At 41.6% G+C, this 121,896-nt stretch overlaps 4 protein-coding genes and 2 non-coding genes across 6 annotated transcripts; 4 read left to right on the top strand and 2 right to left on the bottom strand.

Moving 5' to 3' along the window:
- The first annotated feature begins 671 nt into the window (after positions 1–671).
- On the top strand, positions 672–31,055 carry PAIP1 (poly(A) binding protein interacting protein 1). The gene is made up of 11 exons (XM_049768243.1): positions 672–943; positions 1,540–1,715; positions 8,171–8,356; positions 11,043–11,155; positions 15,282–15,393; positions 17,255–17,380; positions 18,546–18,652; positions 20,524–20,641; positions 21,624–21,678; positions 24,281–24,374; positions 30,694–31,055. The coding sequence occupies exons 1-11, from the start codon at positions 679–681 to the stop codon at positions 30,785–30,787; spliced, it is 1,446 nt and encodes a 481-aa protein (XP_049624200.1). The 5' UTR covers positions 672–678; the 3' UTR covers positions 30,788–31,055.
- Positions 31,056–39,434: 8,379 nt separating this feature from the next.
- Positions 39,435–58,161, top strand: C2H5orf34 (chromosome 2 C5orf34 homolog). Its single transcript, XM_049768254.1, has 12 exons — positions 39,435–39,648; positions 40,073–40,162; positions 43,016–43,653; positions 45,136–45,234; positions 47,128–47,251; positions 49,480–49,571; positions 51,449–51,518; positions 52,652–52,822; positions 53,757–53,851; positions 54,489–54,584; positions 56,106–56,146; positions 57,953–58,161. Exons 1-12 carry the CDS (start codon positions 39,454–39,456, stop codon positions 58,144–58,146), a joined length of 1,905 nt encoding a protein of 634 aa, XP_049624211.1. The 5' UTR covers positions 39,435–39,453; the 3' UTR covers positions 58,147–58,161.
- Positions 58,162–69,552: 11,391 nt separating this feature from the next.
- On the top strand, positions 69,553–72,932 carry TMEM267 (transmembrane protein 267). Its single transcript, XM_049768248.1, has 2 exons — positions 69,553–69,915; positions 72,312–72,932. Exons 1-2 carry the CDS (start codon positions 69,577–69,579, stop codon positions 72,645–72,647), a joined length of 675 nt encoding a protein of 224 aa, XP_049624205.1. The 5' UTR covers positions 69,553–69,576; the 3' UTR covers positions 72,648–72,932.
- A 15,759-nt stretch (positions 72,933–88,691) lies between these two features.
- On the bottom strand, positions 88,692–89,321 carry LOC126001077 (protein lin-28 homolog A). The gene has a single exon (XM_049768249.1). It carries the CDS (start codon positions 89,319–89,321, stop codon positions 88,692–88,694), a length of 630 nt encoding a protein of 209 aa, XP_049624206.1.
- An 8,027-nt stretch (positions 89,322–97,348) lies between these two features.
- LOC126002810 (U1 spliceosomal RNA) lies at positions 97,349–97,511 on the top strand. The gene has a single exon (XR_007493439.1). It is a non-coding gene; the product is annotated as a U1 spliceosomal RNA (small nuclear RNA).
- Positions 97,512–121,499: 23,988 nt separating this feature from the next.
- On the bottom strand, positions 121,500–121,625 carry LOC126002768 (small nucleolar RNA SNORA76). Its single transcript, XR_007493407.1, has one exon. It is a non-coding gene; the product is annotated as a small nucleolar RNA SNORA76 (small nucleolar RNA).
- Positions 121,626–121,896: the final 271 nt, after the last annotated feature.

The raw sequence follows: 121,896 nt of genomic DNA, 5'->3' as shown, positions 1-121,896 counted from the left end.
GCGGCTCCGGTAGCAGGTGTGTGTGTGCGGAGCCCCACCACCCGCCCAGTTCCCCAGCAGCCCGCGGTGTCGGTGTCGGTGTCGGTGTCTGCGTCGGCGTTGCAGTGGGCGGCGCCGGGTCCTCCAGGCACCACTTCTTCCTGCACCTGCCGGCGAACCGGGGCGCGGCCTGCGACCCCGCCCCCGGGTGTTGCTCTTCCCAACCGCCGGTGAGTGGAGCCGAGACCCGCCCCGCCGGCCTGGGGCCTCGCCTCGCGTCGCCTCGCCTCGCCTCGCCTCGCCTCGCCGTGCTTCTCCTCGCCTCGCGTCGCCTCGCGTCGCCTCGCGTCGCCTCGCGTCGCCTCGCCTCGCCTCGCCTCGCGGGGGGCCTGGCCGGGCCGCGAACGGGCCTCCGGGCCGCGGGGGGCCGCTGTGAGCCGGCGGCGGGGGGCGCGTCGGACGGAGCGGAGCGCGGCGCAGCGCGCAGCCGGCGGCGGGGGCGGGCGCTCGCTCGGAGTCGGCGTCGGCGTCGGCGTCGGCGTCGGCTGCTGCCCGGGCGCGGAGGAGCCGAGCGAGCCTAGCGGAGCCTCGTTGAGCCTCGTCGAGCCTGCGCCCCGCCCGCCCGCCCGCCCGCCCATGAGGCCCGAGTGAGCCGCGTCCTCCCGCTGCCTTCCCCGAGCGAGCGAGCGAGGCCCTGCGATGCGCAGGAGCATGTCGGACGGTTTCGACCGGGCGCCCGGTGCGGGGCGCGGCCGGGGCCTGGGCCGCGGAGGGGGCGGGCCGGAGGGCGGCGGTTTCGCCAACGGAGCTGCGGGCGCCGAGGACGAGCGGCCGCCGCGGCCCAAGGCGCCGAGCTCGCTGCCGCCGCTGCCGCTGCGCCAGCCCCGGACGTCCCCGCCGCCCGCGGCCCAGTGCGAGGCGCCCGCCGGCCCCCCGCGGCCCGCCCGGCCCCGCTCGCTCCCAGGTACGGACGCGGCTCGAGGCGGCCGGCTCGGGGGAGGGAACCCCGGCTTTCCGGGCCGAACGCTTTGCGGGGGACCCCCCTCCAGCTACTCCCAACGCGCGCGGACTCCGTCTGGGCTTTCTCTCCTTCCTTCTCTTCCTCCTCGTCCCCCGTCCCCCCAAAGCGGCGCCCGGGCAGCCCCGAGATTGGGGGCCGAGCCTGGAAGGAACGAGCTGTGGAAGGTGCAGGATGGAGGGAGGGAGGCATGCCCGAATCCTTTGTGCGCCCCGACTGCGGGGAAGGGTGGGGTGCGCGGGCTCCGAGTTCTGCCCTTCCTGGGGGGAAGTGAAAAAGCAAAACTCATCTGAAAAGGGGTTCGCACCACTGCCCCCCCCGAAATGGAGCCTCATTGAGGTAGCCCCTAAAAGAGAGGGAAAAAAATATAACCCCCAATGAGCCTGAGGAGGCTGATAGGTCCCTCCTCACTCGGCCCATTGTTCCTTCCTTGCAAGGCTTCTCGGTTTCACGGAAACCTGAGGCTCCTGGCTTTTTCTTAACGGCCGCCCGTAGTCGGCCTCGGCCTCGGCCTCTCACCTCACCTCTCTTTCCTCCCCCAGACCCGACGCGAACCCCGAGAGCCCCACCTGCTTCTCAGGATCCCGTCGCGCCTCGGCCCAGCTCCGAGCCCGCCATGGCCAAACCCCAGGTGGTGGTCATCACCCCGGTGTTGATGTCCAAGCTGTCCGCCAACGCCCCCGAGTTCTACCCATCGGGCTACTCCTCCAATTACACGGTGAGGCGTCTCTCTTATTTATTATTTCGTTTTCTCTCCACTCCAGGTCTACTAGGTTCAGTGGACTAAGTCAGTGGTTGTCTTGTCTGTCTGCTACTTTGATCAGCCAGATAATGCGGGGACTTTCTGTGCCTCCCAGAAATGCATGACTTCTTCCTTTATCTCAGGAAGAACCCAAAAGGGATTCAGAAAGAGGAGTTTCCTTCAAAGTGCTTCAGTTCCAGGGGATGGGAGCTGAAGCTTGAGAGAGGAGCTGTTCTTGGGTTTAAGGTTACTGGTGGAATTTTCAGGCTCTGTGGAGAATGCCTGGTAGTTTATGCTAAAAACAAACCAAAAAGCAAACAAACAAAAAAACCGCTGCACTTGTCAACCGTTATAATGGATCTGGGTCCAGAGTTGATGGTTAAGACATTTGTAAGTTGGGATAGTTGGTCTTTTTCTTTAATAATGTAGTTGAAGAAGAGCGACTGGTGGCTTTGGGAAATTGAAACTGGTTTGGGGGCTTGAGCAGTAACACAGAAGGTAGGGCGTTTGCCTTGTACTTGCCAACCTGGCTTCGATCCCTGCCATCCCATATGGTCCCCTGAGCTCTCTGCTAGGAGTGATTCCTCTGTGCAGAACCCGGAGTAACCCGTGAGGGTGTGGCCCAAAGATGAAAACGAGTGATTTTGCTGAAGAATAATTTAGGTTGGCTTTTAAATATTGAGAAGAGTCCTTTATGTTCTTAGAAGGGCTTCCCATTTTAATAATTATGGAGAAATGTAGAGTTTTGATAAATCATTTATAGAAGTAAATAGAGTTTTAAAAATTTTCAAGATTATTTTTGGCAGTAAGAAACTTTCCTTTTTTTAATAAAATTTTTTAAATTTATATATTGGTGGAGCTTTCACCCACTGGTGCTCGGGGCTTACTCTGGGCTTTGCACTCAGAAATTAGTTCTGGCAATTTCTGGGGTCCATATGGGCTTCTGGAAATTGAACCCAGGTCTGTGGTGTGCTAGGCAAGCTTTTTACTGCTGTAGTGGCACTCCTGCTTTGTAATATAGGAAGTTTTTAAATGGTCACACTTCAATAGCTGCAAGAAACACCAAGAACATTTCGGATATAGAGAGGAATTTGCCATGCTTAATGGGCTAAAGTACAAAGCATTGCAGAGATGTGGGGTGGAAATCATTCTGGATAGAAGAAATGACTGATAATGAGCTTTGTCTTTCCTATTTTCTTATATGTTACATTGCTGAGATAGAACACACAGGATTGTTCTAAGTTTCATAAATACTCAGGTCACCAGATTCCAAATCAAGAAAAGTTGACTCTCTGACTCTCCAAGGCTTCTCTTTGATTAGGAAGAGTTTAGAGTGTTTTCAACGTTTTGGGGTTTGTTTTTTTGTTTTGTTTTTGAGCCACACCGAGCATTGCTCAGGGCTTACTCCTGTCTCTAAATTCTGGTGGACTCTGGGTGTCATATGGGATGCCAGGCTCAAACTCAGGTTGACTATATACAAAGTAAGAGCCTTACTTGCTGTTTTATTGCCCCAACCCCTTTCAAAGTTTGCAATAATTAAGTTATGTGTGTATAATTTTTATATCACCTTCAGCATCAAAATTAATTCCATGAAATTGGGAGGGGAATTAATTTCATGGCAGTGTGGTATGTTTTGTATATCATAGTTCTATTTGTAGATAAATCCTTAGTAGCATCCACTTTTAGGCTGTTAGGAAATGAGCTCTTCTGTCTGTGCCTTGAAAGATAGATATCCTTGTGTGTTTGTGTTTTTATTTTTGTTTTGTTTTGTTTTTTGGGGGGGCCATACCTGGAGGCTCTCAGGTTACTCCGCGCTCAGAAATCGCTCCTATTGACTTGGACAGTTTTATGAGATGAGGGGTACAGTTGTTTTCCCTCCAGAATTCTGCACCATTTTCATATAGTTGTAGTGACTATTGGGCTAGAAAGCCCCATTGCTTCACTTTGAGCCTCGGGCACATTTTCAGCCTCTGTAATCCTCCAGTACATCAGCTCTTCTTGTGCTAATTCCTAAGAAAAAGTTGCAAACTGGAAGCTTATGGCTCAGGGGCAGCCTACAATTGTTTTTTCTTTGGTGCTCAATGTTCTTTAGAAGGGGTTTTGCTGTTACCATTTCAAGTTGATAATGCTTACAATTTATTTCAGTCTTGAAGTCATGAGCTCTGGCCATATCAGACTATTTGTTCCTGCAAAAATTGTGAGGAGCTGCACAGAGGCAGTCCCTTCACATGGGGAGTGAGCTCTGTGAGCTCAGAATTGCTAGCGTTTCATTCATTTGGAAATCCACCTGGTTCTATCAGCAATGACTTTTCTGGGGAGGGGTACACCCAGAGAAGCTCAGGGCTTACTCCTGGCAGGCTGGGGGTGGGGGAGACCTCATGGAATACCAGGGATGAAATCTGGGGTCAGCTGCATGCAAAACAAATGCCCTTCCTGCTGTGCTATTGCTCCAGCTGTCCCTCCCCCCCCACTCTTTTTTTTTTTTTGCAGGGGCCACACCCCAGGGTTACTCCTGGCTCTCTGCTCAGAAATCTCTCCTGCAGGCGGGAGTGAGGGGTGGGGGACTGGGGTTGGGGGTGGGGGGTGGAATAGGACACACACACACACCCCATATGTGGGATTCGAACCACTAGGGTCAGGTGCTTGCAAGGCAAACTCCCTACCACTGTGTCATCTCTCCAGTCCCGTCCCCGCACTCTTATATTCTCTAATCGTAATCATTTACCCTTTTACCCCCATCAATTTTTCTCAAGACAATCACAGAACAGCAGAATCTTGTTTTCCTTCTCTTAGGATAAGGTTTTATTACTGTGAAGGATTTTTTTTTTCAGCAACCATAATATCCAAAAGAGGCTAACTAGTCACTTTCTCAATTAACTAAACTTTGAATACTTGTCATTAAATAAACACTTTGAGGATACAGCAGTGAAAAGTATTGCAAGCTGGGGAACATATGGGATGCCGGGGATTCAACTGGGTCAGTACCAGGTTGGCTTCGTGCCTGACCGTTATGCTGTTGCTTCGGCCCCTCTGGGTGCTTTTTAAAACTTTTTTTTTAAAGGAAACTCAAGTCATTATTTAGTTAGGTGTTTTGGGGCTATGCCCGGCACCGCTCAGGGGTTACTCTTTTTTTTTTTTGGTTTTTGGGCCACACCTGGCATTGCTCAGGGGTTACTCCTGGCTGTCTGCTCAGAAATAGCTCCTGGCAGGCACGGGGGACCATATGGGACACCGGAATTTGAACCAACCACCTTTGGTCCTGGATCAGCTGCTTGCAAGGCAAAGCCGCTGTGCTATCTCTTTGGGCCCTCAGGGGTTACTCTTGACTCTGTACTCAGTAATCGCTCCTGGCAGGCTCTGGGTACCATATGGGGTGCTGGGGATCTAACCAGGGTTGGTTTTGGGTCAGTTGCGTGTAAGGCAATTACTGCTAAACTATCATTTGATCCCAGATTTTTAAAACTTTAATCCTTTTTGTAAGAAAGATACATGAATGTTATATTTGGAATGTGTTTCATTATTCTAGAAAGTTAAAAGTTTATTTGCTCCTAGGAATATACCACAGGAACTCAAAAAAATGCAATACAAAAATCCCTTCCTCACACCTATATTCATTGCAGTGCTATTTACAATAGCCAGACTCTGGAAACAACCAAGATGCCCTTCAGCAGATGAACGGCTAAAGAAACTGGTATATATACATAATAGAATATTATGCAGCCATGAGGAGAGTTGAAGTCATGAAATTTTCCTATAGTTGGATGTACATGGAATCTATTATGCTAAGTGAAATAAGTCAGAGGGAAAGAGACACAAAGAATAGACTCACTCATCTGTGGGTTTTAAGAAAAATAAAAGATGAGCCGGAGCAATAGTGCAGCGGTAAGGCGTTTGCCTTGCATGCGACCAACACAGAACAGGCCCTGGTTCAAATCCTGACATCCCATATGGTAACCCCGAGCCTGCCTAGAGTGACTTCTGAGCGCTGCCAAGTATGACCCAAAAACCAAAAAAAAAAATAAAAATAAAAAAATAAAAAAAAGAAGAAAAGGAAAGAAAATTAAAAGACATTATTGAAATCTCAGAGATGAGGGTCCGAAGGACCGGCTCACAATATGAAGCTCACCACAGAGTGGTGAGTGCCGCTAGAAAATTAACTATACTGAGAACTTCCATAACTGTCAACGTGTGGGGCTGGAACGGTGGCACAAGCGATAGTGTGTTTGCCTTGCACGAGCTGACCCCTCCCCCCAGTGTCCCATATGGTCCTCCAAGCCAGGAGTGATTTCTGAGCACTTAGCCAGAAGTAACCCCTGAGCACTACCGGGTGTGGCCCAAAAAGAAAAAAACAAAAACAAAAATAAACAATGTCAGTGTGTGAGGGAGATAGAAAGCCTGTCTCAAATACAGGCAGGGTGGGAGGTGGGGGTATTGATTATGGGAATGTTGCATTGGTGAAGGGGGGTTGTTCTTTATATGACTAAACTCAACCACAATCATGCTTGTATACATGGTGTTTAAATAATGATATTACTTATTAAATAAAAAGAAATAAGATACAATCTTTACCCACTGAGAAAAAAGTTAATTTGCTAAACACTGTGCCTTAACATGTAATAGTCATCAGTCCAGGGGCATTTATTTGTTTAACTTAGTCACATATGTGATTAATAAATTAGTAGTCCATCAACATCAATGCCCTTTTTAAATGTTTATATTGTTAGTTTGTTTGTTTGTTTTATTGGACCATTCTCCTGGCTCTATACTCAGTAATCACGCCTGGCAGTCTCCAGGAATCATATGGGATGCTGGGGATGGAACCTCGGTTGGCCTCGACCAAGGCAAATGCTCTAGCTGCTATGGCTCCAGTCCATGCCTTTTTTTATTTTTGGAGAGTGATTTAACTTGTGTAGTTGAGTGATCAATGATCAGACAAACATTTGTGTGAACTTCCCTCAGTGAATATGTCAGGAGAATATCACAGACACATAAATCTATTCCTGCAGCAGAACCCAAGTGCCACTTAGGAAATCCAGTACAATTTATGTTAGTTCCACTTTCATGTCTAGAGAGAAATAAAAATTACTAGTCAACATGACTTCTAGAGAGAAGGCAGCCAGTGTCAGAAATAGAACTGTGAAGGAAAGATTGACTTATCTGAAGAGAATTTTGAATGTGTGATTTTGCTCTTTGTGGATTTATTTCAACAGCTAGAATTCTTTCATGTGGTTTCTCCTAACATGCTTAACCAATTCATTGTTGATGGTTGATTTGAAAATTTTACAATAAACTTTGTATATCAGCATTGGATTTTAAGCTTCTGCCAGTTATTTGGAGAACAAGAGAGGTACGTCTCTAGACTATGTAGTGCCCATTGCTTGTAACTACCTGGAATTTGACTCCTTGTGGAGAAAGGCAAATTCCAGGACTGGAGAGACAGGAAGGCCTTTCCCCAGCACCATATATTGTCCCCTGAGCACTGTCCAAAGCAAAAGGGTTGAATGTCAAACACAGCACAGTTATTATACAACAAATAAAACTTAAGTAAATTCTAAAATGCTCAGGGTGATATTTCAGTATTTATCCTGTAATAATATATATATATATATAATTTGATACATAATGATACAGCTTCAAGAACATAGAGAATGGTATAATAAATCTCCATAGCCTTTGGGGGCTAGAGAGATAGAACATCGGTAGGGCATTTGCCTTGCACACGGACAACCTGGGACAGACCCAGGTTCGATTCCCGACATCCCATATGGTGCCCCGAGCCCACTAGGATCAATTTCTGAGCACAGAGCCAGGAGTGTAACCCCTGAGTGCCGCCGGGTGTGGTCCAAAAACCAAAAAAACAAAAGTCTCCATAGCCTTACAAGTTATTAAGCTGGGGGCTGGAGGGTGTTTGCCTTATATGGAGCTGACCTGGAGGGACCTGGGTTCAATTCCTGGCATCCCATATGCCCCCGCCCCCCAGCTTCTGAGCACAGAGCCAGAAGTAACACCTGAGCACTGTTGGGTGTGGCCCAAACACACACACACCCAAAAAAAGTTAATTAAGCTATATAACATTATACTTGTCTTCCATTTTGAGGCAAATTCTAGCTCAAATAGATTAAAAAAAGAAACCTTAATTTTGTTATTACAGTGGGGGTAAGGTAGAAGTGTAACAAGTCAGTCACCTGGCAGTGATTAAAGGTTACTCCTGGCTCTGTATTATTGCCCCAGCCCTTGTTTAAACTATCTCTTAAAATTCTAATATTTTAATTTTAGTTGTTGGACAAGGAAGAAGGATAGCTCAGTGGACTTAATTTGATCAAAGAGAATAACAAATTTTATGATTTGAAGTATCTTTATTGAAATCACCTTATTTTAACCAGCCACGTGATTGAAAACTTTTTTTCTTTTTTAAAACTTTTCCTCTGTAGGAATCCTATGAAGATGGTTGTGAGGATTATCCGACTCTATCAGAATATGTTCAGGACTTTTTGAACCATCTTACAGAGCAGCCGGGCAGTTTTGAAACTGAAATTGAACAGTTTGCAGAGACCTTGAATGACTGGGTTACAACAGATGATGCTTTGCAAGAGCTTGTGGAGCTCATCTATCAGCAGGTAGGTTGGCTGATAGCACAGACTGATCTCACATGTGGCATTCACTGAGTCTGAGGCTGGTGGCTGCATCTTGAGGGAGACCAGGATCATATTCATGCCTCTATATTTATTAACACTTTTTTTTTTCGGGCCACACCCGTTTGATGCTCAGGGGTTACTCCTGGCTAAGTGCTCAGAAATTGCCCCTGGCTTGGGGGGACCGTATGGGACGCCGGGGGATTGAACCGCTGTCTTTCCTTGGCTAGCGCTTGCAAGGAGACACCTTACCTCTAGCGCCACCTCGCTGGCCCCTTATTAACACTTTTATGGTAATATTAGTTTTTAATTTTTTTTTTCTATAAATTCCTATAGTTGGGGATCCAGGGCTAAAAACAGACTCTGAATTCATATGTGTAACCAAAACTTAGTACTTGGACAAGAATTGAAATTGTGCGGGCTGAAAGTTAGTATAGTGGGTAGGATGCTTGTCTTGTTTGAGGCTGACCCATGTTGGATTTGGTCCTAGCACCCACTATACCTCCCCTAGCCAGTCCCCCAGCACACAGCCCAGAATATGTTTTAAGTACCCCCAGGGATGATCAGAAACAATAAGGAATTAATATTGTCATTGGGAATAAAATTAAGGTATTGTAGAGAAAAAAACATTACAAGCTTTCTAGGCCTTCTTTAAATTGTGTATAGTATTAAAAGTAAATGAAAGGGGGAGCAGCTGGGGCAGATAAAACACTTGACTTGTATTCAGTTCAATCTTCAGCATCCCATATGATTCCTTGAGCATCATCAGGAGTGATTCCTGATCTCAGCCAGGAGTAATCCCTGAGCATCATCAAGTGTATGCCCCCACCCCATCCCCCAAAAAACGGGTAGCATATGTGGGGTTCTTAGTTTGGTCCCTGGCACCTCATGATCCCCCTCTCCCCAGAGACAGTTCTAGTGGCCTGAGAACTGTGCTGCTGAGCTGAGCGCTAGACCGCCATTCCCACATTTCTCAGCTGAGTGTTGCTGGGAGTGGCTCCTGAGACTCTGACACTGCAGGTGGAGGCCCCTTTGTTTAAAAACAATTTAAACTAGGCTAACATAATGGTATGTGATTTTTGAATTTTCACATCTTTCAGACATGGTAGCAGGAGAAACATGTTTTGCCTTGGTGATTTAAGATGTACAGGGTTCCATGTGAGCACAGTAAGAATAAAAAATAAGTATAGCTCATAATTAGAAAATGCTTATTACGTGCCAGCCAGTGCTAAGTACTTGGCATATGATTAACTCATTAACCTTCATATCTTCTACAGTTGAAGTAACTTTTCTAGGCTACTAGAAGCAGATCTAATGAGTTGTAGTAGTCATAGGCCATTGTTAGATCTAGTCTCTGACTAATGACTTCTGTGACTTTGATCTTTGATTTTTTGGAGGGGGAGCACACCCAGTGATGCTCCGGGGTTACTCCTGACTATGCACTCAGAAATTGTTCCTGGCTTGGAGAACCATATGGGACGCTGCACCGTCCGTCTTACTAGGCTAGTGCCAGCAAGGCAGTCGCCTTACTGTTCTGTGCCACCGCTCTGGCCCCTTATCTTTAACCTGTTGATGTGTTTTATTTGTTGTCTTATTTATTTTTTTCTTTCACCTAATTATTACATAGTGAACTGTGTTCTCTGCTATTCTTGTTTTTTTTTTTTTTTTTTTTTTGGGGGGGGGGTTTGGACCACACCCGGCGGTGCTGAGGGGTTACTCCTGGCTGTCTGCTTAGAAATAGCTCCTGGCAGGCACGGGGGACCATATGGGACACCGGGATTCAAACCAACCACCTTTGGTCCTGGATTGGCTGCTTGCAAGGCAAACGCCACTGTGCTATCACTCCGGGCCCGTTCTCTGCTATTCTTTAAGATCTAAAACAAAACAAAACAAAACCAAAAACTTTTTGAATGCTCCTTTGGCTGTATTATATCATATTTGAGTAGTGTTTTCTCTCTTTTTTTCTTTTTTTAGTTTTTGAGTCCCACCCTGTAATGCTCAGGTTACTTCTGGCTCTGCACTCAGTAATTACAACTGTGGCAGGCTTGGGAAACCATATGGGATGCTATGGCATGAACCCAGGGCAGTTAGGCTATTGCTCCAGCTCTGTTTTCTTGTTCTTATTAGAAATGAGTTAACCTGTTTTTATTTCTTTATCCCTCCCCCCAAACTTCTGGAGTATTCTCAAGTGGCAGTCTTATAAATTTACCATCAACCACTTATTTGGGAATCATGAAACACATTGCTGTCCAGGGACACCAAACAGAAGCCTGGGGATCTTGATTTAGACTACTATATCCTTGAGAAATACCACTGGTCTGTCATTGGAAGCTTATCCATAACTTAGACACTTTAGTGGGATGGCTGTGTATATATTGTGCAGAAATGGGCTAAAGTAACAGATAATGTCAATAAACTTTTCAGATTAAATGATGAGAACTTTTTGCTTTGTATTTTTCTCTGCCCTACCCCCTATTTTGTGTAATTTGGTAGAAAAACTAAACTTAATTTTTATATGCATAATAATTGCCAAAAACTTGAGCAGTTTTGTATTCAGTGTGGTTAATTTGGGAGAAGGAACGTTTTTTTTCTTTTTAGAATGTTGCTGTTTGTGTTTGCATTAATAACTTGATCTTTTTGTCTCATGCATAACTTTTCTTCTTTTTGAAAGGCCACATCTATCCCAAATTTCTCTTATATGGGAGCTCGTCTGTGTAATTACCTGTCTCATCATCTCACAATTAGCCCACAGAGTGGCAACTTTCGACAATTGCTACTTCAAAGGTCAGTGTGAATTTGTGAAAATTGGTGGGGAAAAAAAATTTTTTTTTTGGTGTTTGGACCACACCTGGCTCTGCTTAGAAATCACTCTTGTCGGGGCCGGAGAGATAGCATGGAGGTAAGGCGTTTGCCTTTCATGCAGAAGGTCATTGGTTCGAATCCTGGCATCCCATATGGTCCCCTGTGCTTGCCAGGAGCGATTTCTGAGTGTAGAGCCGCCAGGAGTAACCCCTGAGCACTGCCAGGTGTGACCCAAAAACCAAAAAAAAAAAAAAAAAAAAAAAGGAAAAAGAAATCACTCTTGGCAGGCTTGGGGACCATAAGGAATGCCAGGGATCGAACCTGGCTCTATCCCGGGTCTGCCGTGTGCAAGGCAAACACCTTACTGCTGTGCTATTGCCCTGCCCCCCCAAAATTATTTCCAAAACAATAGAATTTTACCATTCATATTAATATAAAAATCACATGTGAGGAGTCTCTGGAGTATAGTGGTTTTATCTTCACACAAAAGACATGTGCCCTGTCATGTAACAGGTCATACCACAATATTTTGCAGGCCTTATATGACCCACCTGCTGTACTTTTCTCACTCCTTATGTACAGGGACAGGGATGTACTTTTTATAGTCACAATATTTATAAGGTAAGAATATTTCATCAATCCCTTCGCCTGCAAAGTGTTGAATAAAAGAACCAGCTAAGAAGAATTGTCAACAGTGTGTTTTCTTTTAGTGGTTCTTTTTCTTTTTTTTTTTTTTTGTTTTGTTTTTGGCTTTTGGGCCACTTCCAGTGACTTTCAAGGGTTACTCCTGGCTATGCGCTCAGAAATCTCACCTGACTTGGGGGACCATATGGGACGCTGGGGATCAAACCTCGGTTCGTGCTGGGTCAGCTGCATGCATGGCAAACACCCTACTGCTGTGCTATCGCTCTGGCCCCAAGCGGTTCTTTTTTTCTAATGAGGTAATAATATGTATGAGAAGGGAGTAAACATTTGACTAAAATAAATGTTACTCAGTAGAGCTTGTAACTAGTGCTGTCAGCCATTGTTGCCACAGTATTCTTTCCTAAGTTTATATCCTTCCTGTTTAGCCACAATATTCTGTGTGTTGAGCCTCAAACTGAAGGTAAATTCTTGGGCAAAAAAATTCTTAAAAAGCCATCTTGGGGCCCAGAGAGATAGCACAGCGGTGTTTGCCTTGCAAGCAGCCGATCCAGGACCAAAGGTGGTTGGTTCGAATCCCGGTGTCCCATATGGTCCCCCGTGCCTGCCAGGAGCTATTTCTGAGCAGACAGCCAGGAGTAACCCCTGAGCACTGCTGGGTGTGGCCCAAAAAACTAAAAAAAAAAAAAAAAAAAGCCATCTTGAACTGGTCCCTCACCTGTGGAAGCTGTTCAACCTTTATAAGCTGCTTCTCCCTTTTTATGAGGGGGGGCAAGGTGGGAGTTCCCTGATCCAATTTAGATCTCATTTATACAAGGCATATGCTACTAAGCACACACCAGACTTTAAAAAGAAGTTTTTCTTTAAAAGACTCAGTTATAGGGGCCGGAGCGATAGCACAGTGGTAAGGTGTTTGCCTTGCTCTCGTTCAACACAGGACAGACCCTGGTGAATCTTGGCATCCCATATGGTTCTCCAAGCCTGCCAGGAGTAACCCGAGTGCCGCCAGTTGTGACCTAAAAACCTTAAAAAAAAAGACTCAATTATAGAACATAAATTTTCTCATCCCTTTTATCAGTAAAGAAGATAAAATACTTAACACAAAAGTGATTAATTCAGGGCCCGGAGAGATAGTACAGCGGCGTTTGCCTTGCAAGCAGCCGATCCAGGACCAAAGGTGGTTGGTTCGAATCCCGGTGTCCCATATGGTCCCCCGTGCCTGCCAGGAGCTATTTCTGAGCAGACAGCCAGGAGTAACCCCTGAGCGCCGCCGGGTGTGGCCCAAAAACAAAAAAAAAAGTGATTAATTCCATTTAAATTTATTAAACAGGGCCGGAGTGATAAGCACAGTGAAAGGGTGTTTGCCTTGCATGCAGCAGACCTGGGAGGACAGATCCAGGTTTGATTCCTGCCATTCCATATGGTCCCCCGAGCTTGCCAGAGAGATTTCTGAGTATGCTTTGAGCACTGCTGCGTGTGGCTCCCTTCCCACCCCAAAAAACAAAACAAAACAAAAATAGAACACACATAAAAGGGGCCAGAGCGATAGCACAGTGGTAGGGCATTTGCCTTGCATGTGGCTGACTCAGGACAGACCTGGGTTCGATCCCCTATGTCTTATATTTTTCCCCAAGCCAAGAGTAACCCCTGAGCGTCACTGGGTATGGCCCAAACCTTCCCACTCCTCCCAAAAAACCCACTAAATTTGTTAAACAGGTCAGAGAGATACCCTATGGTCCACTGATTCTTCCAGCAATTAACCTTGAGCACAGCTAGAAGTAAGCCCTGAGCAAAGCCTTCTTTATATGTGACCCCCTAACAATTTAGTAACCTTAGCTGACATTTTTTAATGCAGGCAATAATGGGCTTGTGATTTGAAGTTATGGAAGTAAAATAACCACTACCTAGTGCCCAAGACCCTTTACCACTGTCCAGCTTTTTTTTCTTTTTCTTTTTTTTTGGTTTTTGGGCCACACCCGGCGGCGCTCAGGGGTTACTCCTGGCTGTCTGCTCAGAAATAGCTCCTGGCAGGCACGGGAGACCATATGGGACACCGGGATTCGAACCAACCACATTTGGTCCTGGATCAGCTGCTTGCAAGGCAAACACCGCTGTGCTATCTCTCTGGGCCCCAGCTTTTTTTCTAAGATGATTTTTTATTTTTTCTCAGGCAGATGGGTCAGGAAAAATACATATTTAATATCTTTGGTTGCCATTGGAAATAAACCAAAATAGTTGGCTATAATACTTTTCTCTTTTTTTGGACCATACCTGGCTCTGCACTCAGGAATTACTTCTAGTGTTGCTCAGGGGCCTGATTGAGATGCTGGGATCAAATCCAGGTTGGCAAGTGCCAGGCAAACATCCTTACCCACTGTACTATTGCTTGCTCTAGCCCTTTGTTTTGTTTTGTTTTGTTTTGGGACCACACCTGGTAGTACTCAAGTACTCAAGTACTTCTGGTTTTGCACTTGGGCATCAGTTCTGGCCATGTTTAGGGGACCATATCTGGTATAGGGATAGAACCAGATCAGCTTTTTGCTAAGCAGTCACCCTGCTTGCTGTATTTCACTGCTTGCTGTACTACCTCTGGCCCCCTCATTTCTCTCTCTCTCTCTCTCTCTCTCTCTCTCTCTCTCTCTCTCTCTCTCTCTCTCTCTCTCTCTCTCTCTCTCTCTTTCTCTTTATCTCTCTCATATATAATAGGGCTTATCATTAGACAATAAAGTGATGAATCTTTTTTCTTTTTTTTTTAAACTTGCCAGTATTTTTTAATTTTTTATTTTTTCTTATGAGAGCAAAGATGCAAAGAAAGAGGACAAGGTATAGTTACAGTAGGAAGAGAACCACCCACAAATAGAATTCTCAGAAGAAATCCCCTTGCTGATACCTTAATTTTGAACTTTGAGCCAAAAAACATTAAGAAAAATAAAACAGGGCCCGGAGAGATAGCACAGCGGCGCTTGCCTTGTAAGCAGCCGATCCAGGACCAAAGGTGGTTGGTTCAAATCCCGTTGTCCCATATGGTCCCCCATGCCTGCCAGGAGCTATTTCTGAGCAGACAGCCAGGAGTAACTCCTGAGCACCGCTGGGTGTGGCCCAAAAACCAAAAAAAAAAAAAAAAAAGAAAAGAAAAAGAAAACAGAACCCATGCACAATTACTCAATTACACTCAAGTCCCCAGATTGTTAAACTTGCCAGTATTATTTTATGAAAAGTTCGTATTATAGACTTAATTGGAATGAATTGCGAATATACTTGTATTTCTTAAAACTTTAACTCTGAAAAGCTGTATGTTTTTGTATCTGTGGTAGGCAGGAACATTCTGCCATGGAAAGCTTTGGGGGCTAATATTTTGTGCTTGACTCTGGATTACTTGTGGACAACCAGATCCACACATAGCCATCTTGTTTGACTTTAATGAAACCAAGAAATGTGAGATTACAAAAAGATGTGTCTCTGCTAGATGTCGGACTGAATATGAAATTAAAGACCAAGCTGCAAAAGGGGATGAAGTAACGCGAAAGCGCTTCCATGCATTTGTACTCTTTTTGGGAGAACTTTATCTTAACCTGGAGGTAAGAAGAGATTTTTCTTCTGTTATATACTGACAGAATCTTAGAACATAAATGCATCTCATGAAGGAATTTGTGTTTACATTTTATTTGATAAATTTTATAATTAAGTGAATGAGAGGAAATAGAGGTGAGCGCAGGCCTGGCCATGTCTCTGTTCCTATTCATGTGAGTAGTGTCTGTACTATAACGTAAAATGTATGTTCCCTTGTTCATAGACTGCTGGAAAGTACAGTTTGTTAACAACTGGGATACCTTGTGAAAAATGAAATGTGAATTTTGTTTGTGACTGTCAGAAATGTAATTACACATACCTAGATAATTACATAGAATATCAATAGCATGCATACCTAACTGGTGTCATGTGACCTGTTGTGCCCGCCCTGAGTCTCAGTTGAGAATTAACTGTGAAACATCAAGCAGCACACAACTGGAGTTGCTGCCAGTCAGAAGTCTTTCAGCCTCTCATTAAAGCAGTGGTTTGACTGGGAGTTTACACTTTTGGAATCCAAGAAATAATACTCTTGCATACTTAGTGATATATAACTATATAACTAGTGTAATATAACTATTACAATATAAGAAGTTACATAGTAAAGTATTTTGTAATAGTATTTTGATTGTCTTATATTGATTTAAGATACATTAAATTATAGTATCATGAGAACTATAGCACAATTACTTTACAGAACAAAATAGTTTCTGTTTTTTCTAATTTACCCAAAATTCTTGGTCTTATTGTATATATAAATCTTCCACAGAAATGCATTTTTACTAAATTTATAGCAAAGATATGTATATATTTTGTTAGTAGGTAATGTAAATAAAGTGCTGAACATTAGTTTTTAATGGATTTGCCTAGATACATAGGTTATACTTTCTTTCATTCTGATTTGAGGACAGTGTCATTAACATTGGAAAACTCAAGGATCCTCTAGCAGATGTACATATTGCTGCATTTAAAATGTATAGCCAGGACATGAAATGTGCTTGCCTTGCATGCGGTTGACCTGAGTTCAGTTTCTGGCACCCTATATGCTCAGGTGCTATGGATCAAACCCAGGTTAGTCACATGCTAGGTAAGCGCCTTCCCTATCTGCTGTATTTTTGCTTTGGTCCTAGCGATTGAGTATTTTCTTTGTGGATGTAATCATATGTCTCTGGGGAGAATCGGATAAGGTGTGACTCTTGAATGTTTTAAGATATCTATACCATTCTAATGTAAATTTTTTAAATAGTTTATTAAAAAATAATAAATTCTCAAAAGATGGTAGCTTAATAGACTGGCAAACACTTCATGAAATAGTAATATTAAAGTAAGCTTAGGAGCCAGAGCGTAGTACAGTCTGTATGATATTTGCCATGCATTCCCCACATCTTATATGGTTCTCCCCAGCATTGCTAGGTGTACCTGAGTACAGAGCCATGAGTAACCAACCCCAGAGAATTGCTGGCTGTGGCTTCAAAACCATAAATAAATAAACTTAAGTTGCTCTGGTTGATTCATAAATGAAAATTAAATTATCTCTAATTGGCTAGTTTTATTAAGGAGTTATTTGTAAGTTAAAAATGTATATTCCTTGGTAAGAGCAAGAGCACAACAGATGGAAACAGTGTTTGTCTTGCACATGGCTGGCCTGAGTTTGATCCCATGTATCACAGGAGTGATTTTTTGAGTGCAAGGCTTGTTGTAATCCCTGAGCTGAGAACCTCTGTATGTGGACTTCCCAAAACAGAATTTTGAGTTGCTATTAGAGTATGCACATATGGCTTTTGTGTTGTTAATGTTTTGTTTGCCAGCACTTTGTTAAAGTCTGTATTACATTTTGGCACAGTTGCTTCTATTTTTCTTTTGTCTCAAAAGATCAAGGGAACAAATGGACAGGTTACAAGAGCAGATATTCTTCAGTTTGGTCTTCGGGAGTTGCTGAATGCGCTCTTTTTTAATCCTGTGGATGATAACTTAATCTGTGCAGTCAAATTATTAAAGGTAGGTTTTTATATCTTAAAATTTTAGTATCCTGTTAGCATAATTTGGGGAAAAGGAATTGTAACAAATAAATTAAAGCTAAAGTTTATATGTTAAGAAAATTACTATCTAGGGGCCACTGGTGCGATAGCGCAGCGGTAGGGTGTTTGCCTTGCATGTGGCTGACTCAGGACGGACCTGGGTTCTATCCCCAGCATCCCATGTGGTTCCCCAAGCGAGGAGCGATTTCTGAGTGCATAGCCAGGAGTAATCCCTGCGTGTTACCAGGTGTGGGCCAAAAACCAAAAAAGAAAGAAAAGTACTGTCTATAAAATAAATATGCAGGATTTATAAGTGAAAATGAGATATATAGCATGTGTGATCTTATAATAAGATTCTATTTTTTTAGGCTTTTATTCCCTCCTCCAACTTAATAAAGATCTTATATCTTTGTATGGCACAGAAATTGATCTTTTTCTTTAGTAGCTATCCAGTGTTTATTGTCAGTATATACATAGTACATTCATTCTCTTGGTGAACTGTAGATGTCAGTTTAGCTACAGCACCTGTCATTTTTCACCATATCCTTAGATGTACAGTTTTTTCTGTGGGTTAAATTTATACTCATTCTTATGCATTAAATTTCTACCTGTAGATTTGATATTGTCAATTTGTGTATATAGTTAGATGAATAATGTCAAAATTTTCTTTCAAATGCTGAACCAAAGTAAGTTCCACCAATACTGAATGAATAGATTTAATTTGATATACCCATTTTGCAAAATCCACAAACGCTATTAACTTTTACACCTGAAGTAATGTTATGTCCATTACATTCCAGCTTTGAAGTGATATGTTACAGAAAATTTTATTGGTTTTCTTAGTCTTATAGGAAATAGGCCAGATAGTAAAACCTCAGATTAAAGTTCTTTCTATTGCAATTTCTTTAAGAAAAATTGCAAAGGATATAGATTCCTGAATGTAAAAATATAAATGTATGTTTATATGTAAAAAATATATATAAATAAATTTATAAATATATAATATAAAAATATAAATATAAATATATTGTTTAAATAGCTTAAATTTGAATAGCTACTACTATTTTTAGCATTTTGGTGCTGAATTGAATACTTTGTTTCACTGATACCTGTTGTTTTTTTGTTTTGTTTTGTTTTGTTTTCAGTTGACAGGGTCAGTTTTAGAAGATGCCTGGAAGGAAAAGGGGAAGTCTGATATGGACGAAATCATTCAGAGGATTGAAAATGTTGTCCTAGATGCACATTGCAGCAGGTAGGAAAAGAAGTAACGATGGATTGGCAGTAGATCTAAATTTCTTACTTTTCTTTGGATCATTGCATGTTTGGGTTTTTTGTTTGTTTGTTTGTTTTTGCATGTTTTTAAACTGCTGTATCTGGAGCCGGAGAGATAGCATGGAGGTAGGGCTCTTGCCTTGTATTGCAGAAGGACGGTGGTTTGAAACCCGGCATCCAGTATGCCATGCCTGCCAGGAGCAATTTCTGAGCATAGAGCCAGGAGTAACCTCTGAGCACTGCCAGGTGTGACTCAAAAACCAAAAACCAAAAAAAAAAAAAAAAAAAAAAAAAAAATTGCTGTATCTGATCAAAATAATTGAAATTTTAAGGGCTGAAGAGATGCTTGCCATGCACATGCCTAATCCAGGTTTGATTTCTGGAGTTATATGGTCCCCTGAGCACTGCCATGAATGATTCCTAAACTCTGTGCCAGGAGTAATCCCTGAGCACAGCCCCAAACTAAAAAGAGAAAGTGAATTAGACCTTAACTCAGGGGTCTCAAACTCGCGGCCTATGGGCCGTTTGTGGCCCTCCGTACAACATTTTGTGGCCCTGCCCTAGAAGAATCTTTGTTTTGTTTTGTTTTAGTTGTTTGGGTCGCACCCCCCAATGTTCAAGGCTTACTACTGACTTTGCACTCAAGGATCACCCCGACTTTGCCTCCTGCGGCCCCGATAACTTGTTTGCTAAATTATACCATAAGTTTCATAAAAGGCATATAAACATCTGTCAATTATTTTTTGTTGTTGTTGTTGTTTTTTGTTTTTTGTTTTTGGGTCACACCCGGCGGTGCTCAGGGGTTACTCCTGGCTGTCTGCTCAGAAATAGCTCCTGGCAGGCACGGGGGACCATATGGGACACCGGGATTCGAACCAACCACCTTTGGTCCTGGATCGGCTGCTTGCAAGGCAAACGCCGCTGTGCTATCTCTCCGGGCCCATGTCAATTATTTTTAAGTGAAGCAAGATAACTTTACTTAGATATAAGGGGAGAGACAGAGGAAAAATGTGTTCAAGAAAGAACATGGGCTTGAGGGCAAGTTGTTATTTGCCACTTTTTTTTTGGGGGGGGGGGGGTTGGGTCACACCTGGCAGCACTCAGGGGTTACTCCTGGCTCTATGTTTAGAAATCGCACCTGGCAGGCTCAGGAGACCATATGGGATGCCGGGATTCAAACTAATGACCTTCAGCATGAAAGGCAAATGCCTTACCTCCATGCTATCTCTTTGGCCCTGTTATTTGCCACATTTAATAATATTGTAGGAAATGGCAAATGGCTTACAACATCTGTGGATTGGATATAAGTGTTTTGGGGTTTGTTTTGTTTTGGGATCATTACTACTTGGTGCTCAGGGCTTATTCCTGGCTCTGCATTAGGGAGAACTCTTGGCAGGGCTCAGGGGACCATCTGGGATTCTGGGGATCAAAGCCTGGACAGCCACATACAAGACCAGTACCATACCTACAGCTGTACTATTGCTCTAGCTCTGTAAATTTTAAACTTAGGAAATAAGGTGCCAGAAAGATAATACAGGGGTTAAGTAAGGCACATGCCTTATATGTGGCCATCCCAGATCCATCCCTCATACTACATGGTTTCCTGGTGTAATTCTAAAAGTCTCTTAGTACCAACAAGGGGACTTGAATAATCCCTGGCACATTGAACCCCACCAATCCAGTTGGCCAAGAATTGTTGGGTGGAGCCCCGGAACTTCCTAAGCATGACTATAGACAACATTGTCATGCCCCTCCACACATACTCCCAAAATTAAAGGAGAAAATTGTACAGCTCAGATATTTTTAGAGTTTGTTAACACTTTAACTCATTCTTTCCATTTTGGTTTGCAGAGATGTAAAACAGATGCTCTTGAAGCTTGTAGAACTTCGGTCAAGTAACTGGGGTCGAGTCCATGCGACCTCAACTTACAGAGAAGCAACACCTGAAAACGATCCTAACTATTTTATGGTATGCTAGTGTTAACATTTTTGGGTTTTTTTGTTGATCGAATTCTGTTTTTGCAAATATCTAGATCAGTTACATAAAGTAGTTCTTAGAATTTAATACCCAACAACTCTATTATTGCTGGCTTAAGAATCTCTGCACAGGGCCCGGAGAGATAGCACAGCGGTGTTTGCCTTGCAAGCAGCCGATCCAGAACATAAGGTGGTTGGTTCGAATCCCGGTGTCCCATATGGTCCCCTGTGCCTGCCAGGAGCTATTTCTGAGCAGATGGCCAGGAGTAACTCCTGAGCAGCACCAGGTGTGACCCTAAAACCAAAAAAAAAAAAATAATAATAATAATAATCTCTGCACAGCCAACAAATAGAAGAGACATGGAACCATGTAGTGGAAGGGTGAACTAAGGACAGAGTCATCCACTGGCTAGGAGGACTGACATGGTTTGGATTTTGGTGAGTGGATAGTTTCCAGAAAGCAGTTCTGCCAGAGAATTTGTAAATAAAGCTCTGAACCTCTCACACTCTTACTTGTTTTGGTAAATTAGAAAAAAAAATTTGCTGGGACAGTGATACTCTGGAGCTCCTGGAGCTCTTTTGTTTCCACGAATAAAGCAGCTCTGGGGAATGCCCCCAGTATGGTCCCCTTTTAGAAATTCTTCAGTGAGAAATGGTGGAGAGGGGAAAGAAACCACCACTCAGAATGAGCAGGCATTTAACTACAATAACGCACATCAGACTTACTCATCTTGCATGTGATGAATGGTATATAGGTAGGGTTAGAACCACAGGAACTTGACATAATAGAGTAGGAACTCTGAAAACGACTTAACTAGTAAAATGAAAATGGCTTCTAGGAAATTGGTTTTCTTTTTTGCTTATTCTTGCATTATCAGGTGCAGACAAGAGACATCAGCCATGCTTCATTAGTTAATGTGCTTTAAAACAATTCTGAAATGATTACATATTTGTATCACTTTGATTCATCCTAGAATGAACCAACATTTTATACTTCTGATGGTGTTCCTTTCACTGCAGCTGACCCAGGTATGTGGTCTCACAACCATTACCTGCTATTTTTGTTAGATGGTATTTGACAGAAAGTCTTAACTTTACCAGCACAAAATTGTCACTTTTTGAAGAATTAACATTATCCTAAAGTAAAGTCATTACATTGACTTACACTTAGAAAATTTCACCTAGTATCTTGAGTACTAATGTAAGATGGAAAGAAAACCTCAGCTAAGTGCATTTTAATTATTCTGATTAATTTTTTTATTTTATTTTTGGTTTTTGACCCACACTTGGTGACTCTCAGGAGTTACTCTTGGCTCTCTGCTCAGGAATTACTCCTGATAGGTTATGGGGATCATATGGGGTGCCGGGGATTGAACCCTGGTCAGCCGTTTGCAAGCCAATCAATCTACTCACTGTATTACGGCTTCAGCCTCTATTTTTTATTTGAAAGTTTAATTTGGGGCCAGACCGATAGCACAGCAGTAGGGCATTTGCCTTGCATCAGGCTGAACCTGGATAAACCTGGGTTTGATCCTGGTTTTTCATATGGTCCCCCGAGCCGGGAGTGATTTCTGAGTACATAGTCAGGAGTAATCCCTGAGTGTCACCGGGTGTGGCTCAAAAACAAAAGAAAGTTTAATTTGGTTAGTGTGGAAGGAAGTAGTCGATCTCTGTAGTTCACTCTATACTTAGTAAATTACATCAATATGGATTTGATTCTAACAAATACAAAGATGATGTATTTTAGGACCAGAAAGATAATATAGTGGGTAGGTTCTGGGAATGTATGGAGTGAGGTAGGAATGGGGCATAACTCAAGACAACTTGCTCTCCGATATTTTTTACTTGAAATCCAAGGCCTCCATGACATGTGGAGATGTAGCTTGTAGAGCAGTGCATGGTTTGCCTTAATTTGTGTGTGTGTGTGTGTGTGTGTGTGTGTGTATGTGTGTGTGTGTGTGATAGAGACATAAAGAAGAGAGATTTGTTTCATTTTATTTGTCACCTGTAGACTTGATAGTCTTTTGTGAACTCATTTGTACATTTAAGAGAATTTGTCTTATTTACTACCTCGACTACTTGTTATGTGTATTTGTTGGGGCACTGAAGGACATGGAATAGAGTGATAGCACATGCTGTAAGTTTGTTCTCTGGCACCAAATGGGTACCCCTCGCATCTCTAGGAACAAAATTAGGTATGGCCCCCCCAAAAAATAAAGCATATGTTGTGAAAAGATGTTAAAATTTTAGTTATCTCCAAATTGCCACAATTGAATGTTGGATATCACCAAACCTTTATTCTGGAATTTGTTATAAATACAGTCTTGGAGAAAAAGTCTTTATCTCTTGACTGTCTCTCCGCTTGAAATTTGAGATGATTACTTCTAACAAGTTTGGTTTTTCTGTGAACCGATCCCATGCATTGTTCAGAGGTGGACACCATAGCAACATGCTGATCTTGAACTCAGTTACTCTGCTGTAGGCAGTTGGCATATGGGAAGCAATAATCTCATTTGTAATTGCTTTGGAAGTGTCCGAGCTAGGGAAAGTTGATATAAATGAAACATTTATCAGGTATCTACCTTCCAACTGTCTCTGCAGGAGAGATAAGAAAAGAAAATGCCTTGTCTAAGATCCTGGACCAAGGTTGTCTTCAACTAATTAAGAAACATAGACTAAATGACATTACCTGCTAGCTAGGTTGCTTTTATCACCCTGTGTTGGAATAATGGAAGAGCCGGAAGTCAAAATGTTTATGGAAGGATAAACAGGAATAAGAGAACATATTTTTGTCCAACAAGTTACATAGCCTTATTTTATTTAATGGAAAGAAATATAGAGTATAAGCAAAAACAAATGTACTAAAGTATATTTTCAAATTTAAAGGAATAATTCATACATTTAATTAAAATTATGGCTAGTGCCATACAGGCCATAGTATGGGTAGAGCATTTGCCTTGCACATGGCCTGCCTGGGTTTAATCCCAGACACCTCATATGGTCCTCTGAGCACTTCCAGGAGTAATTCCTGAGTGTAGAGCTCAAAATAGTCCTTGAGGGCCCGGAGAGATAGCACAGCGGCGTTTGCCTTGCAAGCAGCCGATCCAGGACCAAAGGTGGTTGGTTCGAATCCCGGTGTCCCATATGGTCCCCCGTGCCTGCCAGGAGCTATTTCTGAGCAGACAGCCAGGAGTAACCCCTGAGCACCGCCGGGTGTGACCCAAAAACCAAAAAAAAAAAAAAAAAAAAAAAAAGAAATAATCCTTGAGCATCGCTCAAGTAGTCCCCAAACTAACAAAATTTATGAACAAGCCAAGGGGCTAAAGCAAGCTACTAAAACATTGGATCTAGGGGCCGGTGAGGTGACGCTAGAGGTAAGGTGTCTGCCTTGCAAGCGCTAGCCAAGGAAGGACCACAGTTCGATCCCCTGGCGTCCCATATGGTCCCCCCAAGCCAGGGGCAATTTCTGAGCTCAGGAGTAACTCCTGAGCGTCAAACGGGTGTGGCCCAAAAAACCCAAAAAACATTGGATCTAATGCAATTTAAGAATTCTAAGTATAGTCAACCATTTGATGAGATTTCTTAGTATTTCTTAATTATACAGTTTAATTGTAAAAAACTTTTTTTATAGATTATCAAGAGAAATATCAAGAATTACTTGAAAGAGAAGAGTTTTTCCCAGATTATGAAGAAAATGGAACGGATTTATCAGGGGCTGGTGATCCGTAAGTTGTTTTTGTTTGTTTGTTTTTTTTTTATTAACTTCTTTATGGAATTTTGTTGTCAGAGTTTGTGGTGATAGTGTATGATAGTATTACATTGTTTGATAGTATTATAGTGGTATTCTATCGTACTTAATTTACCCAAATTTTTCATGAAATCTTTAGAAAATACAGGGAGCTGAACGATAGCACAACAGGTAGCATGCTTGCCTTGCATGAGACTGATCTGGAATTGATCCCTGGCATTCCATATGGTCCCCTGAGCACTGCCAGGAGTGATTTTTTTTTTTTTCTTTTTGTTTTTTTGGGCCACACCCGGTGACACTCAGGGATTTACTCCTGGCTATGTGCTCAGAAATCACTCCTTGCTTGGGGAATCATATGGGACACCGGGGTATTGAACCATGGTCTGTCCTAGGTCAGCCGAATACAAGGCAAATGCCCTACCACTGCGCCACTGCTCCGGCCCTCAGGAGTGATTTCTGAGTGCAGAGCCAGGAGTAACTCCTGAGCACCACCAGGTGTGGACACCCCCCCCCCCAAATAAAATCGTTAGAAAATACAAACTTGGGGCCAGAGCAATAGCACAGCAGTAGGGCATTTGCCTTGTAGGCGGTCGGTTGACCCAGTCGGACCTGGGTTCGATCCCTGGAGTCCCATGTGGTCCCCAGAGCCAGGAGCAGTTTCTGAGCACATAGCCAGGAATAACCCCTGAGTGTCTGTCACTGGGTGTGGCCCCAAAACAAAAAAAAAAAAGCAAAGCAAATACAAACTCATTCTAAAAACGCATGTGTAATTGGGGGGGGGGGACTATACATATATGGCATACTCATAATTTACTTTTATAAATTCTGTCATTATATTTAAGATTTTAAAATAAGTAGGTGTAGGTGGGGGTGAGGAATAAGTAGTTGTAAGGCCACAGAGATAGCTCAAAGGCTGAATGCTTGCTCTGCATGCAGAATGCTAGGTTTGTGTATCTGGTACCACTTGGAAGCCTTAAAGCACTGTCATATATAGGCCCCAAAGAATAACAAAAGTTAATAATACAAGATCTTAGAAAGTTCTCTGTCTGTTTTTAAAACATATCTCAGCTCAAAAGATATTTTAAGGTAAAAGAAATTGCAGGGGCCAGAATAATAGCACAGCAGGGAGGTCATTTACATTGCACACAGAGGACTGGGTTTGATCTCTGGTATCCCATTTAGTCCCCTGAGCCTGCGAGGAGTAATTTCTGAGCACAGAGTCAGAAGTAACCCCTGAACACTGCCAAAAAATAATAGCAACAACAACAAAAGAAAATCTTCATTTTCTTTGTAGAAAGTGTTTGGACTGGGTAAATATGTTATAGTTCTTACTCTCAGTTTATTTGACATTGTTATTCTGTACTCAGCTCAGTGGAAAATAAGTCAGACACTTTTTTCTCTCTCCTGTCTTATGCTTTATTTTTGAGATCTATTATGTTATAACTTTATTCTAGTTTAATAGAAAAAGATACAGGTATCTAAAATATAGGCATAATTAATTGGAAGATTGAGTCTTCTGAACATTCCACTAGGAGCTCAAGTTGCTCATAGCATTGAATTTTAGTTTCAAACTTTAGTTTTGGCAAGCTTTATATTCTCTTACTAGATTGAAATTGTGGTCTTTTCAACTCATGGCCTGTACTATAAGAGGAGGAGGAAAAACAGGAAGTCAAAGACCCATTGTTAGTTAGTGGGATTTAGTGAGGGAAGGTTATTGGGAGGTGAGGCATGGGTGGCATCATGTTGTGAATGCAAGAACCATTGGAAGTGACCTTGATGCAGATTCTGGTTCTGCCACATCTTAATCTTACCTTAAAAGATTTTTATTAACCTCATGGGGTAGGGCATTTGCCTTGCATAAGAAGGATGGTGGTTCGAATCCTGGCATCCCATATTGTCCCCTGAGCCTGCCAGGAATGATTTCTGAGCGTAGAGCCAGGAGTATAACCCCTGAGCGCTGCCAGGTGTGACCCAAAAACCAAAAAAAATAAAGATTTTTATTAACCTCGGTCTTTTTTTAATGTCTAAAATGAAGAAGATAGTAGTATCTTTTTGTTTTGTTTTTTGTTTTTTTGGGGGCCACACCTCTTTGATGCTCAGGAATTACTCCTGGCTAAGCGCTCAGAAATTGCCCCTGGCTTGGGGGGACCATATGGAATCGAACCTCGGTCCTTCCCTTGGCTAGCGCTTGCAAGGCAGACACCTTACCTCTAGCGCCACCTCACCGGCCCCGGTAGTATCTTTTTTGTTTGTTTGTTTTTTTTTTTTTGTTTTTTTTTTTTGGTTTTTGGGCCACACCCTGTGACGCTCAGGGGTTACTCCTGGCTATGCACTCAGAAGTTGCTCCTGGCTTCTTGGGGGACCATATGGGACGCCGGGGGATCGAACCGCGGTCCGTCCTAGGCTAGCGCAGGCAAGGCAGGCACCTTACCTCCAGCGCCACCGCCCGGCCCCGGTAGTATCTTTTTTAAACCATTTTTCTTGATATACCAGGATTTAGAATACCATGAATTATGTTTCCCATGCCAATACCACACCCATCTCCATAGGTCCCACTTCCCTCTATCAGTGTCCCAACGGTCCCTTTCACTCATATAACCTTCCCCACACATACCCCGGTTCTGTAATGCCAATGACTGAACAACTGTTGTTCCTTTAGTATATTTCTTTATATTCCACACAAAATAGAGAAAAGTTTTTTTGTGTGTGTATTTTGACTCACAGTGGTGCTCAGGAGATCACTCCTGGTGGGCTCAAGGACCGTATGAAGTGCCGGGGATAGAACCCAGGTCAATCAGATGCAAGACAAGTGTCCAGCCATTCTGGTCCCTGTATTGGCTTTTTGTTAGAAAATATGAGTGCTTAAGGGTCTGCCTTAATAAGTAAGAGATACATTAAAAATCTATAGATACAATAAAATCTGTAGGCAAAACATTTGATATGAGTGAAATAATTCATTATTGAAAAAGTATAGGGCATCACAAGTGCCCAATGAGTGCCATATTCAGTGGCAGTTTGTTTTTTAAAGGAATATCCTTTATCTCTTACAAAACTGTTTTCAAGACAGACTAATCATTCCTTCAGGTCTGAATGATAATGTAAGTAGATAGAGTATTTTTGGCGAAGTTTTCATTTCATTTAGGTTTTTCTTTCCTTTTTTTTTTTTTTTTTTTTTTTTTTATATTCCACCAACCATTCTCTTCAGTCCTCAGTCTTCATTTGATAGATATGCTGTGAATTTTAGGAACTTTCCATATTAACTTCCTCTTTTGACCTTGCTGTTTTCAGTATACAGTCTGTCTTTGATTTTTGTCAAAATGGTTATAATGTATCTTGGAATTTTTATATTTGGGTCTACTTTCACTGGGACCCTCTGGTTCTTGGATCTTGATGCCTGCATTCCTCAACTTGGCAAAATTCTTAGTTTATTTGTCTAGTGGCTCCTCATCGAATTTTCCTTCCTGTTCTTTTCTTTGTTTTCGTTTTTGTTTTGGGGTCACACCTAGCGGCACTCAGGTTACTCCTGGCTCTGAACTCAGAAATCACTCCTGGCAGGCTCCAGGGGATCATATAGAATGCCAGGTTTCGAACCACCACCATCTGTCCTGGATCGGCTGCATGCAAGGCAATCCCTTTACAGCTGTGCTATTTCTCCAGCCCTTCCTTCCTGTTCTTGAGTGACTCCATGATTCTTACTGTTCATCTTGAACTTGTCCCATAAATTCTCTGATGTGCTACTAATTTCTAACTTTTTTTCCATGTTCTGTTTTCTAGAGGTTTACTGTATTTTTGAGCACCTAATCCTTTCCTTAGCTGTTGTTATTTTGCTGCTCAAACCTTCTTTGTCTTTATAATTTTGTTTGTTTGGGGGCCACCCCAGTCTATTCTGAGGACTTATTCCTTGGTCTGCATGCCTTGTGGTGCTCCGAGAACTATATAGTGCTCCTGGAGATCGAACATCAGTCAACCATGTTCAAGTCATGAACCTTACCTGCTGGTCTATGTCTGCACCCATCTATTGCAGTTTTTTATATCACTTACTGTAGTAGTTTTTTGATTTCAGCTCTTATGTTCTGCTGACTATTTGTGCCATTGTTTCTTTGAGCTGTTTAACATCCTCAATGTGGTATCATTAAAGTCTTTGAGAATTTACATAATTGCTTGGTACTGGTAGAGCCTGTATCATTTAGCTTGATGGTTTCTTTTTCTTTTTTTTTGGTTTTTGGGTCACACCTGGCAGCACTCAGTATTGGTTACTCCTGGCTCTCTGCTCAGAAATCGCCCCTTGCAGGCAAGGGGGACTATGGGATGCCGGGATTCAAACCACTGTCCGCATGCAAGGCAGATGACCTACTTCTATACTATCTCTCTGGCCCAGCTTGATGGTTTTCTTAGAGTGTTCCTCATTGTGTTTGCTCTGATGCTGTTGTTCTGTTTGTGAATCTTTGTATTTAGCTCCTTGATAATCTTTGAGGGTTCAGGCTGGGTTTCAGTTCAGGCTGTTTTCTTTTTTTGTTTTTTTGTTTTTTGTTTGTTTGTTTTTGTTTTGGGGCCACACCCAGCGATGCTCAGGGGTTACTCCTGGCTGTCTGCTCAGAAATAGCTCATGGCAAGCACTGGGGACCATATGAGACGCCGGGTTTGAACCAACCACCTTGGGTCCTGGGTTGGCTGCTTACAAGGCAAACGCCACTGTGCTATCTCTCTGGCCCCAGTTCAGGCTGTTTTCCTTCTACCTGTCACCCAGTCACAAAAGTAAGTGAGGTGGGATGAGAGAGTTATGGTCTGACTATATATGTAGCCACGTGGTTCATATGTGGAGGTGGGCCTGCTGAAAAGATAGTGGATGGGTTGGACATCAGTAGGATCTATCTTTTTAACATGGCTATGATAATGTATACAGTAAACCCTTAGTGAGCACCTATTATTTTATGGGAATCATTGTTTTGTATCATTTTGAACACCTAATAATTGGGAATATTACAAAGATAGTCATGATTGAGATTTAGGCATACAGATTTCCAATACCAATTTCTTCACTAGTGTCCCCTAACCTCTACTAATTTCTCTTTTCTTAACACATTGCTGCCCCCCCCCCCCCCGACTCCCTGCCTGCCTCTGTAGCAGGTGATTTTCCTTTCCAACATTGTCCTAGTATCATTTTTAGGAAGTAAATTCTTATGACAGTCTGGTTTCAAATACGAATGTCATTGAGTCATTGTAGGAATAGCATTTTATTGTTTGTTTGGGGGGTTCATACCTGGTGGTGTTCAGAGGTCACTCCTGGCTCTGCACAAAGGATCACTCCTGGGGCATACTTGAGTACTGGGGATCAAATCTGGGTTAGCCATGTGCAAGGCAAGTAAGTGCTTTACACACTATCACTCCAGCTTTTAGGAACACCATTTTTGGTATTAAATACATACTCTATTTTTACTCTATAAGACGCATGTAGCATTTAGATGCTCTCCTCCCCTGCACTCAGGCGTCAGCTCCAGGCAGCTTTTGCGGGGAGAGGAGAGTGCATCTTATATGAAAAATATGGTAGTAGGTATGAATCATTGGAGGTGAATGACACATCTGAAATTTTTCTGTGATAGTATACTTAAATATATGTATGAAATTAATATTAACTTTGAGCCTCAAGTTGATAGGTCAAGCATTTAAATTTACTTTTTAGGTTAAATAATTCATCATATGTCTACAAGATTGCTGAATCTTTTTTTTTTTTAATTTTTGTTTTTTTTTTTGGTCACATCTAGTGGCGCTCGGGTTACTCCTGGCTCTGTGCTCAGAATTCACTCCTGACAGGTGGGGTGGGGGACCATATGGAATGCTGGATTCGAACTGGGGTCTGTCCTGTGTTATATGTGTGTCAGGATTACTGCTGAGCTATATTGCTCTGACACAGATTGCTGAATTTTAACCATGAATGTGTGGTTCAGATTCCAGTATAATCTCTTAAAATAGGTAGTTTGTTAAGGAAGTGAGATATTTGTGGATTTCTAAGCACAGCTTACATTTTGTATTCTTATTTAAAAATACTTTTCCCCATTTTTGAGCCAGTGGTGCTCATGAAGTACTCCTGTGTGCTCCAGGGACCATACTGGATGTTGGGGACCAAAACCAGGTAGACCGCAGGCAAAGCAAACACTAACCACTGTACTATCACTCCTGCCACACTGGTTGCATTCTCTAAAAGTAGTCTTAGCAAAGTTATTTTTATGACTTTGCATCTTAGACATTCTGAACTGAAAAATCATTAAGCTCATAAATTATCTTTGCTTCTTTCACAGGTACTTGGATGATATTGATGATGAGATGGACCCAGAGATAGAAGAAGCATATGAAAAGTTTTGTTTGGAATCAGAGCGTAAGCGAAAACAGTAAAATAAATTTCGGCATATCAGTTTTATAAAGCAATTTAGGTTATGATTTAGCAGACCCACAGGAAAGCAAGAAAATTTGTTAGTACTTTACCAAATTAAGGATGTTGAGTTATGTTACTAATGTATGCAACTTTAATTTTGTTTAACATTATCTGCCAAAATAAACTTTATTCCCTATAACTTAAAATGTATATATATATAATAGTTTATTATGTACAGATAATTCCACTGTTTTGGCTGCAATAAAGTGATTTTTGAAATAAATGAAACGTTGAAAGTAAATTTTGCTAGCTGGTTAGAAACTTATCATTTAAATTCTACTTTCATTGAGGGAAAAAAATTTTAGCCTGGAAATACATATTACTACAAAGAATGTAATTTTTTTTTTAAGATATGAGTGTCATAGCTTTCATTTTACATTGGAATCTCAATAAATTGTGTTTCAAATCACATGTTTATCCATTAAAGTTTTAGAATATATTATTAATATCTGATTTATCTACCCAGCTGCTATTTGATACTAGGGATTTTTTAAGTGTCATTTAATAAAAAAGAGAACTCTGAAGTAAACAACTAAGATTCTTCACCAAGGATTTGCAATTCCAGAATTACTTTTTTCCCCACCTAACTTCATTACTTTCAAACCCAGATCATTAATTATTTTGTTTTATATATATAAAAGTTTTATTTTTATTTTGTAGCATGAGTTTCATTGACTTTTTACTAGAGAATTTTGTCATTCATGTTTTCATCTGCTTTATAATTAAAACACCTTAAAGATCAGTTTTCTAATACGTTTACTATAATGTTGAACCACCGTGGCCCTAATATTTTTTTGTAATGTCAGATCTTTTTCCAACTAACGAAAAAGTAAAACTTATGTACAAAAGAATTGTTTGTAAATATGCATGTAAATAGTTAATAATCCACTGTTGTACACTTGGTACATCTGTGTCTGCTAATAGAGGTAGCTGTCTCACTTTTCTGTTTTTGTTGAGTCTGGATTAAAATTAGACTTTGAAAATAAAATTTAAATAGTTTTGTTTCCTCTTAATTGGAGTGATATCCTGGTATTTTAAAAAAAAATTGTTGAGTTTGTTTATATGACAAAATTAAGGTATCAAATCAGGAAAAACTATTATGGTATGCTTTAGCGTATTGAATAAGAATTTACTGGTAGATAATTATGCTTCGAGAAGCTAGTAAATATACCTTCTAAAATATAGATTCATTATTAAAAGAAAACAGCTTCTATATGAGGTTTGGAGAAATTCAGAATTATTTTTTCCCACCAGCACTTGTGTAACCTGAAATAGGGAGAATTTAAAAAGGACACTGCAGGGTTTGGAGAGAGAGCATAGTGATAGGTCGTTTGCCTTGCATGCAGCCAATCCAGGGTGGATGGTGGTTCGAATCCTGGCATCCCATATAGTCCCCTGTGCTTGCCAGGAGCGATTCTGAGCACAGAGCCAGGAGTAACCCCTGAGCACTGCTGGGTTGACCCACTCCCACCAAAAAAAAGGACATTGCGGCAGGCTAGAGGTCAAGTAGTGTGCTATTGGAATATAAACTTCCAACAGTTGCTAATAGGAACAACTTTTCTCTATTCTGTGTTACTTAGGAGGCCTTAGCTAGCAAAACTTTAGGATTGGAGGTGATTCAGACTACTAGAGACTTTAATCACCTGGAGTCTTCACTCATCTTACTCTTATGCCTCAGATGACTTGAAACCATCTCTTGACCAGAAGAATCACATAGCATACAACATGTGCATTTGGGTTGGACATCTTCCAATATGGCATTGTGAGAGGAAAGACCTAGGAAGATGCTGCATTTTGAAGCTGTGAATTTTACTTAGTAGTCTCCTGTCCATATGACCGGAGGATGTTGAGGAATAGGTGGCAATGTTCTGATTTTTTTTAATGTCAGGAAGAGAAGTTTATTTGGAGGTAGAATTTGAACTTTGGATAATAGAGTAATTCTGTAAACTGTGCTATTAAGTATAGGAATGACAAGTGGGTTGAGGTTAATTTTAACTTGTTTTTTAAGAATAGATATTTAGCAATGGAAGATATTTGATGTGAAACTAAATATCTGTCTAGAATTAAAGCTTAAACTGCTTAATTGTTGATGTTTAAACATCAGCTTAAATGGAAAAAGAAAAATGCCTATCTGTTGATCAGGCTTGAAGGACAGAGTAAACTGCAGTTAATAGGAAACTCTAAGCCAGCTATAAAATGCCATCATGACACTCCTCCTTGTATGACCTCTGCTTTATTACCAGTGAGGCCCCAGGCCTTTGCTAGTTCATCTGTTACCAAGGATACCCACTAACTAAGCAGCCCTTGCTCTGTGACAACAGCACCAAATTTCTAGTTAAGCCTAAATCTGTTGTAGAAACAGCATCCAATGGAAAAAATGGCCTCCCTTCTCTTAGGGCTTCTTTGGTGCTTTTCAGTGTGAACAAATCTCAAAGATGGTGCTCTCATCTTCCCATGTGGAACACTATACTTAAAATTCCTCTGGAGTGTGCTCCTTTACAAGTCATTTAATACAATTATGTCATTAGGCAGGACTTTAGCAGAAGTAAGTAAAATTATGAAAGTCATTGCTGCATTTAGTCAAGCTGACCAAGCCTGAGTGATTTAGGCACTATGCTTGCATTGAGGCTATTGTGGAAGGATTCTACCTGGTAGTTTTGTATCATAAATTCATAATCTTCACCTTCATTCCCATTTTCAATAACTTCAGACACTTCCCATTCTGTGCCCTTCATTCCTTAAATGATGACTTCACCGTGAAGAAATGGCGCCAGACAAACATACAGAAACGAACTTCATTCTTTCGATATAGGAAATTTCACTCCTTAAGGGCCATTTATTTAATATGCCTGAATCTCATCCACTTTCATGTATACTAGTTATTTGGCCTGTATTTTTGTAAATATATATTTTTTTCTTTTTCTGTTTGTATTGTGCCACACCTGGTGACACTCAGGGGTTACTCCTGGCTATGCGCTAAGAAATCGCTCCTGACTTGCAGCACAATATGGTACATGGGGGAATGAACTACAGTTCGTCTTAGGCTAGCACAGGCAAGGCAGACAGACGCCTTAACGCTAGCACCACCATGCTGGCCCTATGTATTTTGCTTAATTAAAGGACCACCTCTGGATTTTAGCTTCTCTATAGGCTTCATGGTTTGATGCTGATGGAGTTGTGCTGGGCTGAGGCCCGTATTGATTGGAAGTTTGTCAATGCTAGGAACTGAAACAAGGAGATAAGGTGGCAACAAAGACCATGGATCAAACTTAACCTAATACATACTATTCATGCACTCTACATGCACTGTACTTCTTTGAGAGACCTCCTTGGCCCCTTTGCTGTGATTTTTTTTTTAAATTTTAATGTAATATTTTTAGTTCTTTTATAGTTGTGCTGGAAATTAAACCCATGGCCTTATACATGTAAGTGTATAAGTTGCCGAGCTACATCGCCAGCCCCTGGTCTATATTTTGTAAATCACCCAATTCCTTTTACCCTTTGCAAGAGTTGTAGATTATGCCATCCTTCATATCAAAAGAAATCTGATCCTTGCAATTTTCTTTAGCTATATAGCCTTTTATCTGTTTCCTACTCTGGTTTCTCAATGTTTAAAAATTGTTTTATTGTCTATCCTATTTGTTCTTCAGGCCTGCTGTTGACTTTCAGCTCTGCTGTAATAACCCTCATAAGTCAGCCTGATCTCCATGTCACTAAAACTAGTAGAAATTTTATTCTTTGGCTTACCCTCTAGGCATTTACTGATAGGTGTTCCCAAGACTGAGAACCTCTTTGTGCCTAGAGTATACTAGCTCGTTTAAAAAAAAAAAATCTGATGTTCCTGTAGGAATTTTATCCCAAAACTTAATTCTTTTTCTTCAGGCCACTTCATCCTGTTCTATATATAGCTCAGTTAATAACTATTTATTTCCAATTTCTATATTCTAGACCTTTGCTAAATTGTTACTTTCACTGAGAAAATACAAAATTTGTCTTGATGTTCTTAAATTTGGTGGTTGTCCTACATCTTCTTATTGATGGTTCTGCCACTTTTTCATTTGCCCAGCCTTACAAAAAATCTTGGCGTTGCTTTTAATTTGTTCGTCACCAAAATTGTCCAGTTAATCTATGTATTTGACCAGGTACCCTCCATCCTCACTTTTGAGCCTCAATTGCTGCCATCCTTCCTATTGGCTTTGCAAAAGCCGCTACAGAGCTTCTGTATTTGAGTTTACATCCTTCTATCCTTTCTCCACTCAGCGCTTCCAGAAAACTTTCTAGACCCTTCCGTAGTAGAGTGAAAGGAAGAACTTGAGTAGAATATGACCTGAATTACCTCTATTTTTAACAGGTATTTATGTTACAGACCCAATGAAGACATGTTTGGGTTTTTTAGTTTTTTGGGGGGCCACACCCAATCCTGGGCAGGGTTACATCTTGCAGTGTTCAGGGACCATATGGGATGCCAGAATCGAACTCAGGTCAGTTGCATGCAAAGCAAGCATACTCCCTGCTGACCTACCACTGTGGCCCAAAGAAAACATTGTTTGAGGCTGTCTATGCTATATATAAACCCAAACACAATCATGTATGTAATCAAGGTGTTTGAATAAAATATAAAGAAAAAATATATAGCATAGATAGGGGTCAGAGCCATAGCACAGTGGTAGGGCATTTGCCTTACACGTGGCCAACCCATGACTGACCTTGGTTTGATCCCCAGACCCCAGGACCAATTTCTGAGCGCAGAGCCAGGAGTAACTCCAGAGCACTGCTGGGTGTGGCTCCAAAACCAAATGATACATCTCTCTCTCTCTCTCTCTCTCTCTCTCTCTCTCTCTCTGTATATAAATATATATATATATATTTTAAGATAGAAGTTAATTGTTATATCAAATACTTGGGAGGATTTGAGTTACTTCTCCCATTCTTTATTAAAGCCGTTACCATTTACCACTGCCTTCCAGGGAAAGCCCATAATCCTTAATCCACTAGATCTAACCGTGTTGCATCTTTACCACCCTTGCTGACTTTTCCCCCTAGGAAAGCTTGCAGAAGGTCATAATTGAAATGCCTCTTTAAGACCCTTTAAGAGTCCAGCTTTCCTAAGTGTCAGTCAGGGCTTTGGCCTTGATGGTCAACCTCTGCTTGAAACTTGCTTTTCATGCTCCCTGCAATGGCTCAGGGAAGCTGGGTGTCCTAATAGTCCTGTGTTTCGCCGCAGGAGCTTGCCACAAAGGTGCTCTTCCTCTTCTAATCACAGTTCACATCCTCAAACTGGGTCTCCGGCCTTGTTTTCGTCCCAGTGTATCCCTCACTCAGCAGGCGCGCCGACAATAACTGTCTAATTGCAATAAATACAGATTGGACTTGTGCCAAATGAGAAAAAAAGTCTTTGAAACTTTTGGCAGCGCTCTCTTCCCAGAAGCTTGACGGGATTGTCATGGTCTCATTATTGAAGTGAGAGCTGCTCTGGGAAAGTCTGATAATCATAGGCTTGCATACAGCCGATTGGCACTGTGTCCTCCCGTCAAGGCAGGTAATTGACAAAGAGGACTCGGGCACATTCCTTACTAGGAACCGTCGCCCCCACTTCCGGTTCCGTCGTTTCCCTCGGAGTGGGGCGGGGCCCTGACGCTTACGGTGCGCTCCGGGCGGGCGGGACTTCCTGTCTGGCCCTTTCCGGGACGCGGAAGTGCGCCTTGCCCAGGGGCGGGAAGGTTTGAACCGTTCTTGTTCGCCGGCGTTGACTCTGGGGGGGCCCTGAGTTGGCGCCGTGGCTGCTCTCTTGCCGCTCATTCTTGCCGCACTCACGGCCTGGACACGCTCTGTGCCTTTAGTCTTCTACCCTGGCGGTCATTTTCTTTCATCAAGAGACGTTTGTGTTGTGGGGCCTTTGTCAGTCCTGAAACGGTCTCGGAGTTTGGGCGTGCGCAGAAGCTGCTGAAGTTGCCCCTCGGTTGCTTTTTTGCAAGTTGCCTTTTGCAACTTGATCCTCGTTGCCGTGGCCCAAACTTCCTTTCCGCGGCTCTCCGGCTCCCAGCTGCAGTGTGAGTCCAACGCGGTGAATGTGGTTCTGGTGGTGACGCCTTTTCTGTAAACACACACACTCACACACACAAGCACGCACATATCTGTCAACCGTTGGGAAGGCAAGTTCTCACTGACGCTTGGAGCAGACTGGAGCCGCTGCTCGTTCTACTAATGCAGTGGGCGGGGTGGGGGAACCACATTGCTGTCCTAGGGAGAGTTAATGCTGAAAATGGGGGTGGGAGTCGAATATGGATTTTTCCTGGATTTGCAGGGAACCTGAGACCAGTTCCACCATTTCTTGCGTACCGTATTATTTGAATGAATTGATGTCAGCTCAATACACTTTTACAAATAAGCAAAGTTAGAAAAACATAAGTTGGCCTAACTGTACGTCTGATACGACGTCAGATAGATATACGTACTTTTTAGAGTAGACTTTTTGTTATTGCTTTTTTGTGGAAAAGGCGAATGAACTAAAATTGGGAAATGTAGGGAGGAAATCACAGTGTCCAATTTGTGTGTTGTGTATGTGTGTGTGTGTTTTGTTTTTGGGTCACACCCGGGGACACTCGGGTTACTCTTGGCTCTGTGCTCAGAAATCTCACCTGGCAGGCACGGGGGACCATATGGGGTGCCGGGATTCGAACCACTGTTAGTCCTGAATCCGCTGCGTGCAAGGCAAACACCCTACCGCTGTGCTTTCTCTCCGGCCCCACTGTGTCCAATTTTCTTTTAAAGGAAAAGGAAAGGAAAGGAAAGTTTGCCGAGATTAGGCAGTGCTGTCAAGTATTTAGTAATAGAATGAAGAGAGTGACTGTTGGCGAAACACTTTATTTCATTAAAGAGATGGAGGAGAAAACTGGATGTAGTGAATTGAAAGCTAATGAGAAAGTAGACAGTGGTGGTCATTACACTTACGTTCACTTGTCAGACATGAGGATAAAAGGGAAAGTGATGGGTCAGAAGGATAATGTAGAAGGGCAGGTACCCTCCCTCACCTCTCAAACAGGAGGCAGAAACTGCTATCTATGGAAAGTGTGGTTTTGTTTTGGGTTTTGGGGCCACACTCTGCAGTGCTCAGGGCTGACTCCTGACTCTGCCCTCAGAAATTACTCCTACTAGGTTCAGAGGATCATATGGGAGGCCAGGGATCAAACTTAGGTCTGCCAAATGTGAGGCAAGTACCCTACTTTTGGTGTTATCCCTTCTGTCTCAGTGTTTGTGATTTGTTTTTGTTTTGGCTTTATTTTCCTGTTGCAATTACCTGAGTTTAATAAATATGAAAAAGGATAATGTCCAGGTGGAGGTGGGGCAAAAAAAGAATAATGTCCTAGGAGATTTGTTGTTAGAAAGGAATGTTAGATTTATGGTCATCATCAGCATATCTTTAGTGCTAGGCACTATCATAAATTTCCTCCTTTTTATTAGGTTTTTGGGCCACACCTGGTGCTTAGGCCCTGATGCTTAGGGATCAATCCTGGAGGGGTTTAGGAACCATATGGGGTGTCTGGGATTAAACCTGAGTTGGCTGTATGCAAGGTAGGAGCCCTCTCAACTATACTATCTGATTTTTAAATCCATCTTTTAAAAGAGGAAACGTAGCCAGCAGCGAATAGTTGATAAGTGGTGGAGTAAGAATGAACCTAGTCGTCTTAATTCCCCCTCCTTCCTTCCTTCCACCAATAAAATCTTAAATGAGGGAACTGTAGCCATAGAACAGCAGGTAGGGCAATGGCTTTGCACACTGCCAAATCATAGTCAATCACTGGTATCCCATGCGATGCCCATGTACTGCCAGGAGTAACCCCTGAGCATTACTGGATGTAGCCCAAAAAGCAAATTAACAACAAAACTTAGTGAGCAGGAGCCGGAGAAATAGCATGGAGGTAAGAAGTTTGCCTCTCCTGCAGAAGGTCGATGGTTCGAGTCCCGGCGTCCCATATGGTGCCCTGAGCCTGCCAGGAGGGATTTCTGAGCATAGAAGCCAGGAATACCTCCTGAGCACTGCCGGGTGCGACCCCCCCCAAAAAAAAACCCAAAAAACAAAAAACAACTTAAGTGAACAGTTATTTTGTTGTGTTTTATTTTGGTTTGGGTGCAGGGGTCTTTATGTAGCTGCTACTCCCAACTTTGTGCTCAGTTCCCTTTGGTGTTCCAAAATCACGTGTCTGGATATTGAGCCTGGGTTGTGTATGCCAAAAAAATGTATTCTAGCCCTTTGTGCCTTCTCCCCTCTTTATAGTCATTTGGTTTTTTTGGACCACATCAACCAAAAAGATAGCATCTTAATGCAAGATGTTAAATTGCTTGCCCTGCCTGCTGCTAATCCTAATTGGGTCCTTGATATATTTGGTCCCCTGAGTGCAAAGTCAGAACTGAATCTGTCAGTCTCTCATAAGCACCAAGTGTGGCCCAAATTACCTTTTTTTTCTGAATTAAAAAAGCAAAGTAAATGTATTGTCAAGATGACTTGTTTATATTATTAGGAAATTCATCCATTTATTTGGTAAAACTTTATGCATTAAAAATATGTTACTGTTTCCTATTTCTGTAGTATTTACTTTGGAAAGACATTTTATCCACACCTGTAGAGATGACAGCTGAACTGCGAATGGTACTTTATGAAGATGATTCAGTGCAGATTCAATATATTGATGGCTCCAGATTGCAGCTTTCTCCGTGTGGTTCTGAATTTTTATTTGAAGAGGCACCTTCTGCTTTAGCTCACCCTTTAGAACAACCAAGAAGAATTCATCAAAGGACACACTTCGTAATTAGCACTTATCGAGTAAGTAAAAATGACACAAAACCTCTCTTTGTTTTTATGTGACAAATAAAAATGCACAGTAATACATACACAGTGATGAATACACAGTGATTAGGGTTACTCCCAACTTTGTGTTCTGGAGTCACTCTGGTAGTACTCAGAGGACTATATAGGATGCTGGGGATCAAGTCATCTGACCCCAAACTTCTTTTTAATATTAAAATGTTATTATTCTAAATATTTTATATTTAGAATATGAAAAATAGCACTGTAGTTTACTCATTCTAAATATATTTAATTTTATAATACTTTTGGGTTTGGGGTACACCTGGCAATTATAAGGGCTTCTGACTGTGCCCCTTATGCACTGGTACCTATCTCTCTGACCCTTCTAAATTGATTTTTAAATAATTTTTAACATTTCATTTTATATGTTATCTTATAGGAACAATTACAACGAGCCTTGGAGTTTCGGAACTCTTATGCAACATGTCCTTTTTTATCTGAAAGCATTATACACTCTGAAAGAAAAAAGGTACATTTTTAAACTTGATTGGGAAGTAGGGGTTCAGAACTAGATTATGTGGTGCTTGGGGTTTATTTCTGGAGATGCTAGGAAGCCATATGTAGTTTTGGATATTGAAACTGTGTTGCCACAATCAAGGCAAAGTACTATCTCTCCAGCTCTGAAAGTAATGCTCAAGTATTATATAATACTCAAGTATTTACAATGTAATGTTTAAGACAAATCATTAGAAACAGGTAGATTGGGCCCGGAGAGATAGCACAGCGGCATTTGCCTCGCAAGCAGCCGATCCAGGACCAAAGGTGGTTGGTTCGAATCCCTATGGTCCCCCGTGCCTGCCAGGAGCTATTTCTGAGCAGACAGCCAGGAGTAGCCCCTAAGCACCGCCAGGTGTGGCCCAAAAAAACAAACAAAAAAAAAGAAACAGGTAGATTAATATTTAGTCTTTGTCTTCATGGCTTGACACAGACAAGACTTTATAGGCTTATATATGTCAACAGACTAGGGTATTTTGGTTTTTTGTTTGTTTATTTGTTTTTTAGTTTTTGGGTCATACCTAGTGGTGCTCAGGGGTTTACTCCTGGCTCTGTGCTCAGAAATTGCTTCTGGCAGGTTCAGGGGACCATATGGGATGCTGGGGATTGAACTCAGGTACGTCCTGGGTCAGCAATATGCAAGGCAAACGCCCTACCGTTGTGCTATCACTCCAGCCCCCCTTTTTTGCCTTAGTATCCAGAGATTAAATTCAATACTTTTTGGATTGTTGCCCTTTTGATTCTTAGGTGTCAAAAATCAAGAAATTACATGATCATTTTTCAGTAGTTATGTGTAGTTACTAGTAAATGCATAGCAGAAACTAATTATTAGTACCAAAATATTATTCTTTAGCTTATTTTTTGATTATTAGTTTTGTGGATCATTTTCAGTAGTGTTTGGAGGCCACCAATGTCACTCCTGGAGACAAAGGCCAGGGCATACAGTGCATATCTTTCAGCCCAGGGATATGTTAGACATCTACTCCACTACTTGAGCACATCCCTGACCCTGCTTTTTTTTTTTTCACTTAGTTAGGGTTTTGGGCCATACCCAATGGTACTCAGGGATTACTCCTGTCTCTGTGCTTAGAAATCTCTCCTGTCAGGCTCGGGGGACCATGTGGGATGACAGGAATTGAAAACCGAGTCTATCCTGTGTTGGCCATGTGCAAGGCAAATGCCCTACTGCTGTGTTATTGCTCCAGTCCCCCTGATTATATTTTTAATATGCTTTTATTCATACTTTTAGCCATGAAAAAAAAGGAAAGTGTAACTTATTTAACAAAGCTATTGTTTTATACTTTCCTTTTTTTGGTTTACTTTTTTTAATAGGGGCCACACCTAGTCATACTGGCAGTCAAGCATAACTTTCAGTGATGGCTTGCCCAATAGTGCAAAGTTGGTGATTAGGTGTTTGGTCCTGAAAGTACTGAACTTTGGGACCACCAGGTGTATGCTGGATGCAGAGGCTTGAGCTCAAGACTTGTTTTACCTCTTGTGTTACATTTATAGTCATACATGCTAGGCATGGACTCTGCTACTTGAGCACATTCTTTCCTTTCCCTTCTTTCTTCTCCTCTCCTTTCCCTGCCCCAGGTCCGTCCCAGGTTGGCCTTGTGCAAGGCAAATGCCCTACTGTTGTGCCATTAGTCTAGCCCCATGGAAGGAAAAGAGTTTAATCATTTAATAAATGGTTCTAGAAATACTAAAAAGCATTTGGGAAATGTTATCTCAAAGAGTTATCACATGAACTAAATACCAACTGACATACTATACACTAAGAGAAATTCCAGGTTGATTAAAGAGTAACATTTCTTTTCATTTTTCTTTTCTTCTCCCTCTTTCCCTTCTTCTCTTTATTTCTGTTTTTCTCCCGATGGTGCTCAGGGCTTACTCCTCTCTTTGAGCTCAGAGATCTTTCTTAGAGGGCTCAGTAGACCATATGAAGTACCAGGATTTAAACCTTGATTTGTCGTGTGCAAGGCAAAGCATCCTATCTGTCATACTATATTCCAAGAGTAACATTTTAAACAGTGAATTATGGGAAAGTAGTAGTTAATAGTACATATAACATCTCTTCTTATAAGATTCAACCTATAAATGTTACATAAAATATTTTGATTTTTATATAAAACCTTAAGTTTATAATCATTGTTAAAAAGCTTCAAATTTGAGGGCTAGAGTGATAGCACAGTGGATAGGGCATTTGCTTTGCACTCAGCTGATCCCTGGCATCCCATATGGTCCCCTGAGCTTTCCAGGAGCAATTTTGAGTGCAGCAGTAACCCCTGTGTGCAGCCAGATGTGGCTCAAAAACCAAACATACATACACCTGCCAAAAAAAAGAGCTCTTTTCCTTCCTGTACTTAAATGCTTAGTTAGCATGTGTAACATTGTAGACTTAGGATATGATTCTGTTTCTGTCGTTCTGCCAATTAACTTTGTTTTTGTGTTAGATTTTTGGTTTTATTTTTATTTTTTGAGCTGCACCAGTTATGCTCAGAGGTTATTCCTGCTCTGTACTCAAGAGTGACCTTTGATAGTGTTTGTGGGACCATATGTGTGCCAGAGTTTGCCATATGCAAGGCAAGCAAGCACCTTAACCCCTGTACTATCTCTCTAGCCCTGTCTGTGATGTTATTAGTAGTTCTCAATGAGGTAAGTTTGATTGCTTTTAATGTAATAGATCATAATACTGGTCCTCCCACACTTACATGTTTTTTTAGAGGAGCACAAATCTGTCATCTTTTTGACCAAGATACATATTTGGAAAAATTGGACTGTTTACAGAAAATACCCACTATCTCTTTTTTTCCTCTTACCTCAGTGTATCTTCATTGACATCACAGAAGTGAAATGGCCGAATCGTAATACTGATGATAACATATCAATGCAGAACGGCACAGTGAAGGTCTCATCTTTAGATGGTCATGCATATCTTTTCCTGTCGAAGTCTCAGCATGATTTTACAGTGCATTTTTTATGTAAAGTAAGCCAGCAGCCAGAATCATCTGTAGTGTTATCAGAAAAAAACAGTCAAGCCCCAAAGGACAGACTAGTTGAAAAAAAAGGTAATATCTGTACACATGGAAATTTATCCAGACAAAAACTGGAGAATAAAGAAAATGGACTTTGTTATCAGATTATGAAATCTACAGACCCAGTAGGGAGGAATCGTGTAGATGGAACTGGACAAAGGAAAGAGCTGCCTTCTGGTATGAAGCGCACATGTCTGTACGTGTGGGTAAAGCAGTGTTGGTCTGTTGCTACCTGTCCAGAGGAATGGAAATACCCCTTATCTCTAGCACTTCATTTTCATGATAAAATCAGCAGACGGTGTGAAATGGATACAGATATCACCCACAGTACAGCTTTAACTTCAGAGGTGTCAGAGGAGAAAGGAAAAGAGGTTTCAGTTCTCCCAAGAGCACTATTACTTAGCTGTCCTGTCCCACACCTGCACAGGTAATGAACGAATGATTTATGTATGATAAAGCTTTTGTCAGAATGTTCTTAACTTGAAGATAATTTTTCTTTATAAAGCATAACGAAGGAAGAAATGTTACTCAGTTGATAGAAAATAGTAAATGATTTCCCTAACATATGTATTGCTCATATACATAGCTAAAAGGTTCTTCTGGAGATCTGGGGGCTGTTGCTAGCCTCATTTGTTCTGCCTGTGTACTGCTGATGTGCTTAACCCAAGGAAGCAGTGCTGGTCAGCCCAGCAGGGCCTCTGGGCCACTGGGGCTATTATCCTGTGCTGGAGACTCCGCAAAGCATTGATTACTGTCCTTTAATGTAGTCTCTGTTTTCTAAACTGGAAAATACCAATATTATAATTCATTGTAAAAGAGATTTATGCTTCTAAATTATTCATTTTTAGGAACTTGACTATGATTAAAATTCATTATCCCACAGTATGCTTTAACAGATCTTCTCTACCTGTGATCCTCTGTTCTCTCACCACTCTTCCTTTCTCTACTCTTGCTAACTTGAACTTACAGTCTCCAGAATACTTACTTAGGCTTTCATTCCTCTTCATTTCTTTTCTTTTCCTCTATCAGGAACACTCATTTCCAGATCTTAAAATGAATCTTCCATAGAATGATTGCCCCTAGTCTCAATTTTCTGTAAAGTTTCTCTGCATCCAAATATTCTCCTTTATTTTTATGTAGTGTTTGCTTTGTAAATCTGTGTGTCTGTGAGGTAGAACTCCCCTTCAAGGGGTGAGACTGACAGGTCCTATGATTCCTTTTTTCTCTTATAGGTTGTTATATCCTCAGTGTGCATATAGTTCAGTATTCTACCTAGATATTTTAGTAAATAAATGTTTGAATTATAAATTTTAGAAATTAGTAAAAATCACTTTTATACAAACATTGATTATTAAAGATACTTTAAAATGGAGAGATAGCATGGAGATAGAGCATTTGCCGTGCATGCAGAAGTATGTTGGTTCAAATCCCGGCAGCCCATATGGTCCCCCGAGCCTGCCAGGGGTGATTTCTGAGCGTAGAGCCAGGAGTGACTCCTGAGCGATGCCGGGTGTGACCCAAAAACCAAAATCCAAAAAAAAAAGATACTTTAAAATGAGAAAATAAGATTAGTTTAAAATTTCATTAATAATAATCCAATATTTGTTTTTCTTTGCTCTAATAAGTTAAAACAAGAACAAATCTTGTAATAATAACGCTATTATTTTAGATTTTAAAGGTAATTATGGAGGCCAGAGTACAGTGGGTAGGTTATTTGCCTTGCATGTGGCCAACCTAGGTTCAGTCTCCAGCATCCCATATCCGGCAAGCACTAGGAATGATTCTCGAGTGCAGAGCCAGGAATGATGACCCCTGAGCATTGCCAGGTGTTATCCAGAAACAAACAAATAAAAAGTAATTATTATGTTGAGCAGCCTAGATTTAATAGCCTGTATTTTGTCTTTTATAGGTGGAATTTTTGTGATTCACTTTTACAGGGAGAGTCAGATGAAGACTATTCCTATCCTGAACTATTGAAAGTGGTTTGGTACAAGGGCATCACATATAGGTAAGACATCTGGTTCAGAGCAGCAGTGTCATAGAGGAGAAAGCACTAACTCTGCTGACACACTCCTATAGGAGTGGTACTGCAGCTACTACTGTCCTTATTTTGGTCCACAGTTTTACTGGTTTCAAACTTTGGGGGGGCTTGAAGCAAGAATTTTTTCTATTGAAACACATTTAAAAATGTAAGTTAAGTGAAAGAGCAAGTATTTCTCCAGAGTTGAAATAAGTAAGAAAAAAGAATCATAAACTAACTCATACTTAATTTTATTAATATACACAGGAGTTATGTACACTTAATAGCTATGGTGATGTTTTATGTGACAATTTCAAAATCAACTTGGAATTAATTTAACTAATGATGAAATGTTAGTTATTTAGAAAGTAACTTGTTATTTAGGGCCAAAGCGATAGCACAGCAGTAGAGCGTTTGCCTTGCATGTAGCGGACTGAGATAGACCAGGCACTCAAACACTGGCATCCCATATGGTCCCCTGAGCCTGCCAGGAGTTATTTCTGAGCACAGAGCTGGAGTAACTCCTGAGCGCCATCAGGTATGGCCCAGAAACCAAAAATGAAAATAAATAGAAAGTAACTTGTTATTAGTTATTCCAAACATTAGAGAACTAATTGTTCAAATAATTCTCATCAAAAGGTTGACTAGAGGCCGGAGAGATAGCACAGCAGTTCAGCATTTGCCTTGCACGTGGCCAACCCAGGATGGTGGGTGACCCAATTCCTGGCATCCCATATGGTCCCTGGAGCCTGCCAGGAGTGATTTCTGAGTGCAGAGTCAGACGTAAACCACTGAGCATTGCTGGGTGTGGTCCAATACCTCCCCTCAAAAAAAGGTTGACCGTTTTATATAAAAATTACAAAAGAAGTCAGATAACTAGAGGGAGGTTTTAGCTTTTATTCACATGGCAAATACTGATAGAGCAGCTGTTCCATGTCTGTACCATTTGTTCAAGTTATCCAGAGTTGTACACACATCTGTATTCTAGGAATGCTAGTATTCAGGCTTTTACTTTTAGAAATAATGCTAAAAGACCACTGCAGTATGCATGCTCTTTAAACTCTTTGATTTCAGTATGAAGACATTCTCTCTTCTGGCAATATATCATTTTATATATACATATATTTTGATAAAAATTGACTTGATAACTTTTAAATATGTTATTTATTGAGTACTTTGGTAATATGTGATTGCTTTTAGGTACAGTCAGCTTGTCTTAGGTGAAAGATTCCTTTTATACATAACCAGTATTATATATTTATACATAATTAATATCGTATATAAGGATACTCCTGGATGCATTATTAAGAAATAATTTTGGGGCCTGGAATGATAGGGCGTTTGCCTTGCCGCAGCTGATCCAGGATGAACTGTGGTTCGATTCCCTGTGACCCGTATGGTTTCCCAAGCCAGAAGTGATTTCTGAGTACATAGCAGAAGTAGCCCCAGAGTTACTCCCTGAGTTGGGTGTGGCCCAAAAACCGAAAAAAGAAGAAAAATCAGAAAATATTGTTATAGATTTGGGTTACTATAATGGAAAAATATTTTCATAGTTAATAAATGTCTGTATAAAAATAAAATAAGGAGTCTGGAAAGATAGTACACTTGCCTGACACATAACCAAACCTAGTTTGAGCCCCAGCATCTAATATGGTCCACCTGAAAACTGACAAGACTGATCCCTGAGCACAGAGCCAGGAGTAAGCCCTGAGCATTGCTGGGTGTGGCCCAAAAATAAAAATCAATTAATAAATGAAATTATTTTGTGGGGTACCGTATTTCTTATGTATAGAGTAATATTTCTTTTGCAAGAAAAAAATATTTCTTTTGCATAAAATATTTTATGTTTTTTATCTCAATTAAAGTGTTTTTCTTCCTTAGACTTACTCATAAAAATGTGAACTCTATAGAGATTTATCCTGGAGATGGGTCTATTTTTAAATCTAATGGAGCTTATTTTGGGAACTTTTTTACACATTATTATAGTCAAGAAGGATCAGAAGAGGTAAGCTGGCACTAGGTCTTGTTGTTTTTAAATAGTTTTAAGTATATATGAGAAGTTTGATTTTTATATTACATTGCTTACTAATCCTCAGTCTGGAGATTTGATACATTACTACTAATATAAGTGCAATAATTATTTACCACCTTACTTATATATCCTTTAGTCTGTTAACCATTTGCCTAAGAAATTGGTGTTTAGGGGCCAGAGTGCTGGTGTTAGCAGTAAGGCATCTGCCTTGCAAGTGCTAACCTAGGACCGACCATGGTTTGATTCCCCAGCGTCCCATATGGCCCCCCAAGTCAGGAGCGATTTCTGAACTCATAGCCAGGAGTAACCCCTGAGCATCACTGGGTGAGGCCCAAAAACCAAAAAAAGATAAAAAAAATTGGTGTTTAAAAAAATCTTTTGGATGGGGCTGGAGAGATAGCACAGTAGCAGTCTATCCAGGATGGACGGTGGTTCAAATCCTTTATCCCATATGATCCCTCTGTGCCTGCCAGGAGTGATTTCTGAACACAGAGCCAGGAGTAACCCCTGAGCGCTGCTGGGCTTGACCCAAAAATACCAGAAAAATAACTTTGGATTAAAAAAAATCTTTTGGAGGAGGGAAAGGGAAGGAGGAAGGGACAATTTATTTTCAATTTTGGGAATTGAATCTCATGCAGGTAGAGCATGCATTTTACCATTGCATCACATTCCCAATTTGTGTTTTATTTATTTATTTATTTTTGTTTTTTGGCCACACCTGGTGATGCTCAGGGGTTACTCCTGGCTATACGCTCAGAAATCACTCCTGGCTTGGGGGACCATATGGGATGCTGGGGGATTGAACCTTGGTCCATCCTAGGCTAGCGCAGGCAAGGCAGATGCCTTACCCTTTTGGGGCCATACCTGGTGGTGTTCAGGGGTTACTCCTGGCTATGTGCTCAGAAATCACTCCTGGCATGGGGGACCATAGGCAACGCTGGGGGATTCATTCTAGGTCAGCCGCATGCAAGGCAGAGATGTCCTACTGCTGAGTTTACATTAGATACATATTTTTAATATATCTCATGTAAAATATCAAATTTTTTGTTAGTATTGTTTTCTTGCCCAGTACTTTGACATTCACCCTCATCTACTGGATTACCATAGTAGTAAGTAATAGGAAATCGGTAAAGGATAAGACAGATATGGCAAGATTAGAACCCATAATACTTGAAAACATTCAAGGTTTATTACTTGCATGAAAGGAAATACAAATTAAAATAATCATAACTTTTATTCATCACTTGCTAAAAATTGAAAGAGTGATAAGGGTTGAAGCAGTAGTACAGTGAGTAGGGCTCTTCACTTGCAGGAAGAAGACCCTGATTCTATCTATCCTCAGTATTGTGCTCAGTATTGTTGCAGAGTGTAGAGATCAGAGTAAGCCCTGGGCATTACTAAATATGGCCTAAAATCCAAAAGAAATATATTTTTAAAAAGTACAGTGGTGGGTCAGAGAGATAGCACGGCAATAGGGCGTTTGCCTTGCATGCAACCAATTCAGGACAGATGGTGGTTTGGCATCTCATATGGTTCCCTGTGCCTGCCAGGAGCGATTTCTGAGTGCAGAGCCAGTGTAACACCTGAGCACCATCAGGTGTGACCCAGAAAACCAAAAAATAAAATAAAGCACAACTACAATTCATGTAGTTAAAAAATTTTTTTTAATTATATATTTGATTTTTGGGACTGGAGTGATAGCACTGCGGTTAGGGTGTTAGCCCTGTATGTGGCCAACAAAAGTTCGATCCCTGGCATCCCATATGGTCCCCTGAGCCTGCCAGGAGTAATTTCTGAGCACTGCTGGGAGTAGATCAAAACCAAACAAAAAAACCCTTATACATTTGATTTTGTTGTTAAAGAGAAATTTGTTTAAGTAAATTACGTGTAGCCATTATTAAATTTGGCAGAATTTCAAGGCTGCTAGAGCTGGGGCTAAAGCTCAGAGTAGATGAACACATTTCTCCTTGGGTTCCACTTCCAGCACACAGAATAAAGATTATTAGAATAGAACTTGAGTGACTAGGACACATGAGAAACTATAAATACCTCTAGAAAATATCTATATGTGCCTTAATTTTTATTGTAGACCTTAATTTAAAACAACTGCTTCCTTGCCACTATATAAATATTTCTAAAAATGAGCTATTTTAGTAACCAAACTCTAATGTGGTTTTTTTTTATTTAAAAATAATTTTCAGAAAGAAGAGAAAATGTATTCAGTAAATAACCTTCCTCCAGATAGACCAGGAAGTCCATATTCTTTGAATTCTCTTATCAGAGAGGCAAACAGGTAAGTTCTATACCTTCAGCAGAGTCAAGTTAGGTTCTAGATTCAATATATTTTCTAGTTATTAAATATGGGGAAATATCCATTTATGTCAATAGGCAGGAAGTAAGTGCCTTTCTCCCGGTATGGTCTCATTGTTCTTTGAAATCAAGTTGAAGATTTGTTGAAAGATTTAAATTTTCATTCTCTTCTTTTTATTTGAATTATTTTTTAAATCTGGCAGTGTTCAGGGGACTGAGTGTTTAAACCAGGGCCTTCTGTTTGCAAAGCTTGTTCTGTAGCTCTTGAGCTTTAACTCAGTTCCTGGAATTTTCCTTTTTTTTTTTTAAACTTTATCGATTGATTGATTCATTGATTGGTTTCTGGGCCACACCCAGCAGAACTCAGGGGTCTTCCTACTCTGCAGTCAGAAATTGCCCCTGGCAGGCTGGGGGACCATATAGGATGCCTGGAATCGAACCTGGTCCTTCCCAGGTTTGCCGCATGCAAGGCAAATGCCCTACCGCTGTGCTTGTTCTCCGGCCCCTGCAATTTTCATTATTTATTATCTAAGAGTAGTAATGGCTTCTGAGAATATACAGAAAATAAAGTGTAATTTGGTTTTTACTTCATGTATTTGGCTAATTCTCCTAATGAAGCAAAAAACAATAATGAAAGTGGATTTTGTTTGTTTGGGGGTCACACCAGACACATTCAGATGTTACTTCTGGCTTAGGAATCACTCCTGGGGCCTCAGGAGCCTCAGGTAATACTAACTTAAGAATTTCTCAGCTGCTATAATTTATATAAAAAATAATTTTGGTGGGAGGATAAGTTGTACTGCAGAGGCCCAGGGGCCACTGCTGGCATGGGATTAAACCTGGATCGGGGATTGAACCTGGATAACCCATATCCTAGACAAATGTCCTATCCACTGTGCTGTTGCTCCTACCCCTGAAAGTTGATTGTTAGTTTAAATTTTTTGTTTGTTTTTTGGGCCTAAAATACTTATTAGTGCTCAGGAATCATTCCCAGTGGTGCTCAAGGTACTATGTGTTGTCTGGAATGGAATCTAGGGTCTCTTGGTTACAAAGCATGTACTCCACCCAGTTGAGCTTCTTCTCTAGACCAAATTTTTTCCTTCTTTTTTTCTTTTTTTTTTTTGGTTTTGTTTTTGGGTCACACCCAGCAGTGCTCAGGGGTTACTCCTGGCTGTCTGCTCAGAAATAGCTCCTGGCAGGCACAGGGGACCATATGGGACACCGGGATTCGAACCAACCACCTTTGGTTCCTCAGCTGCTTGCAAGGCAAACACCGCTGTGCTATCTCTCCGGGCCTCTAGACCAAATTTTTACAAATACCCAAGCAACTTCCGAAGTAGAAATAAAGCAGAGTTTGTAATTTGGTTTCTTAGGGACAATGATTCTTATACTAATTACAACCTTTCATAAAAGTCTTTGCAAAATCTTAAAAAAAAAAAACCAGCAAATTGTTTGGAATTGTCTCATTGCTAAAATTAGGACCGGAGAGGTAGCACAGTAGTAAGGCATTTGCCTTACATTGGTTCGAATCCCAGCATCCCATATGGTCCCCCGAGCCTGCTGGAGGCAATTTCTGAGCATAAAGCCAGGAGTAACCCCTGAGCACTGCTGGGTGTGACCCAAAAACAAAACCAAAAAAAAAAATTAGACCAATAACCTCAACTAGATTAGATTAGTACTAAGGAAAATAACAGTAGTAATTCCCTTACATATTGGTCATGTGGATGGGACAAGATTTCTGAACATATATTAAATTTAAATTTATTTTTTCCCTAAAATGTCACATGATGTGGAAAATGGCTTGCTAGTATTTAAAATTATGTCATTTGAAAATGTTCAAATTTGTTTTTCTGTTCACAGAATTCTTCAACATTGTGCCAAGTTGAGACTTTCTTTAAGCCATAACTATCGTATATGCTGCTGGAAAATGGTACATTATTTCTAAAACCTGGTTTATTTCTTCAGGGCTTATTTCTAGCTATGTGCTCAGGGATTATCACACTCATGACACTGCTTGGGGGAATCTATGTGATGCTGGGTATCAAACCATTGTTGGCTGCTTGCAAGGCAAGCACCTTGGCCCCTGTACTGTCTTACCCCTGCATTAGGATTACTTTGACTAAATCATATAAAAAATTTTTATAACGATATGCAGAAAAATATTCACTTATTAGATAAACTGCAAAATCAGACTTTTGTGTTGTACTTTTTTTTGTATTTCTATACTATATAGTTTTGTCTTAATTAGAGGAAGGCAAGTAGGGGAGTTTGACTTTGAAGTTATAAGGACATATCTTTATAATAAATAATAAAGATATTTTCATATTCTCCTGTATTTATATATCTATGAAATTAAATTCCTATAGGGACTCAGAGGAATAGCTCAGTGACTTTGAACACATGCTTTACAAGCATTTCATCAGAAGTTTAATCCCTGCTACCACTACATAAATTGAGCATTAATCCTAGCAATATTGCTGCCTGTGATTCCACAATCCTCCTCCACAATCCATTTTCATACCCACTAAACCAGATGTGTAAGTACCACAGAGTGGTATGGCCCTTGGTGAGCACCACAACTCAAAAAGAAAATATACTTGAATACTGAGTTGGAGGAGTTGATTCTCAGATTTTGTTTTCTATAAGTAATACTAACTTAAGAATTTCTCAGCTGCTGTAATTTATACAAAATACAATTTTGGAGGAAAGATAAGTTGTACTGAAGAAGACTAGGAGCCACTCCTGGCAGCATTTGTCTGGCTGTGCAGACTGGACGAGTTTAGTACTGGGGCCAGCAAGGACTTTTTGTACCTTTTAGTGTGATTCTACTCGGGGCCCAATGGTGCTGAGAGCCACTAAGGCCACACCACTAAGGGTGATGCTTGGGAGCTACTAAGACTATACCTAGATGTAGGTGCTTGGGAAACCATTCAGTGGCTGGAACTTAGGGTATTTCAGTGTCAGCCATGTGCTCCCATACTTGGAGCTATCTGCCTGGCTCCCTCTGATGTATATCTTAACTGATAAATAAATTTTCTGGTATTTTTATTTACTTGTTTTTAGGCACCTGGTATATGTGACAACATTGTATTGCCAATGCTTTTGAGAGAATCACTCATGCCTAATGTGGGAAGATTTCTTGCATATTCTGATGACAAAGTACATGCTATGTTTTTAGATGGCACTACTCTAACCCTAAATTGGAATTTTGGCTCTTTGACTGAAAAAAGCCAGGTGAGTAAGTTTCAAACTGAAGCTTATTCTTTATTTATTGAAATAAGATAGTACACTATTTTCATTGTTCTACCTCATTTTATTATTTGGGGTTTTTTTGTTTTTGTTTTTTTTGGCTATTATTTGTTTGGAGATCATACCTGATAGTGCTCAGCAGTTATTCCTGACTCTGCATCCAGAAATTACTCCTGGCAGGCTCAGAATATCATATGTGATGCCAGGCATCAAACCCAGGTCAGCTGTATGCAAGACAAATGCCCTACTGCTTTGATATCACTCTGACTCCTCATTTTATAAATCTCATTGACTTTCCTAAAAAATAAATAACTCAGAGGGACCAATATTTTTATTAGTAACCTATAGAAAATTGGAATCTATTATGCTGAGTGAAATAAGTCACAGAGAGAGAAAGAGGCAGAATGGTCTCACTCATCTATGGTTTTTAAGAAAAATGAAAGACATTCTTGAAATAATTTTCAGCGACAAAAGAGAGGAGGGCTGGAACTTCCAGCTCACCTCATGAAGCTCACCACAAAGAGTGATGAGTTTAGTTAGAGAAATAACTACATTGAGAACTATCCTATCAATGAGAATGTATGAGGGAAATAGAAAGCCTGTCTAGAGTACAGGCAGGGGTGTGGTGGGGAGGAGGGAGAATTGGGACATTGGTGATGGGAATATTGCACTGGTGATGGGGGATGTTATTTACATGACTGAAACCCAACTACAATCATGTTTATAATCAAGGTGTTTAAATAAAATACAAATATATTTGAAAAAAGAAAAAGAAAATTGGTAAATACTATCCAAATCTCATCTAAAATGTAATTATTATTCAAAATTAATATTTATTTAATGGACAAGTTAGAAGTTGTTTATACATAGTTTTGTTTTGTTTTGTTTTAGAATAAAACTTTTCATTTCACTTCTTAAGGTAAATCAAGGTCTCACTTTAGGTTGGTGTAAGTTAACTTTTCCTGATGGACAGGATCAGTTAATTCAGATTCAACACCCTGGACCACATGAAAGGTATTGCAAAGCAATTTAAAATGTTATTTTTTTACTCTAGTAAAAATTTAAATTGTTTAAAGTTTAGAAAGTAAATGGTTAGCTATCTGTTTAGACAGTTTCATGATTAAATTTAGTTGAAATTAATTTTACTCTGAAAAATAATTTAGACATTTGACTTGAACTTCAAATGAAATTTGAATCTCATTAAATATCACCTTTTTAATCATGAGAGTAAATAATTTTTATTTTTGATGAATATATAACTTTTCTATTTCCAAAAAAGAGATTCAAAAATTGACCAAGAGCAAAAATGCCCAATAAATACATATTGCGCGCGTGTGTGTGTGTGTGTGTGTGTGTGTGTGTGTGTGTGTGTGTGTGTGTGTGTCTGTGTTTGGGTCACACCCTGCAGCACTCAGAAGTTACTCCTGGCTCTATGCTCAGAGGTCACTCCTAGCAGGCTCAGGGGACCATATGGGATGCCGGGATTTGAACCACCGCCCTTCTGCATGGAAGGCAAATGCCTTACCTCCATGCTATCTCTCCGGCCCCCATAATGCATAATTTTTTTAATAATTTTTATTTTCCATTTTCAGTACTTTCATAAATCCATGTAAGTCCTTTCATCAGGTATTTCTCAATGTATTTAATATAGATATGTAGCAGCAGTGATATCATGGTGCAGAAGGCTGGCCGAGACTAGTCAAAGAGAGAAGCCCACACATCCATCACCTGTTCTTGAAGAAAACTGGTAATTATATTTCTTTTCAACTAAATTTGTACATAAAAGCAAACTCTAGTAGTCAAAAATTAAAATGTCAAATAGTAAACAGATTTTTTCCCCCCAAGAAAAAGTTCTCGGGACTGGCCTTAGCTCAGTGGTTACTTTGCAGTCACAAAGCTTTGCTTTGAAACCAATCACCTCTGGTGTGGTTCGAGTCCCGCGGGTGCTTTCCAGTCCTTATTAAAAAAAAAAAAGAGGAAAAAAATGAAAATGTTCTAATTTAAATATATTTAGCTCTTATAATGTTTTTTATTTTTTGGGTCAATCCAATGTTGTTCAGAAGACCCCTGGTTTTATACTCACAGATTGTTAATGGGGGAATGGAAGGGAACACATTTAGTGCTTAGTTCAAGCCAGGCATTCCAGATGTGAAGTATGCAGTAATATCTCTGACTCATTATATAAAGTTTGGGGCAATAGAGAAACTTCCCAGACTATGCTCAGGATAACTGGGAACTCGTCCCAGTAATTTTCTACCAATTGGTCCAGAGTGATAGCACAGCGGTAGGACCTTGCATGTGGATGACTGGGTTCAATCCCCGGCATCTCATATGGTCCCCCGAGCCTGCCAAAAGCGATTTCTGAACGCTGGTGGGTGTGACCCAAAAATAAAACAGAGCGACAGTACAGTGATAGGGCTCTTGCCTTGCACATAGTTGACCTAGGTTCCATCCTGTCATCCCATATAGTCCCCAAATTGCTTCAGAAGTGATCCTGAGTGAAGAATCAGGTGTAAGCCCTGAGCACCTGATAAAACCCCAAAATAAAAAATAAAAAAAAAAAACTAAACAAATAAATTAGACTTTTCTCTTCCATTCCCCCTTCCCCTTTCCATTCTGTTCCTTTTTGTTGTTATCTTTGGGGCATATCTAGTGAGGCCCCCAAAAAACAAACCAAACAAACAAACAAACAAAAAAAAAACAAGCCTCAAAATGAGTAACAATGTGATTAATTTGGGGGAGGGTTTGGGCCACACCCAGTGATGCTCAGGGGTTACTCCTGGCAATGTGCTCAGAAATCATTGCTTCTGGCTTGGGGGACCATATGGAACGCCAGGTATCAAATCTAGGTCCATCCTGGTATCAAATCTAGGTCCATCCTGGATCAGCCTCGTGAAAGGCAAACACCCTACTTGCTGTGCCATCGCTCCAGCCCCTTAATGTGATTAATTTATCCTGAAAACTTTATGGAAAATTTTCAAGGAGAGATATGGTGCTTGTTTTGCATGTAATCAACTCTGGTTTGATTCCTGGCACCATGTCATCCCCCAGCCCTCCCCTCCGACCCCCATTCAATCCCTGGCATTACATGGTCACCTGAGCAACACTGGAAATGACCTCCAAACACAAAAGCAAGTAGTCCCTCACTCCAGCATGAATGTGGTCCAACCTCCCCATGAACCAATAAAATTATCATCTTTATGAAGAAAAATGAAATATGCTAAATTGAAATAAAACTTACAATTTCTTTCTCTTTTGGGGGTTATAGGTCTGTAGCTTCTGAACTTGAAAAGATAAAAGAATTTAACTGTATCCTTTAAACAAAATATATTGCCCTACATAATAACTCCCTTTGCATTTGAGGCTTAGACTGTATTATTAATCCATATATACATAAATATATAGAGAATGGGCCGGAGAGATAGCATGGCGGTAAGCGTTTGCTGAGAGAGAGGGAGGGAGGAAGAGAGAGAGAGAGAGAGAGAGAGGGAGGAGGAGAAGGAGGAGGAGGAGGAGGAGGAGGAGGAGGAGGAGGAGGAGGAGGAGAGGAGGAGAGGGAAAGGAGAGAGGAAGAATATCGTATGATATATAAGATTGCAATTTAAAGGGCTGGAGTGATAGCACAGTAGGTAGGGCATTAATTATGGTCCTCTGAGCCTGCCAAGAATAATTTCTGAGCACAGAGCCAGGAGTAACCCAAGTGCTGCCGGAACTGGCCAAAAAACAAACAAAATATTATAATTTAAGGTATATCTTGACTACAATATACATTGTCTTAGCTGTTATACTTTTTCTGAGGTTTACATTGGACAAAGGACTATAATCATGAGTTAGGGTCTTCTAGGAGATGTTCATGTATATAATTATATTCTAAAATAGTATTTCCTTTTCCTCCTTTTGTTGTTACAGTGAACAGGAATCACTCTCTCTCTCTCTCTCTCTCTCTCACACACACACACACACACACACACACACACACACACACACACACACAGCACATAGTGGGGCTGGAGCAATAACACAGTGTGTAGGGTGTTTGCCTTGCACGCGGCTGACGCGGGTTCAATCCCCAGCATTCCATATAGTCTGATCACTGCCAGGGAGTGATTTCTGAGCGCAGGGCCAGGAGTAACCCCTGAGCACTACTGGGTATGGCCCAAAAACAAAAACAACAACAAAAACCCAAAAAACCATGGTGCCTGCACTTGGCTGCTGTGCTTACATATTCAATCATGATGCTACTGGGAGTCTGGCCCTTTAGATATTCTTAAATACATGTTCAATGTGGTGGCATAGACGTGTCAGTGCTGCACACCTAGCTAAGGTGTACTGGAGTCTGCACTCCTGTTGCAGTGCCAGACATCCCAAAGAGTAGAGTTGTCTGGACCGCACTGGGTGCATGTTGGCATCAAAGTCAAGGCCATACATTTGCCAGCAAGGCACATTTTGTCACCACTTCTTGGCCCTTGTTAAATCCCTTGTTTTGGGGCCAGGGCAAAACTCAGGTATTACTCCTGGTTCTGCTTTTAGGAATAATTCCTGATATTGCTCAGGAGATTCTAGGGATTCTGGGGATCGAACTTGGGTCACTGTATGCAAGGCAAGATTCCATATCCACTGTACTATTGCTCCCAGGGGTCCTCAACTTTTTAAACAAAGGGCCAGTTCACTGTCCCTCAGACCATTGGAGGGTCTGACTATAGTAAAAACAAAACTTAAGAACGAATTCTTATGCACACTGCATATATCTTAGTTTGCAATGAAGAAACAAAACAGATACAAATACAATATGTGGCCCGCGGGCCATAGTTTGAGGACCACTGCTCCAGCCCTTCTATCTTTTTTCCCAAGGGAATCAACATCCTGGTAGTGCTCAGGACTGCTAGGACTACACCTAGCAGTGTTCTGGGATCAAACTCAGAACTCCTACATGAAGGCAAATCGGCTTCAGCCCTCTAAACGATCACCTCAGCTCCCTATTATACTTGTTTAATTTAAAAGCAAGCTATTGTATATTATACTTGTTTAATTTAAAAGCAAGCTATTGTATATGAAGTGAAATATATTTATAGAATGAAGTATGTGGGTATAAAGCTCCTTAACTACACAACTTAGTGTTGTTGGAGAATAGTGGCATTCCAAACCAGATTTCTAAGAAGAAAAATGAGCTGCCTACTGGTGAGCATAAACCAGAATCTTCAGAAATCATGCTGGAAGAAGATAATAATAAGAAAGTATCAGTGGCATTGAAAAAGACTTCTGAAATCCTTCGGGATATCGACTGTCTTCTATCAAACTCCAAAAAGTGAAAAATGGAATGGCCATATTCTTATATTTCTTAAGGACATCTCAAGTGACAGCTATAAAATTAATAAGCCGAATGTTATTTATTATTTCTTTATAATGACTATCAAGGAAGTAACATTTCATTTTGGTTTTTTTGTTTGGTTTGGTCTTTGGGCCACACCCAGTGGTGTTCAGGGGTTATTCCTGGCTCTTTACTCAGAAGTCGCTCCTGGCAGGCTCAGGGGGACCATATGGGATGCCGGGGATCAAACCTGGGTCTGTCCCGGGTTGGCCACGTGCAAGCCACATGCCCTACTGCTGTGCTATCACTCCAGCCACTTAGGTTTTGTTGTTGTTTATAAGTCTTTTTTTCCAAAAAAAAACTATTCTTAAGCACCTTGATTACAAACATGATTGTAGTTGAGTTTCAGTCATAAAAAGAACACCCCCCTTCACCAGTACATTCCCATCACCAATGTCCCCAATCTCACACACACACATCCCCACTGCCTGTATTCTAGACAGGCATTCTACTTCTCTCATTCATTAACATTGTCACTGTCACCATAGATGACATACTGCACTCATCACACTTTGTAGTGAGCTTCATATCATGAGCCACCCTTCCAGCCTTCATCTCTATTGCCTCTGGGCATTATTACAATAAGTAATATTATACTTTTAGGCACTGTGACTTACATACAGTATTGATAATGGCAGGGTATTTTTTTGTTTATTTTCATAAAACCACCACAACCTCCACCATTTTCCAGTGTCCCACCTCATTCCTCCAACCTTCCTACAGTGATATACTTCCTATTAAAGTCCAGTTGTGTTTCTGTTGCCTTTTAGTATTTGTTGTTTCTTTACTGTTACTTAATATACTACATATGAGATTATTCTTTATCTGTTCCTCTCTTAATTTCACTCAACATAATACTCTCCAGATCCATCCATGTAGCTGCAAATTACACTACAAAGAAAAGCTGCCTTTTCTTATAGTTTAGCAGCATTCCATTATGTATATGTACCATAAAATTTTTCCCCCCTTTTGTTCATGATTTAGTTTCAGTCTTACAATGCGGATACCCTTCATCCATGAACATTTCTTGCTACCAATGTCCCCAGTTTCTTTCCCACCCTCCCCCCTGCCTGCCTCAGGGCAGACATTTTATTATTTTCTTTCTTCTCTCTCTGTCTGTCTTTCTGTCTCTGTCGCTCTCTCCCTCCCTCCCCTTATTTTTTTCATTTGGACACTGTAGTTTGCACTATTGTTAAATAATGAAGGAGTACCATACATATCACTTAATCTCCATTCAACACTCTTATTGTCCAGAGTGATCAATTCCAACTGTCATTGTCATAGTGGTCCCTTCTCTGCCCTAACTGCTGTTCCTCTATTTGTGGCAAGTTTCCTACCATGGACAGTTCCTTCTGAACCTTCTCTTTTGTCTCTGAAAATTATTACCATACTATCTTTTTTCCCCTTCTGTCCCACAAATGAATGAGATTATTCTATGTCTATCCCCCTCACTCTGACTCATTTCACTCAGCATAACACCCTCCATATCCATCCATATATAAGAAAATCATTACTTCATTTTTCCTAAATAGTTGTGTAGTATTCCATTGTGTAGATGTACCAGTTTCTTTAGCTACTCTTTTGTTCTTGGGCACTTGGATTGCTTCCCAATTCTGGCTATTGTAAATAATGCTACAATGAACATAAGAGTGCAGAGGGCATTTCTGTATTGTGTATTTGGGTTCCTACGATATATCCTCAGGAGTGATATTACCTATCTTATGGAAGCTCAATTTATAGTTTTTTGAGGAATATCCATATTCTTTTCCAAAAAGGTTGGACCAGTCTACATTCCCATAAGCAATAGATGAAAGCTCCTTTCTCCCTATATCTGTACCAGTTTAGTGGTTCTTGTTCTTTGTGATGTATGTCAGTCTCTGTGATGTGAAATATTTCATGGTTGATTTGCATCTCCCCGATGATTAATGATGTGGAACATCTTTTTGGTCATATGTCATGGCCATCTGTATTTCTTCTTTAAGGAAAGGTCTGTTCATTTTTTTCCCCGTTATCAGACTTTCTTAATCCGGTAATCTGTTCTTGGATATTTAGGGGATTGTCCCAGATCTTGGCTACTGTGAATTTATACTGCAGTGAATGTATTTAAATGTAAATCTTGAAATATTTGATATTATTAATAAAGGATTATTTTGAGTGAACTATTTAACTATAAATCTTGAAATATTTATGTTATTAATAAAGGATTGCTTTGAAGTTCTTTAGATTTATGAGGAAAAATATAGTGTGGCTTTTGTGAAGCATTCACTGTCAATCAGGATGTTTTACATTGTTTAAAATATGTTGAATGTGTACATCTGATTATTTGCTATTGTCTCTTTTGACTATTTTACAATAAAAGTATGAGAGAAAAAATATGAGAAAATTGAGATAATTTAAAAATCCTGAGGGGGTGGCAGAGCGATAGCACAGTGGTAGTAGGGCATTTGCCTTGCATGCAGCCAACACAGGATGGACCCTAGTTCAATTCCCGGCATCCCATATGGGCCCCTGAGCTTTCCAGGAGCAATTTCTGAATGCAGAGCCAGCTGGGTATGGCATAAGAAAAACAAAAACTTGGGGCCAGTGTGTCTAATACAACAAGGTAGGTAGCTTGCCTTGCATGCGGCTGATCTGGGTTTGATCACTGACCCTGAGGACTGCCAGGAGTAATTCTTGAGTGCAGAGCCAAAAGTAATCCCCAGGTATCATCTGCTGTAACCAAAGATAATTATAAAAGCTAGAAAAGGCTGCCTTGTGTCTTTATGCAGTAAAACGACTATAGAGAAAAGAACTAAATTCCCTTTTGTTTTCATTGCAAAGAAGCCATCGATATTGTCCTTCAGAAGTTCTAAAGGGGCCTATGATATGACTTAAGTGTTAGATCACAGGTCTTGAAGCCAATCTCCTGCATGTAGATCAAAGCCTCAGTATTGTTGGGTGTAGCCTCTATTTAATTTCTTTTCTTAGAAAGCCTAGATTTTAGTAAGGGTACTGGGCTTGCCATAATGGCAATGCTAAATATGACTTAGTCGAAGTTCTTGCATGATGAAAAGCATCCTATATAATGATTATTTGGTGATAAGATTTTATAAACTTTTGGAATTATAACAAGTATTTCCTCCCTCTGGGGCCAGAGTGATAGCACAGCAGTAGGGCATTTGCCTTGCACACGGCTGACCCAGGAGGGACATGGATTCCATCCTCACCATCCCATAGGGTCCCCCGAGCCTGCCAGAAGCGATTTCTGAACTCAGAGCCAGGAGTAACCCCTGAGCGCTGCCAAGTGTGACCCCCCCCCAAAAAAAAATTTTTTTTCTCCCTGGATTTTAAGCCTTCTTCATTGGAGAAGAACTGAAGAATGTGGCAAGAAACAAAGACTTTTATCATCAAGAAACTGAACCACACTTTAAGGTTCTGTGGCTATTCTAGGAGTTTTCTTGAGACTGAAGAGTTGATTTTTTGATCTCTTCAAAGTATTCAATTTCACTACTTCCCTTGCTTTTCATGTAATACTTGCTTTCAGAAACTGGGAAGAAAGGATGAAAAGTCATTTTCCTCTGAGCCAGTGTCAAGCATGCTAAAAACAGCCACCACTGGGGGACCCTGATGGGTTCCTGGCCATAGTCTCTACAAACAGGCTTTTTTTTTTTTTTTTTTTTTTTTTTTAAAGCTGAACAGAACTAATCCTAGCAACAGCTCTAACAGTTCTAAGTATAGAAGACAGGGGCCGGAGAGATAGCATGGAGGCAAGGCGTTTGCCTTTCATGTAGAAAGACTGTGGTTCAAATCCTGGCATCCCATATGGTCCTCCGTGCCAGCTAGGGGCGATTTCTGAGTGTAGAGCCAGGATTAACCCCTAAGCGCTGCCGAGTGTGGACCCCACCCCCACAAAAGAAGAAAAACCCTGCCCATGATCATGAATCGACTTATACAGGGAGGTTTAGCTTTTGATCTTTAAAATGATTGGCTGGTATCTAGGAGTAACTTCCTACTGCTCCCTTGTGTCCTTCCCTGATATATATGGCTAGGTAGCATGTGGTGGTATTAATGGAAATAGGCTTGAGCATGTAGTCCTTACAAAATGACATTCCTCTTTGTTCAAAACCCAGGATCCCACATTCCCTTCTCTTATGAACCTGAGTCAAATCTTTGACTCTCTTTGAGGTTCTTCTTCCTCATCCCTAAACTTATGGGCATATACTGGGACCTTGGCACAAGCATCTCTTTTGGGAGGGAGTGGCACACCTGGTGACGCTCAGGGGTTACCCCTGGCCATGTGCTCAGAAATCACTCCTAGCTTGGGGGACCATATGGGACGCTGAGGGACCGAACCGCGGTCCATCGTAGGCTAGCACTGGCAAGGCAGACGCCTTACCGCTTGCATCACCACTCCGGCCCAGCACAAACATCTTTTTTTTTTCGTCTTTTTTTTAAATTTTATTTTTATTTTTTATTTTTTTTTTTTTTGGTTTTTGGGCCACATCCAGTGGTGCTCAGGGGTTACTCCTGGCTGTCTGCTCAGAAATAGCTCCTGGCAGGCATGGGGGACCATATGGGACACCGGATTCGAACCAACCACCTTTGGTCCTGGATCGGCTGCTTGCAAGGCAAACACCGCTGTGCTATCTCTCCGGGCCCTTAATTTTTTATTTTTAATTATGAGAACAAAGATGCAAAGAAAGAGGATAAGGTAAAGTTACAGTGGAAGGACAATCACCCATAACATAATTCTCAGAAGTCCCCTTGCTGATATCTTAACTGAACTTTCAGCCAAAGAACATTAAGATAAATAAAACAGAATCCATGTGCAATTACTTTGTCCTTCAAGTCCCCAGATTGTAATACATTATAATATTTCTTAGCAGCACACAAGGCAATCTAAAGCCATAAAACTTATGTAACTCCTTTTACATTTCCATGTACATGCATATTAGTTTAAGTTAACCTCAAAAGTTTAAGTGGTTTTTTTTTAAGGATTAGAGTCAAAGGAGCACAGTAAAAACGGTATTAGGGTGGCAATTGTTTGCATAGGCCCACCAAACTGAGGGGAATAACCTTGGCCTAAATACAGAGAGACCCTACCCCTGAAGTTTCTTGGCATAAGACCAACTCTAGGCTCCAGGCAAGCTAGATTGTTCAATCCAAGATATTGTCTGTAGTGCCAACACGATTTTATTTTTCACACAGTCTGTTGTTGGTATCATGTTTCTGTATTAAAGATCCTGGAATCTGCATATCCTACACTACATTGAAGTCAGGATGTGGAGCGTCCTCTCGTTTTACCTCACTATTAAAGAGCAATGCAGAGAGGACCGTCCTTTAAGCAGGTCATTGTTGTTATTAAGTCTTCTCAGTGTTAAGGGAAGTCTCTTTTGAGCAGGTCGATGTCTGAGCAGTGGTAGGGTCTTCCGTGGTAGAGGATTGCTTCCAGGTGATGTTATAAACAAACTTGGATGTTTTGTGGATGGCTTCCCTGGTTCAGGGGTGAATGGAAAATGCCCATTCTTCTGAGGCCTGTGCCAGGTCATTATGTCAATGTTCAGGGTGTAAGGTCCCTTTGCACTACAAGATTTGTGTGTTCCAATCTCTATTAGATAAGATCTTATTTGTATGTATAGTATTTTCCCATTTTAATGTGCCTATGCAAAAAAGGAACAATGCCACGTGGCGTTATTGGCACATATGGGGGCCATAAGAACAAGACCAACAATCCCCATGACATGGTTCAATCAAAAGCATTAAACTGGGGGACTCTTTCACCAAAATTCCTTATTGAACAGCTCATAAAGAGAAGAAAAGATAAAAAGTGGTTAGAATCATCACTGTATAAGAGAATAGTAAGACTTATAGCTGTCAGAAAAAAAACACAAAGTATTCAAAAGAAATACGTGTCCATTTTATGTCTTTTGAAATAGTTGGGGTTGTTACACACAATGCACGGCTTTGGTCTGATTAGGATTGTGCAGTACTGAAGTTGAAAAGAGTAATGTGGGTTAGTGATGTTTGGGGGCGGTGAGAGAGTTGAGTAAAAATGAGCTTTGTAGGGGTGTGGGAAAGGGCAGAATACAAAATGGCATTCTGGATATTCAAAACATAAGGATAGGGAATACTCTTAATACATGCAGTGTGCGTGGGGGTATTAGCCCCCACGCGATTTTCTACATGTAGACTGGTCAGAAATTGCCAGTGACAAACTTAGTGCAACCGAGCAAATCTCAGCACACCCCAAGTTAGGACCCACCATTTCTGGCCGCCTGGGCTAGAACCCAGGGAAGGACTGGAGGCCAGGGGAAGAAGAGGGGATGGCTGGGGGCCTATCAAAGCTCCCAGCGCACCCAAGTTAGGGAGAAGGCCTTCGACATGGGGTCTCCCCAAACCCCATGCCAGCTAGAGCTAGCCTCCAGATGAGCAGCACAAACATCTTAACTGTACCTACGTGTACCTGAATAAAACGGATGAGAAAATTTAAAAAAAATGAGCAATGGCCCAGTCAGGGTGATTTTCAGGGTGATCGAGTGAATCACTGTTCATACCAAGAGGCAGAATCTTTCCATAGCCTTTCCCACTCCTGCAAACTAGCTGTCACTTGCTGCAGTGTCTCACGGATAACCCCTAACTTGGCATAGAAAGAACACTGCTCCTCCAGAGCCATACACAGCCCTCCTTTCTTCAGGAATAAGCAAGTTGGTCCAGTTCCTGCCTATTCTGGAGAGCAACTTCAGCTAGGGAGGCAACTTGTTCTGATAGAAAAATGATATCGTTATTAGATCAGCGTCCATTTGTTGGGACAGTTGTTTTAAGTTGCTCTTCTCCCTTGACAAGGGAGGCTACTCTCCAGTTGCTACAAGAGCTGAAATAAGGGGGAAGGCCCTCTTCCTGAGGGGATGATAACTGCTCAATTTGTTCTTACCCACCTTCTTCCACCAGGTATAACAACTGGGGTAGAATGACCATGCTGTAAAACTCATCTGGGTTTGCAAAAGCAGTGGCAAACACACAAGGGGTCGATCCCTTCGTACACACAAGCATGTCACATGCGGTCCCCGATGGGGAAATTACTTCCCCATGCAGCCATATTGGCCTCTACGGTCTCATTGCAATAGTCCAGGTAAAGGGATGGGACCCTGCTGGTCCCTCCAGGAATGGGTAAGAGGCATGTGCCTTAGAAAACAAGCTACTGTCCTCCTTTCTGCCTGCCTTCCCTTCCTTCCTTCCTTCTTCCCTTCCTTCCTCCTTCCTTCCCTTCCTTCCTTCCCTCCTTACTGCCTTTCCTTCCTTCTTTCCTTCCTTCCTTTCTTCCTTCCTTCCTTCCTTCCTTCCTTTCTTCCTTCCTTCCTTCTTCCCCTCCTTCCTTCTTTTCTTCCCCTCCCTTCCTTCCTCCCCCCCCATATCTCCCTCCCTCTCTCTTTTCCTTCATTCCTTTGAAGAAAAAAAGAATAAAAAAAAAAAAGAAAGAAAACAAGCTACTGATCCTCTTCTTTTTGTTTGTTTTTGGCCTACACCAAATGACGCTCAGGGGTTCCTCCTGGCTATGCGCTCAGAAATCGCTCCTGGCTTGGGGGTCCATCTGGGACGCCGGGGGATCGAACCGCGGCCCATCCTGGATCAGCCGCGTGCAAGGCAATGGTCCTGAGCCTGGCCACGCCGCTTGTCCCCAGGACCCACTGGCGGTGGCGGTGTAGTTCCCAAGAAATCCCCAAGGGGGCGGCAGAGGGCCGCGGAGGCGCGTCAGGTCGCCTCGGTCTCGAGACACCTCGGACAGCGGCTGGGCAGGGGCCCCTGCAGGAAGCCGGAGCCCGCGCTGCCTGGGGCCCCGGATGCCCCATGGCTCCCCGCCCAGGAGGCCACTCAGGAGGCCCGAGCGCCCGACACCCGGTGAGGCAGCGTCGCCACCGCAGGCAGACGGCGGGGTGCCGGGTGAGTGGGGTGAGCGGGTGTCACGGAGGCGACAGTAGCTGCTGGCCCGCCGTGCCGAGCAGGAATCCTCCCGTTGGCCGGAAGACCACGACGCGGGCGCTTTCCCAGGGTCGGGGACGAGCTCCGCGTGGCTGCCTTCCGCGCAGCCCAGGAAAACACTCACTGGGGGTTCCCGGCGGCTCTGACCGGCGACGATATCCCAGCGTCCTCTCGGTCAGCGCGGCTTCTGGAGACGCTCTGGGCGGCGGCGGCGGGTGTCTCTATGGTGCGGGAGAAGGGGCGTGGCCAAGCCCTCCGAGGCGAGGGGCGGGCGACCCTGGGGCTCCTGGAAAGTGTATGTTTCTGGCAAGGCCAGGCCAGGTGGAGGTGTTGGTAGCTTCGTGGAAGCTCCCTGGTGCTGCCGTTGGGGCTTCAGAGCCTTTCTAGGTCTTTGGTAGTGAGCGTGCAATTGGGCCCTCCTGTCCTACAGGTGTCGAAAGGTTTCCTGGCCTGTTTGGTTTGGTTTTTGGTTTGGGGGCCACACCCTGTGACGCTCTGGGATTCCTCCTGGCTCTGTGCTCAGAAATCGACCTGGCTTGGGGCACCCTATGGGACGCCGAGGAATCGAACCCCGGTCTGTCCTAGACTAACACGCCCAAGGCAGACGCCCTCCCGCTTGCGCCACATCTCCAGCCCTCTGACCTGTTTTCTTTATTGACTTAAAAAAATAAAAAAGAATCTCATTGCATCACCTCAACCTTAGGATAGAATTACAGGAGACTTGGAAATCGAAGGCAGGGTTGATGATCAGCTCCCAGTGACCTTTAACCCCACCCCTGGAGCATTGCCTTCAGCGACCTGCGCAGCGCCAGGTGTGGCCCCAAAGCAAACAAGTAAAAGTTAAAGATTGTACGTTTTATTACGATTGTAGTGGGAAATAAAGATTTTTATATGCAGGCTATAAAGTTTCTATGAAAGTGAACGGAATTTTTATTTGCAAATTAGCTGTATTCGATTTTGGGATTTGCTCGTAGCAGCAACTACTGTTCAGTGTAACTTGTTAGGAAAGGCATGATCAAGCCAGTTACATAATTGGGGGGAGCATACCCAATTTACTCAGGGCTTACTTCTGGCTCTGCAAGCGAGACTTAATCCAGGTGGGCTCAGGGGAACATATAAGGATCGAACCCGGGTCGGCTGCATACAAGGCAAGTGTCCTACCTGCTGTACCTGCTCTAGCCTCTCAGTTATAGAATTTTAAAGCATGATTTTTAAATCTCAGGTTTTTGTAAATATTTGGGAGGTGGAGGTCAGATTGGTTTGAAGCAGAAGATAACGTTTCTGGGAATTTGTTAGCTCTTATTTTTCCTTAGCAGAAATAACACCCAAGAGTCCGGAGAGATAGCATGGAGGTAAGGCGTTTGCCTTGCATGCAGAAGGATGGTGGTTCGAATCCTCAGCATCCCATATGGTCCCCGAGCCTGCCAGGAGCGATCTCTGAGCGTGGAGCCAGGAGGAATCCCTGAGCGCTGCCGGCTGTGACCCAAAAACCAAAAAAAGAAATAACACTCAAGTCAAGATCATTAACAATACACAGTGATATATAATTAGATCACTAGGTATTCTGTTAAATTAAGGAGACATAAGATATACATCAAGACTATAAGCTTCAACACTATTTTAACCTGTATTACCTACTCTATAATAGAAAATGATTTGAAAAATAAATTTTTTTTTTTTACTTTTTATTTTTTGGGTCACACAGACACTGCTCAGGAGTTTCTCCTGGCAGGCTCGGGGGGCCATATGGGATGCCGGGATTGGAACCAGGGTCCATCCTGTGTTCACCACGTGCAAGGCAAACACCTCACTGTTGTGCTATTGCTCCGGCCCCTAGAAAATGATTTTTTAATAAAGAATACCAGAAAGATAATGGTGAAAATTTGGATATCTAGTGTCTCTTAAGGGGGAGGAAACAGAAGATAACATATGAGTCTCTTGAAGGGCTTGTGATTGGCACTTTATATAATGAGGGTTTTTGGGCCACACCCGGCGGTGCTCAGGGATTACACCTGGCTGTCTGCTCAGAAATAGCTCCTGGCAGGCACGGGGGACCATATGGGACACCGGGATTTGAACCAACCACCTTTGGTCCTGGATCGGCTGCTTGCAAGGCAAACACCACTGTGCCATCTCTCCGGGCCCATGATTCCTTTCTTAAAATTAAAAAAAACAATTACACTACCCCAAAACTTGGAGATAAACTATTAGCTCACTGTGTATATGAAGACTTAGCTGGATGATTCAGAGTGATTTGCAACCTTCTGAAGGCTATAATTGGAGTAAAAGATTTGCTTTCAGGTTCACTCCTGGGCTTTTTACTTTTTATGTTCACCCCTATTAAAATAGTATTTTTATGATTCATGTTTATAAAATAAATGTCTTGTGTAGTTGCGCAGATAATTATCAGCTCTGAGCTCTTGCTTGTAATAGTAGCATGCCAGACCCTACACGTCTTCTGTATCACAGCTTTTATATTTAACAGGGTATATCAGTATATCTCCTTAGAGTAGCTAGAGATCTTCCCCATCAAGGACAGCAAACCTAGTGCTTATTACACAGCAACCTGGGCTTATATTTCCACACCATACTTATTTTTGCTATGATTGGTTACACTCTATGAAGCTGTCCAACAGGATTATTTCTTTTTTGTTTGTTTGTTTGTTTGTTTTTGGGCCACACCCGGCGTTGCTCAGGGGTTACTCCTGGCTGTCTGCTCAGAAATAGCTCCTGGCAGGCACGGGGGACCATATGGGACACCGGGATTTGAACCAACCACCTTTGGTCCTGGATCGGCTGCTTGCAAGGCAAACGCCGCTGTGTTATCTCTCCAGGCCCAGCATTATTTCTTTTCAAAAAGAAACTACCAGTAGGGGCAGGATTGATAGCACAGTAGTAGGGTGGTTGTTTTGCATGTGGCAGGACTGGGCTTGATTGCAGGCATCCCAATTGGTCCTCAGAGCCTGCCAGGAGCAATTTCTGAGCCCAGAGCCAGGAGTAACCCTAAGCTCCATTGGGTGTGTCCCAAAAACCAAGACCAAAACAAACAAAAAAAGAAACTACCAGGGGACCAGAGAGATAGCACAGCGGTAGGGTGTTTGCCATATAGGCCAACCCATTACAGACCTGGGTTCGATTCCAGGCATCCCATATGATTCCCCATCCCGCCCCCCACACCCCTGCCTGCCAGGATCGATTTCTGAGCCCAGAGCCAGGAGTAACCCTTGAGCACTTGTGGCCCAAAAAACAAAACAAAACAAACAACAAAATAAAGAAACTACCAGGTAAAACTTGGATTCAGACATGTTTGTGAAATTGTTGCTGTGTCCTTTTGCTTAAACATCACTCTGCTCTCCCGCTTAGCAGCACCAGGGGTGTTCACAGCTGCGAACCGGCAGTCCCCAGATGGCTTCCAATGCGCACTGACTGGCACACTTTGGGGATGGCGTCAGAGATGGAGAAGACCCGGGCTCTCCTGCAGTCTTGCAGCACTGAGTCTCTTCTTTCCAGCCTAGGCCTGGGCCTGTTTTGCCTGGTGATTGACAAACTTCTTCAGTTTTCTGTAATTCAGCAAAACGACTGGCTTCGTGCCCTCTCGGATAATGCAGCGCACTGTGTGATTGGCATGTGGTCGTGGGCAGTTGTCATTGGAATTAAAAAGAAGACGGACTTTGGAGAAATTATTTTAGCTGGACTTCTAGCCTCTGTTATTGATGTGGACCACTTTTGTCTAGCTGGATCCCTCTCTCTAAAGGTAAGACACGTACATGTTTCTTATTTTTTTTTTTTGTACATGTTTCTTTTTTCTGGTCTGACTTTTCTTTTACTCCACCATAATGGTCTTGACAGCCAGAGATTAGCCTGATTTTATTTCATTTGATTGTTAATATATTTGTTTTGGTTGGGGAGCGCACCCATGTGGCTATCATCAGGCTTACTCCTGGCTTTCTGATTAACTTTATTTTAAAACAGATGGGCTGGGGCCAGATAGATAGCACAGCTGTAGGGATTTTGCCTCACAAGCAGCCCATCCAGGATGGACGGTGGTTCAAATCCCAGTATCCCGTATGGTCCCCCATGCCTGCCAGGAGCGATTTCTGAGCGCAGAGCCAGGAGTAACTCTGAGCGCTGCTGGTAAAACCAACAACAACAAAAACAGATGGGCTGAGGCTGGAGCAATAGCACTTGCATTTACCTTGCATGTGGCCCACCTGGGACAGACCCAGGTTTGATTCCCTGCATCCCATATGGCCTCCCAAACCTGCCAGGGGCTATTTCTGAGTGCAGAGCCAGGAGTAATCTCTGAGCACAGTCGTGTGTGGCCAATAAAACCTCCCAAAATTAATTAATCAAATGGGCTAGGCCAGCAGTAAGTGGCTAAATAATAATGTTGCGAACTTTGCATGCATGGGTTTGATTCCTCACACTATATAAATAAGAAAATTAATTATTACAAAACCCAATCAAGTTAAACTCATTGAAGCATTTAGTACTTCCCTAAAGATGCACACCGTGTTGGGGCTTGAGGAGAAAATGCAGGCCAACTTGTTGCTTACCATTTGTGTGCCATGGAGATGCTATGGACATGCACAAAGAAAGGGCATACCATATCTGAGGAGTTTTGTGCTGGCTTTACATAGGATGCATTTGGCCAACTTTTAAGGAAGGGTTAGCCTGCCTGGTTAAATAATTCGAGTCAAGGGGTCAGAGAGATAGCACAGTGGGTAGGGCAACTCAGCTTTGATCCCTGGCATCCTGTATGGTCCTCTGAGACTACCAGGAGTGACTTCTTTTCTGTTTGTTTGTTTTGGTCACATCCAGTGGTGCTCAGGGGTTACTTTTGGCTCTGCACTCAGAAATCACTCCTGGCAGACTCAGGGAACCATATAGGATGCCGGGAATCAAACCCAGGTTCGTCCAGCCGTGTGCAAGGCAAATGCCCTACTGCTGTGCTATTTCTCTGGCCCCAGGAGTGATTTCTGAAGACAGAGCACCACTGGATGTGCTCCCCGACCCCCAAATAATCATGGGAGTCTAGGCAAAAGCTGTAAGCTCAGTACTAGAGTGCAAGTTTCAAAAAAAAAAAAAGGACAGCTGGACTCAAATACTGGTCATCCAGATACCAAAATGTTGCAAAGTGAAAGTATTCAAAAAGGCTAATGTAAAGCACTTACAGTAAAAATAGCAAAAGTAATCCTCTGTTATCTTACTAAATATTATTTTAATCAATTGTAATTTTTCTTTTTTTTTTTTGGTTTCTTGAGTCACACGCAGCGGTGCTCAGGGGTTACTCCTGGCTTTCTGCTCAGAAATCGATCCTGGCATGCTCAGGGGACCATATGGGATGTCAGGATTCGAACCACCATCCATCTACATGCAAAGCAAATGCCCTACTGCTGTGCTATCTTTCAGGCCCCTCAATTGTACATTTTTTTTAACATACCAGACAATTCTTTACAAAAGTACAAAAAACTTTACATCTGGATATAAATTACATTTGTATTGTGTTATTGGTTGTTTTTTTTTCTAAGCAAGTAATAGGAAACTTCCGTGTTTGGAAGTTTGAAATTTTGCTTTCATTTAATGCATATGATATCCTGCTGACACCTTTTATTTAATTTTATTTTGAGTGAAACTCTGAAGATATATGGGCTACTTTTGGCTCAGTGTTTTGGGGCCGGGGATTAGGTGCCTGGGTAAGCATTAAATGTGGAGCTCCTACTTGCCAAATTTGCATCCAGCCTTTGAGCATCTCCCCATCCTGTTCACTCTTTCTCATCTTGGAATTATAGGGCAAATTCAGTGCCTAAATTCATTCAGAGGTGGCATAGAAACTGTTTCCCATGGGGCTGGAGAGATAGCCTGGAGATAGGGTGTTTGCCTTACATCCAGAAGGATGGTGGTTTGACTCCCGGCATCCCATATGGTCCCCCGTGCTTGCCAGGGGCGATTTATGAGCACCGAGCCAGGAGTGACCCCTGAGCGCTGCCAGATGTGACCGAAAGAAAAAAAAAAGAAAGAAAGAAACTGTTTCCCTTGCTTTTTCCAATAAACTGGGGGATATTTTACAATAGTTATATGCACCTGTAAAATACGGTTGGCCAACAAGGAAATGCTACCAGCTACTCCTCTTCATCTTTTCCACCCCAGGCTGCTTTGAATCTTCCACGAAGACCTTTCCTCCATTGCTCTACTGTGATACCTGTTGCAGTCTTGACCCTGAAGTTTACTATGCACCTGTTCAAGCTCAAAGACTCCTGGTGCTTCCTACCTTGGATGTTATTTATATCCTGGACCTCACATCATATTCGAGATGGAATTCGACATGGCTTATGGCTATGCCCATTTGGAAAAACTTCTCCTTTGCCATTCTGGCTTTATGTAATAATCACAGCATCTTTACCTCACATCTGTTCTATTGTTATGTATTTTACAGGAACCAGACAAATTATGTCTTCCAAACATGGAATTCTTATTGATGTCTAAGGTAAACCACATAGCTGCTTTAGAGAAGCAAATTGTTCAGGAAAGGACAATTAAAAGGTAGCAACATTAAAGCAATTTTAAAGTAAAACTTATTACTATTGTTCTAGTTCTTTAGTGCAATTTTAAACAGTAACTATAGATGTAGTTTTTAGACAATCACTTATTCTGTGCCATATTTTTTATTCTCTTTATCTGGCTATAATACCATATTAAATAAGCATTCAGTTATGTTTTCTGGAAACATTAATCTCCATTTGTGATGAAAAGTAACTCAGATTTTAATGACGAATTAGTGTTATATTTGGACATACATTTTACAGTGATATTATTATTATTATTATTATTATTATTATTGGTTTTTGGGCCACACCTGGCGATGCTCAGGGGTTACTCCTGGCTGTCTGCTCAGAAATAGCTCCTGGCAGGCACAGGGGACCATATTGGACACCGGGATTCGAACCAACCACCTTTGGTCCTGGATCGCTGCTTGCAAGGCAAGCACTGTGCTATCTCTCCGGGCCCTTACAGTGATATTAAAATAGTGAGAACCTAAATAAAATGAGATTGTGCGGGAGTGGGTGATACAGTGGATAGGGTGTGTTTGCCTTGGATGCAGCCAACCCGGGTTCAGTCCCCAGCATGTCAGAGGGTCACAGGAGCTCTGCTAAAAGTGATCCTTGAGCACAGAGTGAAACATGAGCTCTGAGCACCACTGGGTGTGGCCTAAAATAAAAGATATTTGACTAAGATATATTAATGATAATTAAAATTTAATTTCCATAGTACTTTAGTGAATTGTAATTTCCTAACACAGTTTCAGAGCACTTTTGAAATCATAATATTCACAAAAGAGAATAATACTAGATCTAGGTTATTGTTTCTGAAATTAGAAAACAATAATTGTAATGTGCTGGCTCTAGTAACATCTTATTGAAGTATTTTTTATTATCTAAGAATATTGTGGGTTTAATTGTGTTTGAAGCATTACTAAATTTACCAAACTATTTAAAATTGACAAAAGATGGGGCTGATGAAGAATGTGCTTCAAAGGGCGGAGCACATGATTTTCATGTACAAGAACCAAGTTCAGGGTCCAGAGCACAGTGGTAAGGCGTTTGCCTTGCAAGTGGGCAACATAGGCCGAACCCTGTTTTCCATATGGTCCCCTTAGCCTGCCAGGAGTAACTCCTGAGTGCCTCCAGGTGTGTCCCAAAAACCAAAAAGAACCAGGTTCATTCCCTGGTACCACAGAGTCTGTTAGTGCTAGGAATGGCCCCTGATCCATCAGCCAGACATAGCCTCTTAGGACCACTAGTGTGACTCAACCCCTCCCGCCATTAGCACTATAGTGATACTTGACTCATAACTGAAATTTTAAATCACACATAAAGGACTTAGTAATAACGTCACTTTAAATATAATGTACTTTAAAATTGCATGAACGACTGTACATGCTATTCTAAAATGCATCAGTTTAACTAAAAATCAGTCTAGTACTGAGATGAAGTATTATTTTAAAATAGATTTTGGAAATTTACTTCTTTCTTTGTTCATTCTGGCTGAACAGTTAAAATGATGAATATTTATTAGAGTAGAATTGAGTTGCTGTGTCACATTTTCACAATTTGTTATTTGATAGAAAAAATCCAAATGCAGCTTTGTTGGTAGCCCATGGACTGACTTTAAAAAAAATATTTTTCTAGAAATTTCTGATAAATGGGACCGGAGTGAAAGCACAGCTGTAGGGCATTTACCTTGCACACGGCTGACCCAGGACGGACTTGGGTTCAATCCCCGAGTCCCTTATGGTCCCCCAAGTCAGGAGTAATTTCTGAGCACATAGCCAGGTGTAACCCCTGAGCGTCACTGGGTGTGGCCCCAAAACGAAATTTCTGATACGTAATGCTAGTGATTGTGTGCCTTATTCTCTGAGAAATGATAAAGCAATGCCTTAGTATCTAAAGTAGATTTGTCCTATTTGTTAAGTAGATACTGTGAGTAGTTATGAAGGTTAAGATTCTTTGACCTTTTTTGGGCAGGGACATAGCTGGCAGTGCTCAGGGGTCATTCCTGGTGGGCTCAGAGATGCCGAGGATTGAGCAGGACCAGCTGTATGCGAGGCAAACACTCTACCCACTCTACTATTACTCTGGGCCCTGGCTTTTCTTTTTGTATTTTTTGTTTGTTTTGGGGCCACACCCAGTGCACTCGGGGGTTACTCCTAGCTATGTGCTCAGAAATCGCTCCTGGCTTGGGGACCATATGGGACTCAGGGGATCGAACCCAGGTCAGTCCTGGGTCAGCTGCGTGCAAGGCAAATGCCCTACTGCTGAACTATCACTCCGGCCCCTTCTTTTTGCATTTGACTGCAAGTGCAATCAATAATCTTAATCTTGCACACTATTGTCTTCCAAGAGCAACTACTTGATTGATTTGGCTGGTTTAATTGTAGTTACACATAGTGGGGGTAATATTATGGTGGAGATTTTTTTAAGCATTTCATTTCAAAAGCACATGGCTATAAAACGTAGTCCTTAGAAATGATAGTACAGCTTACCTTGCACTCAGTCAATCCATGTTCCATCTTCATCGCATATGGTCTCCCAGAACCCTGCCAGGAATGATCTCTAAATGCAGAGCCAGGAGTAAATCTGAGCACCACCAGGGATGGCCCCCAAACCAAAAATAAACAAAATAAAAATAATTATTGTGTAACTTTGTCTAAATTAGAAGTACTTTTATAAAGGGTTTATTTCTCTGTTTTAAAGGGATATCATTAAAATATAAGGCCATGTTTCAAAATATCACATTGGTATTTTGGGGCTCATTTTAACATTCGCTCTTAGAATTGACTTTTATTTTGACCATGATTCCTTACTTTAAAAATACCAGAGATTTTTAAGTATATGTTTATTTTTGTTCCACCTCTGCTGTCAGAAATGTTCTATGTCATCTGACTGGTTTTGAAAAACCAAGGTTATAACCTCAAGAAATATAACATTCAGTGTACCACTCACCATTTTTTCCCTGCCCTTTATGAAGAAGTTTGTGTCAATAAATCATATTGAAAGTTGGATCATATTTTGTTTGCTTGAGCGTTTTCTCCCATCCTCTAATTGACCTCTATTTACTTAGTTTTATTTCCTTGGCAAATCCAACCTGCCAATGTACTGTTTTCTTGGGCCCTATAGTTACTTTGATTATTCGGGAAAACAAACTTTCACTACTGAACTGTTCTCTATTCAGGACTTGCTTTTATCAGTGCTGGGCTAAGGAATGCTGTCATTTTTGACTGTATATATAAAATACCCATTTATTCCTATCTTCAAATATGGGTACCTTACTAAATTAGCCTTTTTCCTAGACAGAAACAGATCTTCCTTTCCACCTCTACCCCAATCAAGAAGATTGGACTTCTTTTTCTTTTGGCTGATAGAACAATATTTTTTTAGTTTCTTCATTTTCCCAACTAAAAAGGAGAATAGAGTATATTCTAGTCCTGGCTCTCTGCTCAGAAATCACTTCTGGCAGGCACTGGGGACCATATGGGATGCTGGGATTCAAACCACTATTTGTCCTGGGTCGGCCGCTTGCGAGGCAAATGCCCTACCACTGTGCTATCTCTCCAGCTCCCCAAGGTCAATTTCTGAGTGCAGAGCTACCCCTGAATGCCGCTGGGTGTGGCCCCCCCCCCAAAAAACAAAAAGAATGAGCACAGAACCCCAGTCTGTACTGGGTCTGCCTTGTGCAAGGCAAATGCTCCTACCGTTGTGCTATCATTCTGGACCCCACAATGGGAATTATTAATGCAAGAGTGACTTTATGCGAGGCTGGAGAGATAGCATGGAGGTAGGGCATTTGCCTTGCATGCAGAAGGTCAGTGGTTCGAATCCCAGCATCCCATATGGTCCCCCAAGCCTGCCAGGAGTGATTTCTGAGCATGAAGCCAGGAGTAACCCCTGGGCGCTGCCGGGTGTAACCCCAACCCCCCCCCCCCAAATTGACTTTATGCTTTGATATGTGTTACACTAGCATAATAAAGTAAATTATTTTGTGCCTTCTGGGAGGCAAATTTAAGGGTGAGGAGGAAACTGGTGACTTTAAAGTAGGGCCACTTTGGTGGTAGGATGGTGTTGAAATAGTGAATGGCTGAACTAATTGTATTACGAACAACTTTGTAAATCATGATGCTAAAATAATCTAAAATGGGAAAAACAAAAAAGAATGAACTCAGCACTACAGGGTGTGGTCCCAAAGCTAACTCTCCTCCCCATCCCAAATAAACTCCTCCTGTTTCCTGCAGCTCTACTCAAGAACTAGTTGCTTGGATATTTACATTTAAACATACAGTTACATTATAAGGAACTAGGAAAAAAATAATGTAGGTTTTATTCAAGGTAGAATTTAGAGACAGTGCTAGTGATCAGGAATTTTAGGTAATCACCATTTATTTTCTTCTTTTTCTTTTCTTAGTTACAGGGCACTGCAGTGAATTCTTTTAAATGGGTATCCAAAATCTAGTCACAAAGAATTTGTCACATTTTTTGGATCTTTTGGATCAAAGCTGTTTCTGACGTTAGCCCCTCATTAAGTAATGTGTGCCTCTTGCCATTCTCAGGTTTTCTTATCTCATCTCCACTTTCTAATCTTGTTAGGAAATTTAGTTTTATTCAGGTCAGCTAAGGTAATCTACCTATCATTCTTTTTTCTTTGTCTTACTCTCTAATTGATCTTTTCACAATTACTTAAGAGCTTTCAGGTATAAAAGCTCAAATCTTCAAAAACAATTCTCTTACAACATGATTCCAAACTAACAAAACTTATCTTAAAAACATTTTTTTTAATGTATAAATTCTTGGGACTGGAAGGGTGGTGCAGGCAGTAGGGCATTTGCCTTGCACGTGCTACCCTTGATTCACTTGTACCTCCTTTCAGTGATCAACAATTCTATCAAAAGTAAAAAGGGCTTTCTTCTTGAGTTCTCCTCTGGACTCAAATGACAACCTATAAAGAACATACCGGGCCTCAGAAGTAGAAGCTAGAAGTAACACCTCAGCACTGATGGATTTGGCCCAAAACAACGAAAGTAACCAAGAGGTTAAAAAAAAATGTAAAAAAGGACAGAAAAGAAAGGGAAAAGTACCTGGAAAGCATCTAAAAGTCAGTGCACTACTGTACAATGGATACTAATGGCTAGAGGCATTTAAATAGATAGGAATTGTTATGACATCCTAATATATCTGTATAAAATAATTTCTTTGTTTTTTCTTTTTCTATTTTTTGTTTGTTTGTTTTTGGGCCACACCCAGCGGCACAGGGATTACTCCTGGCTCTGCGCTCAGAAATCGATCCTGGCAGGCTCAGGGTACCATATGGAATGCCGGGAATTGAACCCAGGTTTGTCCTGGGTTGGCTGCGCTCAAGGCAAATGCCCTACCATTGTGCCTCCTCTCCCGGCCCCATGTATGAAATATTTTTTAAAAGGAAAACAGGGCTGGAGCAAGACCAAGTCAGCTTTGATCCCCAGCATCTCGAATATGGTAGTCCCCTGAACAGGGCCAGGAATAATTTCCTGAGTGGAGCTAGGAGTCACCACTGAGCACCACTGGTGAGCACCACTGATGTGCCCCCAACACAAACAAAAATAAATTAAAAAAGAAAACAAGTGGGGCCGGAGAGATAGCATGAAGGTAGGGCGTTTGCCTTTCATGCAGGAGGTCATCGGTTTGAATCCTGGCGCCCCATATGGTCCCCCGTGCCTGCCAGGAGCAATTTCTGAGCCTGGAGCCAGGAATAACCCCTGAGCACTGCCGGGTGTGACCCAAAAACCACAAAAAAAAAAAAAAAAAAAAGAAAACAAGCATGATTTTATTTTGTATAAAATAAAACTTAAACTATAGTTGCCATGGGGTCGGAGAGGTAGCAAAGCGATGGGGCATTAGCCTTGCATGCAGCTGATCCAGGTCAGATGGTGGTTCTAATCCTGATATCCCATATAGTTCCCTGAGTCAGCCAGGAGTAACCCCTGAGTACCACCCAGTGTGACCCCAAAACCAATATATATATATAAGAATAAAATGTAGTTGCCAAGCACTCTCAGTAGTTAGGTATGACAGGGAGTAAAGAATAACTTTTGGAGGGCTCGAGTGGTGGCACAAGTGGTAGGTCATCTGCCTTGCACTCACTAACCTAGGATGGATCACAGTTTGATTCCCTGGTGTCCAATATGGTTCCCCAAGCCAGGAGCAATTTTTGAGCACATAGCCAGGAGTAGCCCCTGAGTGTCACTGGGTGTGGCCCAAGAACAAACAAACAAAAAAGAATAACTTTTGTTTTTATTCTGTATTTACATATTACATCCTTTTTAAATTTGTTGTTGTTGTTTTTGGGTCACACCCGGCACTGCTCAGGGGTTACTCCTGGCTCTATGCTCAGAAATCACTCCTGGCAGGCTCAGGGGACCATATGGGATGCCAGGATTCGAACCACCATCCTTCGGCATGCAAGGCAAATGCCCTACCTCCATGCTATCTCTCTGGCCCCACATCCTTTTTAAATATTTTTCGGGTTTCTTTTTGTTTGTTTTCTTTTTTGGTGTTTGGGTCACACCCGGTTGTGCTCAGGGGTTACTCCTGGCTCTGCACTCAGAAATCACTCCTGGCAGGGATGGGGGACTATATAGGATGCCAGGATTCGAACACCTTCTATTCTGGATTGGCTTATTGCAAGGCAAATGCCCTACTACTGTGCTATCTCTCTGACCCCTATTTTTGCTATTTTTTGGGAGATCCAGTGGTGCTCAGGAGTTACTCCTGGCTCTGTGCATAGAAATCACTCCTGGCAGGCTTAGGTGACTATATGGGATGCTGGTAATTGAATCCGGGTTCGTCCCATGTTGGCCACATGCAAGGCAAATAAATGCCCTACCACTGTGCTATCACTTCGGCCCCACATATTACATATTTTAAAAAGAGGCAATGGTTACTGATATACAACATACGATTGCTTGCTGCTTGAAAGCCAATATTGGGGGACACTGGTTGAGGCATTTGAGCTGAAATATTACATGCTTGAAAAACAATCATGATTAACTTTGTAATTTCAAATATTAGAACGAAAGAAAGCCAGTACTGGAAAGGTAAGTCTCAGTGCCAGAAAAGTTTTATCCAGGTATTTGTAAGGTAAGGAGATGAAGGATTGTCCTTAAACAGCACCTACTCTCAGGTTGCAGGTTGAGAATAACTATAGGGCTAACTGAGTAAGTTAAGATGGAAAAGGACAATGAGACAGTGAGGTATCAGGGTCTGTGTGCATTCACGCTTCTGGTAAAGCTTCCTGGGCACAGTCTGCCTCAGGGAGCTTAAGCACAGCCTTCAGAAAGCTATTCCAGCACTAGCATTGTTCTCACCATCCTAACTGACTCCTGCAAATACAATGCATGAAAATACTCCTTAGCGTGAAACACATAGATGAGGCAGTTAAAAAGAAACTGGAGGGGGCAGAGAGATGGTGCAGAAGGCAGGGCTCTGGGAGGGAGGGAGGGAGGGTGTGAAGGGAGGGAGGGAGGGAGGAAGGAAGGAAGGAAGGAAGGAAGGAAGGAAGGAAGGAAGGAAGGAAGGAAGGAAGGAAGGAAGGAAGGAAGGAAGGGAGGGAGGGAGGGAGGGAGGGAGGGAGGGAGGGAGGGAGGGAGGAATTTTCACTGTTTGCTTTCTTTCATATTCAAGGTATTTCCAGTTATCAGTTACTGATATGCCTCTGTTTTCTCACTACATTCCACAACAATTAGACCCATACAGCTATGACAATGACTGAATTATTTCATTAGGCTCCAGAAAATATTTCAAGATTCATATTAGACCTCAGGGTTTTACTTGGCAAAGATACTCGTAAATAGTCACACTGTCTGGTCCTTTGGGGGGAACTTTAGGGCTTGAAACTCCAGGTTCACTTTTCCACCCTGAAGTAGTGGGTGGGGTTGAAGTTGGTAAAGGGTTGGGGTGAAATTGCCAGGAAGTTAAATGGACCCATCTTTTCCTTTTTCCAACATGTTAAAAATGATAAGGGATACAAAATATAGTTGGCAACTATAATAGTACAGTAATATAAAGTAACCCAACAGTAACACTAATGGCATTTGTGTAATGTTCACAAAAATAAGGATGTTGTTCAGTGATAGAGTTCTTACCTTTGTATTTGTGGGACCCTGGGTTTGATCCCCAGCACCCCCCCACACACACACACACACAATGTCTACTGTAGGGAGTCACACTGTCACTCTAAGCCACTGAGCCTGTACTTCTCTTGGCACAAGCTGTGAGTAAACACTTACTTCCCTCTTCCTAGATCTGCATGTCTCTTAGCCCAGACTTTGTAACAATCAGGTCTCAGTGAAAGGCCAGATGCCCTGGTCAGCAGACATCCTTGTGTTTTTTTAGAATTGAAACCAATTGCCACAGGGTTGCTCTTTATCAGTTATCTGATGCCCAACATAGCACAACCCCAGGCCACTGTCTGTCATTCCTACCTAGGCTTTGAGACCCAGAGCATCTCTGGAGTGAATCCTACTTGGTCATGTATCACCTTCTTAATAAGCTGTTAGATCCTATTTGCTAGAATTTTTGTTGAGGATCTTTGCATCTGTAGTCATCAAGGATATTGGTCCATAGTTATCTTCTTTTGTGGAATTTCTGCTTGCTTTTGGTATCAGGGTGATGGTAGTTTCATAAAAACTATTTGGGAGTGTTTCTGTTTCTACAATTTCCTGGAAGAGCCTGAAAAGGATTGGTAGTAAGTCCTTGTTAAAGGTCTGAAATAATTCCTGAATCCATCTGAGTCTGGGATTTCTTTGGGGGTGGAGAGAGGAAGTCTCTGTTTATGATTTTAATTTTCTCAATAGTGATAGATGTTTCAACTTTGGAAAGTAATAGGAGCCCAAGAATTTATACACTTCTTCCAGATTCTCTTGTTATGTGGCATTAAGATTCTCAAAGTAATCTCTGATTACCCTTTGAATTTCTGAAGTATCTGTAGTAACCTTCCCTTTTGTGTTTTAAATTTTTTTAAGTTTCTCTCACTCCCTTTCTTTGTGAGTCTTGCTACAGATGTTAATGATGTCTTGCTAATCTTGTTTATTTTTTCAAAGAACCAACTCTTGCTTTCATTGATCTTTTGGATTTTTTTTTTTTTTTGGCTTTCCAGTTCACTAATTTCTTCTCTGAGCTTTGTTATTTCCTTCCATCTGCCTATTTTTGTTTCATTTTGTGGTTCATTTTCCAATTTTTTAAGCTATGCCTTTAAGTTATTTATGTAGGCCCTTTCTTCCTTCCTGATGAATGCTTGCAAAGCTATAAATTTTCCTCTTAAGCCCAGTTTTGATATGTTCCCAAAATTCTGATCATTTGTGCCTTCATTCTCATTTGTTTCCAAGAGTCTTTTATTTCCTCTTGATTTTCCTTCTAATCCACAGGCTGTTCAGTAGGGAGCTGTTTAATTTTCAGGTGTTAAAGTTTTTTCTCTGTGTCTATTTGTTTTTTCTTGTGGGGGGCATTCTCGGCAGTGCTCAGGATTTATTCCTGGGTCTTTGCTCAAAAAGTGCTCCTGGCAAGCTCTGGGGACCATATGGGAATCTGGGGATCCAATCTGTTTCAGCTGCATGCAAGGCAAATGCCCTACATGCTGTGCTATTACTCTGGAGCCTCTATGCCTGTTTGTAATTTACTTCTAATTTTAGTACATTATGATCTGAGAAGGTAGTTGATATAATTTCTATCCTCTTGATTTTATGGCCCAGCATGTGGACTATCTTGGAGAATGACTCATGTGCATTAGAGAAGAATCTATATCCAGTTTTCTGTGGATGGTGAATCCTATACATATCCTTATTGAGTTTTAGCCTGGTTGATCTATCAAGAAGTGAAAAAGGCAGTGTTGAAGTGTCCCATTATTATGGTGTTGTTATTGATGTCTTCCTACAAATTTATCAGAAATTGTTTTAAATATTTTGTTGGCGCCTCATTGGGTGCATATATGTTTAAGAATGTGATTTCTTCCTGTTGTACATATCCCTTGATTATGTAGAAATTATCTCTATTTTTTATAACTTTTTTTTTTTTGGTTTTGGGTCACACCCGGGTCACACCCGGCAACGCTCAGGGGTTACTCCTGTCTCTATGCTCAGAAATCCCTCCTGGGAGACTCAGGAGACCATATGGGATGCCGGGATTCGAACCACCGTCCTTCTGCATGAAAGGTAAGTGCCTTACCTCCATGCTATCTTTTGGCCCCTTTTATAACTTTTTTAAGCTTAAATTCTTTATTGTCTGATATTAGTATGGTCACCACAGCCTTTTTGAGGGAGTCCCTTGCTTGAATGATTGTGCCCTAGTCTTTGACTTTGAGCCTGTGTTTGCTCTGACTATTCGGATGTGTTTCTTGCAGGCAGCAAAATGTTTAATTCAACGTTTTGATCCATTTTGCCACTCTGTGTCCCTTAACTGTTGCATTTACTCCATTGACATTGAGAGAGATGATTGTCATGGGATTAAGTGTCATCTTTTTGTAGGAGTTTGATGTGTTTGTTGGATCTGCCTTGCCTTAAAGTAGACCTTCCAGTATGTTTTTTTTTTTTTATCATTCAAGCTAAAATATTGCTCAACATAATTGAGTTAGGTAGATTTTTTTATAATGCAATGTATTGTATATAATAATATATTGTATATACATTGTATTCCATTATTGAATAACAATATTTTTTTTCTTAACACCACCCATCACCAGTGCAACATTCCCATCACCAATGTCCCAAGTCTCCCTCCTCCCCACCCGACCCCCGCCTGTACTCTAAACAGGTTCTCAATTTCCCTCATACATTCTCATTATTAGGACAGTTCAAAATGTAGTTATTTATCCAACTAAACTCATCACTCTTTGTGATGAGCTTCCTGAGGTGAGCTGGAACTTCCAGCTCTTTTCTCTTTTGTGTCTGAAAGTTATTATTGCAAGAATGTCTTTCATTTTTCTTAAAACCCATAAATGTGTGAGACCATTCTGCGTTTTTCTCTCTCTCTCTGACTTATTTCACTCAGCATAATAGATTCCGTGTACATCCATGTATAGGAAAATTTCATGACTTCATCTCTCCTGACAGCTGCATAATATTCCATTGTGTATATGTACCACAGTTTCTTTAGCCATTCGTCTGTTGAAGGGCATCTTGGTTGTTTCCAGAGTTTTGCTATGGTAAATAGAGCTGCAATGAATATAGGTGTAAGGAAGGGGTTTTTGTATTGTATTTTTGTGTTCCTAGGGTATATTCCTAGGAGTGGTATAGCTGGATCGTATGGGAGCTCGATTTCCAGTTTTTGGAGGAATCTCCATATCGCTTTCCATAAAGGTTGAACTAGACGGCATTCCCACCAGCAGTGGATAAGAGTTCCTTTCTCCCCACATCCCCGCCAACACTGTTTATTCTCATTCTTTGTGATGTGTGCCATTCTCTGTGGTGTGAGGTGGTATCTCATCGTTGTTTTGATTTGCATCTCCCTGATGATTAGTGATGTGGAGCACTTTTTCATGTGTCTTTTGGCCATCTGTATTTCTTCTTTGTCAAAGTGTCTGTTCATTTCTTCTCCCCATTTTTTGATGGGATTAGATGTTTTTTTCTTGTAAAGTTCTGTCAGTGCCTTGTATATTTTGGAGATTAGCCCCTTATCTGATGGGTATTGGGTGAATAGTTTCTCCCACTCAGTGGGTGGCTCTTGTATCTTGGGCACTATTTCCTTTGAGGTGCAGAAGCTTCTCAGCTTAATATATTCCCATCTGTTAATTTCTGCTTTCACTTGCTTGGAGAGTGCAGTTTCTTCCTTGAAGATGCCTTTAGCCTCAATGTCCTGGAGTGTTTTACCTACGTATTGTTCTATATATCTTATGGTTTTGGGGCTGATATCGAGGTCTTTAATCCATTTGGATTTTACCTTTGTACATGATGTTAGCAAGTGGCTACCCAGTTGTGCCAACACCACTTGTTGAAGAGGCTTTCTTTGTTCCATTTAGGATTTTTTGCTCCTTTATCCAAAATTAGGTGATTGTATGTCTGGGGAACATTCTCTGAGTATTCAAGCTTATTCCACTGATCTGAGGGCCTGTCCTTATTCCAATACCATGCTGTTTTGATAACTATTGCTTTGTAATAAAGTTTAAAGTTGGGGAAAGTAATTCCTCCCATATTCTTTTTCCCAATGATTGCTTTAGCTATTCGAGGGTGTTTATTGTTCCAAATAAATTTCAAAAGTGCCTGGTCCACTTCTTTGAAGAATGTCATGGGTATCTTTAGGGGGATCGCATTAAATCTGTACAGTGCTTTGGGTAGTGTTGCCATTTTAATGATGTTAATCCTGCCAATCCATGAGCAGGGTATGTGCTTCCATTTCCGCGTGTCCTCTCTTATTTCTTGGAGCAGAGTTTTATAGTTTTCCTTGTATAGGTCCTTCACATTTTTAGTCAAGTTGATTCCAAGATATTTGAGTTTGTGTGACACTATAGTGAATGGAGTTGTTTTCTTAATATCCATTTCTTCCTTATTAGTATTGGTGTATAGAAAGGCCATTGATTTTTCTGTGTTAATTTTGTAGCCTGCCACCTTGCTATATGAGTCTATTGTTTCTAGAAGCTTTTTGGTAGAGTCTTTGGGGTTTTCTAAGTAGAGTATCATGTCATCTGCAAACAGTGAGAGCTTGACTTCTTCCTTTCCTATCTGGATTCCCTTGATATCCGTTTCTTGCCTAATCGCTATAGCGAGTACTTCCAGTGCTATGTTGAATAGGAGTGGTGAGAGAGGACAGCCTTGTCTTGTGCCAGAATTTAGAGGAAAGGTTTTCAGTTTTTCTCCATTGAGGACAATATTTGCCTCTGGCTTGTGGTAGATGGCCTTAACTATATTGAGAAAGGTTCCTTCCATTCCCATCTTGCTGAGAGTTTTGATCAAGAATGGGTGTTGGACCTTGTCAAATGCTTTCTCTGCGTCGATTGATATGATCATGTGATTTTTATTTTTCTTGCTGTTGATGTTGTGTATTATGTTGATAGATTTATGGATGTTAAACCAGCCTTGCATTCCTGGAATGAAACCTACTTGATCGTAGTGGATGATCTTCTTAATGAGGCATTGAATCCTATTTGCCAGGATTTTGTTGAAGATCTTTGCATCTGCATTCATCAGCGATATTGGTCTGTAATTTTTTTTTTTTTTAGTACCAATAAGTTTTTATTCATTGTATTTTCCCAGGGCACAGAAGGGGAATGGGAAAAGGATCAGCATGTATGTGGCAAAATGATAGCAAAGGGGAAAGAAAGGAAGTAACCAATACAGAAAAATCAATCATCAAATAAACATTTCCCAAGGATGGGGTCACCAAAGCCCACAGGCTCCAGTCTCCTGCAGTTCAAGGATGAGGGAAGAGGACCAGGGAATGAATAGACAGGTACATGCTTCCCTACTCTCCCAACCTCCCTCCCCATAAATTCAAGATTTCACACAAAGCTTTGGTTTCTAGCAGTAAACATGGAGTTACATTCATCCGTCTCCTATTAAACAATCTTGTGGCCACTTTGACCTAAATTTCTTACACCTACACAAAAGTTCCTGAGTGACTTGGATATACATTCATCTTCCCTTTCCTTGGTCTCCTGATCCCATTCATTGCTGCTCTCTACCCTAAAATTAAGGTATGTGTTTGGCATGAAAAAATAGTGATAGTCTTTCATCAGAAATTGGGAATAAGGGATAGAGTTTCCTTAGCTTCTAATAGTTTTTTTGCAAAAATCATTTTTTTTTGGGCCACACCCGTTTGATGCTCAGGGGTTACTCCTGGCTAAGCACTCAGAAATCGCCCCTGGCTTGGGGGGACCATATGGGACGCCGGGGGATCGAACCGAGGTTCTTCCTTGGCTAGCGCTTGCAAGGCAGACATCTTACCTCTAGCGCCACCTCTCTGGCCCCTCAAAAATCATTTTAAGACTTAGGGTAATATACTACAAACTTTCATATGCAAGTTTGTGTAGGTTTTGAAGGGGGCAGTGGGGGGGGGAAGGGGAATTGAGGAAATGGGAAGAAAACGCAGGGATGGTATAAATTTGAAGGAAAAAAGACCTAATTTAAAATAGGAAATGGGGCAGGAGAGCACAAGAGAAAGAGTATTACAAGACCCCCATTTCAAGGGTCCCAAGCTTATTTCAGATCCTTTTGCCTGGTGCAGAACCTTTTGTCAAAGATGCTTTGGCTATTTTTCTCATACAAAAGTTTTGTAAACAATAAAACCCCAAAAGAACAAAGAAAGACCAACACATTATATTTACACAAACTAGGCCACCTAGCAATCACCAAATTAGCTACCCATAAGTTCTACAAAGCCCAGACAAATACAATAACTAGAGGGGCTGCAAATTGAGGGAGAAACGAACCCAGGATCAGACACATATCACCCAATGCGGTCTCTATTGCATTTGCCCCGTTTCAACACAGTGAGGTAGAGGTTTGCAGTGATCACAGCAAGTAAATGAACCCCTCCCCCCCTTTTCTCCTTTGGCTACCATGACATGAATCACCAATACAGCAGGGCAGGACACTGGCTCTGGGCCCCATAAAGGAAACATCTGGAAGCCAAAGAGTTAAAGGTTCTGGATTTTGGTCCCTGTTTAATATTATCCATACCTGGGCATCTCAAAGTAGATACAGAGGTATCCTTTGAAAACTATACTTATGAACTCAAACTTAAAAAAATAATTTTAAACACACATACACCCTGTTGTGCACGGTAGGCCTAGCCCAATCCAGAAGGATGGATCTGAGATGTAAAGAGTCCTGAGCCCTGGGATTAGAAGTCTGGTAATCTTCTATCACACACAGACCTCACTTGATATTGGTTTCCTCTTGGTGCCTTTAACCTGGCCCAGCCTCCCCTAACTTCTCTGCACCACCTTTCCTGTTCAAACCAGTTTCCAATCTTGGGGAGATCAAGTTATAGGGCCTATAGGAAAACCAAGGGAAAACCTCGCCCCCAGTGAAAACTTTAAAGATGGAGGGGTTTCAAAATGATTTAACAGCAGAAAAGCTAGCTCATAATTGGCCAAAAAAAAAGAAAATATATAATAATAATAATGAGGTAGTTCAATAGTCTATCCACTTCAAATATTTTTTCTCCATGATGATCAAACAAAAGTATTCCTGCTGTGCAGACCAGGAGCTGCTGCTGATTTATCCCTGAGATTGCTCATGTACCTGAGAACACAGTGCAGGAATGAGGGCCTTAGATTAAAATACACAAAAATACAAAACCAGAATATTTATATTACGAAAAAAATTAAAAATGCACAAGATACGTCATTCGCACAGAGCTAGTGCAGTTGGCATCCTGGAGAAGGTGGGACCCACATGGTGCAGCTATCCAAGGCAGCAAATAAATAAAAATCATATTGGCCCAGAATAGGGATGGAGCTTAGGAGCAGATCTCCTAATTGCCCCTTTGGCCTTTTATGACAATCCATGGTTTGGGACAATTCAATACCATATTCCTAAGAGTGGGTTATGAAGAGACAAGATGTGAGAAAAAAAAATCCTGTCTTAGCCCTGAGATTCCCTCCCATGGAATGCAAAAGCTTTCAGGCTGGGCCCATCAATCTGGTCTCTTATCTGATCAGTCTGGCATGGAAAATAGTTACATAGCCTTCTTTAAAAGGAAAACCACTTCCGTGTCCAGAACATTTCAAAAGCTAGAGATTCTGGGCATAGAGACACAGATAAAGCATGCAGAGAGGACTGCCCTCAAAGCCCTCAGGTGCATTTAGACAAGAGTGGTTGGAGTTCCTCTGCCTCACCCCCTCCTCCCCTCACCAAGAAGAGAGAGTGAAGCTCTGGACCCCAGCCTGAGATACATACATGGCAGTGCCAGCTGCCCCCTTCCCGCCCTACCCCCACTTTCTCCTCTCTGCCGATTGATGCCTGCTCCTTGAAATTTGTTGATCGCAAAGGATAGCCCTACTCCCACTGGCTCAATTCTGGGCCTCAGGCAGCAGGGCAGGGGAATGGATCTCCTCTTCTTCCTCCCTGAAGTAGGCAGGCTTCCCCTGGGAGCTGGGGGCCTGCTGGGCCTTCAGTGGACAGGAGGCCACCATATGGCTGATACTCTGGCAGAAGTGGCACTTCTTGGGCTGGGGTGGCAGTTTGCATTCTTTGGCATGATGGTCTAGACCGCCACAGTTGTAGCACCTGTCTCCCTTAGATCTCCGCTTCTGCATGTTCTTCCCTTTGGGCCGCCTCTCACTCCCAATACAGAACACCCCACCAGGACCGGTGACTCGAATAGATTCCAGGCCCTTGGCAGACTTCTTAAAGGTGAATTCCACTGCCTCCCCCTCCTTCAGGCTCCGGAAACCTTCCATGTGCAGTTTACTCTGATGCACAAAGACGTCCACCGGGGGGTCGAGCGCGACCCCGGCGCGGGCGGTCATGGACAGGAAGCCGAACCCCATGCGCACGTTGAACCACTTACAGATGCCGGCCCCGTGCAGCAGCTGCGGCTCCTCGGCCGCCCGCGCCGAGTCCTCCCGCGCCTCCTCCGGCGCCTCCTCCGGCGCCTTGGCGCAGCTACCTGCGAACTGCTGGTTGGACACAGAGCCCATGGTCGACGGCTGAGCCCGCGGCCCCGGGCCCCAGGTCGGCGGCTGCTGGCCCCAGAGAAGTCCAGCGGCAAAGGGGAGGCTCGGGGAAGAGGCAGCTACATCTTCCCCAGCACCTGGTCTGTAATTTTCTTTTTTCGTAGCATCTCTGTCTGGTTTAGGTATCAAGGTAATGTTGGCTTCATAAAAGCTATTTGGAAGTTTTCCTGTTTTTTCAATTTCATGAAAGAGTCTTGCCAGGATTGGTAGTAGTTCCTCTTGAAAGGTTTGAAAGAATTCATTAGTAAATCCATCTGGGCCTGGGCTTTTGTTTTTGGGCAGACATTTGATTACTTTCTTAATTTCCTCAATAGTAATGGGTGTGTTTAAATATGCTACATCCTCTTCATTCAATCGTGGAAGATTATAAGATTCCAAAAATTTATCCATTTCTTCCAGGTTTTCATTTTTAGTGGCATAGAGTTTCTCAAAGTAGTTTCTGATTACCCTTTGAATCTCTACCATATCAGTAGTGATCTCTCCTTTTTCATTCCTAATACGAGTTATCAAGTTTCTCTCTCTTTCTTTCTTTGTTAGTTTTGCCAGTGGTCTATCAATCTTGTTTATTTTTTCAAAGAACCAACTTCTGCTTTCGTTGATCTTTTGGATGGTTTTTCTGGTTTCCACTTCATTGATTTCTGCTCTCAGCTTTGTTATTTCCTTCTGCCTCCCTATTTTTGGATCCTTTTGTTGAGCACTTTCTAATTCTATGAGCTGCGTCATTAAGCTATTCAGGTATGCCCCTTCTTCTTTCCTGATGTGTGCTTGCAAAGCTATAAATTTTCCTCTCAGTACTGCTTTTGCTGTGTCCCATAGGTTCTGATAATTTGTGTCTCCATTGTCATTTGTTTTCAGGAAGGTTTTGATTTCCTCTTTTATTTCATCTCGGACCCACTGATTATTCAGTATGAGGCTATTTAACTTCCAGGTGTTAAAATTTTTCTTCTGTGTCCCTTTGTAGTTTATATATAATTTCAGGGCTTTGTGGTCAGCAAAGGCAGCCTGCAAAATTTCTATCCTCTTGATATTATGGAGGTATGTTTTGTGTGCTAACATGTAGTCTATCCTAGAGAATGTCCCATGTACATTAGAGAAAAATGTGTATCCAGGCTTCTGGGGGTGGAGTGTCCTCTATATATCTACTAGGCCTCTTTCTTCCATTTCTCTCCTCAGGTCTAGTATATTCTTGTTGGGTTTCAGTCTGGTTGACCTGTCTAGTGTTGACAATGCCGTGTTGAGGTCTCCCACAATTATTGTGTTGTTATTGATATTATTTTTCAGATTTGTCAACAGTTGTATTAAATATTTTGCTGGCCCCTCATTCGGTGCATATATGTTTAGGAGGGTGATTTCTTCCTGCTGTACATATCCCTTGATTAATACAAAATGTCCATCTTTGTCCCTTACAACTTTCCTAAGTATAAAGTTTGCATCATCTGATATTAATATGGCCACTCCTGCTTTTTTTTGGGTGTTGTTTGCTTGGATGATTTTCCTCCAGCCTTTTATTTTGAGTCTATGTTTGTTCTGACTATTCAGGTGCGTTTCTTGTAGGCAGCAGAAGGTTGGATTGAGTTTTTTGATCCATTTAGCCACTCTGTGTCTCTTAACTGGTGCATTTAGTCCATTGACATTGAGAGAAAGAATTGTCCTGGGAGTTAGTGCCATCTTTATATTAAAGTTTGGTGTGTCTGTTGGTAAGCCTTGTCTTAAAGTATGTCGTTCAGTTTTTCTTTTAAGAATGGTTTTGATCTGTGAAGTTTTTGAGCTGTTGTTTGTCTGTGAAACTATGTATTGTTCCTTCAAACCTAAAAGTGAGTTTTGCTGGGTGCAGTATTCTAGGCGAAGCATTTATTTCATTGAGTTTTGTCACTATGTCCCACCACTGCCTTCTGGCCTTGAGTGTTTCTGGTGACAGGTCTGCAGTAAATCTCAAGGATGTTCCCTTGAATGTAATTTCTCTTTTCGATCTTGCTGCTTTCAGAATTCTGTCTCTATCTATGGGATTCGTCATTGTGACTAGGATGTGTCTTGGGGTGTTTTTTCTGGGGTCTCTTTTAGTTGGCACTCTTCGGGCATGCAGGATTTGATCACATGTATTCATTATCTCTGGTAGTTTCTCTTTAATGATGTTCTTGGCTGTTGATTCTTCCTGGAGATTTTCTTCCTGAGTTTCTGGGACTCCAATGATTCTTAAGTTGTTTCTGTTGAGCTTATCATAGACTTCTATTTTCATCTGTTCCCATTCTTTGAGTAATTTTTCCATTGTTTGATCATTTGCTTTGAGGCTTTTTTCCAATTTCTTCTGCTGTATGTAATTGTTATGTATCTCATCTTCCAGTGTACTGATTCTATCCTCAGCTGCTGTTAACCTGTGGGAAATCTCAAACATGTTTTTCTTCAATTCATCTACTGAGTTTCTCAGACCTGTTATTTGATCTGAAATTTCTGTTTGGAGTTTTCTCATTTCTATCTTCATATTCTCCTGATTCTTTTTAGTTTTCTCTTCTGTACTTTGTTTGAGTTCTTTGAACATGTTCCATATTGCAACTCTAAACTCCTTATCTGAGAGACTGACTAGGTGGTTGGTCATGTTCAAGTCATCAGAGTTGCCATCTTCATTCTCTATGTCTGGCATTGGCCCGTGTTGTTTCCCCATTGTCACACTAGTACTGCGTGTTTTTCTACGTGTTGTGATTGTATTCATCGGCTAAATGCTGTGCACCGTCACGAAGGGGAGTGGAGCAACCGTGCTCCTCTGGCTTCTCCCTTTCTGGGCGTGTCGACTCACCTCCACGGAAGGCTCACAGGAAGGCAGGCTGGCAGCTGGGCTGCACCCAGGATGAAATCAGGCCAAAAATGCAGGACAGCAGAGTAGAGAGGCAGAAGTGTGCTGGCATCTGAGATCCAGCGAAGTTCAGTGCTCCAGTATGTTTTTTAAAGCTGGTTTTGAGTATGTAAAGTTTTTGAGGTATTATTTATCCATTATGATGTGTATCCTTCCTTTAAACCTGAATATAAGTCTGGGTAAGGATGTAATCTTGATGAAGCACTCATTTTGTTGAATTTTGTCACTGTATTCCACCATGGCCTTCAGGTCTTGAGGTTTGCTTGTGATAAATCCACTATAAATCTTATAGATGCTCCTTTGTATATAGTTTCCATTTTCAATCTTGATGCTTTCAGTATTTATCCCTATCTGTGGTATTCATTGTTGCTTATAGAATGTGCCTTGAAGTGCTTTTCTTTGGATCTCTTTTAGCTGGTACTCTTCAAGCATGCTGTATGTGGTTACATGCACTCTTTAGTTCTGGGAATTTCTTAGCAATGATGTCCTTGACTGTTGATTCTATATGGGAATTTTCATCCTGGGCCTCTAAGATTTCAATGGATCTAACATTGTTTGTATTGAGTGTATCCCAGACTTATATTTTCATTTGTTCACATTCTTTGAGGATTTTTCCATTGACTTATAGTTTATTTTAAGGCTCTTTTGAAGACTCTTCCATTGTAAGAAAGCATTACTCAGATCATCCTCCAGTTCATTTATTCTGTCCTCAGAAGTTGTTATTCTGCTGGTGAGTCTTTCCAGTGAGTTTTTTATTTAACCAAGTCTTTCAATTCTTTTATTTTCTTTTAAAGTTATCTCATTTCTACTTTCATATCTTCTTGAGTCTTATTTGTGGCTTGTTCAGTTCATTCCATGTTTTTTGTTTTGTTTTATTTGAGTTCTTTGAACATCCTCCAGATTTTCTTTCTAAAGTCTTTATCTGAGAAGCTATATAGGTGGTCAGCAACTTGTTCAGTCTGCAGAGCCACCACCTTCATTCTCTAAGTATGGTGGTATTCTGTGTTGTTTACCGTTATGTCCTTTGCAGTGTGGTGTTTTCTACGTTGTTGTGGGGTTTTCTCCGTTGTACTGGGGGTTCACTGATTAGAGGATATGTGTGAGGCCACAACACACTCTTCTCTTTGTACACGTCTTGCTGGTTCCTGTCCATGCTTCAGGGCATGCACAACTTATTGCCACCTCTGGGGGTGAGAGTGGCTCACCACACTGCTCTACCTGTCTCATAGGGTCCCATCTGAAACCTAGTGTTTTAATGTGATGGATGGTCTAATGTGATGTGATATTGTATGGATAGTCTCCACCTTCCAAGAACTCCTCAGGCTGGCTGTGAAGACAAACAAGAGAGAACTGTGATCCACAGCCTGAAATTATAGAAAGCCCAAGGCCTCTGATTTCCTACTAGGGAAGAAGTTGCCTGAAAGTTAAAAAAAGAAAGGAGCCCTGAGGAGAATGAGAATGAGGCAGGAAATATAGTGACATTTTGAGTCCCTCCCCCAACCCCCAGCATAGTCAGCCTTTGCCTGAAGTGGTTCTGCCTATATATGTGGCCTGATCACATGTGTTTGGCTCTGGGGAGAGAAAGGTCCTTGGGCTTTGTGCTAGCTTTGTGGTGCTCTCTGTAAGAGAGTGCCCCCACCCCCAGTCTATATGAATGTGAATGGGTGAAATAAAGCATGTCAGACCTTCCTATGGAGCTGCTGGAATAAAGCATGTCAGATCTCTCTGCAGCTCCTTGTCTCTGCACTGCTTATATCTCAGATCCAGCTACCCACACCTGCCAAGGTGCTCTCCAGGACATAAAGAGCAGCACTTACAAAAGCCCTGGGTGATGTGAGGGTCACTCAGCATTGCTGCAGCAAAGTGTTTGGAGTAGGAGAGCCAGAAGGGCCTGGAACTGAGTCTACCTATTGAGGTTTTTGCCTGAGGGCAACAAGGGAGCACTGAGAGGCTTTTGCCTGAGCTTGATGCATCAGGTTTGCCTTTCCTCCTGGGTGCCCCAGCTGCAAGTTGAATCCAGAGCTCCTGTGTTTCAACTGATGTCATCAAGCCATGTGTCAAGAACAATGGTTGTTAGAAGTCTATGTACTCAGTGCCTGTTGCCTTCAAGTTGGGCTGTTTATGGTCTGAGAATGAAGCAAAGAAATAACATATAGATAGTCACCCCTCCCCAAAGTAAACCAGGGAGTAATTTTATACTCCCTCAAGGGAAACCATTCTGGAGATGAGTCTGGCTACTTCACATGGCCATAGAATACCATGGGACAGAATATGTGTGGGTACATGCCATTCCCTCAGACCAGAAGCTGCTCCCTTCCCTACTGTGGTATCCAGTGACCCTTATACCTCCTTAAAGACTCATTTCATATGTTCAGTCTGTAAAGTCACTTTGAATTCTTACTCATCCTCCATGGTAGATTCAGGATTCTCACCTCATTCTCACTCCCATCTTCCACACCCTTGTTTCCTGACAATGTTACATGGTGCCTTTTTCTGTCCTATCAAATTCATTTCTCTCTCTCTCTCAAACACACACACACACACACACACACACACACACACACACACACACACAAAATCACTACAGCCACCATTACTCAAACCAGTGAAATGAGAACAATTTGGGACATTTAGTCTCTGCTATCAGTCAATGTAGAAAGTCACAGCAACATATGCTATACTTCATGTATACTATATAACATTTACTATGTTTGTATAATAGTCCTCAGATATGCTCTTGTATAGCAGTCCTGGACAAGAGACCAGGACAAAGATGGGCTCCTGAAAGGGAGAGTATTCTTTCATATCAACAAGGAATCTAATGAAAATGAATCTAGTAGTGCTTAACTAACTCTACCCCTGCATGGCTTCTCTCCTAGTCTTTTTTTTTTTTTGGAGGGGGTGCACACCCGGTGATGCTCAGGGGTTACTCCAGGCTGTGGGCTCAGAAATCACCCCTGGCTTGGGGGACCTTATGGAGACCATATGGGATCAAACCGCCACCTGTCCAAGGTCTAACCCTGGGCAAAGCAAACACCCTACCACTGTGACACTGCTCCAGTCCCTCCCCTAGTCTTTATCTTGTGCTAAGCAGCAGTCACTGGGCAGAGAAGGGAAGAGCATGGATGCAAATCTTTACATCCTCAGCAGACATGAGTTAGAAGTGAGACTTAATTGTTTCCCTAGGGAAGAACCAGTGCCCAGTTGAGGGAACACAGAAAAAGGGGGTCTTGAAGGGGATGGGGGTCTTAAGGGGATCTGTAGGGAGTCAGGTAAGAGGAGGAAATACTGGATATGAGACCTGAGGATGCTTCCAGAATTTCCTGGGAGAAGTCTTTGTAGAACTCAGGTAATAAAAACTTGCCTAGAGAAAGAATGCCTCAAACAACTGTGTATTTGCTTTGGAGAAAAGCATAAGGAAGTAGCAGGAATATTGATAGATATTCTTAGATTTTCCTAAACCTTTTTGACTCACTTAATCTCTTAGTAAATTTTTTCATATAGCACTAGCCAAAAAAAATATCAAATACTTCCTGGTATTTTGTTAGCTCCAAATGACTTAATGGTGGTCATTGTATAGTGTTCAACTGGTGTCCTTCTGTTTCTCTTAAGTGTTTGGAATATCCCACAGCATCTCAAATAATTCTGTTTAGTGATCCAAGGTATACTGGGTTTACATTACTCATTTTGGGGGACAAGGAGGGAATGGTGGTTTAAATCAAACCCAACAGAGATCAGAGCTTACTGGGCTTTGTGCTCTGTGACTGTATGTGATATTAGGAATCAATCTGAGGTCAGCCACATGCAATGCAAATGCTTTATCCTGTCCTATCTCTCAATTCCTAGTTACTCATTTTTATTGAAGTGGTATCCTTTGTTTGAAGACATGTACAAGTATTACTCCCAGAGAATCTCAGGCCCCAACTAAAGACCTGGAAGGATGGTTGTTTTGCTTTTCCCTTCTTTGGAGATTACCTGGACTCACTCTGAGGAACAGAATGGAGAGAACTAACCAAAGGAAAGAATATTCCACTTTTTTTTTCTTTTTTCTCCCTCCACAGCACAGACCCAGTCACTGTCTATCTACCCCCAATCCTTGCTTTGGGGATGTGATCAGTGCAAGAAGCTCAATTTATTTTCATTGAATGAATGAATGACTGATTATATCTGTTTCCCTTTTCCTTCATTTTTAGAAGAATTGGTGTGTCCCAGTCAGTCCTAACTCAGATTTCTTCTCTGAAGAATCTTAGCAGCCCCAAAAATATGGAGCTGGAGCTGTGGCATAAGGGGTAAGGCCTCTGCCTTTCACACTAGCCTAGGATGGACTGCGGTTTGATCCCTATATGGTCCCCCAAGTCAGGAGTGATTTCTGAGTGCATAGACAGGAGTAACCCCTGAGTGTCACCGAGTGTGTGGCCCAAAAACCAAAAAAGAAAAAGAAAAAGAAAAATATTCATTTCAAAGTCAGTGACAATGACCTGACTCAGAAGCTAAATTTATTTTTCGCCACTAAAAGGGGAGGAGTGACCTCAGATCACAAAAACAGGAAAAAAGAAAATAGATATGAATTTGATGTTAACATCATGAGACCTTTTCCCTGATATTTGAGGGTAGCAGTCATTTTAGTCACACTCAACAATGCTCAGGGATCACTCCTGCAGTACTCAGAGTACCATATACAGTACTGGAGGTTGAACTCACGTCAGCAGCAGGCAAAACCTAACCTTACCCCTGTATTATCCTCCCACCTTTTTCTGATGTTTTAAAGGACAGGACTAAGTACAATATTGGAACAGCTTGGGTGTAAACTAGCTCTGAGGAAGAAGAATTAATCAACCTTTTAATAGAAAATTGAGAGCAATATTTAGGTCCTCATGTTCTTCCAAAACCTTGCCAATCATCTCTGAGCATCAGTCTAATTTCTCACCTCTCTAAATGAAAATGGGCCTTATTTGACTGTCTTAACTAAGCAAAAGCAGTACAAATAAGCTAACACAAATTTACCTCATGCCACTTAAAAAGGCAACACAGCATGGCCGGAGAGATAATATAGGAGGAAGTTTCTTGCTTTGCACAGGGCAAACCCCAGCTCAATTCTCAGCACTACATATTGTCCCCCAAGTCCCTTCAAAAGTGATCCCTCGTACTTACTTGGTAGGGGCGATACCATGATCACGAAGGTGGTTTCCCCAGGGCAAGGCTCACCCATTGCACTTCGGTGTTCTGATCCCTGCGATTTCCCCAAATGTGGGAAACTCGACTGCATAATTTGTGGTAGTGGGGGACTGCGTGTGCATTCTCCCCTGAAAAACAAAAAGGAGAAAAAAAAAGTGATCCCTAAGTGCTGAGCCAGGAGAAAGCCCAAAGCACTGTCAAGTGTGGACCAGCAGCCAAAAGACCAAAATCAAAACCAACCAACCTACCAACCAACCAACCAACCAACCAACCAAACAACAACCAATTCACCAGGCAATTTAGCTTACACTTGATTTTTGAAGCTCTCAAACACAGGATTTTTGTCCTAGATCCAAACAATGTGCTGTGAGGAAGGCCAACACATCCTATGAAGAAACCCAGAGAGAGTAAGACAGACCCTGGCTGATGGCCAGCAGCCAAATGAAGCATAGAGTCCCCCAGCTCCCAAATACTTGAGGTGGTTGAGAGTGGAGGAGATGCTAGCCTTCCTGGGCCTAAGGTAGATTCTTCAGTGGAACATGCTGTAGTCTTGATAATATTTATGAGATAACCTTAGATTTTGAAATATGTTATGGGTTTTGGTTTAGTATGAGGAACCCATAACCAGTGGTGCTCAAGGGGTGCCAGGGATCACATGTGGACCTCTCTAATGTGCTTCATATCTTTAAGCTTTCTCTTTGACCTAATTGTTGAAATACTAAAAACATTTTTTGACTACTGTATTTGGAAAATCTATAAAAAGGTATTAAGGAACATGAATCTCTAAACAAAGACTATCTAAGTCCTATGCAATGTCAACACTTATGAACTCAGTGATCTTGGACAAATTAAACTTTATGTCTGTTTCTTTATCTGGAAAATATTGGTAATAAAGAGAAATTATGTAAATTATAGAATTGAGAATAATACCTAAAGCAAACTAACTTTAGGTATTATTGTAGTGGTAATGGTAATTTTAGAATTGGAGAGATTGATGTGGAAAGCAGAGCCTGTCTCTAAAGGTGATGAGCATATGACTTTGTTTTTATTTTGGGGCTACACCCTTGTGTGCTCAGGGTTTACTGCTGGTTGAGTGATTATACATAAAGGGACTCAGGTGCTGGGGATCAAAGTGTAAGATAGTTCAGTCATACCCAATGTATAGTCTGTCCCTGAGGTTGACTTGAAATAAATCAAAAGTGAGATTATACTGAGTGGGCTTGACCTAAGCAGATGAAAATAATATCTCTAAAAGAAAACCTAAAGGTGAGAAGCTCCCCCACTGTGCTTCAAGAAGCAACCCCTCAGGAGTTCAACAACTGAAAGAAAATAAATAGTGCCCACTGCCACAGAGCTTGAAAAGACCCCTAAGTTTCAGGTGAAACTACAGACCATCACATCCTGAGCAAAGAACCCAGAAGTCTTCCTTGGCATCTGACCCCCAGAAACTATAAGTTAATAAGATACTTCCCAAAAGTCACTAAGTTTGAACCAAAAACAGCTTAATAGATGAGTATCTGCTTTTCATGTAGGAAGCCCAGATTTACACTGCATAGTCCCTAAGCACTGCCAAAGGTGGTTCCCAAGCACCACTGGGTATGATACAATAAAAACCCAAACAAATAGAAAGTGAATTTGTGGATGGAGAGAGAGTACAGTGAGTAGGGAACTTCCATGTATGTAGCTGACATGGGTTTAATACCAAGCACTGTACCCTGATCACTGCTGGGTATTGTCCAAACACCATAAATTTTTTTTTAATTTTTATTGTGACCAAAGTGCATTACAAATCTTTCACTGCATCATTTATGGTACCTAGTGACAATGAATGAGGGGCATTCCCACCACCAGTGCTGTCCTCCTTCCGCCCCTGTTCCCAGTATGCATCCCATATCTCCCTCCTCTACCCCCCAGTATGCTAGAGCAACTGGTCTCCACTTTACAGTTTGTTGTAGATTGAGCATCCATTCCACCATCATTGGAGATAAAAAAAAAAAGGATAAGAAAAAGGGAAGAAAAAAATTTGGTGACAACTACCAAAAAAAGAAAGGAGGAAAGAAAAAAAAAGAAAGAAAATGGAAGAAAAAAGAGAAAAAATGGACCCGGCAAATAAAAAATAAATCTCTAAATAATAACCACAAGCGTGAAAAAGAAAGAGAAAAGTGGAAGAACAAAGAGAAGTAAAATAAAGTCAAAAACTAACAAATCAAAGCAAAACAAGAAAAAGTATGGGTGCTGGAGTGGTAGGGTGTGGCGTTCCCCCCACTTTTTTTTTTTCTTTTGCATAGGCAAAGTAAGCATTGGGGAAGAAAGGAATTCCCATGGCCTAAGAGATTCAGGGTTTCTCCATCCTTGAAGTATACCATCATGGATCAACCCCTGGCTCCATATATACTCATTACCCCATCCCAAAGGCTTTTATGTGATGTCAGGAAAGATTCCTCTCCGTTGTGTGTGAGAAAATCAAGCCACTGTAGCTAGTGATCTTGGTATTTCCACAGGTTATAGGTCAGGGTCTAGGATAGAGTCTCTAGGTTCTAGAGGTTCCTATCCATCGTTGTTGTGGTGTTCAGTCTTCTGTAACACTTGCTCCCTGTTTTCGTTCAGTCCCTAAGCCGAAGCCTAGGATATTATGGATCCAAAGGTTCTGCTCAGTCTCTATTGTCCAAGTTGGACCTCTGCAATAAGACATCTTGTTGTTGTTGTTGTTGTTTTTTATGTGTCCTGGAATACAGCCTAGGGTAGGGTTTTCCTTATTAGTCCCAAGGTAGGCTCTGTTCAGTCACAGTTGTCAAAGTCAGTTTTCTGTTGTTGGTGCTCTTATTTTTCACAGTTCAAAGGACGATAGCTCTTCTGATTTCCATTTAATGTTAGGTGATGTGATAGGACAGCCTGGTCTTAAGTCAAGTTTTCCTTTTCTTGTTGTCATATCAAAACTGGCACAAGTGGTGCCAGAGTAGTGTTATAAATCTCCCAATGGAGCTTAGTTCCTGGTGGTGTTGCCTGGAGCTATATCATTTCTATGTTGGGGATCTGGGGTTTCGAATTGGACTAACACTGTCCAATCTCCTGGGGACTGGTTGTATCCACATGACACATGTTCAGAATGGGAGGCACCCTTCTGCTGTAAAAAGTGAGTTCTTATCCCTAGAAGATAAGATCTTGTTTCTGTGTCTATGGTTTCCCTATTTTTTACTGTGCCCATACAAAAACATATGGTGTCATACTGTGTTGCTGGTGCTATTCTGGGTAAGGATGACAGGCTGCACACACAGTCTCTGTTGTCTGGTTTTATTCTGAGCTTTTATCCCAGTCAAGGCTTTTTTTTTTTACCAAACAGCACCAAAAATGGTAAGGATAGAGAAAAGATGGATATATTAAAATAGAACAAATAAATAAAACTGAGTTAAAAAGAAAAGGTATTCGAATAAAACAAGTGGTGGAGGAGGCTACTTGTATATTTAGGAATACACATCTTAAGATGTATTGTTATACAGGTATTGAGCTTCCATAGGCAATATAAGACTCCCAATTAAGTCTTTTGATATATTCTTTTATATATATATATATATATATATATATATATATTCTTGTGGGGAGTAAAAGCCAAGGTACTTTTCGATTCACAGGCCTTGGAATTGAGTTTGAGAGATGCTTTGCTGCATTACGAGACCATATAGTGTCTTTGAGCTGGGAGTTTTGCTGAGGCCGATTCCTGTATCATGCAACAGTCCACGAGGGGCCATCAAGCATGAGTCAGCAGGTGTGCTGGTTGTAGTTTTTTGCCGATGCATGAGAACGGGGACCCAGAGCGTGTCTTTCACTGAGGAGCTGAAGGTGGTCTGTTGGAGCAGAAGGTCAATCTTGTTGCCTACTGAGTTAGGAACTGAGGGTAAAGAGGGTTAAATTAGGGGAAGATAAAGGATCAGGATTGAAAAATGAGGGGAAAGAGGAGACACAGGGGAAGGGAAGAGGCAATACATAACAGGGGCTATATACAATACATATATATGAATTGTTTGTGATTTCGGCTTGGAGTCAGTGCGGAAAGTCACGTCCATAAAGACTGGCTTTAAAGACCTATTTGAGTGTTATCATCGAAATCTTTGGTATTCCGTTTCCTTTCCTAGGAACCATCTAGAATGAAGAACTTTTTTAGATAATGCATAAAAGTATATTTGTCGCGCGGGCGCAATTGCGCCCGTGCGGTTATAAAAATGAGTATTAGTAAGAAAAGACACCTTTGCAGGGCGTCCAGTATGAATACGGGAGGAGTTTCCCTCCTCCCCTCTCCCCCCAGAGCCCAGTTGCCAAACCTGGCCCTGAAGACCAGTTTGGCATGGGGAGATCTTGGTCTCCTGGACTAGGTGGTCAGCCCAGGAGGCCATTGGCCAGCTGTCTGCCCAGATTCCCAGCCATACCCGTAGGAGAGGAGCAGGAATCCTGGCATGTGGGATCGTCTGGGTCCAGCTGCAGCCTCCCTCTCCAGTATGAAAAGCATGGGGGAGAAGCTTGCCTCCTCCCCATCCCCCCAGAGCTCAGATGCCAAACCTGGCCTTGAAAGCCAGCTTGGCGTGGGGGGCTCTCGGTCTCCAGGACTAACTGGTCAGTCCTGGGGGCCTTTGGCCAGCTGTCTGTCCAGATTCCCAGCCATGCCAGTAGAAGAGGAACAGTAATCCTGGCATGTGGGATCTTCTGGGTCCAGCTGCAGCCTTCCTCTCCAGTTTGAAAAAGCATGGGATTGGAGTTTCCCTCCTCCCCCCTCCCCCCAGAGCCCAGTTGCCAAACCTGGCCCTGAAGACCAGTTTGGCATGGGGAGATCTTAGTCTCCTGGACTAGGTGGTCAGCCCAGGAGGCTGTTGGCCAGCTGTCTGCCCAGATTCCCAGCCATACCTGTAGGAAAGGAGCAGGAATCCTGGCATGTGGGATCATCTCCAAACACCATAAATTAATTTAGTATTCAGAGAAGCAACTCACCTCGCTTCTTTTTTTTTTTTCTCCTTTTCTGAGTCATCTTGGAGTGTGTGTGTGTGTGTGTGTGTGTGTGTGTGTGTGAGACACATATGTATTTTGCTCCACAATCCTAATTTATTAATTTGAGCTGTCACCTAGTTTCTGTGCCTAAGCTTCATTTTTTTTTCTGTGTTATTTTTTGGGTTACACCTGGTGGTTTCTCAGGGGTTAACACACTCAGAGGTTACTCCTGATTCTGCATTCAGAAATCATTCCTAGCAGGCTCTGGGAAATTATATGGAATACTGGGAATGGAACCCGAGTTTTCTGCATGCAAGGCAAATGTCCTACCTGCAGTACTATTACTCTGGCCCCAACTGCTTTGGCTTCTTAAATATTGGTGGTGTTGGAATAGATGTCCAGGTATTCCTCTATCTGAAAAGCATAAATACTATCAAGAAGATACAAGAAGAATTGTAAGTCTAAGTCAAGACAGGAAATAGAGCCTTCACAGGGTTAAGACATTTAGTGTGAGGGAAATTCCCAACTTAGGCTCGAGGTTCAAGTTCTGTTCCACTTATGAGTCTTGTGTTCTTTCCTCACTGTCGACTTTGACATGGCCCTGCCCAGCCGTGTCCATCACTCAATAAGTGCTGAAGTGAAAGCACTGAGCCAGGGTGGTGAAAGGCACCAAGTTCTTGGCTTCTGTCTCTCAGCAGCTTTCCAGCTGCAGCATGAAGACATGTCTTAGCAGAAGAAACAGTCACACAGTGCAAGACAAGTTGTCATGTCACACAGAGAAAAGTGTGAGTCCCAGTATGCCCATAGGAGCTGATTTGAGGCTCAGAAACAACCCGGCATTGACATTATACTGAAAGTCATGGTCACTGTCAGCTGCGCAGAGACTCTCTCCCTCAGAAACTCATTTCCATGGAGGACTCAGGCAGGAGGGTCCATCTGGTGAATGTTTAGGCTTCTGTTCTAAAAATACAGGCTGTGTACCACTGTCTTTGTGTATGTGTACTAGGCTACCAGTGGTACTTAGGTTTTACTACTGGCAGGGATTGTGGGACCATAAAGGATCCCAGGGATTGAACCCAAATCATGCATAGGCAAAGCAAGTGATCTGTCCACTAGACTATTTCTCTATCTCCTGACTGTCATTTTTTTTTATTTTTTAAATGGGATGCCGGGATTCAAACCACCATTGAGCTGGATCAGCTGCCTGCAAGGCAAACACCCTACCGCTGTGCTATCTCTCCAGCCCCCCTGACTGTCATTTTTGTGCAGTTTCTCTTCAAAGACTCTTTGATCCAGGAAGCTACTGAGGTTGTGATGGGTACATACTCACACACCCAGTTGTGGTAGACACACACTTTCTCAGGTCCTCCCAGTTGTGGTGTACACACACTTTCACAATGAGAAGCTTCTCAAAAAAGTAAAACCAGGGGATGGGGCCGGAGAGATAGCATGGAGGAAAGGCGTTTGCCTTTTGATTGTTTGATTGTTTGATTGTTCTTGTTCTTTGTGTAGTGTGCCAGTCTCTATTTGTCCCACTCACATTTCAGATGCTCAGGGATCACCTGTGGGTGGCCAGTGTCACAGAGAAATTACTAGAAGTCCTTGAAGGTCATCCAGCCTGATTTCATATGACAGAAAAGTGTATTTTATGAAATTATGCAATTAGTTAATAGGAAAGTCAGGATCAGAACAAATCACCCTTGGCCTTCCCCTTGGATTTATTTAGAACACACATAATCAACAAAGCTGGATCCACGCATGGTGCTGGGGGATAGCCTACATAAAAGGCACCCTCTAGAGAAGGAAGGATAAGTACCAGATAAGCTCATTTGTTAGTGGAATACAGAGAAACAAAACAGGTTAAATATAATAATGATAAGTTCTTGGCTTTGTTTGCGAAACTGAGTTTACCAGGCAGTGGGTTAGGGGGTGGCAGAAGGGCCACGTGGCAGAAGTGACAGAAGTAGAAGACAGTAAGCATGTTGGTATTGGTGAAGCTTCAGTAACCCTGCACATCAATACATAAAACAACGCTGTTGTAACCATCTTCCCTAAACTATAGAAAAAGGAAGAATGATGGAAAAGATAAAAAAGAGACAAAATGAAAGAAAGAAAGAAAGAAAGAAAGAGAGAGAGAGAGAGAGAGAAAGAAAGAAAGAAAGAAAGAAAGAAAGAAAGAAAGAAAGAAAGAAAGAAAGAAAGAAAGAAAGAAAGAAAGAAAGAAAGAAAGAAAGAAAGAAAGAAAGAAAGAAAGAAAGAAAGAAGAAAGAGAAGGAAGGAAGGAAGGAAGGAAGGAAGGAAGGAAGGAAGGAAGGAAGGAAGGAAGGAAGGAAGGAAGGAAGGAAGGAAGGAAGGAAGGAAGGAAGAAAAAGAACACTACTCTACTTCCTTGCCTTTTTTCTAAATTCATGTACAGCTTCACTGGAATCAATTTGGCTACAAACCAAAAACTAGAGTAGGATCAATTTTTCTTTGAATCACCAGTAGATAATTGCTTATGACTTGTCACCCTTGTCCCCAGAAACTTCTACTTTCAACAAACTACTTCAGAACTACTGATTCCTAATGCAATGATTCTCAATGACTGTCCTCACAGAATCACTAAGGGAGCTTTAGGAAAATTCAAATACTTGATCTCCAACTCCAAAATTCTGATTTGGAAGTCTGGGGAGGACTTTATGTGGGTGGCTCTTAAAGAAAATATATGGTCCCCAGATGATTCCTACATCCCAGCCACCTGCCAATTGTCCAGTCACCATTGCCCCCTCAGATGGTGGAATGCAGTCCTGATCTTAGAGGCAGAGGCTGGTCTCCAGAAAGGGAAGGAGACAGGTACCCCTGCACCTCCAGGGTGGAGTTCCTGGCTCCCTGCACTTCTGCTCTCTGCTCCAGCTAGGACAAGTCTCATTTCCTGATCTCACAGCATTCCCTGTCGTGCTTACCTGGAGCTGTGTGACAGGCAGGGATGCAGCAGCCAGCACTTGTTCTCATGGCCTTGACTGCCTGTGTGGCCCTTCATGCTTCAGAAGGTGAGTGGGGGTTCTCTAGGTCTCCAGGGAAAGTGGGGCACTGTGAGTTGGTGCTGGAGAGGGCTGCTGGCCAATGGATGAAGATTGTTACTGTATTCGGTTTTCAGGCTCTAGTATAGTATTTAGGAAACCCTTAATATAGGTACTTATATAGGCACTTAACTCTTACACTATTTCTTAAACTTTACCCTGACTAAGATTATATTTATAACATTATAATATAAATAACATATTTATATAGATAAATATAAATGTAAACATAAATTCAGTGTGTTTGCTTTTTAAAAATGGAGCAATCAGGGGTAGAGAGGGTGGGTAGGACTCTCTTGCCTCGCACACAGCTGACCTCAATCAATCTCCTGTACTTCATATGATCCCCTGAGCCTTGCAAGGAGTGATCCTTGAGCACTGCCCAGTATAACCTAGCACTCCCCACCCCCAAATTGAGCAATATTTTAAACTTACAGTTTCACACACATTCAAGTTGGATTTACAGCTCCTCCAAAACGATCTGATCCAACAAGGAATTCTGTGTTCTCTGGCAAGAACTGGCTAGAACAGACCCAGTGTGTTCAAAGTGTCCTACCCTCAAGTCTTATCTTTACTTGATCTCTGGAGGCATTTATTCTGGGACTCCAATAAGAGGACACCACTGCAACCAGTAGAGGGAAAACCCAGGTAATTTTATCTTCTCTAAGGCTTTGTTTCTAGTTCACACAGAATTTCTCACAGAATGCTTTATCTGGGCGCAGAGTTTTCTGTAGAAACTACACATGCCTCTCAGTGGGGAAGAAGAGTGAAAAGGCAGAAGATAACCGAGGGAAGAGCATAGCCAATGCCCAATTTCAGAGACTGGGTCTAGGCAGAGAGAGTGGTTAACTGCACAGAAGGTGAGCAGCTTTCTACATGGCTTTTAAAAAGGAACCATAGGGGCTGGAGAGATAGCATGGAGGTAGGGTGTTTGCGGTTCATGCAGAAGGATGGTGGTTCGAATCCCAGCATCCCATATGGTCCCCCAAGCCTGCAGGAGTGATTTCTGAGCGCTGCTGGGTGTGACCCAAAAACCAAAAAAAAATAAAAAATAAAATAAATAAATAAAAAAGGAACCATAGATGATATAAGAAAGGCTGCTGAGAGGACCCAACAGACCAGAACAGGTTAGATTCTGGTCTCTTCCTTGAGAAATTTGGGTCACCAGAAAATCACAATGTCTGAGAAAAAAAAACAAACTTTCATTCTATTAAAAAAAAAAAGCAGATGTGTTGAAGTGTACACATGGGTCTGAGAACGAGTGTGGAATTGAGAGGGGGTAACCCCATAACTTAGTGTTACTTGCCTTCAAGGGTCTGTATGCTAGGTTCATTTTTAAAAATCCAAGAAATTGGGGTTCCCTGGAGGTCAGGAGGAGGGATGAAGTTGTGAGGGTGCAGGGAAGAAGGCCTATATAAGTGTCCTTAGCAATTGTTGCTGACTGGGGGAAATGATAGAGAAGTAGACTGTGCCAGTTGGTGAGATGTATTTTGTTCTTTCAGCCATAAATAACGCCTTTATCTTTATGGCATTTTGAGTAAGCAACTTAATGAATGCACCAGTAATTGACATTTTCAAAGTGTTCTGCATAGAGGAGGAAGCAGTTGACATAATCAAAAGTCAGTCTATTCTCACAAGGCAGGGCATGCTCTACACACACTGACGTGGCCATTGGTTCCCAGATCTCAATTTTCTGTTCATAAAAAGTCTGTCATGCATCCCCAGTTGCCCTGAGCCAGATCACTTTGTGCTTTGTGGGCCTGGCTCTTTGATTATACATTAGACCAACCTTCCACTGTATCAAACAGATGCAAGCTGAGCTTGTTGTCCTGAGTGCCCAACTGACTTCCTCCTAACAGCCCACATGCTCCAAGTCAGATGTCTCTTTATTATACACAAATTCTTGCTTGACATTTGTTGCTTACATTCTGATCATCACCTCCACCCTTTTCCTTGTTGTGATGACACAAGGTTGCATAGTTGCTTGATGGTGATGCTCTCACACCCCGATTATGCATGTGAAATTGTCTATGTGCTATGTGGCTCACAAAGACAGCAGGACTACTGGACTACCAGGACCACACTGCATATTTGTCAGTAGCAGCGGGGATTGTACTTAAGACCTCAGGTTTGCAAGGCATGTGTTTTTACCTAGAACTATATCCAGCCACTATTTTTTGTCTGTTTTAATCATTAGATTCTTGCTAGAAAGGGTTACTAAAAGTTACCTTTGTTCACTTGTTCTTGAAAGTTGTTCTGTGCCATTGGGACTCCACATTTCACCAGGCCTGGATGGGATCCTGAGTTGTATGACTCATGACCTGCCCTTCAGTTTCCCTCTAGAAATGTCTTAAGTTCAGTACCATTGTTAGATGGAGCAATTGAATTTCTCATACTTAATCATCAAATCTATACTGTAGTTCAGGGTTTTAATATTCTTTTTCTATGTTTAGAAAAGCAGAGAATCTTTGGTGAAAGAGTCCCCCAGTTTAATGCTTATGATTGAACCATATCATGGGAATCGTTGGAATTGTTCTTATGGCCCCCATATGCGCCAATAACACCATGTGGCATTGCTCCTTTTTTGCATAGGCACATTAAAATGGGAAAATACTATACATACAAATAAGATCCTATCTAATAAAGATTGGAACACACAAATCTTGTAGTGCAAAGGGACCTTATACCCTGAATATTTACATAACGACCTGGCACAGACCTCTGAAGAAAGGGCATTTTCCATTCACCCCTGAACCAGGAAAGCCATCCATGAAACATCCAGGCTGGTCTATAACATCACCTGGAACCAATCCTCTACCACGGAAGACCCTACACTGCTCAGACATCGACCTGCTCAAAAGAGACTTCCCTTAACACTGAGAAGACTTAACAACAACGACCTGCTTACAGGACAGGGCTCCCTGCATTGCCCTTTGATTGTGAGGTGAAACAAGAGGACGTTCCACATCCTGACTTCAATGTAGGATATGAAGATTCCAGGATCTTTAATACAGAAACATGATACCAACAACAGAGACTGTGTGAAAAATAAAAGTGTGTTGGCACTACAGACAGTGTCTTGGATTGGACGATCTAGCTTGCCTGGAGCCTAGAGTTGGTCTTGTGCCAGGAAACTTCAGGGGTCGGGTCTCTTTGTATTTAGGCCAAGGTTATTTCTTTCCATGTCCCTCATATTTTGGTGGGCCTATGCAAACAACAATTGCCACTCTAACACCATTTTTACTGTGCTCTTTTGACTCTAATCCTTAAAAAGAACCCACTTAAAATTTGAGGTTAACTTAAACTAATATGCATGTATATGGAAATGTAAAAAAATACTATGCCTGTAATGTTTAAGGAGTTACGTATGTTTTATGGCTTTAGATTGCCTTGTGTGCTGTTAAGAAATATTATAATGTGTTACAATCTGGGGACTTGAGGAACAAAGTAATTGTACATGGATTCTGTCTTATTTATCTTAATGTTCTTTGGCTGAAATTTCAAAGTTAAGATATCAGCAAGGGGACTTCTGAGAATTATGTTATGGGTGATTGTCCTTCCACTGTAACTTTACCTTGTCCTCTTTTTTTGCATCCTTGTTCTCATAATTAAAAATAAAAAAATTAATAAAAAGAAAACAAAAAAAAAGAAAAGCAGAGAATCTTTATTATATATTTTTTATTTAAATACCTTGATTACATACATGATTGTGTTTGGGTTTCAGTCATGTAACCAACAACACCCATCACCAGTGCAACATTCCCATCACCAATGTCCCAAATCTCCCTCCTCCCCCCCAATCCCCGCCTGTACTCTAAACAGGCTTTCCATTTTCCTCATACATTCTCATTATTAGGACAGTTTATAATGTAGTTATTTCTCTAACTAAACTCATTGCTTTTTGTAGTGAGCTTCCTGAGGTGAGCCAGAACTTCCAGCTCTTTTCTCTTTTGTGTCTGAAAATTACTATTGCAAGAATGTCTTTCATTTTTCTTAAAACCCTTAGATGAGTGAGACCATTCTGCGTTTCTCTCTCTCTCTCTCTCTGACTTATTTCATTCAGCATAATAGATTCCGTGTACATCCATGTATAGGAAAATTTCATGACTTCATCTCTCCTGACAGCTGCATAATATTCCATTGTGTATATGTACCACAGTTTCTTTAGCCATTCGTTTGTTGAAGGGCATCTTGGTTGTTTCCAGAGCCTTGCTATGGTAAATAGTGCTGCAATGAATATAGGTGTAAGGAAGGGGTTTTTGTATTGTATTTTTGTGTTCCTAGGGTATATTCCTAGGAGTGGTATAGCCGGATTGTATGGGAGCTTGATTTCCAGTTTTTGGAGGAATCTCTCTATCGAAAAGCAGAGAATCTTAATAACAATTTTCTCATTTTTGAGTCAAATATAGACCCCTTTAAAGATAAACATTCTTTTTGTTTTGTTTTGTTTTGTTTTTGGGTCACACCCGGCAGTGTTCAGGGCCTACTCCTGGCTCTACACTCAGAAATTGCCCCCGGCAGGCTCAGGGGACCAAATGGGATACCGGGGTTCGAACCACCATCCTTCAGCATGCAAAGTAAACACCTTAACCTCCATGCTCTCTCTCTGGCCCCTTTTTTGGTATCTTTTTTTTTTTTTTTTTTTTGGTTTTGGGTCACACCGGCAGCACTCAGAGGTTACTCTACACTCAGAAATTGCCCTGGCAGGCACAGGGGACCATATGGGATGCTGGGATTTGAACCGCCGTCCTTCTGCATGGAAGGCAAATGCTTACCTCCATGCTATCTCGCCAGCAACATTCTTTTCATGTTTTTTGTTAGTTTGTTTTGGGCCACTCAGTAGTGTTGAGGACTTATTTCTGGCTGTGTTCTGAGGGATCATTCTTGGTGGGCTTGAAGGACCATATGAGATGCCAGGAATGGAACCCAGGTTGGCCACATGCAAGGCGAGCACTTTACCTGCTGTGTTGTTTTTCTGGCCCCAACTCCTTTTACTCCTGATAATTATTTTAAGTTTATTTTATTGTAATTGATAAATAAACACAAAGTCGGGTACAAAAATACAGAGGTACAGCGGGATACTGATACTGGCGTTGGAGCAAGAGTACATAAAATTCTGTTTTGTTTTTGTTTTGGTCACACTCAGCGTCACTCAGGGGTTACTCCTGGCTCTGCGCTCAGAAGTCACTCCTGGCAGGCACGGGGGACCATATGGGATGTCGGGATTTGAATCACTGTCTGTTGGTTTGTGCGCAAGGCAAACACACTACCGCTGTGCTATCTCTTCGGCCCTGATGCATGATTCTATTATATGCTTTGTAAATCATGGTGCCTCAATAAAAAATAGTATATAACCATATATTATATATATATATATCATAGGCCACTATGTAACCTAAATAAAATGTAAGTTTTATTTTAAATTTAAAGCACATCTGTGAAGTGAAGGGGACTTACCTATAACATCATGAATTTATCAGTTAATATCAGACAAAATTAAAACCACCATTTCAAGAACTCAGAGTCTGATACCTGCATGCTGTTCACCACCACTGACCTGCGCTTGGGTGAATTGATGAGATCATATTACTTCCACCCTTTCCCCCAATAAATGCTTTTTCGTTTCTTTTTTGTGTATGTGTGTGACTTCTTCCTGGACCCATACATTTACAGCAGTTTTAAGTTTGAAAACAAGTGGTATTGGAAAGTTATAAACATACATATTCTTTATATTGTTTTGGGGTCACAACCAATGGTGCTTAGGTCTTACTTCTGGCTCTGTGCTCAGGAGTCACTTCTGGCAGTGCTCAGAGTTCCATATGAGTTGCCCAGGATTGAATCCAGATCTGTTAAGTGCAAGGTAAGCACAAAAACCCCTGGCCTATTTTTCTGGTCCCCAGGGATGATGGTGATGATGCTTATTATTAATATTAGTTATTAAGCTATAGATGCCAATTAATGCATCCCTTCTCTACCACTGCCTTACTCCCTATTTTCCTTTTTTTTTTTACTCCCTTTTTTTTTTTTTTTTTGGTTTTTGGGTCACACCAAGCAGTGCTCAGGGGTTACTCCTGACTCTATGCTCAGAAATTGCTCCTGGCAGGCTTGGAGGACCATATGGGATGCCGGGATTTGAACCACCATCCTTTTGCGCCTAAGGCAAACACCTTACCACTGTGCTGTCTCTCTGGCCCCTACTCCCTAGTTTTCATTCTAACTTACTTATATAGTTTGATTACACTTCAACATTTCCATACTGGGACTATATGATAACCTTCAGGAGTGTCTCAGGAGAGCATGGCATTATTTCTTTTCCATTCATGACTGGACCTATTCAACATTAAATGCACAATGCATGTGAACGCCCATCAGTATTGGAAGGTAGGGAGCAGAGGGTATAAGGAGTCTATGTGGAGACCAAGATGGTGTCTTTTTTTTTTTTTTTTTTTTTTTTTTTTTTGGTTTTTGGGTCACACCCGGCAATACTCAGGGGTTATTCCTGGCTCCACACTCAGAAATCACTCCTGGCAGGCACGGGGGGCCATATGGGATGCCGGGATTTGAACCAATGACCTTCTGCATGAAAGGCAAACGCCTTACCTTCATGCTATCTCTCCGGCCCCAAGATGCTGTCTTTAATGTCTGCTCACTTACAGAAAGAACCCTTACATTCTATAAGAATGAAAAGATGGGGGCTGCAAAGATAGTATGGGGGGAGGCTGGAGACTCACCAGGTTAAATCCCCTATCCCAGTTCAATTCCCTAGAACTCTTTAGAAAAGGATCCCAAACAAAGAATTTAACAAGGAGTCTTACCTACAGCTATGGTAAGAAAGTACTGTAAAATATTGGATGTGGGAAAGGAATAATATTTTTTCTGTTTTAGGTTCTTTTTTGTTTGTTTTTGTTTTGGGGCCACAACCTGGCATTGCTCAAGGGTAGCTCCTGGCTCTAAACTCAGTAATCACTACTAGTAGGAAGCTCAAGGGACCATATGGAATGCTGGAGATTGAATCTGGGACAGCCGTGTGTAAAGCAAATGCCCTACCCGCTGTGCTATCACTTCGGTCCCTGTTCCAGATTCCTTACTGCAGCCCCTATACCATAAAATGGATTGAGAAGAAAAAGGCATAGACATTTGTTTGAGGTAAACTTAATTGGACAAGAAAACGAAGAGCCAGGGGCTGGAGAGATATCACAGTGGTAGGATGTTTGCCTTGAACACTGCTGACCCAGGATAGACCCAGGTTTGATCCCCGGTATGATCCCTCGAGCCTTCCAGGTGCGATTTCTGAGCACAGAGCCAGAAGTAACCCCTGAGTACCACTGGGCATGGACCAAAAACAAAAACAAAACAAAAAAGAAAACAAAGAGCCAAAAAAATAGCTGCTGCTTCTTCTTCTTCTTCTTCTTCTTCTTCTTCTTCTTCTTCTTCTTCTTCTTCTTCTTCTTCTTCTTCTTCTTCTTCTTCTTCTTCTTCTTCTCCTCCTCCTTTTCTTCTTCCTTCTTTCTTTTCTTCTTTTCTTCTTCCTTCTTTCTTCTTTTTCTTCCTTTCTTCTTCCTCTTCTTTTTCTTCTTCTTTGTCTTCTTCATCTTCTTCTTCATCTTCTCCTCCTCCTTTTCTTCTTCTTCCTTCTTTCTTTTCTTCTTTTCTTCTTCCTTCTTCTTTTTTCTTCCTTTCTTCTTCCTCTTCTTCCTTCTTTTCTTCTTCATCTTCTTTGTCTTCTCCTTTTCTTCTTCTTTCTTTTTCTTTTTCTTCTTCCTCTTCTTCCTTCTTTCTTCTTCCTCTTCTTCCCTTTTCTTCTTCTTCTTCTTTGTCTTCTTCATCTTCTTCTTCGTCTCCTCCTCCTTCTTTTCTTCTTCTTCCTTCTTCTTTTTCTTTTCTTCTTCCTCTTCTTCCTTCTTTTTTCTTCTTTCTTTCTTCTTCCTCTTCTTCCTTCTTTTTCTTCTTCATCTTCTCTTCCTTCTTTTCTTCATCTTCTTCCTTCTTTCTTTTTCTTCTTCTTTTCTTCTTCCTCTTCCTTCTTTTCTTCTTCTTTTCTCCTTCTTCATCTTCTTCTTCGTCTTCTCCTCCTCCTTTTCTTCTTCCTTCTTTCTTTTCTTCTTCTTTTCTTCTTCCTTCTTTCTTCTTTTTTCTTCCTTTCTTCTTCCTCTTCTTCCTTCTTTTTCTTCTTCTTCATCTTCTTCGTCTCCTCCTCCTTTTCTTCTTCTTCTTCCTTCTTTCTTTTTCTTCTTCCTCTTCTTCCTTCTTTCTTCTTTTTTCTTCCTTTCTTCTTCTTCCTTCTTTTTCTTCTTCTTCTTCATCTTCTTCATCTTCTCCTCCTCCTTTTCTTCTTCTTCCTTCTTCTTTTCTTCTTCCTCTTCTTCCTTCTTTCTTCATTTTTTCCTTTCTTCCTCTTCCTTTTTTCCTTCTTTTCTTCTTTTCTCCTTCTTCTTCTTCTTCTTCTTCTTCTTCTTCTTCTTCTTCTTCTCCTCCTCCTCCTCCTCTTTCTTCTCCTCCTCCTTCTCCTTCTTCTTCCCCTGAGATTGAACCTGGAGCCTCACACATGCAAGAGAAATGCTCTACTGCTGAGCTACATCACTGGTCCCAAAGAAGTAGCTTGACATGATGCCTAGATAGTAGGTTTAACAGAGGAGTGGTAAATTGTGAAAACATGAAGAGACACGGAGGTTTAGATGAGACCAGTAAACATGAACTGTGACTAGAAATATAATCCTAGCATAGATTGATACTGGATAGAAAAGTAGATTTTTCACAAATTTCTCTTAGCTTCAACTTCATTTGCAGTGGAATGATACCATCCCGTTTGACCCAGAGGTGGAGTACTATCAGGTGTGGTCCTCATTTCCTAAATAAATAATTTTTACATATTTTCTTCCAGGAAAACCTCCATCCCATCAAATCCGTCTCTGTGTTACTCCAGTCAAAAACAAACCCTTAGTTTTCCTATGGATTTCTAAACAGAGGGTCTGGGTAAGCAGACTTTGCTTCCTTAATCTCTTAACTAACCAACTAGACACACATTATCTGAGTAAAAGCAGTAGCTCCGTAGATATAGTCCTTTGGCCAAGCCTCTATTTTTACATAATTGCCACGTCTAAATAGTCCCAATAGGGCGAGGCTAGATTTTCTTTGAAAACTGAAGAAATTACTGATGGATATTTAAGGAAAGAAAAGGGAAATTGGATTAGGAAAGATACTTCTTGATTATTATTTTTTCCTCATTTGTTTTGTTTTGGGCCACACCCGGTAGTGCTCAGGACTTACTCCTGGCTCTGCACTCAGAGACCTTATATAGCTCTAAGTCGTGAGCCTGAATTACTCAATCTACTTGACTGAGTATCCATGGGAGGACCTCCTAGGCCCCCTGAACACAGCTTGGGAGAACCTCCAAAATGAACCAAAACTCGGGGGCCTTGCAGATGAAGCAGTGGTTGCAGTGCTGCCTCGAAAGTGAGTGCTGCTAGACTGGCAGCTTTGCCATCAGTGACAGCCAGAACTTCAAGCGATGACGGTTCCACAGCAGCCCGGTGTGTCCAACCCTGGTGAGCACCGAGGGCAAGAGTGGAAGGTCTGCTGGCTGATAACGTGATTACACCTAAGCATGTGGGTGGTCCCAGCAACTGCAGCAGACTGGAGCGAAGGAGGGAAACATGCATTTCCTTCTCCCTTCTGTTAGGAAGGTGCATAAGACGATCTCTAGGGGGCAGTGCTACCAAAAGGATCTGAGCATTGGCCTGGTCCACGAGCCCGCATAGTCTTGATGCTATAGTCCTGGGGTCTTCAAACTTTTTAAAGTGGGGGCCGGATTACGGTCCCTTAGAGAGCTGGAGGGCCGGACTATATGAGCTACTAATTCCTACTCACACTGCACATATATTATATCAATAAAATGAAAACCATTTATAAATCAACAGATCATGCACCAGTATTTCAATGGGAACTGTGGGCCTGCTTTTGGCTAAAGAGATGGTCAATGTCCGGTTCCATATTTGTCACTTCCAGCCATAACAAGTGATGCAAGTGGGCATCAGTTAATCTTGATCTGGTTGGAGATTTCAGATGTTTCATTCTTGAAAAAGTCTGTTCACAAGCATAAGTGCTACCAAAGATGGTTACCATTTTGAGTGCATGGTTCCTGATATTTGGATATACACTGGAGTGTATATGCTGGCAGGTATCTTGGCAACCAAACAGCGCTCACTGCTGGCGGGCTGGATCAGACTCATCTGCGAGCCGCATGTGGCCCACGGGCCGTAGTTTGAAGAACCCTGTTATAGTCCCTGTGTTCTCTTCAAGAGTTCATTTTCCCCCGTCTTATGTATTTCTGCTACCTCCTAGAGCACAACTCACTTCTACCAACACGTTTTTTTTTTTAAATTATATACCTCTTACCATTTAATTTTAATCTGATTTGGGTCAACACTCTTGAATTGGTGTTGTACTCACATGATTCACACACCTAGGTTGGTAAGTTTTTCTAACTTTCATTCCCACAAAGCTTCTGAAAGCCTATTTCCTATTTAGTAGTTGCTCAGCTCACAGCTAATAGCAGTGGTTTGTGATTAGCTCCTTGAAACCAGAAATTCTTCACTGAAACTCGTAATTTGTAGGTCACACCGAGCCATGCTCAGGACTAATCTTAACTCTGCTCGGGGGTCACTCCTGGAAAAGCTTAGTGGTCTATGAGGTGCAGTTGTCAGCATGCAAAGGATGTACTCAGTCTATCTCTTTAGATTTATGGCTCCATACATCTACCAGGGCTCAGCATAAAGATTTATTTTCACAATATCTACTTTCCACTACTTGACTTTCTGTGGATTTGCCTTTTCTGGACATTTCGTGGAAGTGGGATTATCCACTATTAGGGCCTTTCACTATCAGTCCCCCAGCACTTGAACAGTGACTACTTTGCAGCACTGTTTGCCTGCTTGCCTCTCACTAGCCTGCTAAACATCTCCAGGGCAGAAACCATATCTTGATTTCAACATTTTTAATGTAGAACTCAGTGTATGACATAGATCCTTGATAAATGTTTGCTGAACACACAATGTTTTTCCTCTTCTAGCAAATCTAGTTGGTTGGTGCCTGGTGTTCTCCATATAAACTCTGTATTGACACCACAAAGCAAAAAGTGCCTACTGGGTTTCTACTGAGTGAGAGCAGAAAGATCCTTGTGGTGGGAAGTAATTAGCAGTGGGGGCGGGGGGAGGCATTTTCTTCCATCTGACTGCTAAAGCTAACTGCATGACAGTAAAATTAGAACAGAAATGAGACTGAACACTGGATGTGGGTACATTTCAACTCACCTAGTTATTTAAATGTATGGTATAGAAGTTATTAGAGATACATTTCTATGAATGGGTTCATAGAAATATATCATTAATATAGGTTGGAGATTAGATATGTATTCTCATGTCCTGAGAATGAAAAAATATCTTTACTGGGTTGAAGTTGGGCTATTTCATAATTGATCTATGCTCATGCTGAGATTGTTTCAGACAGAGAAGCTTGAGCTTCTCAGAAGAGCTGGCAGGTGATACCAGAAGATAAGGAGCCTCTCTTCCTGGTAGGGTGCTAGTTAGTTGTGCACAGATGCACTGGGACAAAGATCACAGCATTTCCTCCAGATTTGGGGTCTGAAGATTAGCCAAAGGCATTGCAGAGCTGCTTGACAAAGTCTTTGAGGATAACGATAAGAAATCTGTGACACTGTGTTCTTCTGCCTGAACTACTCTGCTCTCCCTCTCGGGCAGATGAGTTTTAGCCCTTATTTTACACATGATCACAGTCTTCCACGTGGAGAATTAATTTCTCTAATCTTCCTTGAATCTATAGGACGTGGTTTATGTCTCTGGAGCACTGAATTTGGTAAAAGCTACAAATATTGCTGGCTAGCTAAATGTTTTCCTTTGCACATAAATTTGGAGATATATATATGTACATATTTCCCTATCTTTTCCTTGATGTATACATTTTTGGACAAAATGGGGATTATGTATAGTTTCACACTGAAATGTGCTTTTTTAAAATAATAACATGTGTTAACATATATGTATCTATCCTTTATTTGAGTTGGGCATACCATTATTTATTTAACTCTTTGTGGACTTTTTAACTCTAGCCTGTTATATTGAACAGCTATGCATCTATCTTTGGGACTTAGGGAAACCTTCAAGAAGGACATGATTTAGAAGTACCATTCAGTGGGCCAATGAAAAGTGTTCTGAGCATTTTAATTTGGTCTGTGGTTTCTCAGGAAATTTTATTTATTGTTGAAACCGCTTGTGAGTTGGCTTATCTTAAAATGCTTAAGTTGCTCAAATGTTTGTTTTAAAAAAAGTGAATAAATGAGAGGACGAAAGAGTAAATGGTTATGAAAAACTTCGGTATCTAGAGAGTGAGTCAGAGATGGTGATAATTTCATATTCTGCTTCTTCTTTACTCCATAGCTGTGAGTTGGCCTGATGTTCCCATATGGGCCAAGAATGGATATGGAAACCAACTGCCACTTAGGATAGGGACCTTCATTGCTTAGCACTGACACTCTATGAAGATTCATTACTTTTTTTTTTTTTTTGTCACACCCAGCAGCGCTCAGGGATTACTCATGAATCTATGCTCAGAAATCACTCCTGGCAGGCTCAGGGGACCATATGGGATGCTGGGATTCGAACTACCGACCTTCTGCACACAAGGCAAATGCCTTACCTCCATGCTATCTCTCCGACCCCCATTACTTTTTTTTTAATGCCTAATTTTGGAGCTAAGTTTTGTTGGCTATTATGAAGCTGCTACCTACAGATACTGGTGCTTGAAAACTTTAAACTTTGAGGAGTTATTTTTTTTAAAGAATTATTTTATTTATTTTCATTTTACTCAGGTCTTTTTGTTTTGATTTATTTGGTGGGGGTTCACACCTGGTGATGGCAGGGATTATACCTGGCTCTTCTCTCAGGAATCAGTTTTTATGATACTTAGAGGATTGAGATACTAAGGATACTGGGTGTCAAACCTTACCCACTGTACCAGTCCTGAGTTTAAAATTTTTAAGTGATTTGTTTTGGTGATGGGATTGGAATTACAACTACCTCACAGGTGCAAGGGAAACACTTTACTACTGAGTCACATCCTCAGGTCCCATTCTTTAAAAATTTAAACAGAATTTACTGCTCAATAGGAGAATCGGAAATATAGGAAAATACTGTGAGTACAAGGCATGTCAGCCTTTGCATGAATGCAATTTAGCAGCAGATTAGATTCCTTTTATATATTTGGGTGCTCTCTTTTCATTCCGTCTGAAACATGAAAACACTTCCCAGCCTTATATCCTGCCCCAGATACTTCATTTTAATCCATGCTTATTACTGCAATATGGGTTTCCCTAAACCTCTCCCTTTAATGACATCCATAAAAGTTAAAAATTAAACCTCCTTAGACTGCCTTTCAAGGACTCAGTGACCTCTGTCTTTTGAACCTACTTCAAACTTTCCTAGCTACTCAGTTCAGAAAAAGTGATCCATTTTTTCCAATCCTAAATGTCACTTGGACTTTCCTGTCTTAGAAATTTTTTTTTGTTTGGGGGGGGGGTATTGGGCCACACCTGGTGGTGCTCAGGGGTACTCCTGGCTCTCTGCTCAGAAGTCGCTCCTGGCAGGCACGTGGGACTATATGGGATGCCGGTATTTGAACCACTGTCCTTCTGCATGCAAGGCAAATGCCAGACCTCCATGCTATCTCTCCGGCTCCTTTATTCCTTCTTTTTTTTAATTTTTTTTTTTATTTTTAGGGTGCTCTGCTCACTGACCTGTGCAGTAATTGTAAGGCTTGGGGCTCGGTACACTACACACTACCCTGATATGGGGATTGACAATCGCTTGCCTGGTTTAACAAAACTCTAGACCAGACCCAACTCTTAGGTGACCTGTGCTGAGATCTACAGCAAGAACGGGAGCAGCAGTCAGTTCCTTAGGGGATCACCGTGGAGCAAATAGTAGGAATTCCCCTTTAGCCTGAGGATATAAACTACAGTTTAAATTAATTAAAGAAAATGCATTACATAATTAACATAGCTGATAATAATACATTTTTAGGGAGACCAAAAGCAACAAGTTTTGTTTTTTTAAAAAAAAAAATAGAAAATTCCAAACACCACGAAAGCACCAAGGGGAGAGTAAATGAACCTGAACAAAGTCTATAGTTAATCCCATGACAATATACTCCAAGGGTGGAGAAACCCTGTATCTCTTAGGCCAAGAGAATTCCTTTTCGAATGACCCCAATATTTACTGTACCTGTGCAGGAGGGGGAAAAAAAGACAAAAAGCACAAAACATTTTTTAATTTTTATTTTTTTTATTTACCCATCTACTTTTTGTCGATTTCTTTGTTTTGGTGTGGTTATTGAAGTTGTTGTCTCCATTTATATATATTTTTTCTTTTCTTTTTTTTTTTTTTTGTGGTTTTTGGATCACACCCGGCAGTGCTCAGGGGTTATTCCTGGCTCCAGGCTCAGAAATTGCTCCTGGCAGGCACGGGGGACCATGTGGGATACCGGGATTCGAACCGATGACCTCCTGCATGAAAGGCAAATGCCTTACCTCCATACTTTCTCTCTGGCCCCCTCTTTTCTTTCTTTATGTGCTCTGCCATGCTTTTTATCTCAAGACTATGGCTTTATTTGTGGTGCTTACCTTTATTGTTGGAGTGCTCACTGGATATTTTATTTGAAACTTCTTTTTGTACTGTTGGGGTGTTTCACCTTCTTTTTCCCTTTCGTCTCTCAAACCGATGATGAGAGCCTCTATAGAAGGACTCCGCCCATTTTCGGCATATTAGACTTTTACCCCAGTTTATTACTTTTCTCTTCTTCAAACAAAACCACATAACTTGAACTATCTAGTCCTGCCTCCCAGTTAGAGGGGGAAATAAGGGAGGCACCAAGACCAAACAGGTGCAAGACTACTAAGTAGTAAGCTAAGCACAGAGGGGACCACATATTCTAGCAGCCCCAGAGGTGAGGGAGGAGGATATGGGAGGTAGGGCGAGAACGGAGGTGTAGGGAGGACAAATTGGTGATGGGAATCCCCCTGATTTTATGTAAATATGTACCTAAAATATTATTGTCAACAATATGTAAGCCACTATGATCAAAATAAAAATTACATTAAAAAATAGAAAATTGAGGGGCCGGAGAGATAGCATGGAGGTAAGGCGTTTGCCTTTCATGCCAAAGGTCATTGGTTCGAATCCCAGCATCCCATATGGTCCCCTGAGCCTGCCAGGAGTGATTTCTGAACATGGAGCCAGGAATAACCCCTGAGCACTGCTGGGTGTGACCCAAAAACAAAACAAAACAAAAATTGAAAGAAAAACTAAAGAGATGGAGGAGAAAGGAAATTCACAATGAATTCATTGAAGCACCAGCAGAAAGTTTAGTAAGCAATTCTATGTGTGTGAGAGTGTGAGAGTGGCAACTGTTGTTTGCATTGGCCCAGCAAATATGGGTAAAATGAAAAAAATATTAAAAAAACAGCTTTAGCCTAAATACAAAGAGACCTTATCCTTGAAGTTTTCTGGCATAAGTCTGACTCTGGGTTCCAGGCATACTAGGTTGTCCAACCCTTGAATCATTCCCTATGGTTAAACTATAGTTTATACTGTAAGGTTCAAACAGGTATAACTTGCTTTCGTATTTAAAAATCGAACAAGTCGGGGCCAGAGAGATAGCATGGAGGTAGGGCATTTGCCTTGCATGCAGGACCGTGGTTTGAATCCCGGCATCCCATATGGTCCCCCGAGCCTACCAGGAGTGATTTCTGAGCATAGAGCCTGGAGTAATCCCTCAGCGCTGCCGGGTGTGACCCAAAAACCCACCCACCCCCAAATCGAACGAGTTCACATCTAAGGTCAGATCTTCCAACTTCAGTAATCTGAGAACTATGGTTTCTACACTGGGGATGGGCGTCTCGACCCTTCTCATTTCTGGGTACCGAGTACCAAAACCAGCGGTAATATCCAAATATTAGGATGGAGGCTCAAGTTCGTTACACTCCTGGGCGCACTTCACACCCAGCAATGCCGTCTGGTGTGTCGCTCTCTGTTAAAGGGGCCTCTGGCGAGGGGGGCTGGAGGCCCCAGTTATGCTTGAGTCAGTGCTCTGGAGATGCAGCCTGATCCCCGGGGCCATGCACAGGTGTGCCAGGGGCATCGCCTGTCTCAGAAATCTATTCTGCATATCCTTTAGTTTGGACAAGTTTTAATGTCCCCAACCAGTACATACTTTAAGAGTCTATTCAAATGTATGCCCAGAAGGAAACAGTTTTTAAATATTTTTAATTAAATCATCAATATAAAAATTATTCATGTTTTAGCTTCAGACATACAATGTACAACATTCATCCCTTCACCAGTGCCCATTTCCTGCCACCAATGTCCCTATTTTCCTCCCATTCTTTCCCTTGCCTGCTTCTATGGCAGACATT

This window comes from Suncus etruscus, chromosome 2, assembly GCF_024139225.1.
Source record: "Suncus etruscus isolate mSunEtr1 chromosome 2, mSunEtr1.pri.cur, whole genome shotgun sequence".
Lineage (NCBI taxonomy): Eukaryota > Metazoa > Chordata > Mammalia > Eulipotyphla > Soricidae > Suncus > Suncus etruscus.
The sequence above is the reverse complement of the archived record's forward strand: the minus strand, read 5'-3'. Positions and strand labels throughout refer to the sequence as shown.

Excerpts from the sequence above, each read along its gene's own strand:
- PAIP1 (XM_049768243.1), top strand. The coding sequence starts at position 679 with ATGCGCAGGAGCATGTCGGACGGTTTCGACCGGGCGCCCGGTGCGGGG. Across the intron at positions 944-1,539 it reads CCGGCCCCGCTCGCTCCCAG|ACCCGACGCGAACCCCGAGA; the intron begins GTACGGACGCGG and ends TTCCTCCCCCAG. Across the intron at positions 1,716-8,170 it reads GCTACTCCTCCAATTACACG|GAATCCTATGAAGATGGTTG; the intron begins GTGAGGCGTCTC and ends TTTCCTCTGTAG.
- C2H5orf34 (XM_049768254.1), top strand. The coding sequence starts at position 39,454 with ATGACAGCTGAACTGCGAATGGTACTTTATGAAGATGATTCAGTGCAG. Across the intron at positions 53,852-54,488 it reads CACCCTGGACCACATGAAAG|ATATGTAGCAGCAGTGATAT; the intron begins GTATTGCAAAGC and ends TATTTAATATAG. Across the intron at positions 54,585-56,105 it reads CCTGTTCTTGAAGAAAACTG|GTCTGTAGCTTCTGAACTTG; the intron begins GTAATTATATTT and ends TGGGGGTTATAG.
- TMEM267 (XM_049768248.1), top strand. The coding sequence starts at position 69,577 with ATGCGCACTGACTGGCACACTTTGGGGATGGCGTCAGAGATGGAGAAG. Across the intron at positions 69,916-72,311 it reads CTGGATCCCTCTCTCTAAAG|GCTGCTTTGAATCTTCCACG; the intron begins GTAAGACACGTA and ends TTTCCACCCCAG.
- LOC126001077 (XM_049768249.1), bottom strand. The coding sequence starts at position 89,321 with ATGGGCTCTGTGTCCAACCAGCAGTTCGCAGGTAGCTGCGCCAAGGCG.